Here is a 144,179-nt window from a genome sequence, read left to right as displayed (position 1 = left end):
TCTGTCATTTGGATTAGCTTTATTACTTTTCTTCTTTTCTTACAATTGTGGTTTCAATCCATTTTTCCTGATTTTTGTAATCGTTATAATAATTTATTTTATATAAATTTTACTTGTCTCTAATCTAGTTGTCTGACATCCCTGAATTGCATTTATATGAAAAAAAAACATTTTAGTTCTTCTTTAAATTTTTGTAGAGTACTGTAATACATTTTCATGGATTAATAGCTATTCCTTCAGTCTACATTTGAAAAGCAATTTTTCTCCTTGAAACCATGATATTAAAATTGGATAATGATCTTCATATGTCACTGGAGAATCTTTATCCCTGATAGATGCTAAAAGACCCTTAGAAACTCAACACATATCAATTCTTGAATATGCATGATGTCTTGCTGAAAAGAACATATAATCCCTTCTTTGGGGATTTTTAGCCTCCAAACACCTGCCAAAGCTAACGTGTTCATGTCTGAAAAATCTTTTTTTGGATCATATGGAAAGAATAAAATAGGATCTTGAAAGGTGGAAAAACAAAACTTACTTGCCTGGTACTACAAGCATATTACAATACTGCAACACTGAATGCAGTGCTCAAGGTGAACTTCTTATTTCAAATGGCACCCATTCCAATCTTAGAGAAAAGCTTGAAGTGCTACAAAGAGCAATCAACAGATTCATATGGAGTGTGAAGAAAATGTCCTCTTCTGCTGTAGGATTCCAAGCCAATTTATTGTATCTGGGCTTTGAAATATCAGGTGGCACAAGACATATAGGGAAGTCTAGCTTGATGCCATCTTTTGATGACCAGTGTTTTGCACCAGACCTGTTTAAATCCTGATTTCAGTGAATGAACTAGAGCAGTGTTTCTCAATGTCAGAAATTTTAAGATGAATGCACTTCAACTACCAGAATTCACGTTAGGGAATTGGAGCCCACCCCAATGTTGCTGAGGTTGAGAAATAAATAAGAGGATTCAACCAATATTGCTAAACGTTTTCCCTACAAAATCTGCTCAGCAAGAAGTGTGATTTCACTTTGAGACTCAGTTTTAGAACCTTAAAATAGTCTTGTCCTATTGAGCTGTCTTGGAAAGAAGACCTGGAACCTGCATCTGAATTTTTACATAAAAGCAGCATCTGCAGACATTATTTCTGCCTGATGTCAGGAGATTCTGTAAAGCTCGGCTGCCCTCTGCAATTAAACAAGGGAAATACACTGTAATTCAAATAGGCTTTTAAAAAACTTAGCAACAAAAATATTTGTGCCATTTTAAAAAAACTAAGGGGTTATAAATATATACAGTAACCCTGTATCCTTCCCAAACTTTCTTCCTTGTCAGCTAATTGCCAGTTCCTACTGGAAGCAATCCGAAAAAATATGTTTGCCCAATAGTTGTTCAACCATTGTAAGTATATGTACATCACTTAAACAAGGCACAGTCTAAAATAGGACAGGACAAGACAAAAACTGATTATTAATTCAATTAATGACTATTGGTTAAAATTATTTGCCTGTAATATAAGACACTTCATTTGTAAGGTGAATTGATCCTATATTTGTATCTACATATCCAAATCATTCTCTCACACACAAATTGGTTTCTTTAACAGACGTTAAGTATAAATATGTACTTGTACAGAGAAAGAGAAATCAGAATCGATGCTTAAGCCTATGCAATACTGTGAATCCCATTGACTTCAATGGTTCATTCTCTCATGTATGAGCTACATAGGCTATTGCTGTGTTGGAGTTGAATGTGTGTGATTTAATTTAATTTAATTCCGTTTAAATTAAAGTGGAAACTAAAAGAGAAATTGGGGTGAAATTGAGGTTTCCTCCCATTTATTCTCCTTTGCATTTATAGATGAGTGACTTCAGTAGAGAAAAGGTCAGCTAAATAGGCAAAAGTGTTAAAAACCACCATGGAAGCAGCAAGGATTACTTTGCCCCTTCTCGCATCATGCTGTCAAGCTTTCAGTAGTAACAGCTTCAGTCATTTGGTTAAATTAGCTCCTTTTCCCTATTCAGATCTTCCCTCCCATAAGTTATCAGTATGTATTTGGGATATAAAAGCAAAATCCTGAAATAAGTGCAATACTGCAGAACAAGGAGCAACAAATGGATACTAATCAAGAAGAGAACAAATCTAGAACTAAGGAGAAATTTCCAGACAGTGAGAACAACTAAACAATGGAAAGATGCCCCCAGAAGTTGTGGCTGCTCCAAAAGTGGAGGTTTGAAGAAGAGATTGGACAATAGGACACTCCAGAATGTTACAGGGTTTCCTGCTTGAGCAAGAGTTTGGACTAGACAACCTCCAAGGTCCCTTTCAGCGCTGTTACTCTATTAAATTTTGGTGTAGAGAGCACAGCCCATAATCAACATTTCTCTACAGATGCACACAAAGAAATGGGAATAGAAAACATGCTAGCAAGGTCAAGTGGTAAAAAGGAGAGCCTGGGGTGATTATATTGTACCCCCAAACCCACCACCACAAAAGTAAGAAAATTTCTCTTGTTGCATTCTTTCCTAAACAATCTTCCTCAGCTCCTCAGATAATATAAATGCAAAAGGAAAGTTCCACATAAAGGCTCTCTCTATTTGATCAGCAGATGCCTTCAGAAGCATTGTGCACACAACATATACACTCTTCTTTCTGGACAACCTCTAATTGTCATAGCAACTGGACAAGAACTACCATTGCCCGCTGATTGATTGTGACCAATATGTTCCTCAGCATTTTGTTTCAGATTCCAATTTGATCCAGTTGCTGTCTTACAATCCTGGCTTATGCATATCTTCTGTTGGTAATATATGGAGACTGCCTACTGTTCCTACCACACAAATGTGTGCCCAGCCACCACCTTGCAAATATCAAGTGACAAGTTGGTGCAAATGTTAAATGGTCTTGGGCTCTGGAAGCCCAGCTACCCAAACATTATACCAACACCCAAGACCCCACTCCCCTTTAGGAAAATATGCCATTGCAAATATTTACAACAGCTGATTTAGAGTTATACAGTTTCCCTTCAGCCATAAACCAGAACAAATACTTAAAGATTTATTACATCCTTCCCTCCAGGGACTTAAGTAACTGTAGTTAAATAATAGAGCAGTTAAATAACACAGAGTCCCATTATTTTACTTCCAAGATTCCTGAGAGGCATATTGTTTTCCAAAAGGATTAAGGTCTAAAAACTAAACCTCTAAAAATATCCTTTGTCATTCTCAGTGAATAAATAAATGTAAAATTTTCTTTTATTTGCTACAGCCTTATGCTCTGTTGACTCTTGAGCCAATCTCAGAGTCTTCTAGGCTTACTAATGGGTAATTTGTACATTCTCTTCTGCATTGAGGAAACCTCTTGAAACCAAGTCCTTGTGATGGCTTCCTCCGTAGCTGTAATAATCCCGAGACAATGGTCAACATTTTTACCACACCCAAATTTAGTGCATGTATATACATCTGATGTATAAGGTTATTGTTACAACTGACATTAGCATTAAATGCTGCAAGTGGCACAATATGACTGAAGCTGGTAAACTAGTGTACAGTGTTTCTATCTTACTAAATAGGATTGTGTGAAAATTTGGCCTTGCTTGATCAAAGTCATAATGGGTAATAGTAAACAATATCATGAGCCTATTTAGTGATGACCATGGTGTATAGAATACTATAGCTTTGGATTAAAAGGAGTAAATGGTAGAAGATGAGAATAAATTAGCTAATGAAAAGAAGAAAAATAGACCTGTTGTATAGAAGGATAAATGTAGGTTTGATTATAAAAGACTAAAATATATTGTATGTCAGAACATATGAATTATGACATCTAGATAGTCATATGATGGAGAATGTTTATCTGGCTGCTAAGAATTGACACTGACTTGATAGTACATAATCAATTTAATCAGGTGGTTGTGGGTTGGTGATAGTTTCATGTTATACACTAATGAGTATGAAAATGGAAGAATCTCATACCAGTTTTGGGGAAATTTGTGCACATTTTGAATAAAATTAAGAGGAATCAAAGTGATCAGTTGATTTGGCCTGAAACTTAAATTGGGGAATATGGAAGAAGTAGGTTATGAAATTGTACAGGGCTAATAGCAATGTGTCAAAGAGAAGAATTTAAATAAATGTTAGTGTTATTAAAAAATGATGAAAGTCAGTGGGAATAGGTGGGATAACTGAAAAACTGTTAAGGCCTCTTTATTTTATAAAATCTATCTTGAATTCAGGATTCAAGGGATAGCACTATTGTTCCCCTAAATAAAGAAAAACTCAGTGAAACTACAGGAAACTTAATTGCTTGAGAAGGTACATGGCAAATTTCTGATTAAAGGAGTACAAGAGCTGGCATTATGCAAAATATGAGAAACACAACACAGCTTTATGCCAGGGAAGGACTAGTCTGTGGATAAGATTTCAGTTCTTCAGCAGATCACTGAGAAATATAGAAATGTGAGAAAGATGATTTATTGCATGTTTGTTTTAAAAGCGCCTATGATAAAAATAGGTTTGGATTATGAAGTTGAAAGTTGGCTACTGAATGCAATTAGCATGGTATATGATGGTATAAAATGTGAGAAGAAATGGAATTGCAAAAGGGAGTAAGACAAGGATATGTATTGTCCACTTGATTTCATGTACTTATGGATAAATCTGTATAAAATATTTAAGGGTTGATATCAGGGAAATTTTAGCTGAAGGGCAATATGGCTGAATATGACGTGCTGTTGGCTGAAAACCCAAATCATTTGCAGTGAAAGATGATATAATAAAGCACAGATCTGAAAATTAATGTATCAATGTACAATGTATCACAGGTCAATGTAAGCTATATTTGACAAGGAAAGTGGAGTGAATAATTGCAGTCTATATTTAACTGGCAAAAACCTAAAGCAAATACATTAATTTGTACTTTGGCAGAATGTTTACTAAAGATGAGAAGTGGAGAAATTTTAAGATGTGCAAATACTGCAGAAAGACAGGGGGTGGCATGTGGTCTGTTACAAAAATGTACACTTGTCGAAGGAAGGAAAAATGGTTCTGTATAATAGTAATTGTACCCTCTTTATTATAAGGAAATGAGAGTTGGTTTGTTAGGCGAAATATAAAAGTAAGTTGAATGCAATGGGAACGGGGTACTTAAAGAATGTGCATGATAAAACAAGGGGAATGAAGGTTTAGTGAACGTAAATAGAAAGAAAAGTGAGTACAGTAACCAGCATAAAGAAGTGTATTATGTTCGATTTAATAATATAGAAAGAATTAATTATGTTTCAGCAGAACCAACATATAAAGGAAGAGTGAGTGGATCAAGAAGAAAGAAGAGACTTGAAAAAGTCAAACTTAAATGGAGTTGAGGTGAATCTCAAAGACAGGTAAGACATTTAAAGAGCAAGTGCATTGTACCCAGATACATATATGAAACTATGCATGAGTGTAATGGAAGTGAGGATGCTTTGCAGGAAAAGAAAGTTGAGGTGAGATATAACAATTTGTGTTGTTGTAAATTAGTTTTAGCTCTGTTTACTTAAAGGCCAATGAAAAACCATATTGTTTCCATGAAGTCCCCAGGACCAAATTTGATTCAAGAAAATTCTTACTTTTAAATCAGGGATACTAACAGACCAAAACCAAAATTGTGGGAACTAAATTAGCTTGACTCCAACTAATAATAAAGAATTGCCAATAATTTATCCAATGAGGAATTAATTTAGAAGGTCTATCTGTATTGCTGAATGTTCTGCACTTTGGGCTAGAACTAGTGATCCAGTGAAAACCCTAACTGCATTACAACATATCTGTATTCTTCTTTAACAACTATAAAGGAGGTAATTACTGTTCCAGGAAAAGGAAAAGAAAAACAAGCAATACAGGGTGAAGAGGAGGGAGGTCATATTAACAGCCTTCTGACAACAATGTGCTTCAGCTGACTCAAACATTCTCTCACACACAAACACATAAGCATACAGACCCAAACGCTGTGTGCTTCACTTGGTTTGAAATATAGCCTAGCATTTATCTTGGCTACATTAACAAGATCTGTTTTACCAATACATTTATATTTATGATGACTAAGGGCAGATTATAGCTGTTAAAGTTGGTCCTCCTGACATGAAAACACGACTTTGTCATTAATACATTTTGTAATATAAACTGTGATGTCAGGTCAGTGGAAAGGGTGAAAACTTTCCTAAAGTATGCGCACACCACTTTTTTTTCCCCAAGCAATTGAGCACTAATGGAATAACAAAAGGTCATAATAACAAACCATTACAGCTTTGGTCTTGGCAACCGAGCCCACAGAAGAATCTGCAAGAAACAGCCATCATTTCTCCAGTGTTATGGCATAAGGATGACAGAAATGGTACACAGATGTGAGTATAGCATGGCGGTAGCTATGTGAAAACTAAACGATCAATTAGTCTGTTGTTTACCAAAAGCCTTCTTAAATGATGCTAACCAGAGCTCAAGGCAAGAAAGAAGATCCCAGAGGCTGTCATAGGAAGCTCTCAGAGCATGAGTTCAGAGGCTAATATGACAGTTTTATTCAATCTAACATTTCAAATGAGATACCAGTGCAAGATGCAAGAAAGGAAGGGATTGAATGATGCTCCAATTTTCTTATCCCGTCTCACAAATTGTGAGTGTATGCAACATCTAAAGTTAAGGGCACAAAGGAAAAGCAACTTCACATATAGTTATCAGATTGGACATTTTGCAGCTAGATTTTGAATGATGCTACAAAATGTCTTTCCTATCTTACACTTTTCAAACACTTAATTGCCATTGGATAAGAGTCGGCGCACACTTTGGAGAGCCATGAGGTTCATAGTTTAGGAGGCTAAGGGCTGCAAAAGTGTTGGAACCATGGTTAGAAATACATGGCTTTCTTTTTTTTTAAATGTGTTTTTACATTTTTTAAAAAAAAATAATGAGGTGCTTATTTGAGGATTTAAACTACACTTCCCAGGGGCGGGCTGCTGGGGGTTCGTGAGAGCCCCTAGCTATGATTCTGTGCAGTTTGGAGAATCCCCAAATCCCACTCCTGGCTGGCCTTGCCCACCCTGCCCCGCCCCTCCAAGGAGTCCCCATGCGGCCCATTTTGGATGCAGGTAAGTGCAGGGCGCGCACGGAGGCTCGGGGAGGGTGAAAAACAGGCCTCCCGGAAGTTTGGGAAAACCAGAAATGGGCCTGTTTCCAGCTTCCAGAGAGCCTCCGGAGCCCTGGGAGGCCGTTTTCGCCCTCCCGGAGGTTCAAGGAAAGCCTCTGGAGCCCGGGGAGGACAAAAATGGCCCTCTCCTGGTGATGAAGGTGGCCGACTAGGCCATGCCCACCATGGCCATCCAGCAACCAGGCAGAGAATCTGTTGCTAAAAATTTTTGAAGCCCACCCCTGACACTTCCCGTATGTTTCCCAATTCAAAAGGATAGGGAAATATGCTTAATATTTAACTATTATGACTGGAAGAGGAACTGCGAGTGTCGTGTAATGCAGGTGACCAATTACTGCACTAAGATACATATTGGAAATGCAGCTGTTTCATCTAACGGATAATGCCTTCAATGATACTGATTTCAAAATAAATATATTCTGAATATGTAAACATAAACTATCAAAATATATACCGCATATTTCTGAATGGATTAAGATATAACTTGTAGCCCTTTGGCACAGTAAATAAGTTAGTCCTTTCTGTAGCCTTTTCCAATTACTTTCAGCTGTCTTGAAAATCAACTTTGCATTTTCATACTGTACTAAGAAATTCTAATACAATACAACTTGTGTAACATCAAAATATAAAGTATTCTATTATAAAATTAAAACGAAGCCAAATTATGTTCTGAAATAATTTATACAGAATCTATATGTTAACATTCTCCAAGCAATCGAGCACTTACAGGTGTGTGTTCCACAATACTGTAAATTCACATGACTGTTCCATGCACACTTTTTAAAAAATAATCAACCGGCTCAATATTGCTTTAAATATCAAATGGAAAATAATAAAAAAAACTGAGTTCACAGATTTCAAGTTGGTTCTACATTGATCCAAACAGATTAGAGCTAGTAAACATCATTGAGACTGAGAAAAGTATCAATAGTTTGTTTAACTACAGTATTTTTGTGTATGTCACATCTGCCTGAATTTACAAATATACTAAACCATATACCAAGAATTATACATAAAAATGGCTAGATTCATATAACATGCTAAGCTAAAATCAAATTCTTTTTAAAAGTAGTGTCTCATTTGACTCTCCTGGGTGGCTAGAATTAGAGCAGAAAACATTAAAAATGCTCTTAAAATATCTTGGCTAAATTTTAATTTATTTTCATGGCAACAACACTGTTGTCAAATAAGTGATGAGGTTGTAGGGGTAGAAATATTTTTTGCTATTTGGACATCTTGGAAAGAGAGTGGTAGAAGAATTATTTTCTTTTAACCATTTACCCAGCTGAGATTTACTATCCTGTCGTGCTATACTCTTCCCACACAGGCATAGAAAGCACTCTGCATTTGCCAGAAGAGGTATTGGGATGATTATGGAAGACTTTCCTCCACCCAAATTTATGGTGCCCCCCTGAAAAGTTTACTCTTGGTTATATTTATAATGGCTTAAAGGCTCTGTAAAAACCTAGACATTGACTCTGCTCTGTTAAGATCCTCAAACTTTATTACACAAAATGAGGATGGATGCTCTAATGTTAGAGAACAGATGACAGGAAGGGAGCTTGTGGGATCTTCTGTGTTATCATTAGACTTGTCAAGCAGTCAAAGAGTTATTAGTAGCTTAACAGGATTTTAAAAATGTTGATTAAGTAACTAATAAAACTAAATAGACCTGTATATTACCAAATCTCTGATACCATTGCCTTCTTGAGTTGGTGAAAAGAAGAGTAAATTAACTTGCAGTGGAATAAACAAAGCTACCACTTGCTGTTACAACTATTATATTTAATATATTCTTTTACATTGCTTATTAGATTAAACCACCAGAAGAAACGTAGATCTTAAAACATACACAAACGTTTACTGAATTAATTGATAAGATTTGCTGATTCTTAAGCCCTACTGTAGAGAAATATGGACATGTAATAAATTGATGCCTACATAGTTATTTTTAATCAGAGGTGGGAACTTGTTTACTTTCCTATTAAAAGGGCTATTGATATTCCACTCTGCTAAGAATGCTGTTCATCACTTGGCAATGTTGTAAGTAATAAATTGTAAGTAAATCCAGCAAAAGCAGCTTCAGGCATAGCAGCAGCCCCTGAACTTTACAATGAAACAAGCCTACAAGTTGGTTATTCAAGCAAAAGTTCTGTTATCCATAATCAGAACAAGCATTTGCTTAGATTATAAACAAACATTTATTTGTTGTTGTTGATATGGTCCTTCAAGTTAATCCTGATGTCTGGATTATTACAGAAACAAGTCCATATTGTTTTCTTGGCAACCTTTTTCTGAAGTGAAAATTGCCACTGCTTTCCTAGGCTGAGAGAGAGAGGGGGCAACTGGCTCAAAGTCACCCAGTTCATGCTTAAGACAGGATTAAAACTCATGGACTCATGGTTTCTAATCCAACACCTTTAACCAGGTAGCCCTCCCTTAACAACCACAATTGGGACCGGCAACTTCATCACTAGTATGATCACAATGAACTTATGTCTTGCCAAGCATAAAATAGTATGATCACAATGAACTTATGTCACTTTCATTCAATCATTAAGCAAGTCACATGACCATGGATCACAGCGTGGGGCGAAGGGATGACAGTTAGAACACAGGAAATCTCGAAAATGCCACCCCAATCGTAGCAATTTATTGACAAAAACATTCAAGCAAATATAATATATTCAGAAAAAACCAGCTCAACAGGAGATTACTTCACAATGAGAACACACACTTGAAAGTCCCATGCTAGGATGAGACATACGCAATCGAGAGTCTCATGGGAAAGTTTGGAAGTGAGAAAGCACAACTGGAACGTTCACTTTTCCTATTCTTCTAAACTTGAATAAAGGTGAATAGTTGCTAAACAAGGCAATTGGAAAGGAAGGACAATCTATACACCAAATTAGCTCTTCCAAAAAGGATGGGCAGATGGCAAAAAAAAAACCAACAACAACCAGCAGTCACTAGATAGCAGCAAAATATTACAGTATAGCTTTCTATATCTCTTTGCTGCCATCTAGTGGTTGTCCAACATGGCTGTGCTATCTAATACCTTTGATTCCATCCCATAACAGGTCAATTGACTTCATCTCCAAAATAATGCATCTCCAAGCAATAAAGATTCTTCATACCCTGAAGACATAATGTGCTGCTGTCAGCTCAACATAAGAAAATCGTATTTTAAAGCTCACCCCCCTCCGTTCTGGTAGCTTCCCAGCTTTGACACAACAATTTCTCTCACAACCTTCTTTGTTAGGATTCAGCTTCTTTAGCTTCTTTCAGATCCGCCCACAATATCTATGCCCAATTTTCAAAACCGGCTTCTCTTACAAGTTCTAAAAGGTAAGGGAGAAGGCCGCAAGGTCCCACTTTTTAGTTGCAGAACATTGGCCGTATAAGTACTATTCCTTTTAACAACATTTGAACATAATTAGAGTGCTGCTGTTCTATTTGAGTAAATCAAGGGGCGTTTTTGTACTTTTCTGCTTTACAAGAACTCTGAAATGTGTGTTTTTCTTTAGATGCAGCAGTCCTGCTTGTACTCATTGCAAAGTTCGGAAAATAATAAGGTGTGTATGTGTCTATTTGCCAGTTTCTTTTACACTTGTCAGTTTTTATCATGTTCCAGCTCTCTCTCTTTCAAACAAGAGACTTATTTTCTGATTAAGTTTGACAGTATCCAGCTAGCTGCATAATTATGGCAAGTCTGCTTCCCTCCATTCCTAACTATTTCTCCCTTAGGTTCTTCCCATGTGATTTCTTCGTCACCTTATTGACATTTCAGAGACGCCCAAATGAAACATGGGGAAAAGGGCAAGCCAACCATCCTTTGCCATTCCTGCCCCAGAACTTGACTGACAGGTGTTTCCCCCCTTGATGATGACATGCTGAAAAGGGATGGCAACAAAGGCAGAAGAGAAAATACATCACCTCATCTATAAGGAATAATAGTACACTTACAAATCAGAACAGTGCAGTGACTTGCAGCAGACACTAAAAAAAAAAAAAAGCAGAAAGATTGGAACTGGGACAGTCAAAATTAGAGTACCAGAATGGTTCCATTACTGACTCAAGGATGGAACTGAGTACTGAGGAAAGGCCCTGAGTATCTTAGAGAAATAATACATCAACAATATTGAACACAATACATCAACACTATTGATTTGATAGAAGACACGAGTAAGCTTTTCAAGGTCACACAAGAACCAATACAGCTTTTGCCATCTATTTGGGTTTCTTTGAATGCACATGCAGTCTTCCTAGTCCTCCACAGATAAATATCTTGACAGTTAAAATATATTAAATATTAAGTGAAATTTTGTAAGTGCTGAATTTTAGTGATTTCACAATCTACAATAGCTCCATGTAATGCATAGCAGTCAAACCACAAATGTTACAGATAACAGATCATCAGAGTTGGAAGGGACCCTACACCATTTCTGACAACTGGCAGTCCAATCTCTTCTTGAAAGTCGCAAGTGATGAAGCTCCCACAACTTCCGAGGGCAACCTGTTCCATTGGTTGATTGTTCTGTCAGAAAGTTTCTCCTTATTTCCCGGTTAAATCTCTCCTTGTTCAGTTTCCATCCATTATTCCTTGTCCAGCCTAGATCAGAAGTCATCAAAATTCTTCAGTGCATAGACTCCCTTCATAAAGTTTCAGATTGTTCTTTAACCCTCAAATATTTCCTACATGAAAATAATTTAATAAATATTTCTTTAACTAATAGTACCATGAATACCAATGATGACAATAAATAGCTACATCAACCCTTGGTGGTTGGTACTGACCACTTTGGAGAATCCTGCCCTCAGTTAGACCACAAGCAGGAACAATCCAACATAAACTCTGAAACAGATGTCATCCTAAACGAGTATTCTGCTACTTCCGAAGAATAAGATTCCTTCCTGAGTTCATCTGGTATAGATACTTTCTGGGAAACATTAGCATTCTAACTGCCCTTTTACTGTGTCCAAACCCTCAACCAAATAATGTCCAATCTACCAAGGCTACTACTTCACTTTGCAGGCTCGATTATAACACATTTTGTCCTGCTGCTAACCAGCTAAGACCAAGAAGTAATCAAATTGCAAGCTAAACAAAATCACGTCTAGCAATTCTCAGAGAAGAATGGTTACTGCAGAAACTTCAGCCACAGATGTGGAAAACTTATACATTTAAGTAAGCATGCAAAGAACTGTAATCTTACTTTCTGATGCAGTATCACATAGATTCACACCGTTTTTGGCATCACCGTGGTTTTAAAAATGTCATTTCACTTTTTAGAATTTCCAATGGTTCTTTTCTATCTGGGGTCAATATTATTTGGGTCAATACTTGTCAGCATGTACCTGAAGTTGTAAAGGACTATTCTGCAGAAATATGATCAACCACAGCAACATCTGGAGGAAGGGAGTGCCTATAAAGTCACGAGGACATCTCAAGCACCCAAAGCCTGCAGGGCACATGAAAACCAGGTGCCTGGCTTTAACTGCACTTCCACGGAGACTCTTGAACAAGTAAGAAGTAGTTATACCAAAAGGCAGGTTTGCCTACAACTGCTCATGATATGGACATATAGATCACCAGAAGTATCCATGCTTGCACAATAACATAATATTTGTAAATGGTTTCTTATTCTTAAAGCTTCTTAAAGAATTAATGCAACTAAACCTCCTGTCAGCAATTAAGATATTGAGGTGTACTATGTTTCCACATGGTTATGGACCACAATACAAAAACAATTTAACAAAATGCATCAGCAGCACCTCCCATCTTCCTTCCCACCCAGCCCAGTGCTCCTGTGCTTGCTTATATTTCTATTCATTCACTTCTATTCCATTTCTATTAATTGAACATTAGAATGCTGTATTTCAATATGTTAAAGATGCTTATTTACATAATTCACCACAAGGTGGCAATATTACCACTCTGTATAAATGAATTTTATCTGCAATTGTCAATACGTTTTTAACAAACTAAAACTAAAATTTTACATAAATTAATAAGTCATAAATTAAATATTTTTACTTATATCTGCATCAAAGAAAATCAGAAATCAATTTTTTTTCTATTTTTCTTTTTCTGTGAAGGATAGCGTTCATCTAAAGGTTTTTGGTACTGGTTGCTAGAAATCTGCCCTTGTTCTGTGACTGCTGAATTCTCACCAGAACTGTCTTTACAAGATCCATTTAGAAGGAAGTTAAGACATCTTTCTTGATTCAAGCACCAAAGGCAGCTTCCCAACTGATGCTACAATGTTTGAGTTAGATGCATTTCATCCTAACACTGATACCTTTAGGAAAGCACACAGGACCAACTCTGAGGGCTTCACATTTTGGGAGGTAGCAAAATCTTGTACATTTCTTAATGGACAAATGTTTAACAAACATGAGCTTGAGTTACCCACAGTAAAAGTGCCTAGAATTTATTTATTTATTTATTGCATCCATAAAGATTCTCTTCACTTCTGAAATATAAAATGTCTTTGCATGAAGCATTGCTGAAGGATTTTGTAAATGTGAAATATCTCCATGGCCACATTTTTAATCAATTAGTAGTTAATTTACAGAAATTAACCAGTTAATTTATTATTGTTCAATGACTAGCTTTAGGTTTTTTTAATCTTTCTGGAACAAAATATACCTTTAAAAATGAAATCCAATAAAGCTTGATCTAATAGCACTGTTTGTAAAATTCCCATATTTATTAGAAAATTTATATTGCCACCTATTCGCACATGGCGACTCAAGGTGGCTTACAGGGATAACTACAAGTTTAATCATGCTAACATAGAAGTACAGTGGGTATAAAAAGTCTGCACATACCTGTTAAAATGCCAGGTTTTAGAGATTTTAAAAAAGCAGACATAAATCATTTCAGATGTATGGAAATTCCTCCAGTAAAGAGTTTGCTTTTCAAATTTACAGATGTTAATTTTAGACTGCTCAAAATCTGTAGGCTTGTTTTTACAAACGGTCAGTCATTAGTCATTTAGCAATAAGCGATGCAAGAATGCTGAAGAGGATTTTCATTTGTCTTGGCTACACAGGTAATCCCTGGGTTACAAGCATTCCCTTAGCAAACATTCGAACTTACGCGATAAGTGCCCTCTAGCATTTATGAACAAAGCCCGAAACAACAAATCTTGACCGTTGTTTGCCCTTATGAACAAATGCAGAGGCTCTGCAACGTTTGTCCTGCATGTTGTTGGCCAAATGGAGCTTCTAAGGGGTGGATCTGCCCCTCAGAAGTTCCATTCTGCCCTCTGTGAGTCTCCCTCAGTCCATTGCAAGCCAAGATGGAGCTTCTGGGAGGCAGAGACTCCATTTTGGCCTGCAATTGATTTGGTGAGGCCTATGGAGGGCCGAACTGAGAGTCGGAGGACCAGATTTGCCTCTCAGAAGCTCCATTTTGGCCAACAACCTGCCAGACGAGGCCTGCAGAGGCCCGAACAGAACTACAGAGGGACATGCGCAGCTGAGAGGCTAGAGAGGAGACTGCTTGCTAGATCTTCATAAGGTAAGTGACTCAGCATGGCAGGTTGGGAGAGGGAAGCAATTTGGGGAGAATTAGGTATTTCAGAGGATTGGGGAGATCTTGGGTGGTCTTAGGCAGATTGCCTGTTCCATCAGTAGGCCCCCATGGCCTTCACCTCCCTGAAATACTTCAATGAGCTTCACACTCGATTAGCGAATGTGTGGGTGAAAAGAGGGAGTGATCCTGTTCAAGGTACGAGATTCACTCCCACGATTCCTCACATTATGAATGGAATGGGCAGGCTCCATTACCTTTGTAACTCGAGGACTATCGGTACAATAAAATGCCACATATTTTTAATTATATCCTTATATTTAGCATTTTTGGGAAATAAATAAACCCAAGAATATCCCAGAAATAGATATACATCCATTTCATCCATGTTTTTAAAAATAGCACTGTATTCTAATATGGAATATTTTATTTTCACTATCCCAACCTCAATATTCTTCAATCAGTAAGGCACAGACATACCTGTATTTCATTAAGAATACTGACTGAAAAATGTTCTAACTCTTATTTGTTATTCATGCAGTTTGCCCTTCATTCAAATTTTGCTTGAAGCAGTAAAGGAACATAACTGAATGTTTGAATTGTGATGATGATGTGTTGAGGTAGATTCTCAGTCATGACGACAGTGATGATTTGCCAACAAACTGGTGATGGCCCTTAATGACTACATGCAACTGCCTACAATGGATAAGTACCCAATTAAGAAGGAAGGAAAAAATGATCTTAAAAAATGAGTACATGATCAACATACAGAGAAATTACACTCCACTGCACAGGTGCCTCCCATCATGAGATTATCTTGTACACAGGATCCCCTACTTCAAATATTCCCGTTTCCTCAACTCCATATAGCCATCCAAAAGGAGGATTAGACTTATAGTCATGTTCTTCAGAAGGATTACACTTGCGATAACTGAAAATAAAGTAAAGAAATGGAAAAACAGAATCAGAAATTATTTTGGAATAAAATAGATCCTATACATTCCGGGATATAGATGAATAGTGAACTTCAATTTTGCAGCATTGGAGATAATGGATATTTATCAACAGTGATTATGATAGCACAATTGTCTATTAGAATGGAATGTTTTCAAGCAACGTATTCTGTCATGGTTTATAGCATTGGTCGCCAACCAGTGGGCCAGGGACCACTGGTGGTCCACGAAAAATTTTGGGTGGTCCTCAGAAAAATATCACCCCCAAAGCAATTAGTCTAGGCTGCGTGGGAACACAAGGCTGTGCCGCCCACATGGCCCGTGGGAAAACAAGGCTTGCATTGCTTGCATTGTGAACAACACAAGGTAGTGAGGGGGGGGGGGGGGAAGGGCAGAGGTGGGGAACTTGTCCCACGTGCCTCGCCTGGCCACTTCTTTTTTCTGGTTTTGGCTGCATGTAAGGAAAGCAGCAAAAGTCTTTCTTTCTCTCCCCCAAACTCTGCCAGAAATGAGTCTTTGGGACCCTGCAAGGCATCCTGCTCCAAGAAGCTGCGCCAGTGTAACAAGTCTCACAAAGACTCATTTCTGGCGGAGTTTGGGGGAAGAGAAAGAAAGACTTCTGCTTTCCTTGCATGAAGCCAAAAGTCTCTCTCTGTCTCTCCCCCTCAGAATGGAGCTGGAGATGATATTCTGCGATCCCAAATAAAGAATGATCCATCGGTAGGAAAATGGGGTGGGGAATTTTCCTGCATTTTTTTGGGGATTTTCCCAGGGTCTCTGGTCCTTGAGATTTAAAATTATGACTTTGGTGGTCCCTGAGGTCCAAAAGGTTGGTGACCCCTGGTTTATAGAGGCATTAGTGTCACAGCCATATAAAATGGAATTAAGCTAGAAACATTGCACAGAGGAAGCAGTTACTTAGTTTCTCTAAGTAAAACTGGATTTACAGTTTTGCATAAATTATTAGAAAAATTGGAGCTTTAATTGCCTGCTCAGAATTATAAGTCTAATAGATGCAGAAGCCCCTGCTTCAAAATCAGCAAGAGAAGAAGACAAGGAACTACGGTAGTAAAGGAAATGAAGAAAAAACTTCCAGTGGTTTCAGTTAATTAATAGAATAAAGTATTTCAAATTATAATAAATCGGGAATTGCTTTGAAGAAACTAATTTAATTTACTTATGAAAACTTGGATCTTGACAAATTGACTGATTTAAATGTATACCATGTGGATCTGTCTGCCTAACATTGTATGTGTGAGCTACAAAAGATTTATTGGAAAGAGAGCTTAAAGTGCTAAAGTATTTGAAGATGTTAAAACAGCAAGAACATTCCTTATCATATATGTGGTGCTGGTTTCTGTTTGTAAATTACTACTTCATGCTGAGTAACATTGTGAACTGGTACAGAGACATCCAAACATTTATAAGAAGGAGCATTCATAAACATTATCTGCTACCTTTTCAGGGCTTTTAGGACTTCCTTTTCACCCATGATCCCAGTATCTGGATCCACTGCTGTGAAAATGCACCTACAGACATATGGTGGTACATTTTAATTTCATTTAATAATAGGAATGTCTTTAAAAATGAAATTATTTGTTTTGTGTGGGAACATGAGATCAAAATACCATCATTCAAATCTCTTACCTTGGACATGACATTTTTCCTTTCAACTTAACAGTTCCAATTAATATGTCAACCCAAGAATCCTATAGCAAAGAAATTGAGTCCCATTCGATATTTTGTAATTGCATTATTTGACTATTTTCCAATAACATATGTCAGTTAAAGAGCAACATTTCTGCATGGTTTTCTTTATAGTCCAGTATACTCAACAAGATCATATTTAAAAACCTATTAAGTTTAACAGCTCAATAAAACTCTTTTGAGGCATATCTGCAATAACATAAATTAGAACTCAGATGGGGAAAAATAGCAATGCAAACACCTAGTTAAGATAGACCTGTAAGAACAAGTTTGAGCTAGTAGTTATTACACTGGGCTTGAAAGCCGGAGACTGTGAGTTCAAATCCTGCCTTAGCCATGAAAGCCAGTGGGTGACTTTGGGCCAGTCATTTTCTCTCAACACAATCCATATTACAGAGCTGTTGTTGTCAATAAAATAGGAGGAGGAAGTGTGTTGGATATGTTCACCGCTTTGTTTATAAAAATTATAGAGACTCGATACAAATAAATAGAATAAAATAATAATAATACTTACTTCTTCGTAAGGACTACAGCCTTTAATAACAATGTTTGGCCGGAAGATAGTTATTGAAGCTTTCTTTTCTAACCTTGTATTTAGATCATCCAAGGAAGCTTCAGAAATCAGCAAGAGTGGACTGCCTTCAGCTTAGGCAACCTTTAAAAATAAATACAAAAAACGTCTACAATTTATAATCATAAAGATTCGGATTTGTCTCAAAGTGCCACCATTGGTTGACAGAACAAAATGCAACCTTCAGTTGTGACCATTTCATTCCAAAGAACTTACTGCAATTTGATAAAACTACACTTTAATTTCATAAAATGCTTTTAATTAAAACATGACATATCTACTTCATATTTTAATTGTGAACATTCATAGATTGCACTAAGCCATTATATATTTAATTATGAACACTGTTGAACACTGATATCCTAACTGATAGGTTTCACATAAATTGCTAAATCATAAATCATAGTTTGCAACACACATGAAGTGTTGCTTCATTAAATCTCATGAGGTGATATTTATTTATGTATTTACGTATTTATTTAGTAGTAACATACTACCCATTTATTATTAGAAGTTTAAAAAATGCTTGCAAAGGGAAATAACTAAAGATATTTTCTAATCATGGTTATCAACTAGGTGTACTTAAAGTAGAAATGAAAATTATAAGCTTAAAATCAACAGGAAGTGAAATGGGTTTTTTTCTGCTTTCAATGTTGCAATTCATATCAATTCTTCAATCATTCTTCATCATGAAAATAATCCCTTTGCTATACTATCTTCCTGGCTGAATTAGTAAAACATATTTACCATCATAATGAAATAAGTCAAAACCATATCTTTTAAAAACCTTGTATTTTGGCTGTTGCTTAGTATGGAATAATGTGAGGATAAGATCACTTCCTCCGGACCTTGCAATTTTAGAATGAAATCTCACTGAAGCATTTTATATTAAGACATTTTCTTCCAATTACGAAGAATAATACGAATCATTTAATTTCTGTGGCTTAACTTTATACATTCAGTGCTTAAGTAACCACTTAAGTCTTATTAAAACTCAAATATATAAGAATCTATTCTGTTAGCAACATGCATGATAATTCAGTGAATTAATTCCCAAGTTATTCTACATATGCTGTAGAAAATAGTTAAAAGATATATAATATTTATTAAGAAGTCTCAATAAACAGGGACAATGAAGAGGAACAATCTTGGCTCCATTTCTCTTCTTTGATTACATTTTTTTAGTACAAAGAGGGTACAAATTCTGCAGATATAAGTTCTTCTCTGATTATACTTATGTTTTGTAATACATAAAGAAAGAGGTGTAATAATCCCAATACATTTAGCTAAATACAAATCATAATTATTTCAGTGGAGCATAATTCTAAGCATACCATATAATATAGGGATTAGGATAGGACTGGGAAGATCGAGGATGAAGTCAATCACAGAAAATTATTGGATGACTTTGAGCCATCCAATCTCAATTTAATCTCTCTCACAGAAGCTTGTATGTAAGCAACCTTGAATTACTGTAGAAGAAGGAGGGGGGAGAAGGGGGAGTGGAAACATTTCAACCACTACTATACTGTGTCTCCCCCAAAATAAGATTTGGTTTTATTTCCTTTTAGGGCTTGAAAATAAGTACTTGGACTTATTTTCGGGGAGGTCTTGTTTTTTATTTTAAGTGTAGGAAGTAGCGAGCGTGAGGGCCCACTGTAGTTGGAGCTACCGCTGGCCCTACCCTTTCCATCCCAGTATCTGTTTGCCCGAGGCTGCAATGGGCCAAGCTCTCCGTATGCCCTGGCCCTGCCTGCTGGCCTAGCTGCTGCCGGGACATTTCTCGGTGGGAATGGGTGCCGTGCTGGCTGTTAAGCAGCTGTCCATGTTGCTACTGGCCTCACGTGGGCTCTTTCCTTTCCTGGCAGGGCAGGTGGAGGCCTGGGCATGCCAGAGAGCTTGGCCCCGATTGAGGCCGCTTGCAAGCAGACAGTGGGATGGAGAGGGCAGGGCCGGGGATAGCTGCCGTATCACTTTTCGCCCAGAGCAAGACAAAGCTTTGTCTGCTTGTAAAGGGGATGCTTTGAAACGGAGCTAATCACTCCATTTCAAACAGTCTCCTTTGCAAACCCAAGAAGCTTTCAGTCTCTGTCATTTCTCCATCCAAGCGAAGTGTGTTTGGTCATGTGCTGTGCAGACAGTATATAGGTAATGGGAATTGAAATAGTTAAGTTAGAATTGGGAGCTGTCCCCTTAAGGGAATGCCTCATGGTAAATGTAGTTAAAGCATCCTGGGAAATGTAGTTCATGTCATGTGGTCACATGTATAATCCTGATTGGTCACTGAATTGACCCTTGGTTGGGTTGGGGGAGGTTCTTTTACTCTTGCCTGAACCCCAGCAGCGTGCTGGTGCCTTACCCCCTTGCTCCTTCGTTGTGGGATGAAAAGATCACTATTCTTTTACACTATGAAGACGACTATGCAAAGATTTGGACAATAAGATGAATCTCGACATAACTGTGAGTTATACCTTGAGGATACCTTGTGATTCCAATAAAGAAACTTAGTATGGAAGCCTTGGTAGAGTTGCCTCTGTCTTTAAATTCAGCCAGCCAATTAGAAGACAGAACAGGTCACATGTGGGGTGCTTGGAAACGAAGCAATTTGCTCCATTTCAAAGTGCCCCCTTTGCAAGCAGACAGGGCTTCTCCCTTTGGGCAAAAGTGTACATCAGAGCCAGGTAGAGGCAGAGGCGACCCCAACGTGCTGCCCACTCTGTCCCACCATCTCTTGGCTTGCCTGCAGCCATGCTGAACAAGCACCCACACGAGTGTTGGGATCACCTGCTTCCCTCATCCTCTATGCCTTGCCTCCGTCTGCTGCCAATGCCATCGCACAACCCTCCCGTGAGCCTCACATCAGTCAGGCAGCAGTGCAGCACTTCTGGATAACCTGTCTACTCCCCCCACTGCCTCCCTGCTCAATTTTATCAGTGTTTGCGCTGTTCAAGGGGCCGGCAGGCTACGGCTGCTGCCTGACACAGTTGGCCTCCACGCGCCTGCCGTCTCTCGTGCTGACCATGCCCATCCATCCCTGGGCTTATTTTCTGGGTAGGGCTTATATTAGGTCCATCCCAAAAAAGTCAGGCTAGAGCTTGCTTTTGGGGTGGGTCTTATCTTCAGAGAAACAAAGTAGAAGTATTTTTTGATACAGAAAGTTACGGAGTTTAAAACTAATGCAAATATTTAAAATACATTTCTGAGGGGAATTGTATTCCTACCTCATCTTTTGGTAGAAAAGCAGGCAAGACATCACCTGGCTTTCTTGTCACCATATTTGTTTCATAATGGACCAACCGATAATGCTCTCTGTTCAGGAAAGTAGTGATCCATTCAGCTGCTTCATCTCCACAGTCCCTGCCTTGAGTTTGGAGTCCAAATCGCCTAATAGAGCACAAGAGACATTTCTGCAATATCTTGGAAGCTAGACACTCAATACAGTTATTGTTGTTCCAGTATTTCATGTTCTTCCATGCTTCATCTTTCTGTATTCTGCTTGTATATAAAGCAGCTTAACTAGTAAACCATCCATGAACATTTAAGATTGCTCCACAAATGTAATTTTAATAATTTAATTTAATAGCTGCCTAAAATAACAGGAAAAAAGGATAGAAAGAAAGCCACATTCAAAGTATGATCCAGTAAAAACATAAAGACATTTACTGAAAAAAGCATTCATGAGTATTAATAAAAATCAGAGATAGAATAATTACCGATTTTTTTTCTTTTTATATTTTTCTCTTTTCCCCCCCCCCCCCCCCCTACCCCCCCCCCCCCCCCCCCCCCCCCCCCCCCCCCCCTTTTAGCTCTGAGTATCTTTCTATTATACAAGATAAATAGCACTAAGAAACAGAAAACAAGGTGAGTTGACTTTATAAGCTAACACAAACTCTTCCAAATATTGGGATACCTGTGCTTTGCTACCAAGCTATGTTGTCAGGTTTAGTTTTGGGGGAGGAAAATAAGGGGGGGGGGAATTCTGCCTCTGCCTATCAGCATCCATCAGTATTCATCTGGCTAGCATCCTGTCAGTGTGTGAGAGAGTTGAGGGCTGTTTGGAAACTGAAGCAGTATTTGCTGTGTGAGAAAGAAGGAGACAGCAAGGAGCCTAGGCGTGGTTTAGCTCAACTGTTCTGTACTAAAGCTGCTTGGTGCTGTGAAAGTAAAACTGAAACTGAAACTCCTCTCCTCTGCTCGTGTTTTGCATTTGGAAAAGATTTCCTTTCAGGTGGGGAGGGGGAGTAGAACTCCTTAGCATCAGAGCGTGTTAATAATAATATATGAAATACTAATGCTCTGATGGTTATTTCGAAAAATCATTTCTTAGTGAGCCAAGAGGAACATACGTTCCAAAATTCAAGTTTGTAGGCTTTACAATTCTGAAGATTTTGTGATGATGCGTGAGTGGTATTTCGCTTTTATATAGAGAGATGGAGAATGTGGAAATTAACATGCATGATTAAAAATACAAATTGGAAACGTAGCAAAAACAAAAGGACATTTCATAAACATTTTACTACAGGAATTTAGAAGTAGATCAGTTAAGGGCAGAACTCTTATCAAATACATTGTAAAAGGGAATAAAATTCATTGAAATTAATAAATTATTAATGATTAATGTAAATTACTAGTCATAACAATTGCAGAATTTTAATAGTTTGCTAAAATACATTCAATATAAAATACAATGCATTATTTTGTATAGTATTGAAATATAATATTGAGTTGTTCCCTTTTGTACTCTTGTTGGCGTTTTTTTTTAAAAATTATGAATCCGCAATATTATCAGGAAGATGCACTTTTAAAAACTGAGAGATTAATGAGGGCTGCAGTGAGCAAATAATGACAAAATGATGTCAGCAAGCAGGTGGAACTTGGTGCCTTTTCTGAGTTTGGGTGGTGTGGAGTTATTTTGAAGAAAGAGGTTTTAGGTTTAAGGGCTACATTTATCTCCTGAATCTGCCTTCCACTCTTATTTTCCACTGCACAATACTGGATTACTGTACCTCTATTATTCAGCAGAATACAATAAAATGATAGACTCTAGAGGGATTTTTTTAAAAAAGCTCCTAGAGCCTACACCCCAAATATTGTAGTCTCCATACTCTGGAGTATTGTTACTACCACCGGTCTCCAAATTCAGTTGTCACAGACTGCCTTTTTATTTAGAAGGCCTAAAAGGCTCTTGGGCCCACAGCAGTGGTGGTATTCAAATTTTTTTACTACCGGTTCTGTGGGCATGGCTTGGTGGGCGTGGTGTGGCTTGGTGGGCGTGGCAGGGGAAGGATACTGTAAAATCCCCATTTCCACCATACTCCAGGGGAAGGATATACTGCAAAATCTCCATTCCCTCTCCCACCTCACCCCACTAACCTGCTTTCCAGCTCTGTTCCCCTGTGCAGGGCAACAAAAGAAGACCCAGCCAATCAGCTGGGACTCGGGAAGCAGTGAATAGATGGGGACAGGGCCAACCAGAGGTGGTATTTACTGGTTCTCCAAACTACTCAAAATTTCCGCTACCAGTTCTTCAGAACCTGACAGAACTGGCTGAATACCACCTCTGGCCCACAGTATGATTGTTGGGCAACCAGCATTTTTTACTTTGTGTTATTCCATTTTCCCCCTCCCCCTCCCATTTTTCTTGATATGCTCCATACAAATCTGAGTGACTGGGGAAATATATGGAATGAAATCAATGGAAAGGATAAAATTTTATCAGAATAAAATTGAAAAACTTGTCAATCAGGAAGCAAGAAAAAAAATAAAAAATTTTAATACCTGCAATTCCAGATTGAATTTGTCTGTGGGAGCTCAAGAGGAATTTGCAGTGTCTTCATTCCTGGGGCATTCAGGATTAAATTGTCATCTTCACAGGATACACTAATTAGAATCATGCGAGGAATGTTCTTAGCCGATACCATTTGTCCATCTTTTTTTATCACAGTCCAAAATCTACATAAGAAAGAGCATATATTGTTTAAAAACACCTACATATGAAACTAATAAGCAACAGAAATATACTGCAGCCTTTAAAATCAACTAGACTCAGTGGTATGCTTGACCTGACTGGGGAATTCAGAGAGTCCACATGTATTAAAGTTGCTGTAGTTGAGTAACACTGCTCTAGACAAAGAATTAAAACAATAAATCTATTGTAAATCTTGCTAATGATACACTACTACTTGTAGTAGAAAAAAAAAAAAGAGAAGAGACCATGGCTTCAGGGAATTTTATCATTTTTTTTCTCCCCAGGAAGGTTGAGTTGGGTTGGGTTGTATTTGTTACATGTTCTCAATTAATGATTTTTCTATCCGTGGAGTGGGGGATTTTGATTTTCTTATCTGTCTACTATCCACCAACAGAATCAAACAACACCAAATGTGCTGTGGTGGGAAAACTTGGCTAAAAAATCTGTTTAAAAAAAACCTGGAAACAGTAGAAGCTGTCTGTAGAGAAATATTCCAGGGAAAAATCAAAGAGATGCAATTGGTAAAAATGCTGCTCCATTCAAAGCTAGCCACATCAGTCTAACCAGGACATATGCACCCCATCCTGTGCTTTCCAGTGCATGCAAACTGAAATGCATCATGAAGAAGACTCTGAAACAGAGGGTTTATTACTAAATATATTAAATATATTTATTAAATATATTACTTGACTATAAGGAAGAAAATGCAAATATTTCCAGTGGTCACTGTTTGTAAAGGATTGGGAAAAAATCCTGAAACAATGCTTTTGCTACGTTAAATCTACGGTAATTCTATACACAAAAAGCACAATAAAAGATATATTCTCACTCTCGGGTTTTGCAGCTAGCATTTCCATAACAACCAAGGCAGCATAACATTAAGAGAAATAATGGGCAAGCAAGATATTCTTCCTATTGAAAGAAAGTAGATTTCCTACTAGCCAATGCAATTGGGGATTCCTTCTGAAGAGGAGTAAGGCATCCCTCCACAAGTCAGGGGCAAGAAAGTAAAAGAGGGAAAGGTTTGAATTGTACTGTAAAGATACTTATAACAGCAATCAGGATTTCTTCCAAATACTGCAATTTTCTTTTCTTTGCCCTATGTTTACTATTTATTTTTATTTTGCCCAACTTTAAGATGGATGGACTCATATCTCAAAATTCTGGCTGGGAATCTGGGAGTTGAAGTCCACCCCTAAAATTACACAGGTTTGAAACAAACTGCCGTTAGGCTAACCTGCCATATTCCCAAACAAGTGAGAAACTTTTCTAATACAGTACATTACTTCATTTTGTCTTGTTTTTTAAACTAGATCCCCTCCCTCCCTCGGAGTAGTGGCAATCCCTTACCAAGGTCTTGATAAGTGTGGATGGGACGGGTGGGTGTTACTGATTTGCAAACGCACAAATGCTTAAAGATTACACAACACCGTTCCCCTCAACTTGGATAAACAAGCAAGCAATCCAGAACAATCCCAAAGGTGCTTTTCCAAGAGGCAATTGGACTTTCTGGTTTTTCTGGTTTGCTTCAGCTGAAGAAGCTTCTTGAATGAGAAGCCAAACGTCTTCAAAGAAAAAAAAAACCACAGAAAGTCTAGCGGCCTCTTGAAAAAGCACCTTTGGGACAACTATGATCTGGATCAGGGGTCTCCAACCTTGGCAACTTTAAGACTTGTGGACTTCAAGTCTTAAAGTTGCCACGGTTGGAGCCCCCTGATCTGGATGACTGAAAATCTCCACAGACAATCTCTCCGAGGTGCACTGGTTGGTGTACTCCAGCCCCAAAGAAGCGGCCCTTTGAAAATGGAGTCTGCGCCTCGAAGGGCCAGCTTACCGATCCCGCAGCTTTTCGCCCCGAAGGCCCAGCGAGGTCATCTCGGCTCGCTTCACAGCCACCCCCCGGCAGGATTTGACCGGGTAGATGAAGAGAGCAGCCACCGTCCCCACCAGTTTTAGCCGCGGGCGGCTGCTTAGACGGCTCCGCTGCCAACGCCAGGCCGCGATCCCGAAGAAGAGAGCAGTGGAAATCCAGGCGAGCAGAAACAGAGGCAGCGGCAGCCCTGAGGAAGGGGAAAGGGCGGCGGAGCCAGCCATAGGGGCGTCTGCGAGGGAGAAGCGATCCTGCTCGCTGGGAGTGGTTCTCGGTCAGTGACTCTTGCAGGGTGGCCGTCAACCTTCTTCTTTTCCCAATGGCGATGAAAAGCGGAAAAGGAGGGTCTCACTTCTGCTCTTTGCCCAAGCCATATAGGCCTCAGGTTAGAAGATAAGAGCTTCTCCTTGACCATATCTACACCGCTCTTCTCCTCCTTCATTAGAAGCTCAGGGCAGAACCAGCCTTGCAACCTCTGCCTTTTCTAGGCAGATGGTCATCTCGGTTCCAGGCAGAGATAAAATCAAGTGAACAAAGCAAAATAAGCCACAGGCGTTTGTTCAAGACAGCACTACACTGGTGGGTAGGCTGTCTTTTAAGAAAGGTTTGGGCACATTAAAAAAGGACTTTTCCAGGAGACAACTGGACTTTCTTGTTTTTTTGTTTTTTTCTTTGAAGACGCTTCACTTTTTATCCAAGAAGCTTCCTCAGTTCTGACAAGATAGTGGGAAATGGAATCCATCCTTCAGAGCTGAAGAAGTTTCTTGGATGAGAAGTGAAGCGTCTTCAAAGAAAAAAACAAGGAAGTCCAGTTGGCTCCTTGAAAAAACACCTTTGACCATGACCTGGATAACTGAGAATTTCTACAGACAATTAAAGGATGGTCACTGGGGACTAAATTTGCAGAAGAGTAAAGAAACTGGGAATGCATTGATCCTTGAAAAAAAAGAACCATGGGGTGGCATATAGTTTTTGTGGCATCTGTGACAAAAATTACAGTATAATACACACACACACACATACACACACGTATGTATGTATATATGGCATGGCCTACATGCATGTGGGATTACTTTACCAGCATCAAAAAGGCTGATTTTTCAATTTAGTATTTCCCAAAAAATATTTATTTTCAAGAATTTATACTAGCAATAATATAGAATCTATGACAATGTGGTTTTCAGTTTTCACCACAGATACGTATGATCCACCGACTACAGTTATCACAGATTTGAAGAGGCTAGATTGAACTTGATTGCTGGAATCAAGAAATAATGTAAATGTCAACTGTCGAGTCTGTCCATGGATGAGAGAAAAAGCAGACAATTTACTTAGGCCCAACACAATTTTTTTTGAATGACTACTATTGTCCAAAATTTAAAATACTCAAAAAGCCAGACAATGTTAGATTTTAAAGTGAAGGCTCTGCCAGGTGGTGGGCATAAAGACAAATATGATGACATATCCTGCTTGTGTCAGATGTTTGGTAACTTTAGTTTAAGATTAGATTACTGGAACACAGATTCCAAAACAATGTTAGGAAAAGTTAATCATTCAAAGTTATATCTTAAAAATGGACAAAGGTTGGAAAACATATCAAATCCTTAGCACGCTAGTCGGGAAGATATGAGCCAACAATAAGGTGCCTTGCAAGATAGTCTTGGGATTCCCATTTCCATAGAATAATGAGAGCATATCTGAAATAAAACTGGGGTTTTATGGCACTTACAGTGTACTTGGCCTCAATGTCTCAGAACTGATATTCTCCTTCCCTTTATCAGGGAGGGGAAAAAAGCACTATGCAATCTAAAACCATCTCTATCAATTGGACCGGACGGAATATGTGCCTACTTCTTAAAAAAGCTATCCACTGCCATAGCCAAACCTCTAAGCATAATCTTTGAAAAATCTGTCAGGACCAGCTCCTTGCCAAAACTATGGTCACAAGCCACGGTCATTTCCATCTTCAAAAAGGGAGAGCCCAGCCTAGTTGAAAATTACAGACCAATCTCTTTATGCTGCGTCACCTGTAAAGTCATAGATTCAATTATTAACCAATCCATTATCCTCCACTTAGAGACAAGCAACCTATTCTCTAATAAACAATTTGGTTTCAGAAAAAAACTATCCTGTAATCTGCAACTCTTACACTGCAAAAACATATGGACTACACAACTCGATCAGGGCAAAGCAATAGATGCAATCTACATAGACTTCTGTAAAGTCTTTGATTCAGTGGTGCACGACAAACTACTCCTAAAACTAAAATCTTATGGTATCTCTGGACAACTGCATAACTGGATAGAAGCATTCCTGTCACACAGACAACAAATGGTTAAAATTGGGAGCGTCCTATCAAATTCTGTACCTGTCAACAGTGGTGTCCCCCAAGGCAGTGTTCTAGGACCAACTCTCTTCATACTCTACATAAATGACCTCTGTGATCATATTAAGAGAAACTGTGCTCTCTTCGCTGATGATGTAAAGCTATTCAACACCACAGACAATACTGCTACCCTTCAAAAAGACCTCAACTATGTATCAGAATGGTCAAACAAATGGCAACTTCAAATCTCAACAAATAAATACTCTGTCTTACATATTGGCAAAAATAATCAGAAAATAAAATACAGGCTGAATAATCAAGACCTTGTTGATGATCCAAACTCTGTCAGGGATCTTGGAGTACTCATCTCAAATGATCTAAGTGCTAGAGCCCACTGTAACTACATAGCCAAAAAGGCATTAAGAGTTGTTAACCTAATCTTACGTAGCTTTTTCTCTGGTAATATTACACTACTAACTAGAGCATACAAAACATTTGCTAGAGCAATACTCGAATAAGCTCATCAGTCTGGAACCCACATTACGTATCTGATATTAACACAGTTGAGAAAGTCCAGAAATATTTCACAAGAAGAGTTCTCCACTCCTCTACTCGTTGCAGAATACCTTATGCCACCAGACTTGAAATTCTAGACCTAGAAAACCTAGAACTATGTTTATACTTATACCTATTATCTTATAAGCTTTTGACAAATCAAATCAAATCAATCAATCAATAAAGTAATGCCTGCAGCTTGGGTACAACTAAGGCTGATGTCCCATCTCACTAAAAAGGTTGTGTGAAAGTTTCAATTGACCAAAGCCAATTTGGGCGATTTTCCAATGGTGATGAAAGGTTTGCGCTAAATTGCCAAGTTCAGAGGTCAGTATCTATATAGCCCACTTGGTAATGATCATCACATATGGAAGATTGTAACTGGGAAGGTAAGAAGACTGCATGAATCAGGAGGGGAAAAAAGGGATGTGTACTTTTGTATTCACGATGCCATGTTGTTGATTGAGAATCCATTTTATTGGTATGTAATGTTACATATAAATGATATGATGGAAAACATCGAACACCAAGGTTAAGTTAAGTTCTGCAGGAAGAATATGGAGAGACAGAATGATGAAAGTGATCTCATGGTGACATGATGTAAACCCCATTGCTTTTGCATGTGGATCACAACAGTGCATGCAAGTGCTAAAGAGGCCAAGTTTGCTATACTGGGTGATGTCATGACATTCTGATAAAAGCAATGAATAGAATAGAATAACAAGAGTTGGAAGGGATCTTGGAGGTCTTCTAATTCAACCCCCTGCTCAGGCAGGAAAACAGTGAACAATTGCAAATTATACATAAATAAATGACAACTTGAGCACATAGATGAATTTCTGTTCTGATTGCTTATGGCAGGAAATGGACAGGCAGATTTTAAGATGAACAAGTGCTAAAAGGTAGTGAATAATAATTTGGTCTGTTTGAAGGAATGCTTATTGAAAGAAGTGAAAATATATGTACAGTGCATGAACATTTCTGCCTGCTTATATTAAAAATGAATATTTGACGGGAGAAATAAAAAATTGAATGGAATATTTCAGTTTGTGTAGTAAAAAAAAAGAGTTATAAAGGGTACTTACTACATACAGTATATATGGACTGAGTTCCGAAATGGATGAAAGTATTAAAGAAATATATTGAGGTGATTTAATAATAGGCAATGAAGCACAAAAGAAATGTATAAAGGAAAAGGGAGGACCAATAAAGATGTAGCTGAATGGAGTTGACATGAACAATTTGAACTCCTTGAACTTGAAAAGTGGCCAAGGATCTTGGGACTGGTTCAGCCAACTGCTCTTTAGATCCATGCCCTCCTGGCTTGTTAAAACAGCTCAGGAGATGTTGTGTGAGTAGGTTATAGCTGTGGCTAACCTCAATAAAATAATTAGTTTCATGTATGACAAAGTATCACTCTATCATTTTAGGGAAGCATAGGACAGCATAATTTGAAAAGCCTGGATTTTCCCTTTAAACTCCATGGTACATTTTGCTAATAGTAATATCAAGAATATATACTGCAGAATTAAGGAAGAACACGCCCTTAAAAAGTAACTGCATTCTTGTATCAAATCCATAATTCTATGATACATATAATTTAAGCTTAGTAATCACCCTAAATCAGATTATTATACAAAATAAGGTTATTAATACTTTTGCAAATATATTCTTTTAATAACTTCAGATAAATAATTACATGGAAAAACGCTTGTACATTTTATATTTTTATTTTTAAAAATCAAGAAATAATTCCTGTATCACTTGCAAAGTTTACATTCAGTAACTTGATAATATTCTTATAAGCAAGAGCATATATTACAAATGTTAATGATTTGATCTCTTAAAAATAAATCACATACAAATTATGATATAAAGTAAAGAAAGCTTATTGATATGTATTTTATCTATCTTTGTGCATAATATAAAAGGGATTAGGAAACATGAGGCCAATCCAAACTTGACATTATCGTATTATAACAAAATCATATTGAAATCAATGCAATTTAGTTCCAAGTAATAGTTAGAATAAGATATATAAAAATATTGACTGACAGTGATGAATTTGGAACTTAGAATTACAGAGTTTAAAAAAAAACACATTAAGGCTATTAAGTCCAAATCCTTGCCTGGTGCTGGAATCCAAATTAAACCATATCTGACAGATGGCTCTCTGCATGAACACATCAAGCAGATGAGAGCCCCACTTTCATTTCATTGGTTCCACTGTCAAACTAGTATTGATTCCTTCCTTCCTTCCTTCCTTCCTTCCTTCCTTCCTTCCTTCCTTCCTTCCTTCCTTCCTTCCTTCCTTCCTTCATTCATTGATTCATTCATTGATTGATTGATATAGCTACCCATCTCACACACAAAAAAAATTAACAATGAAACTATAAAACAGTAATATATTAAAAATAATTACTGAGAAAATTCTAAAAAACACGATTAAAGGTTAAGAGAAGGCAGCAGATATCAATAACAGTAGAGCCACCTAGGAATGTGTTTACAACACTTAATGGGAACCTGCCCCTCTATATCTTAAATCAGTTACTATTTAATTAAATCCACTAAGAGAAAGAACAGTCTTGATCTTCGTTCCACATGGCATCCTTTCAGGTATATGAATAGGGTTATTATATCCCCCCCCCTTTTCTTAAGGAAATCACACCCACCTTCTTCAATCTGTCTTCAAAAATCTTAGATTCTCATCCTATGATCACCTTTATTAAACTTCTCTGAACCTGTTTAAACTTCTCTGAAACTTTAAAGTGTGCTGCTCACTCACAGCACTGAGCCAGACAAAAAAAAGAGTGGATCCCATGATTTGGAAATTATATGTCAGCTTGATGTAGTCTAAAATTGCATTTCTCTTCTTTGCAGCACATCACATTGATGGCTCATACTTTGTTTTACCTCTCATAAGCTTTCCATAATCATTATGTATTAATTACTATAAAGAGTTGAACTAGAACATATGTTTTTGACTCAATTCTAGAAAGCAGTAAATCATTTATTTATCACCAATACAACTGCATTTAAAATGTTACAGAAAGTATTACTAGATGAAAGATAGAAAATTTTCATTAGAAAGATAACAGCTTCAAAAAATATATTGAAAAGATGTCAAGAATGCATTTCCATTTGGAAATTTCTATCACCACATTATCTTGTAGACATGATCTCCAACCTTAAGTGTTCCTGTTTTATCAACTCCAAAGTACCATCCAAACAAAGGGCTTGATTTGTATATATGCTTTTCAGAAGGCTCACACAAGCGGTAACTATTAGAAAAAATAATACGGTCATAATGAATTACTCACAAAATAGTTAATCAGATAACATTTTATTATAACAAACTAACAAACATAAGTTTCCTACATGCCTGAAATTCCAAATTGTTACAAAATTCCACAATCACATAGTAACAACTATTTTGAAAGCTTAAAATTAAAGCTGAAACATAAACATAATTGTTTGGACTATTGTTAAACTGAATTCAGTGGGACTTCAGTATAACATACATCCTTAAAACTTGCACTGTACTTGAAATCATATTTCCATTTCTTTAAATTGAATAATATTTATTTCAATTATTAAGATTAAGAATATTAAAGAGGGAAACTAAGTAAGACAACTGAAACACTGAAGATGCACTACCTATCCTGGGACACGTATATTCGCCTTCATTCATGAAATGCCTAATTTTATTAATGGACTCTGGGGTAGTAAAAATTCACAAAACAAGGAAATTTTGCTATTGCATTTGTTCCAGTTTATCCAACCTGCTTCCTCCAGGCATACTGGGAATATAACTGCCAGCCAGGAAGCTGCGATCTCCTCTCATTTGGAGGGTACCAGTTTGTGGAAGGCTGTTCTCAATAACATTTTAGCCCTCCCAAACATGCAAAGACATTTGAAAAAAACCACAATCATGCACATTTTGTGTGCATATGTGTGTGTGCGTGCACGCACGCCTTCAAATCAGTCTTAGTTCCTGGCAACTGCCTGGAGAAATTCCCGCAGGGGCGGCAACATTTTTTGGAATTGGTTTGCCATTGCCTCCATTCTAGGGCTGAAAGTGTGTAACTGGACCAAGATCACCTAACTGCTTTGGGGCTAAGATGGGACTAGAATTCACAGCCTCCCAGTTTCTAGCCTAATACCTAAACTACACCAAACTGGCTTTCATTAATTGTACTGAAGATGCCAAAATATTTTATTACCTTTTCAAAGTATTAAGAGGTTCTTTTCTGTCTATGATGCCGGTATCTGGATCAACTGTTGTAACAATACACCTACAATGAAAAAAGAGGAATGAGGTAACAACAGCCTTAAATTATTTCCAGCCATGAAATACAATAACAAAAAAGGCATACCTGGGACAGGCCACTGCCCCTCTCATTTGTGCACTTCCAATAATAATATCATTCCAGGTGTCCTACAAAAATATAATGGTTTGAGTATTTTATTTCTTATATAATCCAAGGCAATTCAACTTGCTCATATGAATTTTGCATCATGAGCTTTCTGACATGAATGTAAATGTTATAAAAGAGACCAATAAATAATACTTCTAAGTGATGTATTTCATAGATGAAAGTCAGATTATGTTCCCTCTTTTGAGTTTTAACTATTCAATGTTATAGAATTTTATATATAGTCTGAAAATAAAGTGATACACCTGATAGTAACTTAATATTTGTACTGTACATTATAACTACTTACACTTCTATCTGCAAAACATTAGTCAAGCTTTGCTACTTACACAACCTGAAATTCTGTTTCGTAAATGGTGTTTGCTTACCAATTTGAGGCAATTTCATTTGGAACATACCTGCAGAAAGTATGGGGACAGTTCCTACCTTTTTCAATCCTCTGCACCAGGTCCCCGATTCTCAGGAAGTCTCCTAACCCAGGGTTCCCTAACCCCTGGGCTGTGGCCCACTACTGGGCGGTGGCCTGTTTGAAACTGCGCTGCGCAAGCGATGGGTGAGTACACGTGTGCAGCTCCACTTGCGCAAGTGGCAGGCGCTTGGGCTTACGTGTAAAGCTCCATTTGTGCTCGCACTGAGTGCCTGCCATTCACACAGAACCATCCTCTCTCCCCCTCCCCTGCCAGGCTGCCAAGCCAGAAAGCTTGGGGACTGTTGTCCTAACTTTCCAGAGGTGGATTTTTGATGAAGGACCTTGGGAAAATAGAGGAACCAAGAAAAAAGCCATGCCGGATCAGAAGACTTCTACAAGTCTGCCAGCAAAGAAGCAGACTTTGAAATTATATATTTGTCTATACATAAGTGAAAGAAAACACAGTATGATGAATATGCCTGGTTGATGTAGGAATCTCACCATTAATGCTGTGGTAATTTCTCCAAATATTCCTTTTTGCTACATATTAAGATGACAATATTATTTTTTGAATGAATACAAAAACTAACCTTTAACCTAATCTAAGGCTTTAGAAACCTGGAACTCTAGCTTTCCTCACAAGTTCTTTGGTTTTCTCCCAAAAAAGGGATGCTTCATGTATTTTTTAGGCGTTTATTATTCAGTATAAGTAAATTAGGCATCTTACTGCATGGCTACATTGTGCATTTTATGTTTTAATACTGATATGCAGGTATGATTTCACCTTGAACCTAGAAATCCATTGTGATCAAATAAAGAGCAGATTGATTATTTCCACTTGCCAGGGGAAATAATTGACATAAGAAATTTTTGTTGAAGAAAATGATTTAAAAAATATTCTATTCAGCAAGGTTAGCTTTATTATTTTTACCCACAGTAGATAACCTCATCCCTTCAATAAATTTAGGAATATATTAAAGAAAGAAAAGCTTCCTTTCACTGCAAAGACAACTGGCAATAGTATAAACTTTTCCCCAATTTAGTGCCTGCTGTCAGGTTTCCAAGTAATGAAATCCATGTTAAGAGAAAAATAACAAAGTGCATCTTCAAAAAGATTTCTTTTATTTAGGAAAACATCAAATTGGCAAAGTCCATGGTAATTCCGGATCTGGCCCAACCCGGAATTACCCCATAATATTAGAATTTAGAAACAACCCCCCAAAGTCACATTCTCCAATAGAAGTAATTCAACGTTGCTTGATGTCATAAATCTCCACCTGAGGGGGAGGGGGGCAGGCTACAGCTCATTTCCTACAGGAAAGGAGATCACCTAACCCAAACACCTCTCTTTATCTCCACTCCTCCCACCTTAGGAATGTGTCAAGCCCACAACTTCTCCCCCCCATGACTACCACAGGGAAAATAAGAAAAAGAATATACACTAAGACAAACTAAAATGGCTAACTTATGACAATTTCAGGCTTGACACCTGCATTTTCTAAACGTCCAGCCAACTTCCTGGCTGACTCATGTGAGAAGTACAAGTTTAAAAATGTTTTATTAAACAGTTACATGCAAAATTATTCTATATGTAAACTAAAAAGTTACGCCCTACCTTACCTCCTCATTAGGACCACAACCAGTGACCAAAATGCTTGGCCTGAAGTTACGTATTTGAACTTTCTTCTCCAGTCTGGAATTAAGCTCTTCCAAAGAAGCTTCAGAGAGGAGCATGATAGGGCTACAGTCAGAATAGGCAATCTGGAGAAGTACATTCCATAAACGAACAATGTCAAAACGTTTACACAAAATACAAAGAGATAGTCTGTACCACAAAAAGAAGCAGCCCTGAAATAACTGTCTGTAGGGGGAGGGGGCGTCCTTGTTTAACAAGCACTTGTTCAACAATCATTCAAGGTTATGATAGCTTTGAACAAATGATAGTTAAGGTAAGTCCTTGGAGTTCCTGCTACTGCAGGAACTATGATCCAGGCATGTGGCTCAACATTATGTCGCAGTGAGCTATGGTCACATGATTCTAATTTCCACTGTTCCCTGACAGCTTCCCATAAGCTAAATCAAATGGGGAAGGCAGCAGAAAGTCAGATGTCGCTGTCATGTGAGGTCCTTGCTTAAGGACAATCAGAACTCCCATCACTTAGCAGCATAGTCATATCACATTGTGGTTTAGCAATGGTAATTCCAATCCCAATTGCCATGGCTAACCAAGGACTATTTGTGATATCTGGTAGCCTCATTAAATGATGTGTTAAAATATCTGATCACAGCCATTTGCTGAAGAAAAAGTAGATTGGTCACATGATAATCAAATATATTCAGGTTTTACAACAAAGAACCCACCCAGCCACTACTTGGAAACTGATTACGAAGGCTGCTCTCCTTGCAAAGGGATCTCCCACACAGTGGTACTTTAAAAAAACATTTATTCCACTATATTTGTCTTTTAGTATCAATCACCATTCCTATGCAGAAGAAAAAAAATGACATCTTTAAGTGAAACTCAATTGCCTTTTTCTTGGCAGCATTATGCAAATAGTCTAGTATCATCTTCTTACAGGATGTTTTTGACTTTGCAGTCCTCCCTATTGCCCTGGTTCTGTCTGGTGATCTTTCACCAAATACTAACTACTGTACGTCCAATTCTGTATAGAGTTTGGAGATTAGCTGTGTTTGCATGTCCATAAATAAATGAATATGCCTAATAAATACACCGTTAAATACTCTCAAAATGTTTTTGAGTACATAATAAAAGAGAATATCGGTTGAAAAACAGATCCACTTATACTGTAACACGTACCACTGACCATTGAAAGCACAAAGCTCACCTTATCAGTGGGACGGAAAGGTTCCATTAAATCTTTTGAATTCCTTGGAACCATATTTGGTTCAAAGCAAACCAAGCGGTATGGTTCTGACTTTAGGTAGGCTGTAATCCATTGAGCGGCATCTTCACCACAATCTCTGCCTTGAACATCAAAGCCAAATAGCCTAAAAGAATTGTGAACAGCATTAATAAGATCTCTTCTAGAACTACCATTACATTTAATAGAATCACAGGGTTGAAAGTGACCATAAATGTAAATTAGTCCAACTGCCCGCTCAGTGCAGGATTCACTAGAGATTCTCTGAAAATGACCACCCAGTTTCTATTAGAAGACCTCTAACAAGAGTAGCCACTCTTCTTTCCATTGGCTGGCAGTTCATATAGTCAGAAAGTTCCTCCTAATGTCTAATCGAAGCCTCCTTTCCTTATAGTTTTAACCCACTGGTTCTCATCCTGGTTGTTTTAATTTATTGATTCTGGAACAGCAGATATAAGTCTACTCTCTCTCTTCTAACTTTCAAATATTTGTCAAACTTTCAGGTATTTGAAGACTAATCCTCAAAGAACTTACTTCTCAGATTCTTCGCCATTTTGTTGGCCTTTCTCTGAACTTACTTCAATTTATCTCTTGTCTCTTTTGAACTGTGCTGACAGAATTGAACAATTTTCATTTAACATTCATAGGCATGATGGTCTCAGAACAGTCCCGCCACCCTTATATGACTGCATTTTGAGTGATTGGGAATCTATTTATTCCACTTGTTAATTCATTTATTACTGTGATCAAGGAATTGCCCTTTACATTTCCTCTGCTAGTTTCCCCAGAAAGGCAGTACAGTAATTCTCCCTCGCACTCGAGGAACATATCTGAAACCTGATGAAAACTCAAGTGAAGACCAATGTTTTCTCCTCTCCTCCAGAAGGCTCAGAAAATCCTTGGAAGGAAGAGGAAATGTTAATTCAAATACTGGCATCCATCAGCATTTTCCCCTCTCCTCCAGAAGACTCAGAAAGGTTCCAGAGGGGGTGGGAAAATGCTAGCAAAGTTTATGTATTTTCCTTCTTCCCCCAAAAATAAACTTAAGTTCCATAAATAAAATTCCATTTTCTTTAAATAACTTTCCCTCTTCTCTCAAAGTTCTTACCATCTTTCAAGTCCATTAGTAATTTCATGAAATAACTCCAGTAAATCTCTTATATTCCAGTTTAAAAGGGTAGCATTTAAAAAACCAGTATTTCTATTTCTTTAAACTGTAATTGTTAAATCCACCTTAGAAATCATTTCAGTTTATCTCCAGAAGGATTTTGTCCATCTTGCTGTAACTTTTGGCTCCAGTAAAGAGTGAAAAAGTCCAAGCACTTCACAATCCATGAACCAAATATTTTCTTTAAAGTAGCCATCTTGTGTTCTACTATCAATTGTTGTGCAAATCATGTGTAAACAAGACAGATTTTCCCACGCAGGAGCTCTTACTAATTAACTTCAAAGTCTAACTTGATTTCACAAAGTATTTATAAAAGTTTTATAGAAACAATTCCTGAAATCACCTCACTGCTGTATTTAAAACAAATTATGAAAAATAAAGATCTTACAAAGCTGAAAAAATGTGATGCTGTTTCTTTTTAAATGGATTGAAGAGAATTCCACACAGCAACTAGTAGCTTGTGATTTCCAGGGTTTTTAAATCTTAAAGGAGCAATGAAAAAGGTAAAATTGTAGAATCTTGAGTCCTGAAAGGCTGCATTTAAGGCTCAAAGCATGATGGAGCCAACAATTCCAGCAACTGCAGTCTGTTGCAAAAATGATGGTTTCTATTGTCTACTCACAAAAAACAACTGTCTGAAGTACATATGGGCAATCTCCAAATTTGTTTCTTCCAGATAAAGTTTTGGCAGTCCAGACCTCATTTGCAGCTACTTATTTGAGCCATAATTCCCTCACAAACATTGGTTCTCATGCCTCACCAGAAACATTCTCTGAACAATCTTTAAGTAAAGTAAATTATGTTTCTTACTAGTATGATTGATGCATGTATATATGAATGAGGAGAAGGGCATGGAGAAGGGGGCAGAAACTACATCCTTATAAGATTCAAATATAAGTTGAATATGATAAACTGTTGTTGGAGTGAAAAAGGAAGATACTGCCAGAAAATCTACAGCAGTTCTGCTGATAGATGGAAGTTCATCCATCTTGGTTCTGAAATGTAAAAAACTAAATGCAGGAGCAATAATGTGACCTGCCCCTCCAGTGATAAATTACATTCACTCAGGCACTATAGCAATAGGAATATTATGTGGAGAAAGTTATGAATGGACAAAAATACAGGAGTTAAGTTTGATTAAAAGATTTGATGCCCTGTGTTAGTCTATGTTGATTTTCTTTTCGGCAGAATCTCATCTGCCATCATCAGGCTTCTGTATTGTGTTCATCTGTGAGTCAGACTTTCACAGCCGTTTCAATTTTAAATTTGGGGCTAGCCTACTGCTGTGCCAGAATGGTTTTTTCTTCATCCTGATTGGTTGGGAGTCTTGGTCTGTGTTTATTGGTCTTGGAGTTTGCTGTGTTCTGCTTGATTGGTGTTTCTAATATCTTCTGTCTGTTTTGTGGCTTTTTTTGTCTTGATTGGCTGGCAACATTGTGTTTCCTGTATTGGAGGCTTTTAGTGTGGCTTGGCTCCGGCTTGGCTTATGTTGACTTTTGAATCAATGTAGTTGTTAGCATCTCCATGAGGGACACAGATCCTAAACTGGTTTATTGAAGTCAGTTAGCCCAAGACTAATGTAAGGGTCAAACAATTGAGGTACCAGATATGTGTAACTAGCATCTCTTTAAGCATTTTCTAGAAGCAATCATGGGGATACTAGACTGGTTTAGAAATGCAGAACTGTGAAGACTTTTGCTGTAATGGGCCAAATCCATTGTGTGCCAAGCCTCACGTGAGCAACCTCAATGGTTCCGGTGCATGCTAGGTCTCACGTAGGCTGAAAACAGACACCAGGAACAAGACCATAAAACACGTCACAAGGGCAGTTAACTGAAATGCAGTTTGGTTTGCTAGTTTAAATTTACCATGGCATGGTTATTGGAAGATGCGATGCATCCACTAACATTCCTACGCATGTAACATAATGATTGGATAAACTCACCCCCTTTGTGTGTTCCCAATAAAAGGAGTTCCCCAAACCCTGATCGGGGCAGCTCACCCAAGATAGAACTTGCGTTAGTGTCTTTCTTGATGCATTCGACCACCCAGTGGGCAGCCTTCCAAATGCGGAGCAAAACCGCAATTGGTGACCCCGACGTGATCCACTAAAAGGAACGGGTGCGTCTCTCTTCGACTGCCTATCTCACCCGGCCGGGCGAGCCAGTTGCAACTCAGGGAAGCCGTCTCGTGTCACGGATCCCTCCCCAGGAATCTTCATCAAAGAAGACATCCTCCTTTCAGGTGAGTATGGGCGGAAAATTCTCCAAAGGGCAGATGGCACATTTGCAGGAATTGGAAGAATTAACGAAGAGTTCAATTCGTATTTTTGGGAGTCAGGGCAAAATGCTCCTGATTCCAACTAAAAAGGACCTTATCACCCTTTTGACTTACATTTACATACAATATCCGGCTTATCCGGATAAAGGGTCCTTGAAAGTCTCCACATGGCAACGTTTGGGTGATTATTTTCATGATAACCCCAGGGCTCCACCAAAAATTCTGACCACGTGGAGGACAGTCATGGAATGCTTAACAATCCATGGCTCAGCGCTGACTAAAGCCCCCTGGGGATCCTCCTCCTCCCTATGCAGCTGAAACCAAGACAAAGGACGCTTTCCCATTAAAAACTCCCCCCACTGCTCCTGAACCCATGAGTTCTCCTAACTTAAATTCAGCGGAGGATCAAACACCCATGGGAGCATTCGCACAAGCCATGGTGCAGGGACGCAGAGAAGGCTCTCTTACTCTAGAGGAAGTCTCTCTCTGTCCCTTTGATGCCGAGTTCGTAGAGAAGCTTCAGAAAGCCATTCATAGGCAAATCTCTAATGAAGAAGCTTCTGTTAAAACTGGCTGTTGAAAATGCAAATGAGGATTGCAAGAGGATTCTATAGCCTCTATCTGCGGGGGGCTTCCCTCCGGACTATATGTTTGAAAGTAAACAAGAAAGCAGCAAGGAAAAAGAAATGGGAGGGCAACCCCTAGTGGGCTGGCCTTTCCAGAGAACACAGATTGATTTCACCGGAGTACTAACTCCATACGCATATCTGGGCTATAAAATGCTTTCTGCTACTGCCTATCCTTCACTTCCCTCTTTGTCTCTACCTTCTCAACCCACCTTGGTTCAACTTCAGCAATATCTGGGTACCATAAATTGGGCCAGACCTTTCCTGTCTTTAACCACTGATATTCTCTCTCCATTGTTTGAAGCCCTTACCTGGGGAAAAAGCCTGCTGACATAATATCCTTGCAGCAACCTCAACTTCAAGCAATAACTCTCATAGAAGAGAATATCCGAAAAATATGGGTAGACAGAGCTGCTGCCAATACTCCTTTAGATATGGTCATTTTGGCCACCCCGAGGCTTATGACCGCAGCAGTAACTCAAAAGGACCAAAAACTCCACATCATAGAGTGGATCCATCTTTCCCATACGCCACGATGCTCCATCACTTCCAAATCAGCTCAATTGGCTCAATTGATCATAAAAGGTAGGAGTCGTGCAAAATTACTTATGGGAATAGATGTCTCCACACTTTTCATCCCTTTTTCACTGCAAATATGGGAACCTCTATTCCAGAACTCCCAAGAAATCCAGTTTGCTTTAGCTGACTGGCCTGGACTAGTTTCCTGCCACCCGCCCGCTGATCCACGTTTTCAAATCATTCGGACAATACCCATCTCTTTCTCCTCTCCCATCAGCAAAAGGCCTTTGGTCAACGCCTTGACTATTTTTGCTGATGGCAGTAGGGAAAGAGGAGCATGTGCTTGGCAAAGGAATGGGGTGTGGCACACTAAAACCACCCCTGTGCAAACATCACCACAAAGGGCTGAACTTGCTGCAACCATATTAGTCTTCCAGAATTTTAACGAACCCATCAACTTGATCTTAGACAGCCTATATGTTACTCAAATAGTCTCTACTATCCATGACTCTTACCTCTCTCCTGCAATTGATAAAAACCTCCTCTCTCTTTTTGTTACATTACAACACCTTGTTGCACAGCGTCAACATCCTTTCTTTGTAGCACACATTCGTAGCCACCAACCCTTCCCAGGAATCCTCCAGGAAGGCAATGATGTGGCGGATCAAGCAGCTGCAGGCATCATGACATCACACACATTGACTCCTTGGGAGAGTCATTCTTATTTCCATCAAAACACCAAAGCTCTCATGAAACATTTCAACCTCACGATGGCTGAAGCCTCAGCCATTAGGCAGCAATGCCCCACCTGTAGTCAACAAGCCCATTCCATTCCCTTAGGGGTAAATCCCCGCGGGTTGAAAGCCTGCGAAATATGGCAAATGGATGTTACTCAATTTCCTTCATTTGCCCCCTGGAAGTATCTGCATGTTACAATTGATACTTATTCAGGGTTCATAATGGCAACTCCGCAAAGAGGAGAAGCCTCCAAACATGTCATCAATCATTGCATTCGCACTTTTGCATCGTTGGGACGCCCAAATGAAATAAAAACAGATACTGCATACACTAGAGAGGGCTAACTTAATGCTAAAAACAGCATTAGAACGACATTTGATCAAAGGGAAAAGAACCCCTGGCCTCCCGGCGATGCAAGACACTCTTAATCTCTGTCTTTATACCCTCAACTTCCTCAACCTCTCTGGCACCCCTGCTATGACAGCAGCGGACGGCATTTTTCCTCCCCCTCCCCTGATTCTCCCAAACCACAGGTATACTACCGCCAATTGCCAGACCCTACTTGGAAGGGTCCTGCTGCTCTCCTCACCTGGGGTCGTGGCTACGCAGCTATCCAGCTTCCAGATCGTGTCCTGTGGGTTCCTGGACGGCACATCAGACCATACCACCCCAAAGTAGAAAAGTCACCACCTGCAGACATATCAACATGATTCGTCTCGTTGCCTTGCCAACCCTCTTCCTCTTTCTTGCTGCACATGCCTCCAAGGTCTCCATTCCATCTCGAGTAACATACTTCACGCCAGGTACTCCCTCCTGCTGACCTGCACTGCATCTGGGGACATCTTTCCCCTTACCTCAGATGGTCAACGCTCCCTAAGCCGTGGCCCCACATCTCCAGCAATGCTTCCTTCCAGATCAACACTTTTGAACATCCCCCTCGAACTACACTCCTCATACTTCGCCCCACTGCCACCACCTATTATTGCTCCGGTCGACGGCTCTATGATTCCATAAGCAACATTTATGAATCCTGGACAGTCCTTAGACCCCGCTCATCTCGTCATTATCACAGACATTCGCAAGTCAGCCTGACATTTATGCTCAGGCCACCCCTTTCTACATCGAATTAAGAGATCGCAGAACTCTGCCAGCGCATCAGATGGTTGCACCCCTGCCTGACCAAAACCACGCAGGCAGGATCCACTCAAATAACTCTCATCTACCATACCCAACAACCGCAGAAGTGCCTTCCTACGGGAAAAACTTGCCAAAACAATGGGACCATGTACCATCTATGCAAGATGAACTCAAAAACCATTTGCTATGATCCCAAGGCAGCTGTACGTCTCAACGTCACCTTATGGGCAGGACTTCCAAAAACCTCTGGCAGATCCGATCCTGAAGGGGAAGGAAAACTTTATTACCTAAACACACCACCGTGCTCAAGGACGGTACTAACCCAATTGTTTTAATCTTTGATGTTTGTGTTGCTTGTTCTAAACCAGGGGGACATTCATGTGGGTCGGATGACTGAAATCAACGTACGCCCACAATCATAAATACTTGTGTCATACACCCATTAACTGGGTCATGGGGAACCCCAACCACTGGACCCCTTGTGGAGGTTCCGTTGAGTGCTCGGGTTGGTCTTGTGTCTGTGATTATACCGGGAGGGTACTCAGGTTGCAATCATCTGTCACATTTCAAACGAATATCAGGGTCTACCACAGACAATAAGGTAGAAATCACTATCTCCAGGCAACACCCTGCCTTGGAAACTTATGGTATAGGGATTGATGGCACAGGAATAGACCCAAATACTTACATTACCATAAAAACTGAAATAATTTATGAAGGCGAGGAAACATCATTAGGCTGGTCAGTATATAATAATTTAAGGAAATTAGAAAAAGCCCTGATACCAGCATTATTGCAAAAACTTGTTCATGGATATGGCAGAAAAAATTGCAAAACAACTTGCAGTAACCAATTGTTTTGTCTGTGGGGAACCACCACAGGAGAACAATGGCCATGGCAAGCCTTAGAAGCCTCGCCATCTCTGTTTAATAACATGTCTTCTGTAGGAAACATAACAGCTAGAATAGCTTCCGATCCACTTATCTGGACAATTACCACTAACTTAATTGGTAGAAACTGTTTTTCCGAAATGGATCCACTCCAGTAGGACACCTCCTTTGCTTAGGTACATGGGATAACTCCTACCAGACTTGGACAGCACCTGACAATGCTACCACCACACCTGCCAAATTCAACACTTCCCTCCTACCTTATCTCTATGACACAACATCCTCTCAAATTTGGACAGCTCCAAATAACATGTATTGGATTTGTGGTAACCTAGCCTATCCGTCCCTTCCAGCAGATTGGCAAGGGTCATGTGTATTGGGGTGGATAAGACCTTCCTTTTTCCTCCTACCGATCTCCATCAAGCAAGAACTGGGCATCCCTGTGTATGATACATTATCCCACAAGAAAAGAGACACCGATAATACCTTTGCAGGTTTCCCCTGTCAATCAGAATATGAAGGGGACACCTGGACCTCAGAAAGAATCGTCTGCACCTTCAGCATTGCTAGTTGGGCCCAAGATGGCTCCTGGGGTACAGAACCCCATATACATGATTAATAGAATTATGCGTTTACAAGCTGTTTTAGATTTAGCAGGACAACGTATAGACAAGGCTCTAAACACTCTAGCAACTGCTACAGACAAATTACGCACAGCTGTCTACCAAAATCGTTTAGCTTTAGACTACATACTAGCCAAAGAAGGAGGGGTATGTGGTAGGTTCAATCTTACGAACTGTTGTCTTCAAATTGACAAAGTTGGCAAAGTAGTAGCACAATTAACAACTGAGATGCGACAATTAACCTACAATCCTAATCAAGTATGGCAAGGTATTGATTTTAAGAATATTTTTAGTTCTTGGTTCCCTAAACTACCAAGATTACAAGCCATAGTAGCTCTCATAGGTATGATTGCTGCAGGATGCGTTATTCTTCCATGTGTATTACCAATATTTGTTCGTACCATCTCCAATAGTCTGTCTTTATTAGCTGAAAAGCGTGCCATTGCACAGGTTAATGCCCTCTGGGAAAAAGAACCTCTGTACAAAGTCATGCCCTCAGAAGACCCTGATGCGTGCGCTCGCACAAGTTTTTGCATGGGTAGTGATGAAGATCCAGAAGAAATTCCTCCATATAAAACTAAAACAGAGGAGATGCTGTAATGGGCCAAATCCATTGTGTGCCAAGCCTCACGTGAGCAACCTCAATGGTTCGGTGCATGCTAGGTCTCACGTAGGCTGAAAACAGACACCAGGAACAAGACCATAAAACACGTCACAAGGGCAGTTAACTGAAATGCAGTTTGGTTTGCTAGTTTAAATTTACCATGGCATGGTTATTGGAAGATGCGATGCATCCACTAACATTCCTACGCATGTAACATAATGATTGGATAAACTCACCCCTTTGTGTGTTCCCAAAAAAGGAGTTCCCCAAACCCTGATCGGGGCAGCTCACCCAAGATAGAACTTGCGTTAGTGTCTTTCTTGATGCATTCGACCACCCAGTGGGCAGCCTTCCAAATGCGGAGCAAAACCGCAGACTTTTAATTTTGTACTTTTTCTAACTACCGGTATAAGTCACTTTTTCCCTGTTGCTTGAGAAATTGAAAAAACATAAAAGAAAAAGTACCTGCAATCCCGTATTGGATTTTTTGTTGACAATTTGACTGGAATATGACAGTCCTTCATTTCTGGAGCACTCAGGGTCAAATAGCCATTTTGATTGGTGATAGAGACCAATACTAGTCGAGGCTCTTGTCGAGCAGTCACCATGTGTCCATCTTCCTTTATCACAAGCCAACATCTAAGTTAAAAACATATCAAAATATTCTAAATGCTGAAAATCAATCCAACCTTTCAAAAGGTAACTTATGCTAAAATGTGAACACTAGACTAGTAATTTAGCATTGCCTTTCATTAATTTCCATTCTATTTCCAATGAATGAAAGAAAAAGTTCTACTTTAAGGACTCAGGTAACTTTAAATTATTCTGGACTCTGTAAAAAAACAGTGTAAATGCAATTGCTTCCCACCAGAGACATATTAGATAGGTGAGAATAGAGCACATTTCTTAAGAAAGGACTGGCACTAGCAGCCTAGTGGGGTCTTCTGGTTCTTCCCGCTCATGACTTATGGGTTGCTTTTCAGCCATGTTCTACAGTTCTGAGGGAGAAGCAAATGAAAAAAGGCTCTTAACTAGGTCTTTTGGAAGCTATCCAGAGAGTATCTGTTGGCCAGGAAATGCATTGAAGCTAAATTAAAAAGAAGAAAATCCATCTAGCAGAGCATTTGCGTCTGAGTAAGTAAGAAAAGGGGAAAGAAAATCTTGGACAAACATAAGAAACTGGCATTGCAATTAAGCATTCAAGAAATTAGATTGTTATCCTTGTTTGGATTGTAAACAATAAACTTGGTCGAATTTCTAGAAGACATCCCATATTTTTCTATTATCTTTGCTTTGTTAATTGCAAGAGGCTTAATATCAAAAAGGGAAAAGAAATTTGAATGCAACTTTCCAGAAGTAATTTTGATTTTTGTATGTGCATTTACATGTTATTTTTAAAAAAATCTGTATCTATACATGCATAGGCATCTGCAGTGTTTGAAGCTCTTGAACTATCCTAATTTAATCCTTATCAAATCAGTAAGGTATATTATGGAGTATCCTTATTCACCCTATCAGAATAAAAAACACAAAATTGAATCATAAAAAGGGGGCATTTAAGTATTAAATCCAACCCCTTGCTTTCTGCAAAAATTCTACAATTCATTAGTCTACAGCAAGCTATGCATAAGATTCCCATCACATAACTGAGGATAATTCCCTTAAAGTCACTCATAATTTGAAGTATAGGAGCATTCACTGAAACAGTAAATCTATTATTCTAATACTGTTTTAATTCTGATTCAATGTTCTTTCATCTAAAGTTTTTATGATATGATCACTATGTCTCAGCCACATATAATTTAGAGATATCTAAACATAACTAGTTTCCACTTACACACTTCTCAAGTATTTATATTATTACATATTTTTTAAGTTCTTCCAAACCACTTTTAAAACAATTGAAAGGCATTTCAAACAATCAGTCATAATGGCCTCCGGTGAGGGTTTATTTTCAAGTAGCGGTGCTTGTGCACACAAGCTGGAAGTGCTGTCAAAACATGTTCTCACTTTACCTATGCAAATCCGCTTCAGCCTTGCCAAAATAAAGTAATAACTTGGATTAGTGTCACAAACATTATAGTAAACTTCAATCTTAAAATGCAATCATCTCATTTTTTTCTTGCTTAGCAACCATATCCCCATTGAAATCATTGGTTTGATTTGCACAGGAGTGGTGGTGGTGGTGGTTTGGCGGTGTTGCAAAAATTCATGTACCATTTTAGGAAATCACAGTATACAAAGTTTGAAGATTCATTTTAATTGGTTTTTGTTTACCTGGTAAATACAACAAAGAAATACAACAAGGGGCAGGAAAATACAGAGAGGTCACCAAGAAAAGAGGCTTGTCTAAAATTGCCAATTTTATCCCAACAAATCAAAGCCCTGCCTGGAAGAACCAATAACTGATGCACAAACACACACCAAGAAAAGGAGAAAAATATGTGGGTCACTTCAAACGTGATGGTTTGGATTAATGCCTGACTAAAAATTCAGCCTCCGAGGTTTTTAAACCAGGGGTTGCGACTTCACGTGTTGCCTAATGCAGCCAGTTCTGAAAACGTGATCCGAAATTCAGAGCAGCTACACCAATGCCAGGAACCTGCTGGAAACAATGCTGCATTAGGCAGTAAGAGCTGCTCCTTTCCCAGTCAAAACGGCAGACTTGGACAGCTCTTGGCATATTTACCTCGTGCCCCATCCCCACCCTGACCCCGCACCCCTACCTGTCGCGCAGATCTCCGTCCCGGAGCCCCAACTTCGTTACTTCGGCCTGCTGCACGGCTACGCCCCTGCAAGACTTGATCGGGTAGATGAAAAGCCCGGACACCGTGCCCACCTGCTTCAACCGCAGCGGCCTTCGGCGGTCCCTCCTTCGCCAGTACCAAGCCGCGGCCATTCCCAGCGTAACCAGCACAGCCAGAGAGGCTGAGGCGGAGAGCGGGCTCAGCCCGAACTTCGTTAGCGAAAACGAACGGGAGCCCGTCATGGCGACGCTGTAAAAAAAAGTAAAAAAAAAAAAAAAGCGCCGTAGCGGGCGGGGGGGGAGATTTGGAGAGGCGCTCGTTTGGGACAGGCGGAGCTATTCGTCTCTTCCACACTCCCGAGGCCCGAGAGCGGGGCTGGAGGTCGGCTGAAGAAGCCTATAGGGCAGGCAGAGAGGCTGGGTTAACTTAACGGCTGGGTCTCTTCAACGGGAAAGGCTTTGTTGCTCCTTGGCTGGCCGGGCCCTGAGCACATCTGGGATTTTAAGGCATGTGGCACCTAAAGCCAACCTCAGAACGCCTGTCGTTTAATAGAAGGCAGGCTAGGACCACGTTAAACACAATATTGTGCACTAGAATTTAAAATGAAAACAGTTGAATGCAAATGGACGGCTGAATTTCTAATGAGTTCAGTGAAGGGAAATGACCTTCACAGTCCCTTTATTCTGCATGAAAATTTGACGGGTTGGTTTTGATCCTCCTGCTAGCTGCCTTCAGGTCGGTAATCAGATATGTTCGTGCAGTGTGCACAATCTCAAAAGTAGCGTAAAAGCAACTTAGATCAGAGTCCAGGTCAGCATTTTCTCCTGTAAACACAATGCTATATATGACATTAATCTAGGTATTTTCTCCACAACTGGTCTAAAACTCTAAAGCATACTGGACAGGCGGGAAGAAAAAGCTGGCTTTCTGAATTGTTAATGTCTTTTGTGGCTCATATTGGTGGTATGCCAACATACCACTCCTCTTACACCCAGAATTCATTCTTTCTCAACAACTGATTGCAAGAAACATGCACAAATGATGGTATTGTAATAAGGAACAACAATGCTGCGTTGCTTAATATTATTTCTGCAGCAGTACAGGTTAGCACAAAACTCTCCATTTCTTCTCTTTCTCCTTTTTATGTTAATCAATTTACAAGATTAACATTTAACTGGAAGGCAAAATGAACCAGATTAAATTCTAAAGCAGGGCTTCTCAAACTGTGTTTTCCTGTGAGTTACAAGCAAGTGCAAGGAGACACAATGTTTATTGGGCATGTGCAAATAAAACAGGATTCCAGCCAGAATTTAATTCTAATCTCTGGACAATGAAGCTGCACAAGCCAACTCCGGGACATGATCTTATAGATTGTGGAAGCTCAGTGACATTTATGAAGGAGTTATTCACCCTTTTGCCACAAACAGGTAGTGTGGGAATATTTTTCTCAATGAATAAATGATCAAGTATCATTCATTTGCTCAATTAGGTTCTTTTTATCCAATTTTAGGACTTGCATCATCATAGTTGAGCTCATATTTATGCAAAAACATTGAAAATTTCAAAGAATTCACACAATTTTTTTAAAAAAGAATTTTTATTTTTAGACAAACATACACAAACAAAACATAAAACCATTTTCCAGTTATCCACATACAGTGTGTCGGGTTAGAAATCTTGTGCATCCTCTCCATAGTCCTCACAGTTTGTATAAGTTCTCATATTATCAATCTATTATATATGTATACATTATTACCATTGCTAATCATTTATTTGACTAAACTATTATTCCATCATTTTATATGATATTCCAAATGTTCATATTTATATATTTGTGCTGTGTCCCAGCCAGTTCATGCCACGTGGCCACATCTGTAATCCTGATTGGCCACTAAATTGACCCTCGAGGAGTTGAGGGAGGTTTCCTCCATTCTTGCCTGCACTCATGGACTGATGACAGCTTTCTTTCTATCGCTACGTGATGGGTTAGGAAAATAACCATTTTTTTTACTTTTCTGTCCTGTTTCATGCACAGAGGTGGATTTGTGGCCGTGCAGATGCAGATAGATAATTCCACAAAACATCCATAACAAAGTACATTTATTGGTACATCAGGTATCTTCATAACTCACATTTGTGACGAAGCTCTTCTATAATGACCAATCCTTTGTATATCAGCATTGCAGGTTAAAAATGGTTATTTTCCTAACCCATCACGTAGCGATAGAAAGAAAGCTGTTATCAGTCCATGAGTGCAGGCAAGAATGGAGGAAACCTCCCTCGACCCCTCGAGGGTCAATTTAGTGACCAATCAGGATTGCAGACGTAGCCACGTGACATGAACTACATTTCCCAGGATACCTTCAACTACGTTTCGCATGATGCATTCCCTTAAGGGGACAACTCACAATTCCTACGTAACTATCCAACTCCCATAGACTGGCTGGAACAGCACAGTATTCAAAATTTTAAGTTAATTTATATTATAACAATTCATTACATCATCCTAAGTCCATCCAATAGTAGTACATTTTTATATTATGTTCTGTATAATTCTATTATCATTGTATTGTAAAATTTTCTAACATATTCATTACCATATTTTTTTGTTTAACCATTGATAAAATAAATCCTATATCTTATAAAATTGTTCATCTTCTTGTTCTCTAATTTTGAATGTCAATTTACTCATTTCGGCAGATTCAATTATTTTTTAATAACTTCCTTCTGCATTGGTTTTCTCATTTTTCCAATTTTTAGCAAATACAATTCTAGCTGCTGTTAATACATTTACAATCTAATGTTTCAATTCCTTACTGTATGTTTCCAGTAAGATCCCAATAAAACTATCTCTGGTTTAAAGTCTGTATGTTTTTTTGTCATTTTTTTCCAACCATGTATGGATTTTAGTCCAATATCTTTTTGCTTCTGCACATGTCTACCACATATGGTAATATGAACCCGGTATCTGATGACATTTCCAACATTTTTCAGATTTATTCTTAAACATTCTTGCTATTCTCGTCGGGGGTAAGTGCCACAGGATTCACACAATTTTAAGTACCATATATATGTAGGTGTGTGTTTGTGTCTCTATGTATGAATGTGTGTGTGTGTGTGCTTTCCCTCCTTCCTGAATGTCATTTTATTTTATTATTTTATTTTATTTTGGTCATCAAGAGCCTTTATCAAGTGCACACAAATGATGTTTGTTTATTTGTTTTACAATTAATGGAATTTATCCTTGGATTAGTATATATTTAAAGCCAGTTTATTTCGATAGGATTTATTTCAAAATATATATTCATAGGAATAATTTCATGTTGCATAATGTTACTTTGCATAATTGCAGCATGATTTTAAATAACCTAAGAAAATTAACTGCCTCGTTTAGCTACAGTCTTTAACAAATATAACCTAACTTCCACTATTGATGATATTTGTTGTATAATTAAGTTTTGATTAGCTTCCATTAAAGTATTTCAAAATCTGCCTAATTAAAAATCAGTAAATGTAAAATGCAGGTATATTCAATAAGTAGGATTATTTCTATTTGTTGAATGACTTAGCTATTCTACTACATTAAAAATTACAGTCCAGTAATAATTTTATGAAGGGCTGTGAGGATTACATCCAAGATTTGAGACAGTCATTTGAAATCCTGAAGCCTGTTTCTACATCCTTACAGTTCTGTATGCATCCCGGGAAAATGAAAAGCAAAAAAGAAATATTTTTGTTCCTTTCAAGACAGCTGCAAAGAAGGAAGAAGGCGTCTGCTTTCCTTGGTGATATGAGGTCATAAAGGGTTGCCTGCAGTAGGGAAGATACTTCTGACATCACAAAGGGGGCCTTAGCAACAATTGAAGCATAAATACAACAATAATTGCCTTGTGAGCTCAGAGTGCCTTTGGCTGGCTATGTGGGTGTGATCTCTGCTTGTCTTTTTGACACCTGAGATTTCAAGTGCCCAGAAGATTATTTCCAGCTCTCCATGAGCCCAGACTCCTGAGCTGGAATTTGAGGTTTCTGCTTTCCGAGAAGCATCTTTTTCAAGTCCTTTCATCCAAACTGGTGGAACTCCTCAAGCTAATGTTCCCTCTGGAAGTATTGCAAGTAAGTTTTTCCTTTGTTTGGGGAGACAATCCCCAGATGAAAAGATCCACAGCTTTGAATCGGAATTGACTTTCTCTTATAGTTATTTTTAGGGCTCCAACTGGTGGTGGTTGTGACATAGAAAATACTGTTAGTACCTATGCTGATTCACCAACTATTTCTATACAGAAATAATTTTATTTTGGTAACTTCCCAGCTGTGTTCAAGACATATTAAATATGATGTTGGCTTAAATATGACAATACTAAATAAAAATATGAGCAGCATACTTTCTGCTGTTGTACTGGTTACCAAATGGGCTCTGGGAAACATAAAAAATGGAATGGAGCCCTGATTTATGATATCTACATTTCATCTTTCTTTTAGGAATCAACTTTTGCATCTGTTCAAGTTTTATAAGCCTGCAAGACAACCTAAGCTGCACATATCATAGTTGAGTGTGGATTTGATCCAAAATGTTTCTAATTTAACTCCATCATTATCACTGTTATAGTAATACAGCTCTTTCACCTGTTTTTATCTATAGGCATTGCTGATGGAGTGTTTTAATGGCTTGAATTTTAACTTTGTGCTTGCTATTTTATGCCTTATTGGAAATTGTGGAGGAAACAGTTTGGGGTAATTCTATTGCATTCCTGTAAATTGTCTTGCAATCTGGATTGATGAAGACAGTATATATAACTTTGCGGATACAGAGATGTTTTTTAAGAGTGGGTGGGATGCTGTACTTTTTAAAAAAGGAATTCTTCAAGGACTACATTTTTATAGTAAGCAGGGGCAAAATTTTCTTTGGGGGGACCGTCTTGCTGTTGATTTTTTAAAAGGGGGGAAATCAACCCATTTGAGGTTTTTGAGAAATTAAAACTTGATTATGAGGAAAAATATGGAAGTAATTTTGTTGCCCCAAAATGATGTTTTGGAAGGTTTAATGACATCACTTGAAATTACAGGCGCATGGCTGGGATATCCTGGGGAAAGCAGGTGGATTTTTTAAAATACATCTAGATTTTGTTTTTAGGATTAATCAGGGAAAAAATATCCCACATCCTGAGACCCAAAAGAGAAGTGCTTGTTAAAGAAGCCACAAGAGCTGAAGCAGCATGGGAGACTGGAAAGCTTACATCAACACAGTCCTGAAAGACAAGAATATTGAAGATGTAGCAATTGTTGGACATTCTGACAATAAGTCTGTATGGGCATCTAAACCAGGAGGTCTGTTGGCAGCCATTTCTCCTCAGGAAGTTGGGCTGATCACTGGGCAGGATAGAAAATCTTTCCTACAAACTGGGATCACCATTGCTGGAAAAAAGTGCAGTGTAATCCGTGACAACTTGCTAGTAGAGAAAGATGCTGTCATGGACACCAGAACCAAAGGTGGTGACAGTAGGTCCATCTGCATTGGGAAATCTTCCAAAGCTCTTATCTTTCTCATGGGCAAAAAGGGGGTCCATGGAGGAGCCCTGAATAAGAAGGTGCATGATATGATAGCGAGCATGAAGGCAAAAGGCAGCTAGATATAGGGATTTGCCTGAATCACTTTTCTCCTGAAAGGAGGACATGGGGAAAGTATTGGTCCTTGAAATAAAAGCATTTGATGAACACCTTGCCTATTTCTTTGAACTATGAATTGGGATAGGAATTGTTCTGGATCACCTATTCCAATTTGAAGGGGTAGGGGTAGGCAAAGAGATGATACAGGTGGGAGGAGTGATTCCCAAATATAAAATACATGAACTGCTAAGCAGGACACTAATTGGCACAATGTTTAAAAAACACTTTGGCCTGAACAAGTCCTCACTGGAATGAATACAACCAGCATATCTTAAGAGTGACACCAAGTAAACACCAAGGAATCTGGAATTTGTCTTGAAGAGTCAAAAGAGCCAGATTCAGACTTGGATTCAAGATTAGTTTGAGCTTACATGGTATTTGGCCACAATTTTTTAATTAGAATCATTCCAGCCTCATTCAAAGGTCTGAGATAGGCCCACAACCAGGAACCAGGAAAAAGTGACTTAAGAAACTTGATTGAAAAACTTATGATGGTTGACTCCCCCAGTGGTTCATTTTATGTATGATACTATAACCCCACTATTGAATCATATCACTATTCGGCATTTGTTTCATTTTGCTTTTTGAAGAAAAAGAAAAAAGTACATGAAACATTTTGTTAACTTCTGCTTAAGCTCAAACATGCTAATTTAATATTCTTTAAGAATATTCAAGCGTATTATTCCAAACCCTGAAATTCACTTTCTTCAATTCCTTTTTTTTTTAAAGTAACTGGTTTAGCAGCTGGCATTGATTCCTCCAAATTATCAATCCATCATGGAAGTTCAGAAAGTGATTATACTTTTGCTATAGAAATTCCAATATGGAATATCCAGTGAAATTTAGTTGTCTTGCCTTTCCTTTGCCTTACTGCAAAGTTTAAAGGGATTCTTGCATTTGTGCTTGATGCAAATCTATGCAAGAAGTTTATTATAATAAAAATGTAATTATAACAAACTGCAGATTACAAATTGGAAACCTCCAAACCCATTTTGGCAGATGCTTTTGGTCTTTCAATTTGATCATTAACAAGGGGGTTGTCCCAAAGGTGTTTTTCTAGAAGGCAACTGGACTTTCTTGGAGGTTTTTTCCTGAAACCTTTTGCTTCTTAGAACTATTTCCTAGCAATTATACTTTCCCTTCCCTTCTAAGGAGTAGTATAATTTTTAAAAAGGTTTGCTATGTTTTTCAAGGAATTTGGGCAGAAGGGATTCTTGTGCAATTAAATTAAAGAAAATGACAACAAAAATTTATTCCCCACCCCCCTATAAACAAGCAGTGGGACAGGACAATAGAAATCTTATTTTATGGAAATAAATGACAAAAAAATATCTATACTACCATTTATCATCTCCAGGGGAAAAGCTCAGTGAGTCATACACTTTAGCTGAACTCAGTGCAATTCTGCAAGTAATTGGCCAATCATAGAATTAAAAATAGAACCATTAATAATAAATACTTGGAGAAGAAAACAGTTCTGCAAAGATAATTGGTTTCACTTGCAGTTCTTGGGAAATCATTTTAGCAAGTATGACCCATTCTCAGCATAATCGGTTGTACAAAATTACAGAGGGAATGGTGTGCAACTAGAGGTGGCCTTCACTGGCTGTGCCTGAACCATGTATTATCCTAATTTTGTTATGCTCTACGTAGCCTTTCCTATCAGGTGGACTCAGCATGGCATGGCTGGCAAAGCTCTTGGAGTATGGGGCTTGGAAAATTAATTTAGTTAGGGCATGAGCAGGAGGCTGTGGAATCCAGATACTCCAACTGACAAACACAGTTCTCACCACAAAGGAAGGAGAAGGGTCGGACGTCTGAAATGGCAGGAGAATGGCTATGAAGGGACTGGTAGGTAGAGGAAGACTTGACAGTGGTCCTAAGCTCTAATCCAGCATGGGGACTATGCCATTTTACCAATTTGGTAAATGAGGATGGGAAAACAATTCTGGAGGTATAGTTTCAATTAAACAATAACAACAACCTTATCACAACAGCACTCTCTGTGCCAGACAAACATTTCTGCTTTTAATTGTTTTTGTAGAAACCCAGAGGGTTTTGATGAGTTAACTTATGTTTCCCTTATCTTTTAGATAATAAAAGGGGCAGTAGCAAGGATATCAACAATCCTGTTTTCTCCCCATGGTAGGAGCTCTATTTTTGGAAATATTGCTTGACTACCATAAAAGCAAGCCTCTTCAACAAGAAGCTTAAAATAGAATTTTTCAAACTGTTTTTAAAATGTATATTTTAATTGATTTTGTTTGGGGTGTATTTTTTGTAAACTCTGCATATCCAAAGGAATTAGAAAGTACAGACATTTATTGATGTAACAACTTAAATCTATGTACTATTTTGTAAAAAGTTTTTCTCATTCGCAATAGAATTTGAATTTTTCACAGTAGAGGGTGCTGAAGAGCAGGGTAGAAATTTGAGTTATCATAATAGAAATAGCTGCATCTCATGCACGTTCCATTTAAGTTTAACTTAAGATTTCACATTGATTTCTACTTTGAAAAAAAAAGTATCTTTAATATGTCTTACTTCCCAGATATATAACCTGTAACATTTATAAAGCAAACAAAGGCATCCATAAGGGGGAATGGGCCAAATAACAAATTAATGCCTTGCGATACAAACTATGTAGCTCAGAACTATGCTCCATCCATCTGATGAATGAACAACATCTATAAAGCTGCTGTGAGAAACTAAACATTACAGCCATAGAAGACTGATGGTTTTGCCGTACAAGATTAATGTCATCAGTCTGCTAAAACAGTTACCCAGGCATGGATTCCTCTTGTTCAGTCTTTCAATTAAAATCTGCTTTTTCCAGCCAGGTTAATGCTTTCAAAACCTGAATGACTTTAATGATATCTGTTCAAAGATACCCTTCATCAATCCTTGGAACTCTAAAATATAACCTAATCTCCTTTTCATTCAACATTAATTCCTTCTAAATCTATCCACACACAGTTCTCCATATCCTTTATCTGTTACCTCCTATCACTTCTGCCTTTGGTTGGGTCATCCGGCTCTCAGCCTTCTTATCCTTTCTAGGCTAATCCCACTACCTGCCCCACAAGTGAGACTCCGATTCCCCCACTTTCTATTTCTATCTTTTTGGGATATTTCCAAGTCAAGCCCATCTCCTCCTTTCCTCACCCATCAGGAAATGGAGAACACCTCTTGAGATATGTGGATTTCATGGCTGTAAATGAACAGACTATCCCTAGATAATTATTTGATTATCCATGCAACATTTGGAATGAATCTGTATATTCCATTGCAATGGATCATTCTAAGAAACAGAATGTTATTGATAATGGCAGAAGTGTACTTGTTCTTGTCCTTTCTTTTGGGTGGGACTCTTGAGATTGTAAGCTTGAGGAAGGGAGACTGCCTCATTTCTTATGGATCTTATATCAATAATTGTGGGAATCTTTTTGAATAAAGACGAGGAAGAGGGAAGGAAAGTAGACTAACATCATTCAACACAGCCATGTATTCAAATTAATTGGTTAAATGTATTTAATTTTTCTTTGTAAATAATTTTGTTAATATATGTTTATTAACAACCTAAAACACAATACAGCCTTAAAACAGTTATACAAAATAAAATCTGAAACATATACTGAAAGCAGAGGCAAGCAAAAAAAAAAGAAGAAGAAGCATGGAAATGAATGTTATTTAAGCCAAAGCAGATCATTTGGGAATAGAAAGACTGGAACCTTTCCACTACACAGATGAGAAAACTATTCCATCCAGGCTGTTAGCCCAGATTCATACTTTTCCAGTGAGATGTATATCTGATTACTTATTATTGGTTTCTGGACCATCTCAGAAAGATAGATTTTATGAAATAGTGTAATAAAAATATCTGTCCTACATAGGCAGGCAACATAAAATCCTACACAGGACATTTGGGCTGCTGCTGCAACAACTCCAGAACTTGAACAACGAAGCAGAGCTATCCATGGCATGCATATACATTTGACATTTCCTTGGAAATTTGGGGTGAATTGAAGTCTCTGTAGAGAGAAGCTTTCTCCCCCTTTGCTTAGAAACTATGCCTTAGATCTTCTGTAAGTAGATTTCCAAACAGTGTAATTACTTTGGACTGGTGATTCAGTGTTGGCCTGTTGAGTCTCTTGTATCACTAGAAGGTCTAGAGAAATGCAATCTATTCCAATAGCTTAGGGTCTCTCAACTTTAGCAACTTTAAGATGAGGGGACTTCAACTCCCAGAATTCTCAAGTGGAGCATCTTACAGACATACAAATGAGAAAGAATAAAGGCATGAGTCGCCTAGAAGGGTAAGCATACCTTTCACCACTACATTAAAGCAATAAGAATATAAGCTGCTTTAGAAAAACAAATGCCCGTCTATGTCCCCTATAAAAAAGTAGTTTGCCCAGAATCTCTGCTGAATGGTGAAAACCGAACCTACAGTCTACAGTATCTCTTCTCAATTCATGTGGACTTTGAAACTGCTAGAGTTGAGGGGACTATAGACCAGACACACACTGAAGGACTCCACATTCTGATCTTTCAGTACCATTCTCCTGATTTGCTCCGTCTCTGCTACACAATCTTTCCTCAGTCTTCCTCCTCACTACCCTACTTGATTTTTAAAAAAAATACATTGGTGACAGACAGTTTATTCCAGACAGTGAAACTGCAAATTTCTGTACTTCATAAGGAGAGTTTAAGCCTATATTGGGTACTATATGAAAGATTCACGAACCATATCTGTCTTAATATTTTTGGGGGGAGCAATTAGTTTCTCTTTTGGAGTCCACATTCTTCTTCAACTCTTCTCAGTTGGTCTGCTTCTCACAATACTCCTCTGGCTAAACATACAGATGCTATGCTATTATAATCTTTCCTAGCATGACATTTTGGAGAAGCTTGTAGTGCTTGTATGTCAGATCATCGGCCAGCATTTTGATGGCAATGTGGTCTTGTCAAAAAAGCAATTACTTCTCTTCTCTTTCCTTAACTTCTCTCCTTTTGCCTTCTCTCTCTCCTATCATCCTTTATCTTTTCCTTTTTTCATTATTTTTTGAATGGACTGAATCCCAAGGGGGTTTATATATGTTTAAATCTGACCCAGTTAATTAGTTTTATACCTTTGGCATTACTTATTCGTTTTAATTGATTGGTATTAAAGCACTTAGAGAATCATAAAAACAGCTAAATGTTTTTTTTACAAAAAATGCAAAACTGGATCCATTTTCCTCCTTCTTGCTTTGGGGGCATTTACAGAAGATGAAGCATATATAAGCAAAGAAGAAATTGCTGTCCTCCTCAGTTGCGTTGTTGTCATTGTTGTCTTCGTCATCCTTGTCCTCCTCAAAAAGTAGTCAGATCTATCGCACTGATGTACTCATCGAAACAGCCAAGCCAAATGGTGAAGTGTAGGCTCTGGCCAAACCCTGCAGGCCAAGGATCAGATAGCTGCATCCTTTCTGCAACACTTTGCCCACATTCTGAAAGTAGTGAAAGAACATTATTAGCATGAGGAAACAATTCCCCCCAAAATACTACAGTTTAACAAATATTATTACAGCACAAAAGATGCCAGTTCAGCTCAGACGGCACAATTCTCTCAGATTCCTAAAATTTCCACTGGTTGGGGAGAATATGGTTGGATCGACACTTAGCCAAGAAGTTAATTGTGTCAACTTGATTCAATCATTGTCTTTAGGCCAACGTATTTAACATCAGGATAAAATCAGGGTTATAGCTTGAACTGCTTTCATGTTGGCTTGGTCCAAATGTGACTTTAAATGCCTGAGCCATTGTTCATCATTCTCATGAAGTGCCGTTGTTATGTGTTTCATTTCTTTAAAAATCTTAAAGATTTTTCTTTCTTTTTCTTCCATGCCTTCTTTTCAACTCAAATGGTTTCAGAGCAAATTACCAATAATGTAACCCAAGCAGTAAATCAACAAAACCATAAAAAAAGGATAAAGAAAGACAGATTAAAAAAAAAACCATAGAGGAATAAATGCCAATTTCCATCTGATCTTTTCCCCAGAAAATTTCAGTACAAAAAAAAATAGGCACGATGCTCTAGGGCTAAATCTCATAAGTGAATATTGTGGTGGTTTACATTTTGAAGCAGTTTTGAAAGGCTATGCAGCCACAGGATCCTGGTGCTTTTGCCAGAATGATGAAATAGTCTTACATTGCAAGCTCTAGTTGTGCATGCAATATTGTGACACGTGGAAAAGTGGTGAGGCTTGCTGTGATGCTTTCATTAGTCTGATCCTCTTCTTTTGCCTCCCCTAACCCTATTGATCCAAACAATAGCTGGAAGGGGGGAAAGCAACAATACAAAGTTATTTTAATATACACATCCAGATGCCACGCACACACACACGCAAAGCATTGATTCCCCATTCCAAAATATCACACTGCTATATTAATAAAGCTGGAGGGAGGTAGGGTGAGGATTTCTTCTCCCCATTCCAGTCAAGGTGATCGGTACCAATTTACAGGCTGGTGAGATTAAAACCTGAACAGAGCAAAATGATCTTTCCCTTTCCTTCTGAATCTTAAAAAAAGAAAGAATTGCTAAATATTCTGTCACTCATCTACTTTTAATCTATGCAAATATTAACGTGTTGTTTTATTGTGCATTTAATGGAACAATTTCCTTAAAAGAGAGAGGTAAATAGAAGAACCAAAGCTGGCACAAGGGACAAAGTTAATCACCAGCCAAGGAAGGAACCCCCTGTTTTTCATCCTGACACTTAGTATTGCTGCTGTTGGACTGTGATGGCTGGGAAGGAGCCATGGCAAGTTCCAAGAAAGGAAAATCCACAACCTCTGCCTCCCTTGTTTCTGCTCTCTGAGTAAAGGAGTGGATAAGGCTCAGGAACAAAGGGTGAACATTGGTGATAGAATAACATGGAGTTAATGTTACGATACAACCTCTTCTGAATGGTAAATGGCTTTGCAAAAGCATATTTATCATGATTAACTTGGTTGACACAATTTTCTGAGCTTTGCCAGAACACTGAACTATAAATCAATCAATAACAACAGGCTGGCTTTTCCTGTAACATCAGGCTACATAAAAATTGGTTGCTCAATTTGTGGTGTGAATACTGCCATAGTGAGATTCTTCTTTAGGAAGGAAGTGTTAAGAAAATCAGCTGTACACACCAACGGAGCAAAAGGTGCTGGCCCTTACTTTTTTTTTTTTTATTTCTGCAATTGGGAGATTAATAAAACGAAAATGTCTGTTTTGCCTTGTTATAGTGCTAGTCCTTTTACAGCAATTTGATAGAAACTTTCTATATTTTTCTTGTACACAGACAAGCCTTAAGGTCAGCAGGATAAAACAAAAGAGAGGGCATCGTAAAACAATAGTACAGGAAATGTCCTGATAGGCTTCAGTGGTCAGGAAATTGAGATATTGGCAACAATCAAGGACAGTGCTAGACATCACCTGTACTCACGGCATTTAACAATCCTTGCAATGCTTAAATAGCAAAGATTCAACGAAAGCATGTTTACTGTTACGTAAAGGTGTGTCTGACTTTTTATCTTACACTGTTAGATAGTAGTGGAAGGACCCAGGAATGATAAGAATGTATGAGAAAAACAATAGAAAAGCTGGGAGGGAAATTTAAGGGTAAAGGAACAAGAAGAAAGAAAAATATTGAGGTAGGTTTATCCTTTTTAAAAAATGTAAGACAGCCATGGGTCAACATAACAATATCAGTACTGCAGCAATGATAGAAAAAAGGGGGAAAGAAGATGGTTTTCTTTTTAACACTATAATAACACAATAGGTAGCGAGATGACAGAATATATATCATATAAAAGGTGTGATATATAAGATGTAAAAGTATACAATTTCCACAACACAAAACTTATTTAGACAAAACTGCCATTATTACTTTAAAAAAATAACCTTGACATGTAGATTTCGATTCCTATCAGCTAAGCCAACAGCAAGAGATTATGGGAGCTATAATTCAGAAGGCCCAAAAGATAATGTCTGGATCTTTCTTTTAAAGTAAGATTGATGTGAAAATACATAAGACCTGAAACATTCACAAAACATCTCACTTCCTCCAGTATAATCATCTAATCATACATCAGATGGTTCCAGTTGATGGTGCAAATAACACAATGGAGAAATCCAGGAGATACTTGAAATGGAATCCAAGCCATTGCCTTTAGCCTAAAAGGTACAAGATCAAACAGCCTGGTGGTCAGGTTCAAAAAAAGCAGCCACAAGTAATTGCAAGATCATCATGAACCATCTCCTTTACTGTGACTTAGTTATTAGCTTATGGACTGTTCTCTGTTACAAGAATGTATACAGGAAATTGAGGCACTTGATTACAGGTAATATAAATAGTTTCGGTGAATGAATTTTCTGAATAGGATCCAGTTATAGAACAAACCTAGAATTAAGAAGGAATGTTCTGACAGAGAGAACAATTAACCAATGGAATGGGTTGCCTTCAAAAGTTGTGGGTACTCAATCACTGCAGGTTTTTAAGAAGAGATTGGATAGCCATTTGTCCAGAATGGTACAGGATCTCCAGCTTGTGTAGGGGGTTGCTTGCCTCTCTTTTTCTAGAGTAGGGATAGAAAGCTATTCTATCCAATACTCCCATTATTGTTCAAATTGAGCTAGTTAATGTAGTTCAGCAATACCTTGAATATTTTGCAATACCCAGAGATTATTGAAAATCTCCTGGTTAAGTGCCAATTGTAGGTCCTAACAGAAACAACACAACTTCATTCTGATATTGCTGTGATTAATAAAGCTAGGAGTATGAACTAGATATTCAAGAGAAAGGATAGGGGGATAACATTATATTCTGATACATAGCATAAAACCCTGTACTGAGAATGAATTATAAACTAAATATATTTCTTTCTCTAGATTCTGATTGGTGGGTCTACAATACTAAGTACAGCTTATATTCAAAAATTTGCCTGCCTTTGGATTAGAGTACTGTATGCAAATATCTCCATACCTCTTTAAAATAGGAGTCCCATTTGCACATCATGGGTGTCAGGGGAATCTAAACATGCTGTGCAGAACTCTAAACAGTACAAATAACTTGTTTAATTAATCCAAGGGGAGGTAAAATTTAATCATACACAATCTTTTCAGGGCTAACTAACTCCATCTCCAGATTAATTAATCTTCTTGTATTGTGTGAACTACTTCATGACCGTTAACATTCCTCCATCCTAACACAATATCCTAGTGTTTCTTATATATTTTTTTCCTCAGGATTCTTTTCCATTTTTAAAAATGATGGTGGACCAAAAGAGTTTTTGTTTGTATGGGTTTTATTTATCGTTATTCACTGTACCTAAAATAATGCATTCACTGCGGCTACTTCTTCTAATGATTGTTCAATGGGATTTTATTATATTATTCTTCAACATAAGCTGGCAAATAATTTTGATTTGGCAGACTCCTAATAGGAACTTGGAGAACGCCCAGGGGTCTCAGGATCATACTTTAAGGAATTTCTAGAAGCCCTTCTGCCTTGACAGTTTTCAACCCACACAACAGATAAAAGGGGGAAGCGGTGGTTGAGGGTATTTGCCCTCTCCAAATAGAAAGATTAAAAGAGCAGGAACTTGGGTAGCAAATATGTCAGCTGTCCAATATCCTATCAATAGCTTGGAGAATTTAAAATAATGGTTGTGATATGGCAGATCAAGCTGTCTATGATCCTTGCTATTGGTAAACAAAGGTGAATCTGTTGAATTGAGAAGATGAGTGGGTTTTCTCCATTGTACAAACTCAACTATGATAAACTGACTTTCAAGGAATACTAAAATATAGGCAGAGATATCCTCCAAATGGTTCAACTTGTCATTATCTTTTCTTCTGTTCAAAATAGAGGAATCTTAAGACTTCATTGATCGATATAAAAGCTGATCACATGTAAGTCACAATTGCCACTTTCTTCAATCTAGCAGCTCAAGTAAGTGACTGAAGCTTCAGAAGCAATTGTGTGCCACAGGAAATACTTGATCACAGCCCAAACAATGAAGCCCTGATCTCAGCAAGGAGCAAAGTAGTGTTCTAAGAAATGGCATGCCTTTCTTTTGTGGTTACTTCCATACAGAGTACAGCAAAAGTTTTGAAGCAGGACACGAATATTTTATCAAGAGCATGAGCATACAAAACCACAGAACTCAAATATTTTTTCTTTTGGTGGTTACAATTGCTAAATCAGATGATCTGCATACAACAAGCCTATTATCTCCACTATGTGAGTCAAAATATTGAATTTAACTGATCACTACAACAAAGTGGGCAATCCCAGGTTGCATGAATCCCCGGGTTGCATGAATCCCCGGGTTGCATGAATCCCCAGTCCCATTTATTTTGCAGCCCTCGGGGTTTCTGAAATCACAAGCTCTGGCATGATTTTCAAGTAGAAAATGAACATTCCAAGTAATGCATCCATAGGAAGCAGAAGTCTGAAGCAGACAAATTCCTCAAAGAACAATTCAAGAAATCTGTAGTAGCTTAATATAACTGAATGGCAAAGAAACACCTGCTTCTCTAAACGAAAATAAGAAAAAATATTGGAAAACTCTGGGTCACCCACTTGCCATCATGGCCTTGTCAACTGTACTCTCAGAAAATGCTAATGCAGCCCCCAGTTATCAAAAACTGTCCTTCACAAATTGCAGTGATCATGGACAACCCTATATATGTTATGAAAGCTTTTTCAGCCTAGTGCTCTGTAAACCCTCAAAATCTTGGCCATAGTAGCTGAGACAGGCTGAGTGGAATAACTATCTGAAAGATAGCAAGTTGTCCAAAGATGCCTTAAAATTGTTCTCTCGTTGCTTCTATTTCACTGGATGATGATCAGGGTGGGAAAACATGTGGTCTTCTAGGTAGTGTTGGAACGCAATTCATATCATTTCTTAACCATTGGTTATGCTGATTAGACCTAAAGGACATTACACTTCAACAACATTTGCTATATTACACAAGGATCATCACTAGCTCCAGACTCAAATTTCTAGCCCCAGCCAAGAAGTTAAATGGGCGATCTCAAGCCTTCATTATCTCTCAGCCTGTTTTATAGACCTTAAGCCAGGGGTCCCCAAACTTAGCAACTTTAAGACTTGTTGACTTCAAGCATAGCTGGCTGGAGAATTCTGGGAGTTGAAGTCCACAAGTCTTAAAGTTGCCAAGTTTGGAGGCCTCTGCCTTAAGCCTTCAAGGGACTGTAAGGGATAACAAGACAGGAATAAACTGCCCTAAATTTTTTGGATACAAGGAACCATATGAATGGAAAAATTAAATAAACAGCAGGAATAACATGTGAAATGGCGTCTCAAGATGTAATAAGTTAATGCTGATAAGTTGCCATCTAGAAGCTGTTCTGAAAAGAAATGTTGTCTGTTTTCCTGCTATTGTGGGAGGAAGATGCACACTTTTTGCTAACCGAAGCACTGACAAAATTAAGATGCCAAGAAAAAAGCAACAGAAAGATAAAAAAAACATCTGCTGTCATATGGATTTGCTTAGAATCTTTTCCATACAGAAATGACACATCCCTCCCTAGATCTCTAGGTAAACATCAACTTCACTTTCACACTGATCAAAATAGTTTCTTTTGAAGAGAAAAAAAAATGCCAGCCAACTCCCACGCTATATAACAAACTCTTTTGTTTTTCAGAGATCATCCTCATTCTGTTTCAGGGCTCCACAGAGTATCTAAAACATCTCATATGCAGATTCAGATAAATAAAGCCGCATATTTATTTAGACTTTACCATCTCTATACTGCAATACACTTTATGTAGTTCACTGCAAAAAGAAAAATTAGGTTCCCATATCTAGATTCCCATATTTAGACTGTACACATCTATTCCTTGGGTCTACTACCCTTGCATTCTTTTGGAAGAATAATTTATTTTGCAATTCTTTTTCATTCCTGATTTACCTATGGTTATTCTACCGGTATTTTCACTTATTTTACTTTTTTCTTCCGTGTTGCGTGATTTTCCCTGCACTCACCTCTGTTCTTCCATAATTACCATTCACTGAAGCATAATATGCATCAGCATCTGATGCATTTTTATTTTCATATATATCGACTACAACACCTTCTGATAATACTTCCATTCCTAATTAAATCTACATCTGTTATTCACATGCCTAGTCTTTTAAAGCATCTGAATTGCAAAGATTTTAATGCAGGAGTAAACAATTCCTTGACACGTTTTGGTTTTCATTTATTATGGCACAAAATTTCATAGGCTACAGCCCACTTTATTATATCGGTGGAGACTTCTCTTTCTCTCTCTCTCTCTCTCTCTCTCTCTCTCTCTCTCTCTCTCTCGTCAATACGTTTGTCTGTGTGAAAGGTAACTGCGTGAAAGGTAACTTTCTGTCATGCACACTCTCAGGGCAGATCTGCATTTTATGCCTGGCCCGTTAAGAATACTGCACAAGCCATTCACCCCTTCCTGCCTACAGCCTTTTGAAAATGAATTCTGCAGGCATATAGAATAGAATAGAATAGAATAGAATAGAATAGAATAGAATAGAATAGAATAGAATAGAATAGAATAGAATAGAATTCTTTATTGGCCAAGTGTGATTGGACACACAAGGAATTTGTCTTTTGTGCATAAGCTCTCAGTGTTCTGCTGCTTCAATTCAAAACTACACTGCTCAAAAAAATAAAGGGAACACAAAAATAAGACATCCTAGATCTGAATGAATGAAATATTCTTATTAAATACTTTGTTCATTATATAGTTGAATGTTCTGACAACAAAATCACACAAAAATTATCAATGGAAATCAAATTTATCAACCCATGGAGGTCTGGATTTGGAGTTACACTCAAAATTAAAGTGGAAACAAACACTACAGGCTGATCCAACTTTGATGTAATGTCCTTAAAACAAGTCAGAATGAGGCTCAGTAGTGGCCTCCACGTGCCTGTATGACCTCCCTACAACACCTGGGCATGCTCCTGATGAGGTGGTGGATGGTCTCCTGAGGGATCTCCTCCCACACCTGGACTAAAGCATTCCCCAACTCCTGGACAGTCTGTGGTGCAACATGGCGTTGCTGGATGGAGCGAGACATGATGTCCCAGATGTGCTCAATTGGATTCAGGTCTGGGGAATGGGCGGGCCAGTCCATAGCATCAATGCCTTCGTATTGCAGGAACTGCTGACACACTCCAGCCACATGGGGTCTAGCATTGTCTTGCATTAGGAGGAACCCAGGGCCAACCGCACCAACGTATGGTCTCACAAGGGATCTGAGGATCTCATCTCGGTACCTAATGGCAGTCAGGCTACCTCTGGCGAGCACATGGAGGGCTGTGCAGCCTCCTAAAGAAATGCCATCCCACACCATTACTGACCCACTGCCAAACCGGTCATGCTGGAGGATGTTGCAGGCAGCAGAATGTTCTCCACGGCGTCTCCAGACCCTGTCACATCTGTCACATGTGCTCAGTGTGAACCTGCTTTCATCTGTGAAGAGCACAGGGCGCCAGTGGCGAATTTGCCAATCTTGGTGTTCTCTGGCAAATGCCAAACGTTCTGCACGGTGTTGGGCTGTAAACACCCCACCTGTGGATGTCGGGCCCTCATACCACCCTCATGGAGTCTGTTTCTGACGGTTTGAGCAGCCACATGCACATTTGTGGCCCGCTGGAGGTCATTTTGCAGGGCTCTGGCAGTGCTCCTCCTGTCCCTCCTTGCACAAAGGCAGAGGTAGCGGTCCTGATGCTGGGTTGTTGCCCTCCCACGGCCTCCTCCACGTCTCCTGATGTACTGGCCTGTCTCCTCGTAGCGCCTCCATGCTCTGGACACTACACTGACAGACACAGCAAACCTTCTTGCCACAGCTCGCATTGATGTGCCATCCTGGATGAGCTGCACTACCTGAGCCACTTGTGTGGGCTGTAGACTCCGTCTCATGCTACCACTAGAATGAAAGCACCGCCAGCATTCAAAAGTGACCAAACCATCAGCCAGAAAGCATAGGAACTGAGAAGTGGTCTGTGGTCACCACCTGCAGAACCACTACTTTATTGGGGTTGTCTTGCTAACTGCCTATGCTTTCCACCTGTTGTCTATTCCATTTGCACAACAGCATGTGAAATTGATTGTCAATCAGTGTTGCTACCTAAGTGGACAGTTTGATTTCACAGAAGTGTGATTGACTTGGAGTTACATTGTGTTGTTTAAGTGTTCCCTTTCTTTTTTTGAGCAGCGTATTTTCCAACCTGACCTTTCTTAAGCCTTTCAGAGCAGATGGTAGCCAACACTTAGTCCTGTTCTAATAGGAGCCCCACCCATGATTAGCGGCAGTTGCTTGGCATACTCCAGTGGTCACTAGAGACTACCAGGTTGCTATGTCCTCTCCCAGTCAGCAGTCTCCATCTTTTGATTTTATAATCTTCTAGTTGATCCAGTAATGGGTTTTAGTGAATGAACAATCCTCAATCCCAGAAGCTCAGGCTCCTTTCAACCCTTATATCCCCCAGTGGCATCCTTTCCATTTCTGACCCAGGTGAAGCCTGATTCTTTTGCTTTCCTCCCCCTGCTCACAGGACTGCCAAACTTCCCTTCCCTTTATTTTTCAAATAATGTTGCTACTTAGCTATTCTAAAACTGGATTGCCAATTTGTGCTTTCCACAAAGTTTCCATGCACCCACAGGAAGAAAAAAAAAACCACCCAACCTTTTCCTTGTTATTGTATCATTTAAAACTGAGGTATAAATATGACATATGAGAGTGGGGAGAAAAGGAATCCACATAAGTGGCAAAAGAAATAATGTGGGGAGGGGAATGAAGGCATCTATGTAGGGAAACAACTGAGAAAGCAAAGACAAGGCATGGGGAATAATGGAAAGAAAGGCAGCCGCTGATAGATACAGTGAAATCTGCCTTTCCTTCCTGGGTGGAAGGGTAAGAAGCAGGAAATGATCAGTCAGGTCTTGCAGTGGCTCCCTGGTACCCTATATTCCTTTGGCCTGAAGTCTTTTACAGGTGGACCTCACTCAGTGACTGCCCTGCCGAATGACTGTTCAAAGTTACACAGCTGGCCGGAAAATTCTAGGAGTTGAAGTCCACAAGTCTTAAAGTTGCCAAGTTTGGGGACCCCTGTTCTATATAGTGGCCTTCACTGAATCAAGGAAGGAGTAGTTATGATGGGAAGATCATAATAATGTCAATAATTTCTAAATTACAGAGTCCATTGCAGTAAACAGGATTGAGGATTTAATTCAGTGACAACCTTTTCTCCTTGTTTCTGAAATAGAGATTATATTCTAGAATGGCCCTAAAACAGTTTCTAAAAAACTCAGCCATCATTTCACTTGTTACCATCCTACAAACACATAAGGCAGGGAAGGGGAAAGAGGGGTAAAAAATGTTAGAAGCGAATAAGCCTTCATCCATGTTGGTACTGATCCAGATCGAACCATCACCCTTTTCTTTTTGCATGTGCCCAAAATAGGACTCAAGACATGACAACTGCAATCCAAGCCATCCAATGACCACTCTTTCCTACAGAGATTAAAATGTTTGCTACAACCGAGCAAATTATCCATTATTATATATATTGCAGATCTGCCAGGAGTATGTGTAAGTTTGCCATTGGCAGAGGCTGGCTCAGTGGCATTACAAGATGACCAGCTTAATGTGGAAGATGCTGCCAGTTAACAATCCTGAAAGGGGAAAAACATTAAATTTCAGCATCCGATGACTTTTCAAAGGCTATTTAAACTTCACAGTCTTTTTCCTTTACAAAGTAACAAACAAAAGGCAGGAAATCCTTTCACTTGAACTCCCCTGTGGAACATCCGCTTGGAAAGTGAACAGAAACTCTGACCTGCCACACCTTACACACACACACACACAGAGAGAGAGCTTCCTCACAAAGCTTCTTTCAAAGGACGCCCTGTCCAAGACAGCCTCAGTCCCAGCTCCCTGGAAGGCTCCACTCATTTGCCTCCTATCTGAAGTTGAGGAGGGGGCTTGTTGGTCGGGACTGCAGTCCAACCCATCCAGTGACCACTCTTCCGATACTTAAGGTGCATGGTCCCAAATCTTCCCACTCCTCCAGCGGCTCTCGGAATAGGAAAGTTCTCCTAAAACCCTTGCATTCCGCGAAAGAGGAAAGTAACTGGTCTCTGAATTCACTTTGGCCTTTAAACTCTGATAACGGAAAGGGGAGGATCTGTCTCTAAACCAACTCCTGTAAGCACTACAAAACCTGCACTTTCGTTATTTACCCCACCCCCTTTTCTCTTAATCCCCCTTTTTCTCGGGGCAGTGTCTCGATCCTCAGCCATCCAAGTAGAGTTGTTTGGAAGTCGAGTCATGGCAACGGGGCTTCTTTTCTCGTTGGATCGAAATGTTTCGCTGCTTGTTCCGCTCCTCGGAGAAGCGAAACGTTTCGAACACCCACACCAGAAGCCCAGTTGCCCTGGCACAACTTCCAGATTGGATCAGATGACATGGCAGCAGGGTTCCAATATCTAAGAGGCTGCCACAAAGAAGTTGGGCCCAACTTATTCTCCAAAGCGCCGGAAGGCAGGACAAGAAGCAATGGTTAGAAACTAATCAAGGAGAGAAGCAACTTAGAACTAAGGAGAAATTTCCTGACAATTAGAACAATTAATCAATGGAACAAGTTGCCTCCAGAAGTTTCAACACTGGAAGTTTTGAAGAAGAGATTGGACAACCATTTGTCTGAAATGGTATAGAGTTTCCTGCCTGAGCAAGGGGTTGGACTAGAAGACCTCCAAGGTCCCTCCCGACTCTGTTATTCTGTTCTGTTCTGTTCTGTTCATCCGCCCCAGCGGTGAGGGCCAACGCTAAGGCTCCCCGAGCACCCGAAGTCCCGCGTGTTACCTTGCCGTATTTCTTAAGTCTCCTCTTGCGCGCCTTACTTGCGCGCTCCGTTTTCCTTAGCGGCGGCGGCGGCGGCGGCGGCTGCTCGCCGTCCCAAGCGAGAGGCTGGTAGTTGTCCGGGAGGGCGGCAAAGGCCACTGTTTTGGAGGCGCAGCCAGACAACTCCTCTTCTTCAGGCTGGCCTTCGGCAGCCGTCGGGGTTTCCACTTCCCGCCGTTCCTCCTCTGCGAGGATGGAGACCTTGTCCTCCGCGGGGTTGCGCCGCCGGCGGAATTTGGCCCTCAGAGAGCCCGCCACGGGCATCGCGCTGAGGGAGAAAGGCGAGGACGCTTTCGAAGCCTTCCTTCCCCTGTACCCCCCCGAAACAGGCCGCAGAAGTTCCCTTCGCAACTGAGCCCGACAACAGGTGGAGCTCCAACAGGCGAGCGCGGGCCTCTGCCGGGTATCGCCTCAGGAGACAGGGAGAGGCGAATGAGGAGGGCCCTTCTCCCTGGGCAGGGATTTTGCCAGCACCACTCCAGAGTTCAACGTCCAGCCTCGCGTTGCACTGTTGACACTGCCAGCCAGCACAGCCTTGGCGGCTCCTCCGGGCTTCCAGCGCCTGACCGTGCGCAGGAATCCAGCGCTGGGATTTGTATGATCAGGCCAGGAAGGAAAGGCTGGGCCTTTTTTTTTTTTTTTTAAAGGCAGAAATGTCCGGTAGCTGAAACCTTTTTTCATCGGATACTAAAGGAATTTGCTTTGGAATAGGAAGAGTTGTGGTTCCAATTGCCCTCCTACTCCCCCCCCTCTTCCTTTTGAACCTTTGACTATGTAATCTGGTTTCAACTTTCTAATAGAACAAGTAAAACTAGAATTAATAAGATTAGGTAATTAAAAGTTAAGAATCCACTTCTGCAGTTATAAAGGCCTACTTGAAAATAACCCAGTTTCTCAATGCAGTTCAGAAACGAGAGAAGTTAAGTTCTTATGTCTGGGGACAGCAGCTAAACCTTCCTAGGTGATCATGAAAGCCCCAATTCACAAAGCATTAGGTCGGCTTACAGTGAGGCTTTAGAAATATTTAATGGCTTATTTTGCAGAAGCTGCTGCTTTGAAGTCCTTTTTCAGTCAAGATGGCTCTATGGAGCCAAGTCAAGAAATACAGTGTCACAGTTACTGCTATTTCATTGCCATTTCCCTTCGCTATTAGTTTTATCTCTTGTAAGTATCTGTGGTGCATGTAAATCGTATATATTTTGCTATATTTTCCTGCCTCTAATAAGTAATCTTATTGATCTCATCAAAATGAAATGAAATCCAGTTAATATTTAAAATATGAAGAACCTCATGAGCAACTTTTAATCTTTTGATTTTCTGGCAAAATGGAAGTACTGATTTTTTTTTTAATTTCTTAAGTTTGATTTCTTAAGTACCAGATAAGCTCCTGATATTTGCTTTATTGGAAAATTTATTGAGTGAAAGCAATAAAATTGTTTATTGCTTTTGTTCAACATATTTACCTGTCCAGTTTAACCTACATTTTTACTGTTTTGGTGACTTGTCATCCAAGTACTAAACAAGACCATTTAACTTCTATATTGAGGAATGTGCTAAGACTTTCATGTTTTAGTCATTTGTCCATGTTACATGGATTTGATGACAGTTCAAATCAAGGGTTTAAAATATTCTCAACCAGGTTTACTCCTGTTAAGTCTCCTCTTCTGAAAATATCAAGAAATCCAATTATCTTTTACAAGTCAACAACCTTTTATAAACAGTTCTTGATTGACTTGATTTTGACAAATTTTGTCCTGACAAAATTAAGTTAATTACAGAGAGAAAGAGAAAAGAAAGTATATTTATGAAACAGGAGGTCCTCTTAACAGGAGGTTAGTAATTGTACAATGGCTAAACTAGACCTGCAATTAATCCACATTCTATTTATTATGCAACAGGCAGGCTAGGGAAGCCTGAGCAGCCATTCCCACCACTTTCTATTTACATAACAAACAAACCAAGAGGCTGGTTAATTTAATTCATATAATCAACACTCAAGCTTAATTTAGCTCTCATAAAAGAACTCAGGGGAGTAAAAGAAAAAAAAAAAGATTTAGAATAAATACCACCATTCTTTTTCAAATTTCTACAGTGGGCTTTCCATGCAGACCACATTGTTTTATAATCATGTTGCCTGTCTGAATTCCCAATAGTCATCCGGCAATAACAAAATTCAGAGTTTGAGATATATCAGTGCACAGTATCTATAAGAAATTTGTAGCACTGTGCTATGAACAAACTTTCGTGGCTTTAGGGTTCTATCTTATATTGTATGCTATGATTCCTTCTTTAGTTATATCCTGCTTGCAGAAGTTGATTCACAACTTTCTGATTTCTTCAGACAGTTACCATAGGAATTCAATACAGTAGATCAAGTACAGTATTATCCCATGCCTCAATGTCCAACTGCATTAGAATTTCCAAATACTAAAAAGAATCAAGAATTACACATTTCCCCCTCAAAGCAATCATCAAAAAGTGCCACAAGGAGCAGTTCAGTTTCTGATGCTCATTGCAAGAAAATGTCTACCTACTGTATATTCTGAGGTTGAATGAAAATACAGACCTGATCTCTTGACTTAAAATTGCTTAAAAGAACAGTAGGCATCCGGCATCTGCAGGTGAACTACAAGTTCATTCTGCATAGCCCTGAGTGTGCCATTTGATGGGACCCAGGATACCTGTACCGGTAGTCCTTGACTTATTATCATTTTAGTGACCAAAGTTATGACAACACTGAGAAAAGTCATTTACAAATGGTCTTCACTCTTATGGCCATTGCACGTTGCAGCATCCCTGCAGTCACATGATCAAAATTTGGGCACTTGGCAACCAGCATGCATTTCCAACAGTTGAATGTCTTGAGGGTCACATGATCACCATTTACAAACTGCCCAGGGACAAAGTTAATGGAAGTTAGATTCACTTAATGACTGCATGATTCACTTAACAGCTGCAGCAAAAAAGATCATATACAACAGGGCAAAGCTGACTTAACAATTGTCTTACTTAGCAATGGAAATTTAGTGCTCACTTATGGTTGTAAGTTAAAGACTACCCATATTGAACAAATCAAGCTGGAGATCTTTCTCAAGATGCAAATGATTAGGCTCAAATTCTCATTTTTGGACAAGTTTTTATTTATTTATATGTCACATTTTGATCTGCCCATCTCCCCCAGAGAGGGTTTATGCAAAGGCTTCCCTGGCAAATTTATAAGGTTGGAAGAAAGAAAATGTCTACCCAGCACTAAGGTGGATGCATTCAATTACAGTGGTGATGGGTGCATCAGTGGAGGACCTGAATAACCAGGGTGAGAGCAGAAAATCTAAGTGGTCACTGAATTAATGGAACTTTATATATTTCATAAACTTTTTAAATATATTTTTCCTAGGGTCCATTTTCCACATTCACTTGCCTACTCATGGAAAATAGCTGTCATTTGCAGAGATTCATCTAAAAGTATTATGATATGAAAGGAGACCCGTCTCTCAAAATGAGAGTGGTTACCCTAGGGTGCTGATGCCTTATCTGATGTGCGAAGCAACTAGAAGATAAAATCTTCAACTATTTGTGAAGTCTTTCTAAGCAATTAAACCTCTATCTATCCAAAGCTCAATGGTCTTGTTTTCCCAAACAGGCAAATTATTTAACCCAAATGTCTTGATTCAGCTTTATAGCTATAATTATTCAAAAAGTTGCTTTATATCATTTTGTAGCACTCAAGGCATGCTACACTGAGATGCTGTGGAACTTACAGTCACAAAAACTAAACTAGTGAGGTAAATCTAGTTAAATGTAATTTTAAAAATGAAGCCTTTTATAATCACTGAATTAGTGGCTATTTGAAACCCACATTATCTCTCCATACAAATCTTTTGTTTGGCTATGTGGATCTCTTGTTTGCACTGAATGTTCATTAATGCCTGAAAGCCGTGTCAGGAACAGTTATTAGCAACTTTGGTCTGAAAATATAAAGAATTTAGACTATATTGTTTGCACCTACATTTAAACCCAGTGGGAACTTTTTGTAGGACTTCTACATGATTCTAAATGAAGCATCTGATTATAATTAAATTACAATCTCCTACATACATTTCAGAAGTTTTGAGGCAGAACTATATTACAACTTGGTTTGGGTTCATCAAACTGAAAAAAACCACTCACTGGTGTGTATACTATAGCTATTCTACTGGCATGGGTTTCCACATTGTACTAAGCTAAAACCAGCCAAATAACATTAAAATTTAACATTATGTGCAAGGCAAAACAATTTGGGGCTATGGATTGTAAGGAATGTGGCTTTGGTGATCAAAAACGCCTATACACACATCCATACTAAGGCATAAAGCTGATGTAGATTATTCCACATTCATTTTTCACCACTGAAAAAATCACCATTGTTTTTTATTTCTATTGTTAAACTTCCAAGTATACTTTGATAATATGGTATACAAATGTGCTATATAAATCTTTTAAAAGGAAGTTTAATTAATGTAAGAACTGGACTTACAAAACCGAATTACTTCTAAAAATAAAAAGTAATACATTCAGGCTAATTTTATATAGCTGTTTGGAAATTAAAAAGGAAATTTTGATAACTCTGCAAGTCTCATCATATAACTGAAGTGGCATGGGAGATTTGCAATCAGTGGATGGATGGATGGATATTCACAAATCTCTAAACTTCTCCTGATGCAAAATATGAAACCATTACGTCTTCCCTCCCCTTTCTCACAATTCCTTTGTGAACTACATCCAGTACAGATTGCTAGATAAAGAATAAGGCGACATATTTGATAGTATGGAGATCTGTTCAAGTAAGTTTTTAATAGAGTGCACCAGTGAATGTGAATTAGGATGACTTTCATTAAAAAAAGTTTAAAGGAATACCAGATAAAAAGGAACACAGTTCTTTCTTGCCAAAACATCATCTGTTTCCTAAGGCAGTACATGTTCATTGCTGAGCAGAACTGTTACAGAAGAGCTACATCACAGTACAGTACAGCATCTCAAGTCCATCTGTCAGAAGCCATTTTCAAATGGCACATTTAGCTACACTTACAGCCTTCTAAATTCAGGTTACAGAGTTTACCACATTTTTTTTTTGCTTTTAAATAAAGTGATAATTTGGGGTGATTTTTCTAATCTTTATAGGAGTGTGCAGATGGGGTCATATGTTGAAGTTACAGAAATTACAACATTAAATAACATCGCACAACCAACTGCTATGATTAATTCAGTACAAGATAATCAATATTAAAAATGTACCATGTTCTAATGGTTTTGCAGTTTGAATCACTAATTATGAAGGGGTTTTCTTGTCTAGGCAACTGCCTGCATACAGCTGCACTTCATAGGTGTAATGATTTATAATAAATACAAGAAAGTGGGCAAAATATCCAAAACTCAAAAATACATGGGAACAAAATTTATACAATCACATCAAACAATGTAATAAACAATTTAGGCTTAAAAGTATATGAAGATCCATGTATTCTTTGGGGGGAATTATTCTAAAAACCAGTTAATTCCTGAGGTGGCATTTAACATTAATTATAATTTCACAATTCTTGTGCTATGAAAATCTCAATATGAAGGTAATATTTTCACAAATTGGGAATTGTAGTCTTCTGAAGGTAGCAAACAGTATTTCATACTACAATATAGATATACGATGTATATTTTTACTCTAGTGAATCATTGGACCCAAGGATCTAAGGACATTTAAGATTTCAAATAAACGTAATCCAACATTTTACTTTATTCCTTAGTGTGTTTCAGAAACCCATTTTCTTCACTGTTAAGTGCCAACACTGTAAACATGTTTGCATTTTTTTTTCTCAACTAAACACTATTTCTTAAGGGATGGTAAGAGTGAAAAGGGGAAAAAGAAGGAATCGGGTGTAGACTACCTGCCAACTTTCTTTTATTGAATTTATATGTGGTTTGTTACAAAGTAAAATTGATTAAGCTACATTTCTGAAAACCATTTTTGTGCATTTTTTTAAAACTATGGAGAGTTTTTAAAAGAAAAAAATGCACGGTAGAGGTAAGATTTATAAAAACCACCAAAAATGAGGGGGGGGGGGGGGAGAAGACTAGGAAGAAATTTTAAACTCAAAGTAAACATACTTCTGTGCTGATGTCTAAACAACTATACAAGGTCTGTATTTAAGCCTTCTTACTATACAACTTTGTGAACATAAAATGAACAGAATGCTCCATGTACTTACCTGTTTTTTTAATGTAGGTCATACAGAATTAAATTTTACAATTCAGAATAACTATGTATAACCTTATTGCGATAGGGACAATCTCTACATGGGGAGTTTCACAGGCCAATCGTATTAGGCATAACCAGTACATTCAAAACATAAGCTTGAATCTTCCCTGATCCCAGAAATGTTATTTCTCTCTACAGCTTAAGCTCATTTGCTATTTTGGATGCAATGTTTTTAAAGGCAATAGAAGTTCCCGATATTCGCTTGAAGCGGACTCCGTTGAGTGAAAGGCGTGGCAATTTGCATACTTCCATCTCCCACTGAACAAGGCTATCTTGTCGTGCATCTCCATGAACACAGAAGAGCAGGAATCTTTCTTTTTGCTCGTAGTCACAGTTGTTAGCATCTAATACTTTTCGAATTTCTCTCATCATATCGTTTGGGTCCATGGAACTCGTTGTTTTCATACTCCAGGTGAACCTCAAAGACCGTGGCTTGGAATCTTTGCCATCTTCTTTTTCTCTTTCTTTTGGTTCCCCAGAAGTACTCCTGAAAAGATAAATAATATTTATACCCAAACAAAGGATTGGGTCAAAATATCATTTCAATTACAATCTTGTTGCTAAAAATATCAGTGTAACTCCAAAGGAGACTACTCAGCTGTTGCCAATTTAGCCTTCTTTAGACTGGCCATCTGAACTCTGTACAGGGCTTTGAAAATACACAAAACAGAAGAGAAAAAAAAAACATGCTTAAAAAGCAGCAGGAAAAGGCAGCTACCCTGTTGTTCTCTAGAAATTTATGTGTACACCTCTTTATTACGGGAGTGTATTTTGCCAATTTAAAGATGTAGATCTAAAAAGCAAAATTAATAATTTTGGATGCTTTTCATTTTTCTCTTTGACAATTAAGTCTTAAACAAATAGTTTGCTCCAACTACTTAATTAAGTAATTCTTGTTATATTACTTTTGGAGGGAAGGAGGGGGAAATCTGCATCCAACAACTACAAGGAATTGTTTTGTGCTATAAAAAAACCCAGAAATAACACTAGCACAAGCAGCATGGTGTTCTTTGCATCTTCCAAACAAATCAGAAGCATTTGTAAACTAAGCATTCAGTAGGATAATTGACAGGAAAAAAAATCTCCCCAATATTCAGTGTACTTTAGGCATCAATTGACATACTACATTTATTGATTTATTTAAAATATTTATACAGCCACCCATCTTATATCAAACTCTAGGCGGCTCCCACTCTTCCCCAAAAACATGATATTTTATGAATTTTATGTTCTGGAGTACTTTGTCAATTGGGATATGTAAGAAACACAACTGTTAATCAATATCAGAATTGTTACTCAATATACCATGTCTGTGTAGACTCCTGGATACTGGGTTAATATGCCTTGGATAAACAAAGGAGCTTCCTGCCCTTTTGAAAGCAGCTCACCTCAACACCAAGCACATGACAAGCCACCCCCATAACAAAATAGCAAAAGAGAAAGTGGATTTGGCAAGGATCTGAGCGGAAGAAAGAAAGAGAAGATTCCAGGGTGGATGCAGAAGCACTTGTTCGTTTCTTAAGATCTTTTTATCTTCTGCTGAGTATTGCTTAAGCATAAACAAGGCATCAACTGAATTTGACAGCATTTTTCCATTAAGTTATGGTGTTTATCATGTTAAGAGCTCTTTTGTCTCTGGTGGTGCTGATATGTCTGCACGCACAACCTGAAAGACTGAACACTGTTAGCATAATCTGTAGCACATGCAAGGATTAAAGCTAGAATTATTCCAGTTGTCTCATACTATTTTTACAGATACAAATAGGAACTCTATCCTTATTCATGTGGCTAAGAGTTATTGCCACTTATATGCACTTTACTGCATTGGGTTAATGACCACAGCAGGAGGAATTCTGAACTCAATAGCTTAAGGCAGAGATTAGCAACATGAAAGTTTATGTATTAAATGTGTCAAGGGCCACCGTCCATGAAGCATTAGGAAGTATACAGCATTCATATACCTTGCAAACACCTTGATGTGAAAAAGCAACTCTTAATAAAACCTCCAATCAAACACACTGTTACTAAGAAAGGAGTGCTTGCTCAAATTCTAAGAGCAATTTCATGCACAGACTGTTCAACATGCAGTGCAACTGAGGTGGCAACATAGGGTGTGCATGTCTTGCCTCATACTCTACAAGAAACATAAATTAATGCATGCAATTTGGTTGGGGTGTAGGTGCACTTCCAAATCATCATTCTGCACAGTAGACAGACTATTTATATATAAATATCTACGTGGCCCTTGGCATAAATCAGGGGTGCACAACTTTCTGGGGCCAAGAGTCGCATTTGCTTTTGGGAATTGCAGTCCAAAATATGGTGGCTACCGAAAGGAGCAGATGGAATATCTTTATTTTAATTCAAAATGAATTACCATTATAGTGACTGTGTTAATCAATAGTTAATATGATTATTCCTTGTGTATTTAATATTACTTTACGGTTTATTAACAATTCTACAATGTGATGACATTTGAACACCAAACTACCATGGTTTTTGGAGGTAACATGCAACCTTGGGGATCTTCAATTGTGCATCCCTGGCCAAATCTAGAAGTCCAAGTAGGATCTATGGAATCTAATTCAAAGGTATTCATTTAATGATTAAAAATAATATTGGTCCAGATTATGTTTCTGTATATGCCTGTGTTAAGCCAAAATGCTGAACATTAATAATTTTGCTTAGTATTTGCAGAAAAGCAGCAAGTATGGCCAGAGTGCTGATTGATTTAGATGATTAGGCCCTCAGCTTGTTCTTGCAAAGACAATGTAGAGCAACACTCTGACCTTGGAAAGCCTTAGAAGGAATTCAGCAGCCCACACTAGGAACTGCTGTATAAGAAACTGCAGACAATTGCTGCTTTTATAATAAATTATTTAAAATAATAGGAATTAAAGAAGAAGTAAGAAACTGAACTCAGATGTAATATTTGAAAGATACAAGTTACTTGGAGATTTTGCCATTTTACATATTAGTTTAAAAGCTTTCAGAACCATGAGATTTTGAGCACAAAGGGACCCAGCAGTGAAGTATTAATAGTGGCTCCTCACCTTGAGGTGTCAGTTCTGCCACTGGTTTCGCCTTCACTTGGATCCCTCAAAACAAAGTTAATGTTAAGATTTTAATAAATGAAGGTTAAAAATAAATGAGTCAAGAAAACCTGTATCCAGAACAACATTTAAATTACTGATTAACAAATATTCAGCATAAAATTGTCATTTACTAAGATTTTATTAAACTTTTCCACAGCTGCAGCTTTTCATATGCAACTCCAATTTATTTTTACTAGAGTGGTCAACTTTAGTTCCTTCATTCCCATTCCTATCCCTTACATCAAAGTTTCCCAAACCTAGGTAAATTACCCCAAATTGGGTGTTTTTTCTTTGGATAACGATATACAAACTCATTATCAATCATAACAGGCACATTGAAAGAAGGGCTTTCTGAGAAGTGGTTTTGGGTAATAAAAAAGTTTGGGAAGCACTGTATCAGTGTTTCTCAATTTAACAACTTTTAAGATGTCTGGACTTCAAATTCCTAAAATTCCCCAGCCAGCATGGGAATTCTAGAAATTGACATCTAAACATTTTAAAGTTGTCAAGGTTAAAAAATACTGCCTTACATTATGGCTAAAAATAACCATCTGCTGACATATTCATAAACCAAAGTTTTGACTATGCTCTTGTTTTATTCTACCCATTTCTCACAAAGCATAGCATTGTTTAGAGCACTACAGCATTCAAGACCCAGGAATGATTATTTTTAATTATGCCTCTAACATTTGCTATGTCATGACTTCATACCACAACACTGCAGTTCATTTGATAATGATATTAGGAATATATTTGCCTGCAACTTTAGGGTATTAATACCTGAAAATTTCCATATTAAATGTATATCTTCCAGCTTCAATAGCTCCTATTTAGGAACTTTCTATATTGTTATATATTGTGAATTTTAATTTTATATTCAACTATTTTTATCTCGAGTCAGTTATACTGAACAGAGCACCCATTTATGTAAATGTGTTAATGTACACATTATTATTTCAATCAATATTATCACTGAGTACAGGTAATCCTCGATTTATAACAAAAATTGAGCCCAAAATTTATGTTGCTAAGTGAGAAATTTGTTACGGCTTTCCTTGCCACATTTTTAAGTGAATCACTGCAGTTGTTAAGTTAGTAACATGGCTGAATCCCCATTGACTTTGCTTGTCAGAAAGTTGCAAAAGGGGATCACAAGAACCCAAGACACTGCAGCCGCCCTAAATATGAACCAGCTGTCAAATATCCGAATGTAAATCACATGACCATGGGGATGCTCAATGGTGATAAGCGTGAAAAATGATAATAAATCATATTTTTCAATGCTTTTGTAACTTTGAATGGTCATTAAATGAACTGTTGTAAATCAGGGACTATCTGTATTTATAACCCTGTCTGTGTTACAGTTGCATAGCATGTGACCAATCAAATGAAATGTAGCATATGCTTGGTACTTTCCAGCAAACAATACATAGCTTCAAGATTATTGGTTCCAAAGTTATCTAAATCAGTAAACAGTTGGTTTATTTGCAAATTAATGAGAAGTTTAATTTTGGTTAGTCTATCTTGGCTCCCTTCTATTGGTCGTAGATTATTACATTTTGACAGGCACCATTTTTAACATGATTTAGGGGGCTTCTATAGATAACCACTGGATCGCTTTCAGCTTAATAGGTCACAAACTTTGCATGCTTGATATATGCAGAAAGTTCCATATATAAGTTAGGGCACATTTTAGATAAATTATTCTCTATGATATCAAATCATTAATATGCTATGTGATCTAATGCTATGTCTAACAGATACTCCGGATGCCACCAATCATTTGAACACTAAAGAACACTTGTTAGTGAAATGTGTTTCTCAATCTATTATACATGAGAAATTAAAAGGCTAGGTTAACAAATATTGCAATCATAACAATTCCAAACAAAGACCTTGAAGCTATTTTACAAATATCTAGATACCTCAGGAAGCTTAAATGTGAAGTATGAAATGTAAACGTGAAGTGCTATGGACCAAGTTCTGTACTGAAGTGATCAAAGAATGTATTTCAGAAGTGAAAAGTGCTGTATTAAAAATAGAATATATATGGTACAAAAAAACAATCAGTGTAGAACTCCCTCTACAACTTAAGGCATTTAAACAATATTCATAATGTATGCATTTGGAAAGTAGTGTCTCAAGATGACACCTTGTTTTGAAAATACAAATTAATAAAAAGTGAAATTACTTTTAACTTTCAGAATGTTTAATTAGATAATAATTGATTTGGGATTTAAAATCTACTCACAAAGTATATTTTGTAGCCTACAAGTTTTACAGTGACTCCATTCATTAATTTAAATTTACATTGTCTGCTTTTCAGGAGAAAAGATTCCATTTAGCTAGTGCTTACAGTAGACAGTAAAGCATTTTGTCCTGTGTATGAGAGATAAGGCTTACAAAGATGATGGCTACGTTTTCAATGTCTAGAATTTTACTTAAAATACAAAGAATCTGGAAAATCAATTTAAAAATGTTAAAATAAGTAATCATGAATACCAGATTCATGCAGTGTGGACATGCCGAAACAGAGATGCTCACCACAATTCCTGTTGTTGAAATGACATCCATGTAGGAATCTTGTGGTAGAATTGGCTTTTAATGTCTAAAATGCTAGCATGCCTATTAGCATTTTCACATACATTGGCCAATACCATACTAAACTTTACATGTCATGCAAGATATCCAAGTTTCTTTAGTAATGGCATCAACACTAAAATCATAATTATTGCATTCCAAATCTTGTGAACATTTGGGCTTCAATGGGGCTTCTAAGGAGTTGTAAAACCAGCACCTGAATAAAACCTGCTTAGTTTTAACAGTAATTAGCCTCTTATTGCACAGTTTGTTAATAATCTGGAAATGAAAACAATGGTTCTTACTAACCTCATGGACAAATTTGGAAGTTATCTTGCTTATAATGCCAGTTGATGTTCCCCTTCTGGTTTGAGCAAATGTCCCTGTTTCGTGCGAGGGTGAAGCAGGGGGCCCATTGTAAGTGGCATTGCGCCTCTCCCGTAACTGCTCGCCATGGAAAGTGCTTCGGCTTGAACTCCCCGAGGAAATCGGGTTCTATCTGGAGTGGTAGTGCTTATACTGTGAGCGGACGGGAAGCAGCAGGAGCTCTCTGAGTTGCACTACTGAAGAGGGAGAAGAAAGTTTGAAAAGCAAAAGCAAAAGAAAGAAGCAAGCCAAGGGAGGCTTACATTATGACTGGCCCCTCTCTCAAACTTATCCTGGACTAAAGCTGAGGCTGAAATTGATGTCTGTGTTACAGTTGCATAGCATGTGACCAATCAAATGAAATGTAGCATATGCTTGGTACTTTCCAGCAAACAATACATAGCTTCAAGATTATTGGTTCCAAAGTTATCTAAATCAGTAAACAGTTGGTTTATTTGCAAATTAATGAGAAGTTTAATTTTGGTTAGTCTATCTTGGCTCCCTTCTATTGGTCGTAGATTATTACCGTATTTGCCGGCGTATAAGACGACTTTTTTGCCCTGAAAAACATGCCTCCAAGTGGGGGGGTCGTCTTATACGCCGGGTATATTCTTCGCCTTGTTGGTGAGGAGGCTCGCTTCTCCCTCTCCTTGAGGTCATAGCAGGCGCTGGCGAATTGCAAAGGGTTCCTCGTAAATTAGCTGCAGATCTCAGAGCGGGGACTTTGCATTCAGTTGTAGCCTTGAGCGTCGGGTTACCCGTAGCTCTGCCAGGGAGGGATTACGCCCCGCAATCCGGCCGGCTCCCTCTCGCTGAGGTGGGGCGGAGGTGGGATGTGGGTCCCTACTACCGCTAAGGCTCAGCTAGAGGTAGCGCAGCTCTTGACCCGGCTTGCTCGGTTTCTTCCTTCCGTTTGTTTTGCTTCGCTGGCGATTTCACCTTTTGTGGAGCTGGGCGAAGGGACTGATCGGACCCCGCCTCTGGGGCTTAGACGTTACCCAGAATCAACCTGGTTTTCAGGCGCGTCCTTGGATGGACTCGGGAAAGGCAGGTGGAGAGGCTAGAAAGAAAAAGGATCTGGAACTCCTTCTTTCCTGCCAGATCCCTGGCAAGCAGCGTTGGGTAAGACCAGGCAGGGCCTGGCGTTTTCCGAAAGGACTTGCCTGTTGAGTGACATCAGCTTCTGAACTAAAGCCCACTATGTCAGATACAATAAAGCAGAATGGGTGTCTTTTTCTCTTTAAAGACGAAACAGAGGTTGGGGGTGGGAAGAGAAGAAGGGGAGCGATCATGTTAAAATGACAACTTTCTAGATCCAGTCCCGAAGGGGGAAAGGAAAAAAAAACACAAACGCCTAATTTCCTTAATTTCACTGCAATTTCTCCTCTTTCTCACATCCCACATTTGCTGCGGGGAGCAATGTCACCTTTTTACTCTGGTATCGATGGAAAAGCAGGTTTGGCAGCGGTATCAAGTAAAAGACAAGTGAAAGGCTGAGGAGGATTGACATCAAGATCAACTTATCTTCATTATGGGCAGCTTTGCAGGGTAGTTCATATTTCAGTTCATATTTCAGTTCATATTTTAGCAAGCATAATTTAATGATAGTGGCTGGCAAGTCAAATCTTAGATGCATTGCTAAAATGGGATCTGCGAATGTGGGGTTTTCAGAAAGCTAAAGGAAGGGGAGTGTGGGTGTGAAAATTTGGATATAATTAATCATGGCTAGTTTAAAATGCAACATTGCCACAATTAATATCAGAGTGAAAATTATGCTTCTGCAGGCCCTATTTGTGTCTTTCCGGCTTAGCTGAAATAGAATTCTTTTAATAAAGTTGCCTGTCCATGACAAGTCATGGTAAATGGGTAATTTGAAATTTAGGCACACACACACATTTTATAAAACTATGAACTATACCTGCTCTGAATCGGAAAATTACTTATGTTCTATTATTTGGCATACTTTCACAGCCTTGTGAGTTTTCCTGCATGTCATAAGCATTTGAATATAAATTAACATGTTGAAATCAAATCTGATGTTCTTTTACCTTTTATTTGGTATGTGGAAGGTGTGCGGAAGAGGGGGTAGTCTTATACGGCGAGTATATAACAAACTCTATATTTTGAGTGGAAATGTTGGGGGGTCGTCTTATACGCCCAGTCGTCTTATACGCCGGCAAATACGGTACATTTTGACAGGCACCATTTTTAACATGATTCAGGGGGCTTCTATAGATAACCACTGGATCGCTTTCAGCTTAATAGGTCACAAACTTTGCATGCTTGATATATGCAGAAAGTTCCATATATAAGTTAGGGCACATTTTAGATAAATTATTCTCTATGATATCAAATCATTAATATGCTATGTGATCTAATGCTATGTCTAACAGATACTCCGGATGCCACCAATCATTTGAACACTAAAGAACACTTGTTAGTGAAATGTGTTTCTCAATCTATTATACATGAGAAATCAAAAGGCTAGGTTAACAAATATTGCAATCATAACAATTCCAAACAAAGACCTTGAAGCTATTTTACAAATATCTAGATACCTCAGGAAGCTTAAATGTGAAGTATGAAATATAAACGTGAAGTGCTATGGACCAAGTTCTGTACTGAAGTGATCAAAGAATGTATTTCAGAAGTGAAAAGTGCTGTATTAAAAATAGAATATATATGGTACAAAAAAACAATCAGTGTAGAACTCCCTCTACAACTTAAGGCATTTAAACAATATTCATAATGTATGCATTTGGAAAGTAGCGTCTCAAGATGACACCTTGTTTTGAAAATACAAATTAATAAAAAGTGAAATTACTTTTAACTTTCAGAATGTTTAATTAGATAATAATTGATTTGGGATTTAAAATCTACTCACAAAGTATATTTTGTAGCCTACAAGTTTTACAGTGACTACATTCATTAATTTAAATTTACATTGTCTGCTTTTCAGGAGAAAAGATTCCATTTAGCTAGTGCTTACAGTAGACAGTAAAGCATTTTGTCCTGTGTATGAGAGATAAGGCTTACAAAGATGATGGCTACGTTTTCAATGTCTAGAATTTTACTTAAAATACAAAGAATCTGGAAAATCAATTTAAAAATGTTAAAATAAGTAATCATGAATACCAGATTCATGCAGTGTGGACATGCCGAAACAGAGATGCTCACCACAATTCCTGTTGTTGAAATGACATCCATGTAGGAATCTTGTGGTAGAATTGGCTTTTAATGTCTAAAATGCTAGCATGCCTATTAGCATTTTCACATACATTGGCCAATACCATACTAAACTTTACATGTCATGCAAGATATCCAAGTTTCTTTAGTAATGGCATCAACACTAAAATCATAATTATTGCATTCCAAATCTTGTGAACATTTGGGCTTCAATGGGGCTTCTAAGGAGTTGTAAAACCAGCACCTGAATAAAACCTGCTTAGTTTTAACAGTAATTAGCCTCTTATTGCACAGTTTGTTAATAATCTGGAAATGAAAACAATGGTTCTTACTAACCTGCGGACAAATTTGGAAGTTATCTTGCTTATAATGCCAGTTGATGTTCCCCTTCTGGTTTGAGCAAATGTCCCTGTTTCGTGCGAGGGTGAAGCAGGGGGCCCATTGTAAGTGGCATTGCGCCTCTCCCGTAACTGCTCGCCATGGAAAGTGCTTCGGCTTGAACTCCCCCGAGGAAATCGGGTTCTATCTGGAGTGGTAGTGCTTATACTGTGAGCGGACGGGGAAGCAGCAGGAGCTCTCTGAGTTGCACTACTGAAGAGGGAGAAGAAAGTTTGAAAAGCAAAAGCAAAAGAAAGAAGCAAGCCAAGGGAGGCTTACATTATGACTGGCCCCTCTCTCAAACTTATCCTGGACTAAAGCTGAGGCTGAAATTGATATGTGTTCTCAATTTATTACAAAGCTTATGCTGGATTGCTTATTTAAAAACAACACTTACTGAAAAAGTAAGTTTAGAAATACTTTTGAAAAAGTACATGGTCATATTTACAAGGTATTGGTTTCACAAGCATGGAGTCCATTTGAAAATAGGAAATTATTCAAATTCCTAAGTATCCTTTAAAACAGGGGTCCCCAACCACCGGTCCGTGGACCGGTACCGGTCCGTGGAACAAGTCCTACCGGGCCGCTGGTTTGCTGGGCGCCGCCATCTTTTTTTGATGAAAAAGTGCTTCCAGTGAGCTTTCCGGTGAAAGCCTTTTCGCGTTTTTGATGAAAAGCGGTGAGGTCACCGGAAGCACTTTTTCATCAAAAAAAGATGGCGGCGCCCAGCTGATGCCGGTACCGGGCTGCGGCGCCCAGCAGATGCCGGTACCGGGCCGCAGCATAAAAAAGGTTGGGGATCACTGCTTTAAAATATAGCATTTCCTGGCTTGTTTTGTCTCTTAGAACTGCTTGTAATTAAAACAGTGGTAAAACCAGTAGCAAAAGTGCTGTAATGTTAAAAATACACACAGAAAAAAAAACCTACTTCTTTTATCCTCCCTTTAGATTTTCATTTTCCAGCTTACTGACTCCTCTGCATTCTTCCTTCAATAACTGGTTTCACATTTATTTCATGAACTGCTTTCCACTCTAATCTCACCCTCATCACATGATATATTAGGCACTTCAACCCCAAGTAGGTTTGCAACAGAAATTTCAGAGCAACACTGTGTTGCCTATGGCATCATTTCTAATAATTTAATAATGACTTCTGATCAGGAAAATAATTACTATATTTTTGAAATACCTTGGTCGATAAGTTTCAGTGCCATCTTTGATAGTTGGAAGTGCAACTTTTATAGGATGACCAGAGGCTGACATTGACTTCTGATGTCGAGGTCGTGCAGATATGGCAGAAGGGACCACAGAGCCAGCAGAAGGAGTACTACTTGCAGACATTTCTGTTAGGCTTTTATTATAGGGAGGAAGAGGTTTAGAGGAGCATCTTGAAATAAGGTATTCTCTAGCAAAGTAGTTGCATGTAAAATTTCCAAAGAAAGGTTATATCTTTTTCTCCCCAAAAAACAAGGTTAAAGCCTAGCATAAACACCAGCTTTTAACAAGAAATGCAGCAAATGTTTATACTGGCTCAAGAAATAAGGCAGCTACCTTACAGCAAATATGGCTGTGTAACCTTCATCTTGCTCTTCCCCTCAAAAAAAAAAGAAAAAGAAAAAAGAAAGGAATCTTTTCACCAGTGACATCCATTTATCTATCTATCAAGGGAAAAACATAGTATTTTTAGATTTGGTGATGGAAGAGGTAGAAGCATATTAAATTAAGATCCACTGAGCAGATTTAGAAAAGTACACCAATAAAGGAGAATCATTTCCTACCCAAACTAATGTTATCTGCTGTCTAATTAGGAAAAACAATTATGGTTGACTCCCTTGATCAACCAGAATAAATGCTTTGCACTCTTTGGCACAGCTTAGGTCTATCATGTCATTCAGACCCTGACCACTACTAAACTATTAGCAGTGTTTCAAATTAAACTGTTAGTCATTCTGAAAAAAGCCACATCTAGACTTCATTGCAAATGTAATCAACTGATTTCTGAGCACCCAAAAATAATTGTTTATTCAGGGGGATCTTTTTTCTACCTATGTTTTTATAATTTCAGTATTTAAGAAAATTATGTTTTTCTTCTAGCTCTATCCTGATGAGTTTGTACAACATCCAGAATTCCCAGCTAATATAGGATTTTAACAGTGTGATGGTTAGTAATTCTGGAAGTTGTAAACCCAAAATCTCTGAAAGAGAACCAAGTTGAGGAAGGATGCCCTATATAGCACCTATAAAAATCTTTGTTTTGTTTTGCTTTTGAAATTAACTATTCTCAAAAGCCAACATATAATCCTTCCTAGGACTGAAGGAAGGAGTGTGTGGTTAATTGTCATAGTATAAGGAGGAAAGGTTAATATTTTATTAAGTTTTTATTTAATCAGTGAAGATTGCACCAGTTTCAAGAAGTTATAATACCTCTGCCTGAATTCATGGCTCATTCAGAAAGTGTAGGACCCACTTATCTTCCTTGCCGTGTTTGCTCTCATTATTTTATTTTTTCCCCTGTCTCCTTATTTGAAGTTCTTTCTGGTAGTTGCAATTTCCACAAGCCACTAAATGAAAAAAATGTGTCAATCCCATGGAGCTATTAGACTAGCTTTAAATAGGAAAAGCAAGAGGTTTTGCACTTTGGTCTGTTTAGAACACCCAAGGGTGGAGGAGAGAGATAGAGACAATTAGTAGAAACATAATTAAGGAATGCATGTGTAGAGGAAATGAACAAGGGAGGATACAACGCCTCTATGGAGGAATGACAAGAAGCGTGTATATAATCTTTGCAGGTTTAGCATTCCAGCTAAGTTAGGGGAGAATGTTTTGAAAAAGCAGCAATTTAATTTTTGCTGGCATTTTCCAAGCTGACCTGTGCATTCATTCAGTTGACAGCTTTCAGCAAGGACAACAAAGGGACCAACAGCAATTACAGCCCACAGTTACAGTGTTAATCATTGATGTATGGCTTATGTATTTATAATGCTCATGTAGCAGCAGTTATACATAGACGTTCATAGACCAAATGAGTTCCACTGTTAGTTCTGCTCAGGAATAATGGAAGTAACATCAGAACAAGGCTATTTGAGGTTAATTGGGCTTCTCTTAGTTTCCATTTTCCTACAGAACCTGCTTAAATGATTTGTTTCCAAGCATCCCACATTATGTTGAAAGTGAATAATTAGGAGATCTTTGATTCTGGGGAGATGAGGTTTGGTACCTGTTGTCTTTCCCATTCTGAATGGCAGAATAGCGGTCTGTAGAACGTTCACAGACATAGGTGTTCCTCCGTGTCATGCTAGTTCCAGAAAACATATTGTTCTAGAGGAGAAGTGGACACAGATTTACACTTAACTAATGGTAGGATGAAAAAGCCCAAGTTTATAGTACATTATCATGCTCATAGATAAGAGAAATGCCCTCTGGTTTCGAACCAGTATAGAAGCGGCCGGCCGCCTACCTCCTCCTCCTGCCCGCGTTGGGCACCCGCCGCCGGGCCAGGGGGGCACCCCCACCCTCCGCCCCACCCGCCCCACCCCCCCCCAACCGCCCTCTTACTTCTGTTTAAGAAATCAAAGGCTTTCGCATTATATAAAAAGAACAAGCTCTCATTATTAAGATTTCAAATGCAAAGTGATAGTAATGATGAACAGTGTCCTGAAGGGAAATAAATTCCTCATCGTCTCTGGCAATAGCTACTGCAATTATCTCCTAATAATAGGCCTCAATAACTATTCACAGTTTTATTAGCCTCTACATATAAGGTATAGTTTAAATTCAGAGTAGAATGCAACATCAGCACAAATGATGGCGCAAACCACAGCAAACAGTTGATCTGGTGGCCAGGGTTTAGGTAGTTATGCTGGGGAAGAGGAGGAAATTCTCCAATTCAAAAATGGGTCTGAACAAGGTCCAAAAGGCCCGATATCTTTCCTTGGGTACAAGGGCCTGAGTGCATATCTATTATGTTAGTGGGGATATGCATGAGAACTGTAATGTAATGTTAACACCTAGATTAACACTAGACCAACAATCAAGAAATAAACAATACCCTAATCAAGGAACCACCAATGCAGAAAAACAAGCTAACAGTAAACAAAACCTAATCAAGGAACCACAAAGTCCACTCTCACCAACACTGACAGGGCAAACCACTAGTATATAAAATGAAAACAAAACCCATTCTCTTCTAGCATTGATGACGTTGCCTAGTTTGATAATGAAATGTCTGGGGAGAAAAAACTAAGCTCAGAGAGCACCAAGAAGTCCACAAGGTAAAGACTGCTCACTTCTAAGTCATATGTCTAAGTCATAATTGTAGCATTTCAGCACACAATATCCTGCTACAGCTATCAACTGTTCTGCATTACTACAAACAAAACATGTAAGTACTTCTGAAAAGAAATAGCATCTCACTATTGTAGTTCCAATACAAGTAAACTTAAATTGCCACCACAATGGCTGATGATGCTATAAATCACAATACAGGTATTTTAATATCAAGAAATGATAGTATAAAATTATGCTATATGAATAGGTTTTTTCCCCATATTCTAATTATGCTATCTGCCAAATACAAAGCAATAAGGCATTGCTTATTTGATTCAAAATAAAGGAGTCTGCAGAGTTGTCTGGAAGGTAAATTGGAAGGATGGGAAGGTGAGATCTTGAGCAACAAGGACAATGAGAGACCAGGTTCCAATCGGTAATCAGAACTTTTCTTCCATGGGTATGGTCTTCTTTTCAGGATTAGTTGAGAGATGCCAAAATATAACTTCACCTGCAAATCCTTCAATAATCCAAATGACACAATTATTTTTGCTACTTGGTTATTGTTGCTACTTTGGTTTAGAAGTCTTGCTTGCTTAATTTTATGTTACCATCAAAGCATTCACATAAAATATTAAACTCAACAATAATTATAAAGATCTGTTATGTGCTACAGAGATCTGACAGAACAAGTGAATAAAAAAAAAATCACTTACACTTGGAACCACTGTTGATTTTTTCCTTTCAGGGCCTACTAATGGACTTGCTGTCACCTCACTTTTGGACCCAACTGTTGTGCTGCTCAATTTTCGTGACATTTCTTTATCCCATTCTTCTTTATATTCACTCTCTACACTGTTTGCTTGAGCTCTTTTCGAATATGAGACAGCAGGAGGGATGGATGGGCCAACTATGAAACCAAGAAAACATCAATGAGATCATGTATTACCTTCAGTCAGTTTGATATTCACATTTGCTGAAAAACAGTTAATATTTTAGGACATATTTATGTAGAAATATTAAAAATTCAAACAGGTTCACAAATTTATAAGTGCCACTATGCTCGTACCCTTAACCCATCTTCATTCTTTTTTCTTTTCTGCAGTTCCCATGGCAAGTATGATTGAGAAAGAAAACATTTGCACACCCAAAGTTTGATACCACGTGTTAAATTTTATGTTTAAACTATCTCCTGAGATACAAAGTTAAACATGGAATCTTCCTGCAAATGTGAACAAGTACTTACTTTTTTCTGTAAGAAAGTAGTAACCTTACAGATTCAAAATAAAGGAACAGTGAATATGGCAATATTTGGATACATTTTCTTTGGCAGAAATAATGGTTTCCAAATGCTTCCTATAACCAGAAGAGAAGCTATTTTTGGATTTTTTTTTCCTTCCTTGTCGAACTCTTCTAGCTCAATGATTGCCTAAGTCTCACTGATCCCCTTAGAAATTTTCAATAATATTCAAGTCTGAAGACTAGGAAAGTGAAACTTTAGTCCATATCACTACAGAACTCATGGCTGAAAAAAGGTGGATATTTCAGCAACCAAAATGTTAATTCCAATTATAAAGCACTTATAGAAAGAAAGATAAAAGTTTAGTAATGCCCCTGGCTTGAGTATTATTGAAAAATCTGTGGAAAAAGCCCAAACGAGAAGTACATGCCAGGAGAAATGATGAATATAGAACAGTTTGCTTTCTTCAGAGTTAAAATAGCTACAGACATAAAAAGAAATGCAAATGAAAACTACATCTCCCCAGTAACCCAAATTATATTTATACAGACAGCTCACATGATAAAAGCACAATGATGTGTTAAGCAATGTTCAGAAAGGTGTTGTTGCCAAGCCCCCAGGAAAGAGAACACAACTTAAAATTATATTCTACTACTTTACTTGGTTGAATGCCATCCCCACCATGTTCACTGAACCGACGCTGTTTTTGATTGGCTGATATACTCCGCTGAACCTTCAGGTGAGCAGGAGATTGCATAGAGCTGTTGTTGAGGTCACTTCCAGGTCGAGATCTTTGACCCAGGGTAGTACTGGATAGAGACTCAGTCCCATCACACTGTAAGGATAAAAAACGTATTTGGAAACCAAGATCATCTCTCTTTTCTCAACTACACTATTTCTTTCTTAAGTTTAGTTAATTTAAGTAGTACAATTAAGGAGTACTTCTAAAGTCGCAGTAGAACAACATTTATTACCAAATGACCTTAATTTGGGCAGAAGATTGCAGATTTTTTTTTCCATAATAAGATTTATTTAAAAAAAAAAAAAAAAGAGTAAAATGCAGCATCAAGAGCCTGCTATTGCAAAGGAAGGCAATGAAGCTTTTGTTTATCTCTAGAGAGGATTCAATCATCCTTAAAATTCTGTTATGGAAGGAATAATTTGAATGTGTAAATTGCTATGATTAAATGGGGGGAAAAACTTTGGTTATAATATAATATTGGATCAATCGGAGAAGAGGTGAAGTAAAGGATTGAAATTTACAGTGGATTATAATTTGAAAAATAATTTTTATGAACTGTTGGCACTTAACACCTAATAAATTGTCAATGATGTATATAGTGGTGTGAAATGTTGAAAATGTAAACAATCTGAAGGTACTTTTTATCAACTTTTGTGGAAATGTAGAAAGCTAAGAATTATTGGAATCAGGTATATATTTTAATTCAAATAATTCTTACACTGAACATAAAAATGAAGCCAGAGGCTTTTCTCCTAGGATTAATGGATAAACAGATTGAAAAGGGAGCATGGAATTTTGTTTTTATAAGTGATAACAACAGCATTTTTTATTTATGCGAGGCGATGGAAAGACCCACAGGTACCCACAATGAAAGAATGGATGGTGAAGACGGCAAAATTGATTATTTTCATTAGAGAAAAAAAACTTTATCTTCATTGCTACCTGGAAACAATTCTTCGACTTTTTATGTGAAATGGAAAAAAAAAGAAAAAAGAAATTTTAGCTTTGGGATTTGATGACTAGATATGTTTATTGATTCTAGAAGCACTGTACATTATGATTTAATTTAGTTCAAAAGGTCACTGTGTTTTCTGTTTGTATCTGTACTGAGGGAAGTTGAAAGTTCCTTTTTTTTGGTAGCTCTTTCTCTTATCAACTGCACCCTCAATTTTGCATTTTCCCTTCCCCCTTTTTTGTTTCTTAATACCTTTTCCAAAATGCAATAAAAAAGAAATGTATAAATTGTTTTTCAAAAAGCAATTAAAACATTTTAGTGTTATAATGCCTCTAATTATCTGTGACTATGGGTGGTCACCTTAATATATGGGTTGTTTAATGTTACCGTTTTTATTATTTTCTTGTTTCTTGCCTTGCTGTAAACTATTCAGAGTCTCACATTTGAGGCAGTTTACAAAGATGATGTATATAAATAAACACCAGTTACAGAAAGGATGATAACATTCTTTAAAGCTTTTCCATTCCTAATTATACTCCAAGGATGGTTTTCCCAAAAAAAATAGAGAAAAAGAAACGAAGATCAATCACAGAAAGACAGGTGTTTGCTTGTAGTGAATGATCAGTCTTTAATAAACAAGCTCCTGATTTATGAAGCACAAGCTTGCATCCATTGATCCAGCTTATAGACTTCCAGTCTCTGCCAGCTTGTTTCCTAAGATTGCTGGCTTGTGACAAAGAAAAGCATATCTTGCTTTTATTTCTCAATTCACATAAGGGGTGTGTGTGCGTGCTAGAAAACACCTTAAGAAATTAAATAGCGCCAACACCTTAATTTTTAATCATTTTGCGCTATAGAAGAAAACTTCCAAACAGAGTAGAAGTTTATTATTTGGGTACAAATGAAATGCTCGCAAGACTCTTAGTGTTTATCTAAACCAGGTAAAATCCATGAAATGTTCAGATATTAAGCAGATTAAGCACAACATGGTAGCCTCCAAAAGAAGTGGAGGACTACTCCCATAACTGTACAAACTGCAGTTCAACACAAACAGGAAGATTTTAGAACAACGATGGAGGCCATTTTGGGGCTGACACATCAAAAATGCAGAAAATGCCCAATTTGACTCGGCTGGCATTATCACCACCACCACCACCACCCCTGCCCAAACAAAAGAAAAATAATTCTGTACGTTTTCATTTTTTTAAAAGATACAGTCCAACCATGTGCCTGGTCCCCAGGACCTGCTTATCTTCAGGCAGTGTTCTGTTTCTGTTGACAGCCCCAGCTGCTTACCCAAGGCTGTGCTCTCGCATGGCCTCCAGAGCCTCTGAAAATTGCACAAGGATGGGATGTCCTTTCACACAGTTTTCAGAGACTGTAGAAGAACATTCTCTGAAACTGCTTGAAGACTGAAAACCTTGAAGAGGTTCTGAAGGCTACATGAAAGCACACCCCATTATTATTATAATCTCTGTGGCCTTCAGAAACTGCAGAAAAGCACACTCCTTTCTTGCACTACTTTTTAGAAAGAAAATAAGACGAAGCTCTGCAAATGCTTTCTAGTATTTTCCCACCATGGTAGCATATTAATGGTGTTAGACTGAACTCGAGGTATCACAATCATGTTTATGCTTCTGATAATCAGATATCAAGATCAGAGTCCAAAAGTTTACACTAATTATTAAAGTGAGAAAAACATGTAAAGTCCTAATGATTGTGCTTCATTGAAACCCCCAAAGCATTCAACTGTTTATCAAAGAGTCGTTGTCCCCCCAAAATCTACTGCATGCATAGATTAGGCAAAGGTTTTTTAAAATGGCTAATGTATAAATTCTTACCCTGTGAGTTTCAAAGAGTTGTTTCGCTTGTTAGGAAATGCTATGGGGAGATTAGGGTAACACAAAGCACTCAAGCAACCACATCGTTTGAAAGGCTTGTGTAACTACTTCCAAGGCTATCTATCCCTGGCTGTCTGCACATTTATATGCACAAACCCTTCATTTTCCTGAAAATGAAGTAAAATGCTTGTCTATGTATTCACATAGACATGTACGGGGCCAGGAACAGCCTTTGAAGCAGCTATGTGAGACAGTTCCCTTAATATGTCAAGAGGAGGTACTTTATTTGTATTAAAACATTTTACCAAAGTGTCCCTTTCAAAAGTTTGCACAAACCTAGATAACATGTTCTATCTCCTCGAATTAGAAATGCAAAGCAATTTAAAATAAAGGTTAAAAAAATGGTAAATTACCTCAAGTGGTTTTCTCCCTAGAAGCAAATATGTAGCCATTACTTCATCATATTTTTGGTTTACTAAGGAGTCATGAATTTCATCTCTTGCAAAACCCATAGTGACCATTATATCTAAGGGGAAAAAACAGAATTTATTTTTGATAAGACTATCTGAAATATTTAGGCTAACCTAAGGGCATTTTCTAATGTACTGTTTTTGTCCAAACCAGTAATAATTCTGGGAATATCTCAGACTCTCTCTGAGAGTCATTGAGGTCCTTTGTCATTAGCACTCTTCCTGAGTCACTGAGGTCCTCAATATAATTTCCTATTTTATTTACTTAAAGTATTTGTACTTTATATTTAGTTGTCCAGCAACATTTCAGAACTTCATAGATCACAAATCTTTTTTAAAAATATCTAACCAGACAGCCAATTCATAATGCCTCCCATGTTTTATGAAATGTTATTGCTAAACCTAAAACTTCATAGAATTAAGAACTATAAAAGATAGAAAAGAAAATGAAAGGATACTGATTATTTAATGTCCTCTGTATCATGGATCCTAGCTGCTAAAGCCAATTTACATTTCTTTTTTAGAACAAAGTATAGCTGAACAGAAGTATTTCTCCCCTGAATTACCATTCAAGATCATATTTCAAATACGTCTGCCACTGTAATAAGAAAGGAAAATGCAAACCATGTTTTCTATGATAAGTGAGTGGAGAAAGAAGAATTTGGAGTAAAAATAGTATTCTGGAGACTCGAGCAAGACATATGAATTAGCTTCAATCACATCTGATATATAATCAGATAGCACAGAATGTAGGTAATACTTGGAGAACCTAAAAAGCAATGAATTGTTAGATTAAAACTGTTACCTATTCGTTTAGTGTCATTAAAATCTGGTTCAGGTTCAGTATATGGCTTTAATTCTTCTTCTTCATGACCAACATTCATCCATCGGTCCTTCATAATTTGCTTGAAAATAAACATAATTGAAAAATGGAATTACATTGAATTATTTAGAGGGGGAGGTATTAAAACTTCATAAATGAAACAATATTCATGTTATTTAAATATATACTTTAAAAGTAGCAATAAAATGATTAATTCTATATCCACTTAAAAAGATAAAGGCATTATCTTCAACAATTGTTCAAAAGAGAAAATCACTCTTTCAGTTCAAAAATTATGTCAGTCATATAATATGTACAGACAAAACTGAGCAAAATATGAACCTCAGTGATGGAGGAATACTTTCCATCCAAAAAAAACTTGGGATCAATTATTAACTTCCTCAATAGGCAGGAAAGAATCTGATACTGAAATCTATAAAGCCACTGTAAGATTCTATGGATTATACTAAACTAAACAGGCTCATTGTTTATGGAGATTCTCAGTCATCCTGGTCATGGTTGTTCCAAAGGTGCTTTTTCAAGAGGCAACTGTACTTTTTTTGTTTTTCCTTGAAGAAGTTTCGCTCCTCATTCAAGAAGCTCCTTCAATTCTGATTGAATGGTGGGGAATGATTCCTTGTAATGAGGTGCTCTGGTCTTTAGCATTCTCTCTGAGAGTCATTGAGGTCCTTTGTCATTAGCACTCTTCCTGAGAGTCATTGAGGTCCTCAATGACTCTCAGAAAGAGTGCTAACGACCAGAGGACCTCATTGCAAAGAATATAAATCTTTCCATTCCCCACCATTCAAAGAAAGCAAAATTGCCTCTTGAAAAAGCACATTTGGGGAAAACAGGCCCATTGTTTTACTTAAAATTAGTCAGTTTTTAAATTTCCCAATTAACTAGCAAAAAATATAATTGCAACCCACTGCTTGTTTAGGCTATTCTGAATTGAAAATAGTTTTTAATTGTAACAGAAATATTAACAATGTATTGGTGGACCAAGAATACAGTTTCTTAAAATTCCAAAATTATATTGAAAAATTAGAAAACTTCAAGATATTAAGCAATAGCTTAATTTGTTTTGAAAATATGTAATTTATCCTGGAAAAGGCAATAAATTTGATAAATAAAAGGATGAAGCAGTATGTACTACTTTCATTTTTCATTTCAGTGTGTTTTCATTAATTTCATTCATTCATTCCAGAGTATTTTGTATTTGATAATTAGAAATAAATAATCCTCTCTTGTGGCTGTATTCTAGTAACTAATATTTTTTGTAAAATGTTTTTGAGTTATTTACTGTAAGTTTTTTTAAATTGTCTAACAAATTTGCTAACATATTGCAATCCTACTCATTTACAAGACCATTAGAAGTCAGTGGACCTTTCTTGATAAATCTATTTCACAACTTAAACAATTCTATCAGAGACAACTGTTCTCCAGGATGTATATACTTATCCAAAACATTTTAAGTCTGATGATTATATAGTATTTTATAGTGAGTCAAAGAAATTATTAACGATATGAAGAATAATTATTTTAGAAGTATTTAATTAATGCAAGCTGTAATTATGTTTAAGTTAATTAAATCCGATTTAATTACCATGCTGATTCCATCCATGTTTTGGAATACAACCTCCCCAATATTACTTAAAGGCCAGGCATGGCTTTTAGGCCAAAAGTCTTATACAAAAGTCTAATACATGGCTTTTCGGCCAAAAGCTTAGGGTCTCAGGAAGAATTACAGGACCAGTTTTAAATCCCCCTGGGGTTTAACTTATTTCACTGAATTGGGTTAATAAACAAGAAAATATTCAGAGAACTTACTTCTAAACTCCCTCTCTTAATTGGATTCAACACAAGTAGTTTTTTCAGTAGATTTTCACAGTCTGTGGACATATAGAATGGTATGCGGTACTTTCCACGCAATACTCGTTCTCGCAATTCCTTTTGAAAGACAAACAAAGAAAATAAATCAAATACTAAAGCAAAAATTCAAAAACCAGACTTTAGTAATTTTAGATTATTATTTCTACCTTTAGGTTCTGACCGTCAAAAGGCAATGATCCACTGACAAGAGTGTAAAGAATGACTCCAAGACTCCAAACATCTACTTCTGGGCCATCATATTTCTTTCCCTGAAAGAGTTCTGGGGCAGCATATGGAGGGCTTCCACAAAAAGTGTCCAGTTTGTTGCCAACAGTAAATTCATTGCTAAAACCAAAGTCTGCAATTTTAATGTTCATGTCTCCATCAAGAAGAAGGTTTTCTGCCTATAAAAGGAAAAAATATCAAATACACATTTAAAAGGTACATTTAAAATGTTTTTATACCATTAACAGTAGAACAGCTATTTAATCTAAAGAACTGTGTGTTCTATGAAAATGTAAAACATTTAGAATGTCAAATGTCTGCGCTTCAAATAATAAATTCAATTATATGCTGTTTTTCCTCTTTTCTTCTATTTCTAAGCTACCAATTTGATTGCAACTTTATATCAAATTGTCATCAGTGAGATTTGTGAAAAGTGTAACACTTAATAGCCTTTCCTTTTTCAAAATTATTATTGTGAAGAGAAATAGCAATAGCAAAACTTCTATACAGCTTCATAGTGCTTTGCAGCACTCCTTGAACAGTTTACAGAGTCAGCATATAGTTGAATAAAAACATAAACAAAAATAGTGCTGTATTTAGAAACAAAAATAGATAAAGATCGGTATTTTTGTTCTTCCTATTTCTGAATGAAGGACACATATATACACATAACAAAAGCAGATGTATCTGAATCTTCTTTTAAAGATTTATACCAGGTAAGAACTATTAGTTCCAAAGGTTTGCTTTTTTTACTATTAAAAATATGCACTCTTCTAATGTGATATTTTCTAAATTAATTATTTGAATTATTCAATTAGTTCATGATACTTATTAGATGTTTTTGTTTAAAAACTAAGAATATAGGTAGTCCTTGGCTTTCTAAAGTTTTTTCAGTGACTGTTTGAAGTTACAATGGCATTGGAAAAAATGACTTATGTTCATTTTTCACACATAATCATTGCAGCATTCCCCTTATCTCATGATCAAACTTCAAATCTTGGTAAATGATTCATATTTATGATAGTTGCAGTGTCCTGGGGTCATAAGGTCATCTTGTGACCTTCTTACAAGCAAAGTCAATGGAGAAACCAGATTCACTTAACAACCATGTTACTAACTTAAAAACTGCAGCGATTCACTTAACAAGAGTGGCAAGACAAATCATAAAATGTGGCACAATTCACTTAACAAATGTTTTGCTTAGTAACAGAAATTTTGGTAAATTGTGGTCGTAAGTCAAGGACTACCTTTAGATTACTGGTAAAAAGAAGCTTGTCGCTGATATGTACAAAGGCTTTAGATTATTTTCAGTTTAAGGAGAAATGAATCTGAGAACAACGTTTTAGAATTATTTGAAGAAGATACACACAAAAGGACAGAAGACTGAGCTACCAGATATTATAAAATGTTACTCTGAAAAATGAATAAACTCCAGAGGAAGAATATCATCTCAAAGAAGAACCTTGACATATAACCTTGCATCTAAATTCTTGCAATGTGTGTAGTACACATATTTGTCTTTCAAAATACTGTAGAATGATACTGCTGTCAAAATTAATTTTACTTGCCTCTTTACTTGTGTACTTTTCATTTAATCTAAGGCAGTGGTGGCTAACCTTTCCAGCACTGAGTGCTGAAATGGGAGCGCGTGTCCCAAAACCCGGAAGAGCATCTCCCTGATGCGCACATGCGCAGGAGTGCCGGAAACTGGAAGCTTAGCTTACCAGCGTGTGCATTCGCACCGGCCACCTGGTTTTCCGGTTTCTAACATGGATGCGCACGTGAAGGCAAGCTGGCTGGCGCATGTATGCTGGGAACCTGCTCTTCCAGTTTCTGCCGCTCTCGCATGTGCAAAGACCAGCTGGCCGTCACGCATGTGTACGCTAGAATCCAGAAGAGCAATGGGCAATGGCTGGCACGCCTGGAGAGATGGGTCTGCATGCCACTTCCAGCACATGTTGTATAGGTTTGCCAGCACGGACCTAAGGCTTTAAATAAGTCGGAGTCAGAGTTTTTGTTGCACATAAGCTGCAATATGCTAGGACAGAGCTCTGATTGTGATACTGCTGATACCGTGCTTCCCTGAAAATAAGACCTACCCCCCAAAATAAAACCTATACCGAAAATAAACTCTAGAATGTTTTATACATGTACCTAATATAAGCCCTACCCCCAAAATAAGCCCTACTTACACAGCCGCCGCCCATTCTGTCTGGTTGCTCATGGGGCTGCCAACACAAGGTGAGGTGAGGCAGGTGTGGGGGATGGAGCTCCCCTATCTGTCCCACACCAGCTCCCTCAGGGCCCCCGCATTTAGGCCATTCATGCCCCGACAACTACCTAATGGCAGCAGCACCAGCAGCCATGTCCAACAGGACTCCACCTGGCCGCTGGCCTACTTCTTCTACCTGCTCATGGACGCAATGCAGCAGGAGGATGAGTGATGTACTGGTGCCCTGGCCAGAAAGCGAGGCACGTGTCTGGACATGGATTGCCTGGCTGCAGGAACTCTGAGGTAAATCAGTGTGTGGTGTGTGGAGCAACTCCACCCTCCCGCCTAGCATCATGGCCATGTCACTTAGCCTCCTGCTCCGTTGCGGCCATGAGCAAATAGAAGAAGTGAGCTGGCAGCTACATGCAGTTCTGTTGGAGCCACCACTGTGAGGTGAGGCAGGTGTCAGGGTGTGGGTGGCCTGGCTGCAGGAGCCCTGAGGTAAGCTGGTGTGGGGCATGGGAGGCAGCTTGACCTCATGGTAGCGGCACACATGTGCTACATGTCCTCCTGCCTCGTTGCAGCCAGAAGCAAACGAAAGAAATGGGCCTCCTGTATCCTGGGGGGGGAGATAAGACTTCCCCTGAAAATAAGCCCTACTGCTTATTCTGGCACCCAAAATAATATAAGACTGGGTCTTATTTTCTGGGAAACATGGCAAGAAACATCTACAAGTTATTGCTCAAGTCAAGGCATGTAAAAAAGATACATGAGAAATTGAAACTAAACTAATATATAATAGTAGCTTAGTCAGATCATGTTTTTGTGTTTTTGTTGTACATGATTGCATTTCCACACACATAATACTAAATAATGACCTAAAGAAACAACAGGCATTAGAAAGACCTTTAACTAAAAGAAGCTATTTCAGTGACAGTGAAAGAGGGACTTGGGAGGCATAAAAATTAATATAACAAAAGTTCACATGGAGAAACTAGACAAGGTTGGGACACATTACAGAAAAAATACAGGAAAAAAGCATTTCCTTAAAGTCAGCATTGAATCTGTTACATATAACATATGCTTTTCTGTAGAGAAGCATACATTCAATTAATAAGTATTATTTTCTCAGAGATGTAAGATGAAGATGAAGATCATTTAGAAAACCTAAATCTATCTCTAAAATGTTGTTCATAAATTTATTTTGTTCTATAAAGTTTCAATTCTTAAAGAAAAAAATTAATATACCTTGAGATCACGATGAACAATGCACTTTTGATGACAGTACTGCACAGCAGACACAATCTGAAATATAATTGACTTTATTAGTAAAATAACACATAAAGACAATCCTAACAATAATTGTATCTGTATAGTTGTAATGCATTAATATCAATCTGCAATAGCAACTTCATATAATGTTTACAATATGTCTATATGTATTGTAATATGATGTCAACTGTGATAGGAGGCTGTTAGGTAAAATAAAAATGACTTATTAATCATTTAATGGTTACATTCAGTGATCAATTTTTGCAATTGTGGTTTTTTAATATTGGATTGCTTTATCAAATCACAATTAACATTAACCTTAGAGCTGGCTTGGGCAACACAGAAGCTGCAGGTCAGTACAATGATTCCTCATCCAGATACCCATCATGGTTAACGAATTCTAGGCAGAGAAGAGGTTTCAGTCAGTGGCTTTTTATATCGTAATGATTGAGATTCAATTATCTTAGCTCTCGCTAGTTCCCATGTTTTGGAATGCATTACTTTAACCAAAATTATTATGCCTTATTAGTTTTTGAAATTTAAATCTTGTCAATTAATATATTTTCAATATTAAAACTGTAATTTTAATATTTCAATCATTATGCTCATACTTTAATGCAATTAAACAACAGAGGGGCTGAAACCTCTTCTTTGCTCTAGACTCAAGCATATTAGGAATGCAATGAATTGCCACTGAAGGAGGAAAACGATCTTTTTGTAAAACTGTAGCTTCCCTAAAGAAGGTGACATGATATACCGAAAACTAGACAACCATAATTTGTACAGTATTTTAAGCAAGTATTTCAACCAACCTCAAGTCAGAACAAAGGGATTTAAAGATGCAGTAGATTTCCCCAAAAAACTAAAGGCCAAAAATACTCCTCCCATTCAAATGTTAATATTATTTATTGTTATCTACATAAATAGATCTACATCCGCATCCACACCCATTCTTGTTTGGCACTTAATGTCATCCACATTATGTGCTAGCCATATATACAATTACCAAGTCACTATGAACTATGTTAAAATGTTGATGAGGAAAGGCATATGGAGAGCCAACTGCAGGAAGCTGCCAAAGATTCACTGACCCCTAGAAGCCATTCCTGACTTGATTTTTCCTGTGCAAAACTGGCTGCTTGAGAAAGTCCCCATTCTGCTGCCTTGTGTACTGTATCTTTTATAAAACATTTGTTTTTATTGCATTTTTGAGGATGAATCATTTATCCATATGGAAAAGTCACACATTCTCTGAAGATTGAGGTTGGAAGGAGCAGGAGTAGTGGGTAAAAATTTGAGAAAGAGTCAATGGCAATAATACATTAACAGTGGATCTACCACTCAAGAGGGTTAGCCCTAGGGTTCAGATGTTGGGTGGGGACAGGAGGGTAGAAAAAGGAGCTGATACCATAGCATGTAAGCATGCTAACAAACATGTTTTCATTCCTTTTTGTTTCTACTTCTTTTATAAATATAATTTATTAAATTAGAATTATCTATTCATTTTCAAAGATTTTCAAGATTCACAGCATTATAGTAAATGGCACAATTTTTTAAAAAGATAAATTAATTTCTTGTTTATTAGATTGTTTTGAAATCTGCAACACATTTGGGGACTTCCAGTTTGAGCTTCTTTGGCGACAGACCGAAACCTTGTTTCTGCGAGGCTTCGATCCATGCTCGCCGCTGGAGCGCCCCAAGCCGGCTGGTTTCGGGGCTAAGCCACCCTGTAGAGGTGGTGAAGAGGGGGGAGACTGTCTGCAGGGTTGAGGAGAGCTGCATCTCTCCTCCCCAGCTGGCCGTTACTCCCTTTCCCGAAGGCAGTTGCAGCGGTGGTCAGAAATGGCCACCACAAAGAAGAACTCAACCGGAAAAGAATGTGCAGGAGGAAGATAAGAAGAGAAAGTTTTGGTTGACCGGGTCAAACAGCAAAAGCAACAAATAAGGTACCCTGGAATTGAAACTATTAAAAAAAAAACCAATAACATTGTTCCCTAAGAAGATTTTTAAGCTTCGAAGGAGAGACAAAAGGGAAAAGATTTGGGTTTTTTTCCTCCTTTTCCTATACTGACAGCTAAGAGACTTAAGCAAGAAATTGGAAAAAAATCCACTTTGACATTAATAGGCATTTAATGCTGAAAATAAAAAGTCAAAGGGATAATAAAGACTTCTGGATAATCAAAAGCTTTTGAAAACAGGAAAAGAGAGAAAAAGAATAAAAGGGCAGGATCTGGAAGGGAGGAGACTGCCTGGAATTAAAAAGAACTTATAGCAAAATTTCAACAAGACTTCCAAAAGATACATTTTAACTGAAATATCGCAACAAAAACTCCAGGAAGAGAAAGTAGAAAAATAAATAAGAAGAAATAACTCAGGACTATTTGGATTACTTGATGATTTCTGGATTTTTGGTTATTGTATTTGAATGACTAAAATCAATCAGGTGGTTGTTTAAAACTGTTTAAAATGGCTCCACTTTTAGAAGAACTGAAAATGGAACTTAAAAATTACAAAGAAGATGCACAAGAATGGAGAGGTTCTTTTGGCTTCGTATTTCAGTTTTTAAAAATGGAGATTTGGAATTATGAGAAACAACAAGAAATGCCTGCAGAACAAGAAGATTGCGACAAAGAAGAAGCCATCTTTAATGAACAAGTAATCTTAGGTGGGGGGAAAAAAGAAAGGGGGGAAAGAGAATGGAAAATTTAAGATTGGGAAAAACAACTCCAAAAAAAAAAATAGAGTGAAAAATAAGTATAAAATCAGAAAGCAACAGAAGAGGGAAATGCAGAAGAGAGAAGTAGAAGTAGAGAGACAAGGGGGTAAAAAGGGGAGGGAGAAGAAGAGAGGGAAGAAAGAAAGGAAAATAAGTTATAAAGGACAGAAACAAAATATAGAGAAACAGGGCCTATTTAGAGATAATGGGTGAAAATTTAATGGAAAAAGGATTCTGCAAAGGTACATAAGATAGTATTGTTATATTAGAAACAAAAATAATTTTAGAAAATATGAAACAATGTATGATTAAAATGTTTGATAAAATAGCTATCGTAATTCAGTGGAATGCTTGTCAATAAAAAATGTAACAAAATGAATATTTAATGATTTATAAAACATATGTGAAGAGAAATAAGGGAAAAATTAATTATGGAGATTATATGTATCTTTAAGGAAGTATGATATTTAATTGAAAAGAAGTGTTAAAGATGTTAAGATTTTAATGATTATTAATGATAGAACTGAATTGGAATAGAATGAGGGTTTATAATTACATATATTTATAATCTTTTTTAAAAAAATATAGGGTGTATTATAAGAATGTACCAGCAGAATTCGATTGGAAGTTATGTATTATGTATTATATTGAAGGTCATAACCTTAAGGTATATATTGAAGTTTAAATAAGAGTTGAATTGATGTAATTAAAAGATATAAAGGTGTCATTCTCCAGTTAGTAACTACAGGAGAAAATTTGTTTAATGAGAAAAGACAATAAGAAATTGAAACAGAACAGACAAAAGTATAAATATAATGATTTGAATTGAGATGCAATAATCAAAATAAAATTGAGAAAATTAAAAGAGGGGAAAAACTATATAGAAAATGTAGAATAGTATAAGATATGGAATAGAATACAAAAAGGAGCATGAAATTGAGTTTTGTGTCTGTATAAAGAAGTTCAACCCGGGACCATGCTATTTTCAAAAAAGATGTTTTACTTGTATTTTGTATGTGTGAAAACCCAAATAAAACTTTATTAAAAAAGAAAAGAAAAGAAATCTGCAACACATTTATATTTACTTTAAAGATAGCTGATCCAAAATTTCTATTTTGTTAAAAAAAAAAATTAGTTTTACTATCTGAAATTCCATTTGAGAACTAAGAACCAAACTTAATTTTATTTGGAAGTATATATGTTTTTATTTATTTCATACCTGCCTAAATTTTGCACGGGCCTCTTTCTCTTTCATTCTTCCATGTGCAACCAAGTAGTCAAATACTTCTCCTAAAATAAATTTAATATTATTACACTGTATAATACTAATGTCTGAAATATATATTCTGTATTTACGAAGTTTTACAAATAATTAAATTATCTTTAACACATAATATTTTTTTCATTTTATATTAATTCATAGAGAAAACTATGTGTCTGCTTCCTATAATAAAATAAAATTTGTATTCAGATTATATTTTAATATCATAATTAAGGGTAAAGGTAAGAAGTATTCTTCCCCTTCATAAACTAAATATCAGTAGGAATGAAGTTTTTTGTGAAAATCTGATATCAGAGGAGGCCTCAGTTAAAGTCTGAAATGGGATTCATTACATTATCTATTGAAAACTAGGTTGTAGCTCAGCTTGTGTTTTTCAGAGAAACAAAGCATAAAACAACCTCCATCAACAATAGCCAAAAAAATAGTAACTTCCAGCTAACCCTAACTTCCAGCTCAACTATGGTTCCCATGAGGTGGAAATAAATTCAACATTTTTTTCACAATTCTCAACCCCACTTTCTAACATCTGCATTACATATTCCACACATTAGAAGTAGAACAGAACATTAACTTACCTCCACTAGCATATTCCATTATTAAATATAATGTTTTCTCTGTTTCAATAACTTCAAATAGTTTAACTGAAAGATAAAATGGTAATAAATTGACTAACCATAAGCAACCAAGAATATTTGAAAACAAAACTAAATACTTCATTTCTAAATTGATGTATCTCATCTACATCACATATATGAAGAAATGCATGCTGAAATCATAGTTTGGTTCTACATATGTGGCTCTTGAAATCAAAACCATTCACTATTCTCTTAGAATTAGATTGGATTAGAATAGTGCCTGTTTTGATTCCCCTGAAGAAGACAAGAATTTCCCAAAGGAGGCAGCAGAACTGTTAAGAACCAAAAGGACAATGCCCTGGAATATATTAGCAACATGTCTATGATGATGGAAGAGTTTAAGATTTTAGCATCCTGGAAACCTGCTTATTCTGATTAAAGCAGGAGCTGCAAGTCCGTACTCTCTATGCAACAATGTGTGTACCTTGTATGAAACAAGCCCTCTGGTCAATTCAGAAACAATAACTTGTCTCTCCAACAATATTGTTCTACCCCTCACCAGCCAGAAGAATTGTCATCACATAGTAGGTCTTTAAAGATGGGAGAAACTAAACCAGAAAGGGAAAGTTACACACTTTCATTATGAAGTGGTACCAATTTTCACTAAATCTTTAAAGTCTATTTTGATAAAACTATTATCACATTTTCATAAATTAATAATAAATAATAGCATATAGTGCTTATAAAGATTCATAGCACATTGCATGCATTATTTCATTGTAATCCTTGTAGCAATCCCAGAAGATGAACTATAGGAATGTATTATCTTTGCCATGCTGGGTGAGGAAAACTGAATCTGAGAAAATGGCTTCCTAAAATTGCTAGTGAATTCACAGCAGCAAAATTTGAAACAGGAATTCCTGATACACAGCTTACTGCCTTATTTTAACTACTATGCTAATCAGCCCAGAATTACAATCCTGATTATAGATGTTTTCACAATGAGAATTTGAATTACAGTACTGTAATCAGTTTCTTTTCATTGCTAAGCAGAGAGAAACTTTCAAGGCCAAAAGGGGCAGAGCATAGACTAGGGCCAGGTTTTTAGACTTTATCTGTTTCTAAATTGGTATGCTGGGGATATTAAGACTTTGCCAACTACATTGGCAAGAAGACATTTTTGAAGGCAAAAAGCATTTGAATCAAATACATATAACAAAAGTGCCTGTTTTTTGTTTTAAAGTAGAGTTTCTTTCAAGGAAATAATCTAGAATAGATTTTACTATGTAATGACATAAAAGGTTCATTATGTAAGGGAATTCCGAAACTGGATTTTTAGACTATGATTCTGCCATGGCAAAGCTGGAAAACCAATTAGAAAATTCACTGCTTGTGCAGAAATAAATGAAACAATCTGCATCCGTATTACTATAACTGCGGCGGCTTTCCCCGAAAAGGGGGCAAGGCGTGTTGCCGGTGATGCGCGGGCGGGGTGGGGGGGGGGGCCGCCCCCCTCCCCCCCCCCCCCTCTCTCGCCCAGTCGCCTTCCTCCCCACCGAGCGCTAAAGAGCGGGGCGTCGGGCCCCTGGCCGTTTTCCCACCCCCCGCCGCCCGCCGCGCGCTCGCTGCCTGCCTGCGTGTGCGCTGAGGGCAAGCCGGCCAGCGGCAGGCGGCGGGGCGGGGGGGGGCGGGCCGGCTGGGCGGGCCCCTTCTTTGGCGTTTCCTTGGGGTGGGAGAGCGAAGCCTCTTCTCTCCCGCCTTGCACGCCCGCCCTGGCAGGGGGACCCTGCGGAAGCGGCTCCTTTTTGCTCAAGTTTTTCCTGACCTCTACTACTTACAATTAAATAATTATTTTCCAGAAGAATTATTGTTTGCTTTATATGGGAAAGCATGAATTCTTTAAAAACCAAAAGCAATACGTATTAAAAATCTAGAAATTGTGTATAATAATGTTCACAAAACAAAGTATTAACTATTTTGTTTCAAAGGTTTTCCAAAGTTCAATATAATTTATAAAAAATAAATTGAATGTAGAAGACAAATCTAAGATTCCTACCTATATTCGGATGATTCAGGATTTTCATTATTCGTACTTCTCGAAACAACTGTTAAAAAAAACCCATGTATCTGAATAATTTTTATACAACTTTAATAAATTATATAAATATTAAAAGAATATATATTTAGGAGTTTGGTTTAAAACTTAGTATGCTATTGCAATAGCTGTATATCTATACAAGTAAAGGATAAGTTCTTAAATGAGTTGTACTATTCTCAGTGCAATCAATTGGATTTACCTTTAATGATCTCTAACTTTTCAAATTGATTTCAATGGTCTCTTAGCTTTATTGCCAATATCCTTTCAGGCCTGAGTTATAATATAAATGTACATTACTTTCTAAAATTTCTTTCCACATTCAGCTACTGAGGTTTAACAGGAACTGATCTTATCAGTTTTTCAGATTGGCCATTCATATGAAAAACACAATAATAAGAAAATCACGAGAAAGATCCGAAGAAATACTTTTTTTAGGCTATACAAAATTATCATCTCTTGCAGAAGCATTTCAATACAACAGTATAGCAGCAGTATATCAAATCAACAAAGCAAGACAGATATTGTGCAAACATAAATTAACATGGAAACAGTTTGTTGTCAATGAACAATTGAAACATTGATTTTTTAAGTTTTTTTTTAAAGTAAACTGATATTATCTCAACCAGTTCAAGGACCAGGTAAAGCATTTATTTATGCTAGTTTAATAAAATGTTAATTTAGATAAAGAAAGGGATTTGTGAGATGACTAATAAAAAAACTAAATTAACATGAAACTTGTATTACTCTTCATAAGATTGCCAGACATGGCAGACCTGCTCACAAAAATTGTCAAACAAGTGTGTCCAAATGGTTGCAGTGCACAATATAGCAGCTCACTAGCCAGAAGCTATTTCAAGCCACATTCTGAGAAATGCCTGCCATGGTTATGTTTGGATTTGATAGCTCACTTCCAACTGAATAGTGGCCTAAATACTAGGATGAGAAGACAATATTTCTGATAATAACTGCATTTTTAAAGTAAGTATTTTAATTTTAAGAGAAGCTGTACAACAGATCAACATTTTTTTCACATATTACTCACAGCCTACATCAGCAAAGCATAACTTTCATTGACATTTCTTGTCAAATGCACCTTAGCAAGCGCGCCATTAAACACTTTGAAATAATATCTTATTATATTTTTAAAAAATCAGAGAACCACTTTGGTCTAGCAATTAAGGCACCAGGCTAGAAAGTATGAGACTGTGAGTTCCAGTCCAGCCTTAGCCATAAAAGTCAGGTGGGGCCAGTTACGTTCGCTCAGTCCAACCCAACTCACAAGGTTGAAGTTATGTCTTGACCATCAGCTCAGCTTGTTAAGTTACTCAATAGAAGCACAAAGAATTCTCCAAAATAGTTCAGTTTTAGAAGGTGAGTATCAAGTATTAAATTCCAGGTCATTGTTCAAACCTATACACAAGACTCTAATTAAGTAAAAGTCAGTAGTAAACTGGGGCTAGATAAGTGTTAATGGAACTCCAGGGGAACTGGAGTGTTTGTGGACACATAGTAATTCTAGGCTGAGTCCTCTTTTGACTCACCTCCCCCAGCACTGCCTTCTCCTTCTTCTACAGCAGGGATCCCCAACCTTTTTGACGCCGCGGCCCGGTACCGGTATCAGCTGGGCGCCGCGGCCCGGTACCGGCATCAACTGGGCGCCGCCATCTTTTTGACGAAAAGTGCTTCCGGTGAGCTTTCTACCCGAAAAGCTCACCGGAAGCACTTTTTACCAAAAAGATGGCGGCGCCCAGCAACCAGCGGCCCGGTAAGACTTGTTCCGCGGCCCGGTACCGGTCCGCGGCCCGGTGGTTGGGGACCCCTGTTCTACAGTAAGTCAACTAGTTATTATTACCTATTCCCATATTAAATCAGGATGTACTGTAGCTGTCATTCTCAACGTAAACTACAAGCAACTCAAGCAGACTACTATTCTCAGTGTTTTTCAGTTATCTTGTATGAGCAAAGAAAGAAAAGAAAGAAAGAAAAATAAAAGGTTGGGCTCTTGAATCCAAAATGCTAATGTATTATGACAGAAACATTACCTTTTGTAGACTGGTAGGATTTAACTGGGTTTTATCTATAATTTTGACAGCAACCTAAGGATGAAAAGGCAAAAAATAACTTCTTTAACCAGTTAAACTTTTTACAGTATGTAAGAATTGTTTATTTTAATTTAGAATTTAAAAATCTCATCAGAAAAAAGAGGGATAAGTAAGCCAAGAAGAGAAAACTTTCTCTTCCACCCACACTGTACTTTAAAAATCTATATACACTGTTTTACAAAAATATAGTGATAGACCAAAATCTGCCCACAGAGCTGCTGATGTTATATGTCTTATGGTACTAACAAAGCTGTCACACCTCAAGAACAAAGTTCAAGTATGTATACTACAGACAGCCAAAAAGAAAAAAAAAACACCTTTATATGCTGGATTTCATTTTCAACAATGAAAATATTGGACACACATTTTGCAAATAAAATAATAGTTATCAAGCCTAGCCTAAAAAAACTTACCTCTCTACCTGTAAGAACATGTCTAGCCAGCTTCACTTTAGCAAAATTTCCTTTTCCTATTGTTTTTAATAAGCGATAGTTCCCAATGTGAGGATGCTCTTCATTTACAGAGGTGATTGAGTTTCTGCAACGTGGTATATTCTGTCGACTACTTGATTTTGTAGGTTGGATATGAGATTCAGAATATCCATCAGCAGAAGTGTGCTACAAGATTAAAAACAACAAGAATCACTACTTTAAACTGTATAGAATTTATGATTTCTAAAATAGTTAAAGAAACTAAATAATGTTTTAAAAATAAGCAAATGCTATGCTTTCCTTTCTTAATGTTTCTTTATTAAATTGAAACCTGGACATTTTAGTTCAGAATTGAACTAATTTTCAATTCAAATATAAGGGAAAGCATTAATAACTGAAAATCACATACAGATATTAGACTAAGTTAATTTCTATTACAATAGTCTACTGATTATTTATTAAATATTAATGTTTAAGTTTTAATGGAAATGTGTACCATAATGGAAAAGAATGCATTTGGCTTCTTATCAAATGCTATATATCTTGTTAATATTCTGCATTTATAGGTTAAGTTTTTAAAAAAAATGTAATTTGTGATATAGATTCATTTTATCTTGAACCTACATTGAATACAGCACAACTCACCACTTAATTTGTTCATTAGTTAAAAATATCTCAACTCTATATAGGACAATATAATACACTATAGACATGCGAAAAACTATAAACTTTGTTTAGAAGGCTAGAGGAGGTGGCTATTACTACCTTTTTGAGTGTTGGGGTTGTATGTATATCCAAGCATTTGGATTCTACCACATAATACAAGCGTATTGATAATTTGTAGGTACAGCATGGCAAACAAATTTTAACTATTATTTTATTCCTGGACTTTTGTATGGAAAGACAAAACTCAGGGTCATGTGCTACCTTCTTCTCTCAAACTCCTCTTGCCTACATAGGAAAAATGACTGCAAAAAATAGCTAGGGAATAACTAGTGTTTTATTAGGTCAGCCTGTATTGGATATACAGTACATAGAGAATGAAAATCTTTGCATTATTTGTTCAATGCTGATTTATTATGTTTTCTTATATATTAGGCTGCTCTTGATATGACATAGAAGCAATATTTGATATAAAATATTTGACTCACAAATTGGCACATCAAAATGGAACATAGCACTAGTACTAGAAAAAACACTTAGACTTATATACTCACTTCATGGTGCTCTACAGCAGCAGCCCCCAACCTTTTGGGCACCAGGGACCAGTTTCAGTATCAATTATTTCAGTATTTCAGTATTATTTCAGTATCCATACAAACTTGTTTTACTCCATGTTCAATGTTCCCTAAATATCCATTTATTATTAATTTTAACCAATCTTCCACTCCAGATTCATGCAAATCAGTCTATAATTCAGGGCTACTTACTTTATCAGTCACTTTCTGAAAATCAACAAACATTTCCATCCACATCTTCATTTACTTCATTGTTTTATTAAGCATTCTTTTTCATGTTTCCCATTATGTTGCTATACAGATATCCCTGGCATTCTGCAGCATAAGCCTTTTCAATCTGTTGCAAGCAGTTACTTTCACCTGCTCTTTCCCTCTATACATTTTCTTTGCATTTTGTTGGGAGATTAATGTATCTTTTATAACATTTTCATACTGGATTAACCTTTCCTTCTAAATGTTTTATACTCATTCATTACTTTTGATTATGCTTCTTCTAAATTGGGCGTTGGTTCTTACCTGATACGCCCCTTCTCGGCGAGCCGCGAGGAGCATCCAGAGACTGGGATGTGCTTCTGAGTCCTCTTCTTGCAGGCTGAGCTTTAGATGAGGAAACGCTCCGCCCCTCACGTGGTATTGCGCAGCGTCTCCCCAGTTTTTGCGATAACGAGAAGAGAGGTTATTAATTCCTTCTAATCTACTATTGGCTCCTTGGCTGAAGCAAGAGTCCCCACCAGACGGAGAAATTAGGGTGGGGCTGGATGCTCTCGCGGCTCGCCGAGAAGGGCGTATCAGGTAAGAACCAACGCCCATTCTCCCTCGAGCCGCTCGGAGCATCCAGAGACTGGGACATACCAAAGCTGGGCTGTCCTACGGGTGGGACTCCGTCTGGCCCGAAGGCCCCTCCGGATCACTGATGACCCTCTGTAAGACCCGTCGGCCAAAAGAGGCCTCCGCTGAGCGCACGTATCTATTTTATAATGTCTGATAAACGGGACGGAGAGGTCCAGGTGGCTGCCCGACAAATGTCAGCGATGGGGCTTGCGTGGCCCAGGCCGCCGAGGTGGCTGCACTTCTGGTGGAATGGGCGGTTATTCCACCCGGAGCGGGCAGGGAATGGGAAAGGTAACACCTCGCAATGGTGGCCCTGATCCAGCGACTGATGGTGGAAGGAGAAACCTTAAGCCCCAGTGACCTGGGTTGAAAGGATAGGAAGAGGGATTCCGACTTTCTCATGGATTGAGTGCGCTTAATATATATACGCAAGGCCCTTCTAACATCTAGGGAGTGCCAGAGGACCTCCCTGCCCCTGGAGGGCCTAGGGCAAAAATTTGGTAGAACCAGTTCCTGTGACCTATGGAAGGGAGAGTTGACTTTGGGTAGGAAGGTGGGGTCGGGACGAAGGACCACTCGGTCTGCATGGAACACGCATAGATCGCTCCTGACTGACAGAGCTGCTAATTCCGAAACTCGACGAGCAGAAGTAATAGCTACTAGAAAAACTACCTTAAAGGTGAGAAACTGAAGGGATGAATCCCTCAAAGGCTCGAACGGGGACGAGTAAGAGAAACGAGGACCTTGTTGAGGTCCCATGTGGGGAACCTGTGAACAGTGGGAGGGCACAGGTTGGTGGCGCCCTAAGGAAAGATCTAATTCGGGGGTGATGAGAAAGGGAACCGTAGTTATCACAGGAGACCACGGTTGAGAGGGCAGAAACTTGTGCGTCTCAGGGTGTTAGGTGCGAGCCCCTTGCGAAGGCCTTCCTGAAGAAAATCTAGGATCTGAGCCACAGAGGGAGAGGGGATCCACCTGAGACCCGCTACACCACTTGCAGAACCCCTTCCAAGTGGCATCGTAAATTCGTGTAGTGGAAGGTCGCCTGGCGGTAAAATAGTGTCGATGACTTGACTCGAGAGATTCTCACTAGTCAGACGGATCCGCTCAACCTCCAGACGGCTAACTGGAGCCATTGAGGCTCCGGATGCAGAAGGGGCCCCTGAGAGAGGGAGACCCTGTCCGGGGATCCTCCATGGGGCGCTACCGATAAATTGCGGAGATCCGCAAACCACGGTCGCCTGGGCCAATAGGGAGCCACCAGGAGAAGGTCTGCCCTCTCCTGAAGAAGTTTCTGTATTACTCTGGGAACTAACGGGAGCGGAGGGAAGGCATATAGGAGCCCTGGGGGCCATGGACAGCGCAGAGCGTTGTGATTCTCCGACCGGTGAGACGGATACCGGGAGAAGAACCGAGGAAGCTGAGTGTTGGACAGGGAGGCGAAGAGGTCTACCACCGGAAGGCCGAATATTCTGGACGCTTCCTCGAATAGGGATGGATGGAGACGCCATTCTGCCTGGTCCACCGTGGCCCTGCTCAGCCAGTCCGCCTGAGTATTGTCTACTCCGGAGATGTGTTCTGCTTTTAGTGATAGAAGGTTGGATTCTGCCCAGCGGCAAAGGCGCTCGGCTTCCCTCATTAGCTGAATGGACTGGGTGCCCCTTGCCTGTTGATATGGGCCTTGGCCGTGGCGTTGTCCGTGAGAGCGAGAACGTGATGTTTGCGGATCTGAGGAAAACTGCGCAGGGCCAGATGGACAGCGTGAAGCTCTAGCCAATTGATGCTGCACCTCTGCTCGGTCGGCGACCATCTGCCCTGTACCGAGAGCGAGTCGAGATGAGCGCCCCAACCGGACAGGCTTGCGTCCGTAGTGACGGTGAGTCGATGAGGTTCCGCGAAGAGGTGGCCTCTGTTGATGGCGGGATTGGTCCACCAGAGAAGAGACGTGAGGACCCTTGGAGGACCCTGACTCTGGCCTTCGAGTTGCTTCTTCCGGATCGTTGGAACGGGAGCAGGAACCACTGGAGGGATCTGCTGTGTAGACGGGCCCAGGGAACAATAGAGATGCATGACACCATTTTGCCCAACAATTTAGAGAGGTCCAGCAAGGCCACCCTCCTTGAACGCCTGACCTGTGTGACTAGGGCTTGAATGCTAAGGAACCTCTCCGGGGAGAGGAAAACTCTTTGAGAAACCGAATCAATTATGGCACCCAAGTGGTTGATTCGGGTGGAAGGGTTAAGTTGGCTCTTTTGCCAATTGACTAGAAACCCGTGTGCCCGTAAGACGGAGAGGGTGACCCTGGTATCCCTGACTGCCTGGGATTTGGACGGGGATAGAATAAGAATATCGTCCAAGTAGCAGTGGAGGCGGACGGGAACGCTCCTGAGATGAGCCGCCAGGGCCGCCAGGACCTTGGTGAAGGTCCGGGCCGAGGCCAGTCCAAAGGGTAGGGCCACGTATTGATAATGAAGGCTATTGTGACAGAACCTGAGGAATTTGTAATGGGAAGGCCTGATTGGAATATGGAGGTATGCCTCCGAAAGATCTATGGAAGATAACCAGTCTCCCGCCTGGTGCCTAAAAGAATGATTGCAAGGTGTGCATTTTGAATCTACGCTGGATAAGGTGACGGTTGAGCCGTTTCAAGTCCAGGATGGCTCTCCAACCCCAGAGTGTTTGGGTACCACAAAGAGATGGGAGTAAAATCCCTTTCCTCTCTGATCCGGAGGGACAGGTTGAATGGCCTGGATGTCAAGAAGATGATGGATGGCAGCCTCCATTAATGCACGTTTGGAGGGATCCCTTGAGGAGGGGATGGGAAGAAACAATCAGGGGAGCGGACCTGAACTCCAGGGCGAGACCAAACCTGATTGCCCCTGACCCATGCATCGGAAGTGGATATGTCCCATTGGGCGGCGAAGTGGCTGAGGCGGCCGCCAATGGGAGGGGAGGAAGAGGCTCTACCTTCTGCGGTAGGACCTTCCTCCCGATCCCGAAAGGGTCTCTTGTAGCCGCCACCGCGTCTGGTTCTGTCGCCCGGGTCCGTGCGATCCTGGGATCAGAAGGAGGGGGTCTAGGGTATCTGGGCGGGAAGGGGGTTGATAGAAGGGGCGGGAAAGCTCCTCCGAAAGGGCTGAGAGCCCCTGGCCTCCGATCTTCGAAAGAGGGCAGATACTTTCTCTTACTGCGGCCCTCGACCAGTAGAGGTTCCAAAGCTGGGCCAAACAGTTTATCTCCCGTAATGGGAGCAGTGGCCAGCTTGACCTTATTCTTTACGTCCGCCTGCCAGTGTTTGAGCCATAGCATGCGGCGAGCCGTGACGTGCGACGTGATGGCCCTTGAAGAAAATTTTACCGACTGGTAAGTGGCGTCAGCCGAGAACTCGGCTGCAGCCACTAACCGCTATATCCTGGTGAGCTCTCAGATTGGAAGCAGGGATGTGGTCCTTGAGCTGCGTAGCCAACGGATAGAGGACCTCGTGAAAAATGAGGCGGCCGTAGCTGATTTAATGGCCCAGGCGTCAGATAGGTGAGCCCTGCGCAGTGCCAGCTCCGCCCGCCTGTCCTCAGGTTTCAGGGCCTCTAGGGCCTCACTAGGGGTAGAGGAGGAGGCTAGACCCACAATGGGGTCATCAACCTCCGGAATATTGAGAAGGTTAGACAGAGCCGAATCGAGATTAAAGAATCTCTTGTCTTGGCTAGAGGGAGTGGGAGGGGTCCCTGAGGAGGTAAGTTGCTTCGCTACCAGATCCACGAAGATGGGAGGATGGGATGACCTCAGCTTCCACCACTGGTTGGGTGAAAATGGAGTCTTCCGGGCCCTCTGGGACAGGGGGTTCTGCAGGGGACTGGGGAAGAAGGCCAGAGACATTCTTGGCCTTAAGGAGGAGGGACTTGAACATATGCGGTTTGAACAGCCCCCAAAGGTGGGTTGGTCGGGGGAAGGGCCCTCGTCCTCCGACATCTCCCCTCCATGATGTCAGCCTCTAAGAGGGCTCACTGTAGCGGGAAGATCCCATCCGGGAATCCTCTTCCTCTTCCCTGAAATCACCAAAGTCCCCTTCCTCCTCCACCTGGGCCCCAATCGGAGGAGGGCTGTCCCTCTGAGAGAGTACCTGATCAACTGGGGAGCCGGTTGTGGAAGGGATCTGATTGATAACTAGTCGTGCTCGGAGGCTTGCGGAGAGCAGCCTGATCTGGTCATGTGTTGTAGTCCCTCTGCTATGCCCTGGCGGATGGCTGATTCCATCCAGGCCCTGATGTGAGGTGAAACCTCGGAGGTAGAGGGTTCATCGTGGCGCAGACCAGCGGCTGTGGGTGTAAAGGTGGCCTCGGGGTCCGTCTAGTCGGAGGTCCGAGGGTCGGAAGACCTTGGCGAACTGCGCCTAGGTAGGGAAGAGGGTCTGAGGGAGAGGTTGAGCAGAGGTAGAAGGGGTTGGAGGAGGAGAATTGACGGCTCGGCGGGACTCCCTTGAACGCCGGTCAAACTCTTTTTCCAACGCCTTGTGGCGCCTTAAGGCGTCACGTTGGGCGACCTTGGAAGGTTCCTTGTCCTGTCTAGAGCCCTTAGGTTCCTTGTCCTGCCTGCGCAAGTAGTGGGACTTTGCCTTAGCCTTCAAAGAAGGACGTTTAGAGGGACTGTCGTCTGCCATGTTAGATAACAAATACTAGCAAGGCGGTTGGCTCGCCCAGAGCAGGCCTGGATGAGGCCGGGTGAAGGTGAAGCTGGCCCTCTCCCCCTTTTGGAATTTTTTAAGTACAGAGATAACAGTAAGGTACCTAAGAAATATAGTATGTACAGAAAAATAGATACTCTAATTTGTAATTCTTCTTTTCCTTTGATTTTTTTTTTTTTAATATTTATTAGGTTATTTGTGCCAAATGTATATACAGGTTATTCGTATATATTTATATATCTACGAAAAAATATTATTATACAAAACAAAAATTATTATTATTATATATATATATATATATATATATATATATATATATATATATATATATATATATATATTTATTTTTTTTTTTTTTTTTTTTTTTAAACAATAACCGAACAGGGACTTCGTATATCTCTGTACTGGCCGGATCAGTCAAATAAACGCCTGAGGCCTATGGTAGAAGAAAGGGCCTCTGGCAGCAGGCCTCCAGACAAGAAAAATAAAACCGGAGGGGGCTGCAACCGCCCAAACGGGCTGCGGGAGGCCAACAAGTAATAAAAGAGCGGGCCAGGTGGAAGAGATGGGCAGCTAAGCTTTAACCAAGGCCTGGAGCTCCAATTCACCGCAGCTAAAGTATTTAAAAATGGCGCCCGACCACGATGCGGAGCCAAAATGGCGGCCGCAAGCTGAACCGCCGGGACGCCTTCGGGACGGAAAAGGAGGGCTTTGCTGGTCAGCTCAGCTCCTAGGGCCCCAGGGGCGATGACCCTCCCGATCGGCGTTTAGGGTGGGGGGGAATCCAGCAATAAAAGAAATGCGTGCCACAAGGCAACGCGAGGCAGCGACGCGATCTGATAAGGGGGGTCGCGCTATCGCGCTGCTGAGCCCGCAGCTTCGCCCCAGGGACGGGAAATTTTTCCCTGAAGTCCAGACCCTTTGCGCAGGAGGAGGAAGGAAAGGCAAACCTTATGAAGACGAGAGTTGGAATAGGCAAGAAATAGGCAAGAAATGTACGATCAGCCAAGGAGCTCTCTGAAAACACAGCCTGACTCTTCGAGGCTGAGCAAAAGACTGGGGAGACGCTGCGCAATACCACGTGAGGGGCGGAGCGTTTCCTCATCTAAAGCTCAGCCTGCAAGAAGAGGACTCAGAAGCACATCCCAGTCTCTGGATGCTCCGAGCGGCTCGAGGAGAACAGGGGTCAGCAATGTGCAGCTCTAGAGCCATGTGCGGCTCTTTGGGCCCTCTCCTGGGGCTCCGTGTCGGATGATCACACCACTGGCTGCCCCTGCCTTTGCCCTCCCCTTCCACTACTCACTTTTCACCTGCCCTGAGAAGGGTGACGACAGCGGATGAAGACTTATTCCTTATTCCAGGAGTAAAGTGCTCCTTGACTTGCCTCTTTTTCTGACACTTGCTGGTGCTGGCTGTTGTTGCGGCCCGCCAGCAGAGCTGGTGGCAGACTTGGACAGTAAGGAGGTTGGGGAGGAACATGGGCCAGTCCTGGAGTCTGGGGAAGGTTCTGATGAGTGCTCTGCGTAGGAGGCAGAAATGGGGCCAGGGCTGTCTGACAGCTATCAGCTGCCTTTGGAGTCGGAGATCAGTGGGGCAGAAGATCAGCTGGAGCCTGTTCCCAGTGTGTGCATGTGTAAAGCTGCCAGGAGAAGGGAAGTTAAGGAACAAGGGTCGACTCGGGAGTAAAGGCTCAGGTGGATGGTGAATAGCCCCTCCCATACAGAATAAAAAGGAGCGAAAGGGGAGTGGTGTTTGCAGGAGACAATTAGTCCAATTCATTAGGGTGAAGATTCTTGCCAAGTAATTGCTGTTACAGCGTGGTGTTTGGAAGGTATCGGCCTGGCAACTCTCCAAGCCTGATAAAGGTCAGTAGTTGTGAAATCTCATGAAAGTCTGTTTGCCAGGACTTTGTTGGAGAGGAATTCCCTTAAATCTAAATAAAAGGGGTTTTATCGGGACGAGGAGTCTGTTTCATGATCTTGGAAAGTGCAGGTCAGAATAGCTGCTGGGGAGATGAGCAACTTTTCTCCGCCCAAGACATTGGCTGGGCCACCTACAGCCAATGCTCCACGTCGTAATGGGCTCTGTTAGGAATGTAAGTCACCGAACAGGTATTTGGGTTAGAAATATACAAACCAGGATATACATTTTAAAACTGTATCTTTAAGAAAATGCAAAAATGTAATTGGGTGTGGTTTCTCAAACGGCCATAAGATGGAGCCAGAAACCTGGGTTAATGTTTAGTCTTAGTCTCAGAAGAGAGTGTGAGTGAGTCTTTTTCCTTCTGTTGGAGAGTTTTGCTGTATCTGTATTGACTGCTATTCTTGGATTTGATATAAGTCTGATACTGAACTGGTTTTGACACTGGACTTTGTTATTGGATTATCCCTGGACTGAAAACTGACTGATTTACCTGTGAATGACTTTGGACTGCTTGTTTTGAACTTTGCTTAAACCTTTATTGAAAGTAAAAACCTACATTAACTGTACAGTTGTATCTGTGTGCTGTGTGTGTATTATTCAAAACACTTCTCTCACTACGTCTCCCTGTATGTGCTCATTCTCCTAATGGGGAATTACCTCAACAGGCTCCAGGAGGAGGAGGAGGGGACACAGTCTCCCCCATTATGAAGCGCGCTAAGTTTAAGTGTGCTGCACGAGGCACTGCAAGACCAAGGAGCAGCCATGGAGGCAGCGAGAGCAGCGGCATTAGCCACAGGCAGCCCAGCCAGTGTCTTGGGGCAGAGAGAAAGTAGTGCGTCCCCCATATTCCTCTTGCCGCCTCCAAGGCTGCTTGCTGCTATTGTAGCACCTCGGGCAGCACACTTAAACTTAGTACAAGGTTCGCACAGCACCAATAAGGGCTGGAAAAAGAGGCAAGTAGAGAGGTGCTTCTGAAATATGGAGCAAGTCTCCATCTGCTGCTGTTTCCCTTCTCTTCTCAGCAGGCGAGGAGTGAGTGGGAGGGGAGGGTGAGGGGCAGGGCCAGCCAGTGGTGGGATCATCCAACAGAGAGCCACAGCAGAGGGACAAAAGAGCTTCATTTATCTGGGAACCTGAAATGACTCTTGATTGAAATCATATGGTAAAAAGCACTCAAAGAAGAAGAAAAAAACAACACCATGTAAAAATATTGGCAGTCTTAAACTATGTATTTGAAACAGTTCTTTTTCTAGGCAGAAACTTCCTAAGTGGTCAAAAATTCTTGACTTCTAGTTTATTTATTCCTCATATCATCTAATAGAACAACTTTTTCCCATATATCATATTAATTCAGATCATTTAACACATTTTCCTAAAATGCATCTTTGTTTTTCCATTATCACCTTTCCTTGGAATATAACATGCATTTAGTGGCAACCAATAGATTCCTCTTTTCCTATGCTTTTATAATAAATCATGTGATTTCAATTTTTATTATCTAACAAGCCTTGTAGCCTTTTCATTCATAATTATACCCTTATTTCACTTCCCTGCGTTATGCATGGAAAAACTTTGCAGACCTACAGATATTGTATTTTTCCTTTCTTTTCTTGATTTCAGAAACACACAATGTATCTATTTTACTTGTTTTCATTTCATTTGTTAATTCATGCTATGTATCTTTTATTCGTCTTAAATTCCAAATCATAATCTTCCATAAGCTGATTGCCACCAGATGGACCACAGATATTGACCTTACTCATTCATCATGGTTTTGATTATCTAATTATCTTATTTAATAAGATAGCAAAAATATAAATAAGGGTTTCAACCTTTTAGTATATTTTGGCCTTCATGCCATAAGCACAAACAATGCAGAGTTTATCAAAAGCATTCACACTATGCAAGCAGGTAATTCTAATAGAGGGTTACAAGTCAAAAAACTTTTGCTCAAACCCACCAAGAGATAAATGCAGCATACTGACATACATAAAGAATATTCTGCTTGTTAGCTCCCAATTATTTTTTGTATGGGTTTTGTAAGGCATATTTGTTTCTGAGTATTCAACTTTCCTTCCAATTATGCTACTCTTTGCATTTATTTTTTGTTTTATTGTCTTAATTAGTATGTTGCCTTCAGAGAACAGTTTTGAAAACATGTTGTAAAAAGCCTGGTAAACAAACAAACTTCCTAACTAAGGAATTTTAGTCAGCATACGCAAATACACTTATCTTTAAAGATACACCAGCATGTTTCTTCCCACTTTTATTCAGTTATGCCAGCCTTTCCTCCTTGTGTCATATTTCCTTCATGCGGATGCTGCTCACGAGTACTTTCCAAGGCAGAAATGAATAATGACTACACGACACTTAAAAAGCAAATCATCCTATTTGCATGATGCTTCTACACATACTCTCATCAATATAGTCACAGAAACATTTCACACACAAACTGCTACATCTAGAAATGGTGAAACAAATCCTAGGGAATCCAATAAATCCCTAATCTAAAATCATTGACTTGCAAATATTGACCATAAACAAAAGTGATTACAATAATTTGAGAACCAGTTAGTCTTAGTGGTTAACACACCAGACTAGAAACCAGGAGACAGTGCGTTCTATTTTATGGCTTAAGCATAAAAGCCAATTGAATGACTTTAAACCCTCCCATACTACCACTTCTTACAATACTAGACAACACAGTATCAACAGTAGAGACCTTCAAATTTCTAAGTTCTACTATATCACATGACCTAAAATGGACACCTAACATCAAAAACGTCATCAAAAAAGCACAACAAAGAATGTTCTTTCTGCACCAATTCAGAAAGCTCAAACTGCCCAAGGAGCTGCTGATACAGTTCTACAGAGGAATTATTGAGTCATCTGTACCTCTATAACTAACTGGTTTGGTTCTGCAACCCAACAGGACAGGGACAGACTTCAGAGGATAATTAGGATTGCAGAAAAAAACAATTACTACCAACCTGCCTTCCATTGAGGACCTGTATACTGCACAAGTCAAAAAGAGGGCTGTGAAAATATTTACAGATCCCTCATATCCCAGACATAAACTGTTTCAACTCCTTCCCTCAAAATGACACTATAGAGCAGGGGTGGGCAAACTACGGCCCGCGGGCCACATCCGGCCCGTTGGTCTGTCCAATCCGCCCGCCCTGAAAAAAATCGCTGGGCCCCTGAAAAAAATCGTATTGCCCTGCACCGCATGGCCCCAAAGCTGCAAAACAGTGCGGAGCGCTCGGGGTAGGAAAGAAAAGAACTTTGCAAAGGCCTCGGCTGGGAGTTTGAAATCACCTTCGAGTGCGACCTCTCCGAAGGTGAGTCCCCGCCGATCCCCTTTTTTCCAGGGCTTCCAGGCTTAAACTTTGCAAAGGCAAAGTTTGCAGGAGGAGCGTCTTCCCGCCGAGGAGCGCGGAAGGTTCCGCCCGGCGGGCGGGCGAGCTGCTTGGAGCCACCTAAAGCTAGGCCGCTGCTGGTGGAGCCTTGCCCTGCCTTGGTGCCCTGTTTCGGCTCAGCGGTCCTGCTCGGACTGCACTTTAAAAGCCTGCTCCCAGCACCCGAGCAACTTCCCAGCAACTTGCGCCTTCCTTTTTCCTCGCGGGCGCCGCGCTGGCCCCGAGGCGGGAGAGGGGAAGCCCGCGGGCGGGCGGGCGCTGAGGAGGCGCCCCCCCCCCCTGCGCTGCCCAAAGTTAAGCCTAAAGCCCGAGGCCAGCCAGCTTCGCTCCTTTTCGCCGCACCTGCCCAAGCCGGGCGGAGGAAGCCGGACGGCCGGGTCGCCTCCTCCAACAGCCCGCCCCCGCGGGCTCCTCCGCCGCATGGCTCGGGGCCAGGCGCCCCGTGGAAAGGCAGTGCTGGAAGTGCCGGTTTCAGGGCAGGCAAACTTTGCCAGGCAAAGTTGCAGGCGGGGCTTCCCCAGGCGGGAAGTCGCCGGCGGGTGGGCAGGCTGCTGAGGAGGCACCGGCGGCCTGGTTTCTCTGCCGGCTCGGGGCCAGGCGCCCCCGAGGGAAAAAGCGCAAGTTGCTGGGAAGTTGCTCGGGTGCTGGGAGCCACCGTCGTGGTGAGCGGCTTGTCGGGTGTGTCAGCACAAGATTTTTGCCCCCTTCCCCCTTCTCCTCCTCCTTCCCTCCCCTCGAGGCCCCTGAGTCAGGAGTTGCTACCGCCGGCGCAGCTCGCGCGGCTCCAGTCCCGTTGCCTTGGGAAGGGAAAGGCAAAACCAGGAGCCGCTGAGCCTGAGCCTCCGGTGCCGCTGCTGCTGTTGCAAAGCACTGCCGCGGCTCTTCTTTTTGCCTTTCCTTCCCGAGACAACGCGGGACTGGAGCCACGCGGGCCGTGCCGGCGGTAGCAACTCCTGACTCAGGGGGCCTCCGAGGGGAGGGGAAGGAGAAGAAAGGGGAAGGGGGGCAAAAGGGGGGCAAAAAATCTTGTGCTGACCCGGCCCGTCTGTCAAATTTTAAAAGTCAATGAGGCCCCTGAGCCAAAAAGTTTGCCCACCCCTGCTATAGAGCATACTGCACACCAGAACTAGACACAAGAACAGTTTTTCTATTCTATTCTATTCTATTCTATTCTATTCTATTCTATTCTATTCTATTCTAGCCACTCACTATTTCTCAGCCCATGATGGTTAGGCTCAGGTAACAAATGTATCGGTCAATTCCTGTTGCAACCAATAGATCATCACTCGGTAGGAAATATTCATTACTTAATACATAATAAGAGATATTTGATATTTGAAGATGTTTGAAGAGTGATTTAAGATAAAAAACAAAAGAATTAGTAAATGAAAGATTTGTTTGTGATTGGTTTAATTATTATAGAATTTTTGAAAGATTTAAACTTGATTCGTTTTGGCAGGAACTAAATTTGAATTGGATATCATTTATGTTCTGGAGATATCCCCTGTCTACCTGTATATGAAATATTAATTAAGATTAACCTAGATGATGAATATGTCAAAGAAATACCATGAGACCCTATGCTTGCGGGGAAATGCTATGATTTTTTTAAAGGGTTATATAGGTAATAATTTCCTGGGGAAAAATATAAAATTAAACCAAATTAAATCTGGCTTCTGATTTATGTAATATGTTGTAATTAGAATACACTTTAAAGTTTTTGAATAATGAAAGAAACAGAACACCTGTTGTGAAAGACAAATAAAATATAGTTATTCCATTTAGCAATGGTATTACATCATGCAAAGTATCATTTGTAGTCAAAGAATCTGTGTATTTGTGTATATATAATACATAATAAACACACACATACAAGAATAGTGCCTTTAACTACAAATGTTCAGTAGAGGTTTTCAAGTGCTATAATGGCACTGCAATAAGACATACCACCTATATTCCCTTAAACACACGTTGCTATAACTATGTCTAAATTCCCAAATTCCCACCATAAGCTATTTTATTTAACTATCTCTTAATTTGTCTCCCAAATTAGTTTCATAAATTAATTTCATTAGCATTCCCATCAATTCTCAGGTTTCATAAAAATAGCTGGTGTTCCTACCTCCTAAACTGGGATGCGAACACTGGAACTAGAAATAAGTCTACCTTAGGAATGCATGATCACATTATTGTTGTGCAAGTGATGACTTTGGGATTTTTTTTAGCAAGAATAGCAGGATAAGCTACATTTAGATCCAGAGTCACTGGGTGTTAGGTGACATACAAATTCGATGAATTTAATTTAATCTAAACTACTGTAGCACACTAAAAATGGATAACAATTTAAGCCTTTTACAATCAAACTTTTGTCATAGCTGAGCATTAGCTTTTGGTAGCATATATTTCAGTTTCATATGCTGGACAATAGGTCAGTTCTTTCACATACTACTTTTCCGGAGCCAACAGCCTTCTAGAACTCTGATAGATTTACTAATATTCACTGTTTATATTCTAGTGGAACACTAGACCCTACCAAGTTTCTAGACAGCCCCTCAGGACAAATAATTTTATCTCATGTGCAGAGACATTAAGGCAGCTGAACTGGAATGGTGCTTAATCTTCTATTCAGGCTAAATTCATAAATTACCAACAACACTATGGAATCTGCTATAGTGCAGCTGTTTGCATCTCCATTCAGCTGTTTGAAGAAAGCCATCATAAAGACAAAATGATTTGCCATGGTTATTTTCAACACCACCATCACTGGTAGACAATAAGTAAAGTAAGCAGTTCTTGTCCAGATATTCAAATATTACCATCTGGCTTTGAAGCAGATATTCTACCAGTTTCCACTTTTTTATAGATATGTCCTCTGATCAAAGTATTTTTTATATGTAATAGCAACTGTCACCCATACACTTCCTTCAAATTGAAAAAAGGGAAGGAAGCAGGAGCATCTTCAGTACTATTAAAAAATGGAGTACACAAATCAAATCATTTTTGAAGCAAACTATCAAATTGATTTGAAAAATTTGTTTCCAAGCTTTAAACAAATTTCCAGTACTCATTATTTCCAAACTGAATCTTTCAGGTTGAATCCTTGCACTAATTCTTGAAGCCTCCCTACTTTATTTTCTTATCTCATAAGAAAGGGTAAAATTATTTTATATGTCTGCACAACAATGAGTGAAGTCTCTATAACTCATCCTGTCTACTTCTAAGCCACTAGAAATTGATATACCATGCTAACAGAGTGATAATGGCACACAACTGAATATAATAGCCTTTCCAGTCAGAACATAGGACCATCCTTTCTTCTGGATTTTAATAGATGGACTTACATAATTGATGAAGCACTTACACATTCAATAGACAATTACTTCAGAATATTTTAGCTCTATAAAGAACATTATGTTTTATGTTAAAACTATAAGCTGGAAAGGAGGTGGGGGATGGATGGATGGGATGGGTGTGTGTGTGTGTGTGTGTGTGTGTGTGTGTGTGTGTAATGTTTTCTTAAGTTTTCGCGGGTACTTACATGTATGGTATTCAGCTTTGTTCGGGTATTTTCCCACGTCATTATAGTTGTGCTTTTAAAGTTGCAGCAACGTTTCGGCAGAATCTCATCTGCCATCATCAGGCTTCTGTATTGTGTTTGTCTGTGAGTCAGACTTTAACAGTGGTTTCAGTTTTAAATTTGGGGCTAGCCTACTGCTGTGCCAAAATGGTTTTTTCTTCATCCTGATTGGTTGGGAGTCTTGGTCTGTGTTTATTGGTCTTGGAGTTTGCTGTGTTCTGCTTGATTGGTGTTTCTAATATCTTCTGTCTGTTTTGTGGCTTTTTTTGTGTCTTGATTGGCTGGCAACATTGTGTTCCTGTATTGGAGGCTTTTAGTGCAGCTTGGCTCCGAGTAAATGGACGGCTATCATTTGTTAGGAAGCTAGGTTTCATCTGGGTGCCTGGTTGGGGTGTGTTTGAGCTGGAGGTATCAGGGGGGATCTGTTTGTGCCCAGGTGTTTGCCTGGCTTGTGGTGTGGAGATTTTTTTGTTTGAAAGTGCAGGCTTCCAGATAATTGACCGTTGGTGGTGTCATCTCTTCTATTCATGCTTTCAGGTCTTTTTTCAATCTCTATGGCTTCTCTGATAATTCTATGGCTGGGGTTTTCTATAGTGGCTAGGGTTTTGGTGCCATTGAAGTTGATGCTATGACCTGTAGCTTTCATGTGTTGGACTAGTGAGGAAGTGTGTTCCAGCTTTTTTACTGCATTTTTGTGTTCATCCAGGCGGGTACTTATTCTTCTATTGGTCTGTCCAATGTATGTGGCAGGGCATGATGCACAGGGGACTTCTTATATGCCTTGGTTTTCCAGGTCAATTTTATCTTTGGGGTTTCTAAGGATGGCTGCTATTTTTCTGTCTGTTTTGAAGGCAGTCTTGATGTGATGCCTGTGTAATATCTTACTGTACTACAGACAAAATCAGTAAGATTCATTTTCTAGGTCTCCCTTATGTCTTAGTGTGTTTTTGTGGATCAGGCCTGTGATTTTGCTTTTGTGGAAGCCGTTGGCTGTCAGTACTTTAGTCAGGGTGCATAGTTCAGTCTTTATGTGTGTCTTGTCTGCCAGGAGTTTGGTTCTGGCAATTAGTGTTTTGACCATGGAGTTTATCTGTGCTGGGTGGTGGTGGGATTGGGCGTTGAGGTAGCGGTTGGTGTGTGTTTTCTTCTGGTATATGGTGTGTCCTAGTGTGCTATCTTTTTTTGTAGATTAGTACATCTAGGAATGGCAGTTGTTTGTTTGTTTCCATTTCCATGGTAAATTTGATTTTGGGGTGTGTGCTGTTTAGGTGTGCTAGGAAATCGTTTAGGTTTTCTTTTCCATGGGGCCAAATAACTTTTCCAGGGAAGCCATCGAAATAGAGAAACACCCCCATAACATGAATAAATGGGATGATACCTCCCACCTACCAGACATCTGGAAACTAGCCCTTATCAACAAACAAGTCCCAGCCACAAAAACCAACATTGGACCCAAAACAACACATGATGCCACCACCAATCTCCCTCACCAGACTCAAACCCAAACCCACCCCATAGACATAAGGCAACCACCATCCAGAAACCAGACCATGGCTGCATCATCAGCTGCCACATACCCTGACCCCTAAACCAAGCAAATGGACACATGCCATGAACACATAGCCAGGCCTCCAACTCGGAGCCAAACCAAAACCCGGAATGTCACATCATAGCCACCAGGATATCGTATCACGGAACTCAGGAGGTTACACCACAAAACCTCAGGATGTTACAACACAGCCAACGACCCAGGAGATTACACCACAAGACCCAGGATGTCAAAACAACAGAACTCAGAAGGTCATCACACAGGCCATTACCCAGGTCATGACAACACAGGAGGCTGATAGACACACAGCCAATACCTCAGCCATACATGTTCTTACGAAAAAGCCAGCCAATCTGCAAACATCAATTCCATCAACCAATCAAGAAATGACAACACATCCAACTTCCCCACCAATATTTATAGAGACGGCAGCTCAGATCACGCTTTGCTCACACAAGCACGGAGCCGAAAGCATCAGCCTGAAGATGGCGAGTGGGACCTCGTCAAAATGTCGCCAAGATACTCTCAATCTTACACAGGAAAAGACCTGAACACACGAAGACCTGCATACCTGTACCCATGAAAATCTACAAATCTATACATAAAACTTCCAATAAAACAAATAAAAACACAAAATATGTAACAAAATAACATTAAAAAGACATAGCGCTAGGCATGAACTAACTTGTTATCCATACAACCAAGAGCTGGGCTCTATCCCATGCTGAGGGCTCCAAGCTTTTAAGGCCTTAGGAAAAAACAACAGGGACAGGACATTTTAACCTCAGAAGGAATGATGTTCCAAAAAGTGGGTGGCATAGTGGAAATCTATGTCCAACTCTTATATCTGATTTGCTATGTCTAATTCAGTGGTTTTTCACTTGTGAGTCAAGAATTTAAAGTGAGTTCCCAAGCCTTTTAGGGTGGAACACCACAGACCTGTTGATAAACTGAAAGTTCCTTCTGCACAGGGTTCATGATGAGCTGAAAGCTGACTCAATAGCACTACATAGATTTTCAACAAAAAGAGGTGAATTTGAGTATACACAACCTTTCTGCTACCTTTGAGAGTCATCTCTTCTACCACAAACTCCAAATTTTCAGCATTTATAGGCCTTCCCTTCTTATTGACTCACAGTGGCCTTGACTAAAAATTCTGTACTGCAATATAAATAGGTTTGTTTCCCTGTACACTTAATTATTATGTCTTGCTGTACACTTAAGTCATTATGTGATACAATGGGTGTGTTGTATGAAATCTCTGGTTGCTGTATGTAAAAAAAGCAGAAAAGGTGAGTAATCTAAGTTGTGAATATAGCACTAACTTTTTAAAAACCAATTTGGACTTGTATAACCTCAAAATATGGTAAAGTAACAGTACAAAGAGAATATTTTGACAAGTTTCACATTTCTTATTGATCATGGAATTGTCAAGCCATAGTGTGAAATCTGGGGTGAAGTACTAAGTAATGAATAACTAAACTAGAAAGATCTAAAAAGGCACCTTGAAGCTGAACACAGAACTTTGATGGCAAAAACAGAGCTTTTAAAAAATAACTTAAATGACAGTGAGTTGACAATCTAGACTATATAGATAAAACTATATATTCTGCACAGGATGCTCTTGTTCTTACATTGCCTGGCAAACTGAGAAACAAAATTTTAAAATCTCCCATGGTTTACAACCATGATGAATATAAATTCTGGGAATGAATTCAGCAAGGAATAGGCATTGGCTTACACTTGAATGCAGTTTCTCAGCATGCCTTGGGATAATCCACACATATGGGTTGATTCAGCCTTTCTGCCCAAAGACTGAGTCATCAATCTTTGCCATGCCTCTTCCTGTTGGGGCAGGAAGCCCCCTAGCCCCAGTCATGACAAAGGCGTAGCCACCTGATGATCTTCTTTTATGGCGTTGGCTCTGCCTCCCACCTGGACACAGGACCAGGGGGGAGTGGATTATCCCAAAGCATGTTGAGAAACTGCGTTCAGGTAAGCCAACGCCTATTCTCCAACATGCCTTTGGGATAATCCAGACATATGGGACATACCAAAGCTGGCAGTCCCTATGGGCGGGAAGAAGTCTGGTCCTGTGCACTCCCATCTGTATGCACTCGCTGTAGCACTCTTCTACTGAAGGCCACCTCTGCTGAGGCGTATGTGTCCAGTCTGTGGTGCCTTACGAATGGAGATGGGGCAGACCACATCGCCGCCCGCAAATGTCCTCAAGTGAGGCTTGTGTTGCCCAGGCAGCTATGGTAGCTGCACTTCTGGTCAAGTGGGCTGTTACCCGTCCATGTGCTGGAAGAGCCTGGGTCATAGAAGATGGCTGAAATGAAACGAACAGGGCTTCAGTTTTGCGATACGTTGATGTACGTTTGATGCATCTGCGAAGAACTCTCTGAAAATCCAATTTGTGCCATCTGTGTTCTTTGTCATGCGATGGAATGGAGCAAAAGTCAGGTAGAATGACTTCCTGAGCCCTGTGGAAACGAGAGTTTACCTTTGGGATGAAGGAGGGATCGAGGCACAGGACAACCCTGTTGTCGTGGAATGTGGAGAGGTCTTCCCTGACTGAAAGAGCTGCCAATTCCGATATGCGCCTGACCGATGTGATGGCCACTAAGAAGGCAACTTTGAAAAGTGCAGGCTTACAGATTGAAGAGGTTCAAACGGTGCCTAAGTAAGAGCTTGCAACACTGTAGACAGGTTCCAAGAAGGATATCTGTGGACTGTTGGTGGTTTGAGATTAACAGATATTTTGAGGAAGGAGCGGATGACTGAATTTCTGAGATATTTCCTGAAACAGATCTGGGTGGAGACGCCACTAGATGTTGTCTACCCTGGTTCTGCTCAGGTAATCTGCCTGTACATTTGCCGTCCCCAATATGTGCTCTGCCTTGATTGATAACAGGTGAGCTTCTGCCCTGATTTCTAGTTGCTCTGTTTCGGACATGAGGGCTCTGGAGTAGGCCCCTCCCTGGCAATTGACATGTGCTTTGGCTGCTACATTGTCCGTTAGGATCAGTACGTGTTGACCAGTCACTGTGCTTTGAAAGTGTCTGAGAGCCAAGTGAATGGCTCTCAGTTCTAACCAGTTTATGTTGTGTTGAAGGTCTGCTGAGGACCATTGTCCCTGTACAAGCTGGGACTGTAGATGGGCCCGCCCATCCTAACAGGCTCGCATCTGAAATGACTGTTATGCAATTGGGTTCCTTGAATAGAGACCCCTTGGTGATCGCTGGGAAAACTCACCATCTGAGGGATCTGAGAACATCCAACTGTAGTAGGACCCTGACGTTGGAGGTGCTGGTACCTGCTCTCTGGAATGGTAGAAGGAACCATTGGAGAGGTCTGGCGTGCAATCGGGCCCATGGTACTATGGCTATGCACGAGATTAATTTCCCCAGAAGTTGGGAAAGCACCGCTAGCTGCTCGCTCCGCTGTGATCTGAGTGACCAAGGACTTGATGCTGTCCTGACGCTCCTAGGATAAATAGACCTCGCATAGAATGGTATCTATCACCGCGCCCAAATGAAGGAGGTGGGTGAATGGTATTAGCTGCCTTTTCTGAAAATTGATGGAAAATCCATGGTCCTATAGAACCCGGATTGTGTAATTCAGGTCTGACCTGGCTTGTTGGCTGGAACTGGACTGGACAAGGATGTCGTCCAGATAGCATTGGACGTGCACTGGGATTGTTCTGAGGCGCGCGGCCAGCGCTGCCAGCACTTTTGTAAAGGTTCTGGGGGCTGATGACAGTCCAAATGGTAGGGCCTTGTATTGATAATGGCCCCCTGAATAACAGAACCTGAGAAACCTCTGATGGGAGAGATAGATAGGAATGTGGAGGTAAGCCTCCGTCAGACCGATGGACGTTAGATTGCCCCCCACCCCCGATGCCTTCCAAGATTGACTGCAGAGATTGCATTTTGAATCTCTTGTACTCTAAATGAGCATTGAGCTTTTTGAGATCCAGGATCACTCTCCACCTCATCCCCAGAGGACTTGGGAACTACGAATAGAATGGAGTAAAACCCATGCCCCCTCTGGACCTCCGGTACTGGCTTGATGGCCTGGATGTCCAGCAGATGCTGGACCGCTGTGTCCATAAGCTCTTTCCTTAAGCTGTCTTGGAGGTTGGGCAACAGGTAAATGTCCTTGGAGGAATGGACAGAAAATCCAGGGTGAGATCGAATCACACTGTTTTCAGGACCCAGGAATCAGATGTGATGGTCTCTCATCAGTCTGCAAATAGGGCCAGCCAGCCGCCGATGAGGGGAAGGGTCCGGCAGTCATTTGGATCAACAGTAGGGACGACCGACCTCCTGTGCCATGAAAGGGCCGTTTAGATTAAAACTGCTGTTTGTTTCTATCTTGAAATCCTGATCTATCAGTGGGTCAATCTGATCTGGGCTGGTAGGATCTTTGGAATTGCAAGAATTCCTGACCTGAAACTGAAGTACGAAACGGCTGCCTACAGATCTTGGAAGAAGTCCTCCAATCAGCCCTCCTCTTAAGAGAGGATAATACCTTCCTCTTATCTTTGTTCTTGACTAGGAAGGGATTTAAGGCCTCTCCAAATAAGGAAGAACCCATGTAAGGAGCTGAGGCCACTTTCCATTTGGTTCTAGCATCTGCTTGCCACTGTCATAGCCACAGCAAACAACAAGGTAATGGTGGAGGCCAGAGCCCTGGAGGAAAATCGGGCTGCATGCAGGAAGGAGTCTGCTGCAAATTCAGTGGCCGCCACCAATATGTTGATGTCCTGATGCATTCTGATTTCCTCGGGGAATCCTAGCCTGTAATTGGCGGAGCCAGAGAAGGGATGTCCTAGTGAAAAAGGAGGTGGCCGCAGCTGCTTTGACCATGCAAGCTTTGGCCTAGTGTGTCCTACGGAAATTTTATTCTGCCTTCTTGTCCTCTGCCTTAAGGGCCTCTGCTATGTCACCCAATATTGCAGAGGGAGAGATCAAGAACGCCAAAGGTTCATCCAGAAGTTGAAGTGACTCAGTAAGGAGAGGAGCCATACTGAAAAAAAAAAATTATCATTACCCCCTGAGGTGGGGAAGGATCCTGGCTGTACCCATTGTCTCTGAACTATATCCAGAAATAACTTGTGACAAGGAATCTCCTGTTAGAGAACTGTGGGTTCAGAAAAAAACCTGCCGTTGGGCCCAAGTATCAGGTGAAACAGTTGGGTGGTATAGTGGGTGGAGGATCAATTTGGACAGTGGTCCTAGCCTTGTGGAGGGGAGATTTAAACAGCCCCATGAATGGGGTTGCATCAGGTGATAGGTCCTCATCTTCTGAGAACCCCTGCTCTCCCTGAACTTCCTCCTCCATCCCAGATGCCCTGCTTCTGATAGCGTGGGCTGGAGAAGTGTCCCTCTGGTGTCTAGGGAATCCCATGGAGGCCTGCTATTGTCCTGGCTGAAATGGCTGAGGATCAGATCTTGGGGAAGATGAAAGTTTCCTCCCCTTCAGGGTGGAGGCTACACTGTGAAAAATGGCCTGAGCAATAAGGGCCTTAAGGTCCTCTGATAATTCTGGGGCCAATCTATCTGCTAAGCGCATCCCTGCTGCAGTTGGAGTAAAAGTGGTATTCCAGCCCTGTCCCTGACCTGTAAATCTGCAGGGCTAGGAATCATGCAATCAAAAAGAAAGTTTTGGGTTTGGATTTCCTCAGCAGATGGGATAAATCCTTGCTCCCTATCTCCTTCTGGTGACCAAGGCCTGGAAGCTGCAGGCAATTCCTGTGCTAATGGCTGCTGAGAGAAGGAACTGCCAGGCTCTGGCTGGAGGGAGGAGGAATACTCTCTGCTTGCTTCTGAGCCCTGGAGAATTGCTTTCCCAATGCTTTTTACCTTTTTTCTTTTGCTCTTGTGGGTTTTCTAGAATAAAGAGCTTTTGCCTTTATCTTGTTAGCAGCCTCTTTACTTGCAAATCTGGCCTTCCTGGGACTCTGCTTGGATCGTTTTGCACTCGTGGGCTCCATGCTGCCTTGCTAGGAGGAGAGCTTTCTCGATCCTCCAATCCTCTTGCCCGGATGGGAATTCAAGCCCTGGAAGCCTTTCCTGGGCTGTGGCAGTGGCGGCCCTACCAGTCTCCTGGATAGCCTGCACAATTCGCCACACGGTCAAAATGGCCACCGCCAGCCCCGAAAATCAACGGTTAAGCACAAAAGCGAAAGCGGCTGCTCTGGAGCTACCTGGTTAAGCCTGGGTACACAATGGCGCCCGGGGGGCAATCGTGGCTTCAGCATCCCTCCGGGGGTGGGGGATTGTTTTAGGGCTCCCCCTTGTCTGCCTGGGCTGTTAGGCCAATTAGTAGTTCAGGGGGCTGCAAAAAAAATGGAGCAGGCAGAAGACCCAATTGTTGCCTGTTAGCAATGTTTTGTTTCTTTTTAGGGAGTTTGCAAACTTTTGGAAGAATCCACACTTAAACTGCAGCTTTCTGTAGAAATCGTTAGAGCCAACCTTTGCCACATCTCTATAGGGCCAAGACTAAGTCATGAAAGGGGATAGGGGGCTTCCTGCCCTGACAGGAAGAGGCGTGGCAAAGATTGATGACTCAGGCTCTGGGCAGAAAGGCAGAATCAACCCATATGTGTGGATTATCCCAAAGGCATGTTGGAGAAATGGAATAGTTACCATTGTCAAATAACACCTTGAGTATATATATTTACAGTATGTAGATAATGAAAAAAAATACTTTTCAGTCATACAGCCTATGGAACTCAGTAAATTGAATATTTCAATACAAGATCATAAGCAGTGATTGGTCTACTATAACAGAGAAAGTGACCACTTTGAAAGGAAAGCAGAAAATATGGACTAAGAAAACAAAGGAAAATAAAACTGCTTTTTCCCCCAATATAAAACATGCTTTTGAAAATGCTGAATTGTCTGACATAAAGAGTATACAGCCCATTTGTTCTTGACATTGAAGATATGGTTGATGACATTTCGAGCACTACTAACCTACAAGAACAGCTTATCGAGATTCAAAACAATGTCACATTGTGCTATGTGAAAAAAGAAAGAAAAAAAACCCTGACTAGAAACACTGAGTGCACTTTGGAACAAAGTGAAAAGGGAAAAAACACCCAACTCTAAAAAATGAGGTTCATTAAAGTTTTATTTCCCTTCCCTACAATACATTTGTGTAAAGCAGATTTTCTGCACTTTGAATGACAAGAACCAAGCTTTGAAAATGAACCAGAGCATGACAAGTTGCAGACAAGAGTCAGAAGACACACCTATTGCTAAGAAAAGATGGAAACTTTAGTCTTTTACAGGAGCCAAGGGACAAGAATAGATTTTATAGTTTTTAATGCTTTTAACATTTATCATGGTTTTAAGTATCTATTATTTTATATACACACGTATTTTATTGTTAAGCAAATCTGGCTTCCCCCATTGATTTTGCCTGTCAGAAGTTGCCAAGCACCCAAAGTCTGATCACGTGACTGTGGGGCTACTGTATTGGTCATAAGTGTGAGAATTCATGTCACTCATAAGTCACTTTTTTCAGTGCTGTTGTAACTTTGAGCATCACTAAACAAATGCTTGTAAGTCAAGGACTACCTGTATGGAAACTTTACTTGATAACTGCTAGCATCTCCTTTAGCAACAGTGGTATTTTGTATACCTGTTGATCAATCCATCACACGAGTTTGATGGTATTTTGGCTGATGGTATTTCTCTTTATAGAATTGCTTCAACTCACTGTTATACTTACATTGATTCCTTGTTTGACAGCATACAATCTTTTATTAAAATCAGACTCCAAAACATGAACTATCTGTTGCGTATCCTATACTCATTTAAAGTTCAAGTCACAGACAAGTAACTTAACATTTTCCTATGGAATGTTTGCTGGTATAATCCAAAATCCACCATTTCCTCAGGGACTGCGACCTGTCTAGATCCTTAGAGAACAAAGGGGGTCCCACACGATACTCCCAATCCTGCAGAATATTTCTCTAATCTAATTGAGGCTACAGACTGAAAAGCTGAGGTCTCAAACTGGGATAGTAGGTTTCTCATATTTAGCCAGAATGAAATACTGCATTTTAACAAGATAACCTAATTCTAACCACGAAACACAGGGTTCAACAGCCAAGGACATAAAACTACAAAGCTGTTCAAACCACAAACAGCATCTGAAAAGAACCCTCAAAACAAAAATAAGCAAGATACGATAAGGCTCTAAGCAGATCACAAGATGCTGCTAATATAGAAGCAACTCTGCTGAAATTGACATTTGACTACAACTGAATTTGGAGTGGGAGCTTGCTTTCCCACTTACTGCAATGACATTTTTCATTAATGTAAACAAACAAACACCACCCCCCACTTTCAGCTCAGTTGCGGGCAAAGCATTATTCCACAAGCCTGATGGATCATTCATATAGTCCTGGGCAAACTGGAATGTGAACTAATTGTTTCCTCCTTGATGCAAAGCCTTTATGAACCCCAATATAGATAATGCAAAAGTAACTAGCAGATTCATTGCAACTTCTCAAGCTCTTGTATGCTTTGCTGCTATAGTAATTTTTGCTAGACAACTTTGGAAACAGAAATGTTTTCTTCATGTGTACATTTTCTGTATGACTGGACTGATGGAAGCTAAAGTCTTTGGCAATACGCATCAACAATCCTCTTCTAGGGTCTCCAGCAATTTCTTTTGACTCGGGTATCATTTACTTTCACATGCCTGTGTTGTAAGGACTGGCTGAGGCAAATGTACCTTTTCCAGCAAAGACACTGCATTTGATCAAGTTGGATAGTGGTTTCTTCAAAGCCTATGAAGATTAAGAATATAGTTTTGAAAACAAAGATAAACAGATACATATATTCAGTTCTCTGAGAAGAAAACAATCATCTCATTGGTTCTTAAGACGAACAAAAGAAAAAGTTGAGAAAACCTGTCTGCTAATAAACTGAAAAATAAACTGGGTTCTAAAGTGAAAGCATTCTAGACACTGAGATTTCTGGAACTTTATCATTTGCTTTTTCAGTAAATCTTACTAAACAATGCAGTGAAAATCCTGCTTTAAGTTGAGTTGGATCTCAGTAGCCTGGTAATGGGTTCAATAAAGACATGACACAATTGCATGTTGTTTGTTTAACCAGAATCTCTTTATCTATTAATAGAACTTAGATAAAGCTCTGATCACATTGTAGGTCATCATGGTACTGCAGGATTATGGATAATTCTAATGAGTTCTCAAATTTTATCTCATCACTGTAGCAGTCTCCTTTTTACATTTTATTATGGTAGCATAAGAAGAAGCTATTAAAGCTGATCATCTACTAACCCTGCAGAAGTCACAGTATGTTGAAGTTCCTGTTTCTGACCACCTGCTGTAGCTAAAAGCATTGACTAAAAATAGAAACATAGTAATAATCAGTAGCAAGACAATAATCAAGGTGTAACAGATAATATAGTTTAGGCAATGTTTGCTGCAGAAGCATAAAAAGAGCCAATGGAATATGTTATTATAATAGTGCACTAAAGATAGGTGATTCTCCATTACTGCTTTGTCTAAACCTAAGAACCCAAGAACACAGTTAAGGAAGACATGCCCTGCCCTCACAAAAAGTAATTTTCTACCTCCAGATGATACAGCAGAAATTAACACAGGTCAATCTTAATTAACAAATAATATTCTTGTGATTTTCAGCCAAACTGAAACTAACCATCTATATTTCCTGATTAAAAAATACAACAATGTGTCCTGAAATCTATTAACTGAAAATGTCCAATGCTGCCTCAAATCAGAGGTAAGTTAGTAATTCTTAAGGCAGAAATGTAAACCATTCAACTCAGTCTTCTTTCTCAACGTGTGGTCAGCAGTATTGATTCATCAATTCAGATGGTCAGATACCTTGCTGATGAATCAGAGCTCAGCAGTTACAAACAATAGCAAGATATTGCTACCATATTCTATCCCAATCCTCAAGAGCAGGGGTGGGATACAAATATTTTTACTACTGGTTCTGTGGAAGTGGCCAGGTGGGTGTGGCCATGTGGCTGGTTGAGTGTGGCTTCTTTTTTTGCAGCAGCAGCAGCAGCAGCACCTCCCCCCGCGCTCCAGTTTTTTGCCTCCTGGGCCTCAGGGAAGCCTCCTGGGAAAAGCAGCAAGATAGCGAGGGGGATCCCGGCACAGCTGATCGTCGGCACAGCTGATTGTCGGGAGGAGAAAAAAAAAAAAAAGAAATACTGGTAGCTGTTTTTTTATTACTGGTTCGCCCAAACTGCCAGAACCAGTAGAATACCACCACTGTTCAAGAGCTTGAGGTTTACATGTAATGAAGCAAACAAAAAACGTAGAGTTTGCTCATAAGCCACCTCTCCCAAATTTATGAAATATTTTTTATTTATAATAAAACAAAAATGGAACTACTCACTAAGGCAATCCCTCTACTTCATAATTAGAGCTAGCCTTGAATGTTGCCTACAAGTATAATAAATTATGGCTGTAAGCGGGAATGGGGGAGTCAAAAAAGTTAAGAGAGTGGTGGTGGAGTCCTTGGGAAGGACTTGATAACTGCCAAATCCAGTCTAAATATCTGGCTGTGTAACTAGCCATAATTTATTAAATCTATATGCCACCCAACTCTCAATGACTCTGAAGTTGTCCTATCACACTTTGTCTCCAACTGCACATCTAGGAGATAGAGAGACTGGTTCACACAATCCACACATCTCTTATTGAGAAATTAATTCAGTGTCCCATATTAATTAAGAGACATAAGAAATACCATGATTTATTATATGAAAAGTAACAACTAAATACTGATTTGCTGTAAATTAATATGTAAATTCACAATTCATACCTACTAGTCAGAGGTATACATGATTTTAATAGCTCACCAACTTTTTGTTTCTTTCATGTTTTTAAAAGTAATTTAAGTTGAGAATACAGACCTTGGTAGAACTTTCATTAAACTTAGTGGAACTGACTTAGTATACAGGTAATCCTCACTTAACTACAGTAATTGGGACAGGCAACTCCATCACTAGGCAATTGGTAAAGCGTAGTGTCATGTAACTGTGCCTGACATACAATGGTAGTTGTGGCAAATTACAGAGGAAAAATTGTGGTATTTTAATGTGTGAGATGGATCCATTACTTCTGGTAATGGACTTTACTTAACGGCTAGATCTCTAGAGCCTCCTGCAAACTTCTCTGGTGCTTCCAAGTCCAGAAAACAAAACCCATTTCCAGAAAAGTAGATACAGTGGAACTAATTTTTACATTATCAAAACAGTCTGAATTCTATCTACATTCTCATCCATACACAGGAAGTGAGATGGGCTACAAGCTGAGAAAACCTTATTATACTAAAATTAGAGGAATGTAATATAAGTTAAAAAGTGGCTACATAATCAGTTAATCAAATTTGATTTCCTACAGCAACAATACAAGCTACTCATATGAAAGTGGGCCCAATCTACAGAAGTCAACAAAGTGTTGTTGAACATTTAAAAGTGAAACGAACAAGTTCATTTAATACAAATAAAAGTTCCATTTAATATGAGTAAATGTCAAATGTAAGCATTCTCATATCCCATGCCAGGCACATAAAAAGCACAGCCCATCAAGTATCCTTTTTGTGGTCTCCAGAAGCCAACTGGATGATCATGCAAAAAATCTAAGGCCTTTTTTATATTTCAGACAGTTTGATTTGGGCTTAAAGGGGCAATAAGCCTTGCTTAAAGCACCTCCGATAGCCCTTAAAATTCCTTAAACTGTCTCCCAAAATGGATCCTAGCTCTATCCAGTTTGGGAATATGACAGTGATAGTAGTACTGTATTATATCAATATCACATTACTCTCCTGTACCTTCTCAACCTCTATCATTTTGTAATCCCAGGTAAAAAAACAAAACCTGCCATCTTTTTATTATTGAAATCTTACACAGAAGTTCTAGCTTTCTCCCTAGAATTTCTATGCATTACTGTTAAAATAAATGTTGAAATAAAATATTTGGAGTTGACTACCAGAATCCAAAGAACATTCATATGAACACTAAATATTGTTTTATTTAATGAGCTCATTTTAACTATTATAAGAGGAACAACCAAACAGTAAAGGACTGTCATCCATACATGGAATAAAAGAAACAAAACAATCAACTCAAAACTTTAAAATCCAGCATGCAAAATGTCAAATACAAGCAATCAATGTAAAACATATTTTCTCCCCTATCTTTCAAATCACGGGTTGGCTGAAAATCTAGAATGTTGGCACTTTATCTACAAATCACATTCCTTTTGAAGTTAAACAGATTTTGCCTCTGGAAGAGTTTCTGATAGCCAAGAGCATTGTGTCTAGAGAAACTATTATCCTTCATTTTTCTTTGCAGAGGTTGCAGTGAGTGCAGACAAAGAGAAATCAATTCTTCGAAATCCTATTTAAAAATATCAATACCTTTCTGGATAATATTTAGTGTAATAATAATTGTAAAAACTTGAATATAAGAATATTCAACCGGGGAAAGGACTACAAATTAAAATAAAGAATATTTTAAAAGCAACTATAATTACTACAGTATTTCAATTATTTTATCAATTGCTGACTCACTCTAGGAAAATTATATATGGGAAAAGAGACAATAGCAACCATACTTACTTCAGATTTTAATTCATTAGAACAATCTAACCACAAATAAGGAAATTAAATAAAAATTCTAATACACAGTGTACAAAAAATGCTAGGGTTGCTAAAACAGATACCCTTGGTTGAAGCTTATTAGAGAAATTAAATAATCTTTTTCAATATTCTAGAGTTGCTAATTCATGTTTTTCCCTAATCAATTTTACCCTGAGAACCACATTCATGACTTGTTTGTCCTGCACTTACTCAAATCCAATTACCCACTAACTCTATTCAATCCACAGTGAAGGAACTTTCAGAGACCTTATTTATTTCTAAAGTCTATCACCTGTTTCTCATTGCAACCATGCCCTCAAGTTTCAATGCACAGAAGCATCACATTTTCAAAAGTAAGAAACTTACCATTAATTAGAAAGACTCTTAATAGTTTTAGCCAAGTTGGTAAGCAACAATAGTTCTTGCTTCGTGTAAAAGTTAATTTAAGGCCAATTTTTGCTATTTTATGTACTTTTTGGGAGGAATATTATGAACAGATATTAAGTATTGACTCCTTTCAACAATATTTTTTTAGTTATGCTGAGTGACGATAAATGTATACTTCTATGCACAAAAAACATTTACACATCTTTCCTGCCATAACTTCTTTTCCCTATAATGGAAATGGGAACGGATCCTTACACTGCATTAAAAACTATTGTTTTTACTTTACACGTGAAAGTATTAGCTAAGCCAAACGAGATCAGAATTATTGAGGTATCGGCAATAAGATATGGTAGGTGTCCATACAATTACTTCATACATCATTCTGATTAAAAGAGTCTGGAATTCTTTAATTACATTGAGCCAGTGAAAGCAAAGCTAATTTTACAGTCAGCATTTCCTTTCCTTCCCATCATTGCTGCCACACACTTTCCCATTAACTGCAACTATTCAAATCAGAACTGATAAATGGTGCCTAACATGCTGTCAGTGATTCCAGAAAAGAATGAACAGAGCTTATGTTTGCTTAGAAAAATAAGCACCATCAACAGTGATGGCATATTTCATATGAACACTGTAAAACTATGGGTCGATTCAACTTTTACTGCATTATTGCATCTCAAATGTCCTTTCCCTCTCACTTGTAATAAATTCTGACATATTACCAGAAACAGTATATAATGTCAGATTTTATACAACCTGGATATTCAACTTATCTTCCTTAAGTCAAGCAACTATTAACAATGTGAAATGGGCATTCCAGTCATATTTCTGCTACCCCAAGTCTAACATCTTGCATCCTTGAGTGTGTCTGTGTTTATACACCACCATTTAAAAATACTTGCATGTATTAAGACTTTTTCATTCTTGTTTTCCCCTATTGTACTGTTCCTATAACAACCATCCAGTGAAAACTAACAATTCCTTTTTATTTCTGAGGCTGTTATGTGAGGGCAGCATCCAACAGTAATTGTTTAGATGAACCTATATAGGAATGCTGCACAAGACAAAAACAAAACTAAGTCCCAGAAAAATTGTGTGTGTGTGGGGGGGAGGAATCTTACTCCTTGCTATGGATGATGGATTGACAGAGCAGCCCTACTTTTGGAGGTCACAATATAGGCATCTCTGCTTGGCCTAGAAGATCCGGGCTGGCAGACACAGAATAACAACTGGATCCCAAGAGGATCCCAAGGGGAAAAAAATGGATGCCCATTCCAGTGGGTAATCAGTACTAGCAGAGGCATCGAGAGATCCGAGCAGAAAGTTTACCTGCAAGGTTACCTTCTGCCCAGATTGCCCGTTCCTTCCCCACCTCCTGCTTGCCCATGGACGACCGACTATCCAAATCATCTGGAAAGCTTCCACGTAAATCGAGACTGGCAGGCCAACAGCAGAACTAGACACACCAGAAATATTTCCCAGCGGCTGCACTGCGGGGGGAGGAGGGGGAACCGGAGTCTCGTAGCACGAAGGAAGGACAGAAAGTCGCCCGGGAAAAGAAGCCGGCCCCGGGTGTGGCGAAGGGAGGGGAGGGAAGCATCCCACCGAGGCGTGGCTGCAGTACGAGGTCGGGGGCGGAAGGGGGATCCAGAGAAGGCCTCCCCGGAGGGGGGGGGGGAAAGTGGGGGTGTTGACCCTTCGCCTGAGACGAAAGAGGCGCCGGGCGTCACCCCGAAGAACACCTCGGTCCTCTCTCGGTTTCCTCACGAAAGCAAAGCCGGGGCTTCGCCCTCGGAGCCCCTCGACTGGCCGCGCGAAGGAAGCCCCGGCCGCAAACTCAACCCCCGGCTGCACTCACGTTCTCCGTGTCCCGCTCGTTGACGGTGGGCAGCGGCGTGCGGGTGGACATCTTGCGCGTGCGGTTGCGCCGCCCTGCAAAGCCGGCCCGGGCCAAGACTGGGAAGGGCCGGCCCCACGACCGCCTACCGGCCTGGCCACGCTCCCCGACCGCCTTTCCCGCTCCGGGCTGGCAGGCCTCTGCGGGGCGGTTTCTCCGCTGGAGCTCTTTAGCGAGGCGAAGGCAGCCCCCTCTTAGACTCCCGGAGTCCCTGCCATGGCTTCTGGGTCGGCTGCCCTCGCCGCCGCCCCCTGGGCCGGGATCACGGCGGCGGCGGCGGCGGCGGCGACTCCTCCTCCCGCTGCCGCCACTGCGCGCTCAGGTGAGTAGCCGGCCGCGCTGCGCAGGAGAGCCGGAGCTCTTCCCTCCCCGCATCCGGCGGCGGCGGCGGCGGCGGCGGCTGCTCCTCCCCGTTCCCCTCCTTCCTGAGCCGACTGGGGACCACGGCTGGCGTTGAGCGGCCCGCGAAGGACGCGGAGTCGCAAAAAGCAGCCGGTCGCGGGCAGTGCGGAGAAAACGCTAGGGGCGCTTCAGCCGCGCGGCTCTGCGGAGAGGCTCGCGCCTTCATTCATTGCTGAGCCTCCCTCCCGCCGAGCACGAACGCAAATCCACACCTCCCGCCCTTTCGGGCTGCTCCTCCTCCTTCTCTTCA

At 39.4% G+C, this 144,179-nt stretch overlaps 4 protein-coding genes and 1 pseudogene across 13 annotated transcripts; 1 reads left to right on the top strand and 4 right to left on the bottom strand.

Annotated features, from left to right (window-relative positions):
* Positions 1 to 13,024: 13,024 nt before the first annotated feature.
* LOC113421844 (mitochondrial amidoxime reducing component 2-like) lies at positions 13,025 to 26,228 on the bottom strand (annotated as a pseudogene). Its single transcript, XR_015749356.1, has 6 exons — positions 25,754 to 26,228; positions 23,730 to 23,903; positions 21,173 to 21,335; positions 17,895 to 18,035; positions 17,321 to 17,382; positions 13,025 to 15,651 (listed from the first exon to the last, which is right to left on the bottom strand). The product of XR_015749356.1 is annotated as a mitochondrial amidoxime reducing component 2-like (transcript).
* Positions 26,229 to 31,659: 5,431 nt separating this feature from the next.
* On the bottom strand, positions 31,660 to 48,090 carry MTARC2 (mitochondrial amidoxime reducing component 2). Its single transcript, XM_026682476.2, has 7 exons — positions 47,709 to 48,090; positions 45,448 to 45,621; positions 36,362 to 36,524; positions 35,136 to 35,276; positions 33,047 to 33,108; positions 32,894 to 32,965; positions 31,660 to 31,951 (listed from the first exon to the last, which is right to left on the bottom strand). The coding sequence occupies exons 1-7, from the start codon at positions 47,969 to 47,971 to the stop codon at positions 31,825 to 31,827; spliced, it is 1,002 nt and encodes a 333-aa protein (XP_026538261.1). The 5' UTR covers positions 47,972 to 48,090; the 3' UTR covers positions 31,660 to 31,824.
* A 3,331-nt stretch (positions 48,091 to 51,421) lies between these two features.
* On the top strand, positions 51,422 to 53,357 carry PFN3 (profilin 3). Its single transcript, XM_026682500.2, has 2 exons — positions 51,422 to 51,842; positions 52,861 to 53,357. Exon 2 carries the CDS (start codon positions 52,943 to 52,945, stop codon positions 53,354 to 53,356), a length of 414 nt encoding a protein of 137 aa, XP_026538285.1. The 5' UTR covers positions 51,422 to 51,842; positions 52,861 to 52,942; the 3' UTR covers position 53,357.
* A 3,543-nt stretch (positions 53,358 to 56,900) lies between these two features.
* On the bottom strand, positions 56,901 to 70,916 carry C1H1orf115 (chromosome 1 C1orf115 homolog). The gene is made up of 2 exons (XM_026682487.2): positions 70,306 to 70,916; positions 56,901 to 58,885 (listed from the first exon to the last, which is right to left on the bottom strand). The coding sequence occupies exons 1-2, from the start codon at positions 70,606 to 70,608 to the stop codon at positions 58,766 to 58,768; spliced, it is 423 nt and encodes a 140-aa protein (XP_026538272.1). The 5' UTR covers positions 70,609 to 70,916; the 3' UTR covers positions 56,901 to 58,765.
* Positions 70,917 to 75,155: 4,239 nt separating this feature from the next.
* MARK1 (microtubule affinity regulating kinase 1) lies at positions 75,156 to 143,936 on the bottom strand. 9 transcript variants are annotated; one of them, XM_026682518.2, is made up of 18 exons: positions 143,489 to 143,936; positions 111,340 to 111,543; positions 110,867 to 110,920; positions 108,783 to 108,831; positions 106,727 to 106,792; positions 106,089 to 106,159; positions 102,130 to 102,186; positions 98,612 to 98,848; positions 98,403 to 98,522; positions 96,555 to 96,654; positions 95,693 to 95,805; positions 92,402 to 92,576; positions 91,218 to 91,411; positions 89,453 to 89,553; positions 87,425 to 87,586; positions 86,194 to 86,448; positions 79,684 to 79,728; positions 75,156 to 77,117 (listed from the first exon to the last, which is right to left on the bottom strand). In XM_026682518.2, exons 1-18 carry the CDS (start codon positions 143,537 to 143,539, stop codon positions 76,763 to 76,765), a joined length of 2,409 nt encoding a protein of 802 aa, XP_026538303.1. In that variant the 5' UTR covers positions 143,540 to 143,936; the 3' UTR covers positions 75,156 to 76,762. The 9 variants fall into 9 exon arrangements, with proteins under 9 accessions (XP_026538303.1, XP_087820240.1, XP_026538311.1 ...); XM_087964114.1 differs by having other exon boundaries at positions 86,194 to 86,445; XM_026682526.2 differs by having other exon boundaries at positions 92,423 to 92,576.
* Between the last annotated feature and the right edge of the window lie 243 nt (positions 143,937 to 144,179).

Source organism: Notechis scutatus, chromosome 1, assembly GCF_049901735.1.
Source record: "Notechis scutatus isolate UNSWTSFEM ecotype Mainland chromosome 1, rNotScu1.2, whole genome shotgun sequence".
NCBI lineage: Eukaryota > Metazoa > Chordata > Lepidosauria > Squamata > Elapidae > Notechis > Notechis scutatus.
This window is presented reverse-complemented; position numbering and strand designations above follow the sequence as displayed.

Bases quoted from the DNA above. Each gene is read 5' to 3' on its own strand.
- PFN3 (XM_026682500.2), top strand. From the start codon at position 52,943: ATGGGAGACTGGAAAGCTTACATCAACACAGTCCTGAAAGACAAGAAT.
- MARK1 (XM_026682518.2), bottom strand. From the start codon at position 143,539: ATGTCCACCCGCACGCCGCTGCCCACCGTCAACGAGCGGGACACGGAG. The intron at 110,921-111,339 runs GTAAGTTTTTTT...TTTCATCCTTAG, and splicing joins ATGTTCTTACAGGTAGAGAG to GTTGCTGTCAAAATTATAGA. The intron at 86,449-87,424 runs GTATTTCAAAAA...CTCCCTCTTCAG, and splicing joins ACTGAAACTTATCGACCAAG to TAGTGCAACTCAGAGAGCTC.
- C1H1orf115 (XM_026682487.2), bottom strand. From the start codon at position 70,608: ATGCCCGTGGCGGGCTCTCTGAGGGCCAAATTCCGCCGGCGGCGCAAC. The intron at 58,886-70,305 runs GTAACACGCGGG...CACTACTTTCAG, and splicing joins GACTTAAGAAATACGGCAAG to AATGTGGGCAAAGTGTTGCA.
- MTARC2 (XM_026682476.2), bottom strand. From the start codon at position 47,971: ATGACGGGCTCCCGTTCGTTTTCGCTAACGAAGTTCGGGCTGAGCCCG. The intron at 36,525-45,447 runs GTACTTTTTCTT...CAATTCTTTTAG, and splicing joins AATCCAATACGGGATTGCAG to GCTATTTGGCTTTGATGTTC. The intron at 35,277-36,361 runs GTGAGCTTTGTG...GTACTTCTCCAG, and splicing joins CTTTCCGTCCCACTGATAAG to ATTGCCTATTCTGACTGTAG.